Here is a 144,179-nt window from a genome sequence, read left to right on the forward strand (position 1 = left end):
TTTCTGTTTCTTTCTATGTTTCTAAAGGCAGACCTAGCCCGGTCAACCCTGCAAAGTCCTCCTCACTAACATCTGGGGCCTTGTGCCTAAGTGAGTGAGCTGGCCCACACACTCATCAAGCAACAGCCTGTCATTGTCGTACTTTTTTGGTCCAGAATGCCAGTTTTTGAAGCATAGTACTGGAGCCAATTTTTACTCAGTCCAACATTTATTTAGAGAGTGAAACAATGCAAGCATATTACCTTCTAATTCAACCACCACCCAGTTTCAGTAAGTGCATCTTTCGTTGGAGTTTTAGTTGAACAGATGTAACGCCCTCCAGCTGCATATGATTAAACACAATTGATATACAATTAACAATGCTGTCAAAATCATCCCCATCAGCCAACATCCCAGAGTCCTCCATCACCAATCCCAGGGTATGGTCCTGACCCACCAGCAGCACATAGTCAGGTATACAGCCACATGGCTATAACAGCAGGTTAGAGGCTGGGGTATTTTGTGGTGATTAACTCACCTTCCCAAAGCCTTTCCACCACTACAATGCACAAGTCAGGAGTGTGATGGAATACGCTCCACTTGCCTGGATGAGTGCTGCTCCAACAATACTCAAGGAGCTCGACACCATCCAGGATAAATTAATCCACTTGATTGGCACCCTATCGACCACTTTAAATATTCACTCCCTTCACTGCTGGTACAACATGGCTGCAGTGTGTACAATCTGTAAGATGCACTGCAGCAACTTGCCAAGACTTATTCAACAGCACCTCCCAAACCCATGACTTCCATTACCTAGAAGGACAAGGGCAGCAGGCATATCAGAACACCATCACCTGCAAATCACACACCAGCCTGACTTGTACATATGCTGATCCTTTATCATCGCTGGGTCAAAATCCCGGAACTCCTTGCCTAACAGCACTGTCAGTGTACACCATATGGAGTGCAGCAGTTCAAGAAGATAGCTCACCACCACTTTCTCAAGGACAACTACAAGCGAGCAATAAATAGTGGTGCTGCCAACAGTGCCCGTGTGCCATGAATAAATACATTTAATAAAACATTCCCAATCCTTCAATTTTTGTAAATCTTCCAATTTATGAATGTTATGAAAGACAATCTTATTTCAGGTGATTTCATTAACCAAAGGTTATCTAGCTCCCTTGCTAAAGCAAGAGTTAGAAGTTCAGCGGGAACTTTAGCAAGATAGGATGTTATATCTGAGTATTATCAGTGTACGTGAAGCTCACGTCCTATACAATCCAAAGTGCACCTTTTACTACCCAATGCAGTCTCCCACCAATTATACTGCCAATAGTTATGGCAAGCAACTGTCTACACTCAGTAATTAACTATAACCATTTGCCATCAATTACACAAAGGTGCTGTTTACAATGTACTAACTGGGCCTGCTATTTTGAGCAATACAATACGCTTCCCACACCTTTTTAAAAAATGTATTCATGGAAATTGTACGATCCAGATACAACTAAGCAGCTTGCTAGACCACTTCAGAGGGCAGTTAAGAGCCAACTATATTGCTGCGGGTCTAAAGTCACAAATAGGCCAGACCGGATAAGAATGGCAGATTTCCTTCCCTAAAGGACATTCGTGAACCAGATGTGTTTTTACAACAATCCGTTAGTATCAGCAATGGTGACCATGAAACTAACTTTTTATTCCAGATTTATTTAATTAACTGAATTCAAATTCCCCAGCTGCCATGGTGGCATTTGAACTCATGTCTCTCGATCATTAGTTCAGTAACAACTATTCGATCGTACCCCCATGTTATAAAGTGCAGTTACCTTAGTTACTTAATCCGCTGTATTTACTGTTTTGAAAGTTACGTTGATTTCAGGCATAGTTAGGTTTTCTAGCAGCTAAAACTAGTTTTTTGCACCTTTAAGTGATTATCTCAGTGAACAGATGCTTGAGGTGGGGACTGTAGCTAGTTAAACAATTGCATTAGCACTTGCTCCCTATACCAACTACTGTAATATCACATGTTCTGCTAAGCGCATTCCCCTCTTGAAGAAAGTTGGATTGAAAAACACTAAAGATTATTCACAATTTCAAACCAAAAAACTGGTTTATGACAGATAAAGTACACAAATGAATAGTTCAGGGTTTGAGAGTGAGAATGGTCAATTACCTATTCTTCTCGAATGACCGACTCTCTAAGTGTAGACCCACTTTCAAGTTAGGCTATTCCAAACAGATACATTTTGGTAGGAAGAATGAGAAGAAGCAATATAAATTAAATAATACATTTTTAATGGGGGTGCAGGAACAAAGAGACTTGGGGTGTATGTACACCGGTCCTCGAAGGTGGCAGACAAGTTGAGAAGGCTATTGAAAAAACATGTGGGATCCTTGGCATTATTAATAGAGGCATAGAGTACAAAAGCAAAGTTATGCTAAACCTTTATATATAAAAAAAAATACTGGTTAGGCCTCAACTGGAGTACTGTTTAATTCTGGGCATCACACTTTAGGACACATAATATCAGAATGGTACCAGGGATGAGGCAAGTTCAGATATGTGGAGAGACTGGGGAAGTTGGGGTTGTTCTTAAAGCAGAGAAGGTTAAGAGACGATTTGATGGAGGTGTTCAAAATCAAGTAAATCAGGAGCTGTTTTCAATAGTAGGAGGGTCAGTAACCAGAGGATACAGTTAAAGTGATTGGCAAAAGAAAGAAGCAGCATGAGGAAACATTTCTTTACACAAGTTCTAGTGATCTGGAATGCACTGCCTGATCTGCTGAGTATTTCCATTACTTTCTGTTTTTACTCCTCTGCCTTACTCTGTGGTGTAGGGGGCTTGGCTTACTGAGCTGTAATTCATAAAGAGCTCAGAACTGGAACCAGCTTTAGAAATGTAGGCAAAAAACATGCCTCTCATTTCAATTCACCCACATTAGCTAGCTATCAACATCAAATAAAAAGAATGCTCCTTGACATTAGCTGTCTTAGGCTATCAATGATCGGGCATTTCAAACTATTTATTTCCTGGGGTTTTCCCATTGATGAAAGCCACAGAAATTTGCATAAATAAGGAGTACACTGGCATGTCTCAGCTGTGACTCACTCTGAGTACTAGTTAATGCTCCTAATTGCAAGGAAACCAGCTTGGTTTCATTTCTGCTGGCTGAATGTTTGAGACAACTGGCTGAATTTAACATTGCAGAATTATTACCCATTTAGAAATCCAGTTCAATGGTATAATACACCAGTTTTTATAAAACTGTGCATCACTGACTTAATGTAAGTAACACCAGAACGAATCTCGTACTTTTTTCAGACGAGCAAGGGAATTGTACCTGTGACTGGCTGCTTGATTTTAAAAATCACATTTGAATGGGATTCACTCCTTAAAAAGACATTTGATGGCAGTTTAATTAAAAACAACATATTTTTACTAACGCGAGAGGGTAGATTGGCTGATGAAAGACTTTTAAAAAAAAGCTAATTTTTAACAAGCAGAGGATGGGGATTTCCACAAGAATTATTTCCCAGCCACAATTTATATTTAACCAAAGCCAGGCCCAGCTTACTAACTGTCGCCAAAGTCTCTTCCCCTTTAAAGACACATTGTACAGCGAGCTCGCCACTGGTATCAGACCCACCGGCCGTCCATGTCTCCGTTATAAAGACGTCTGCAAACGCGACATGAAATCGTGTGACATTGATCACAAGTCGTGGGAGTCAGTTGCCAGCATTCGCCAGAGCTGGCGGGCAGCCATAAAGACAGGGCTAAATTGTGGCGAGTCGAAGAGACTTAGTAGTTGGCAGGAAAAAAGACAGAGGCGCAAGGGGAGAGCCAACTGTGCAACAGCCCCAACAAACAAATTTCTCTGCAGCACCTGTGGAAGAGCCTGTCACTCCAGAATTGGCCTTTATAGCCACTCCAGGCGCTGCTTCACAAACCACTGACCACCTCCAGGCGCGTATCCATTGTCTCTCGAGATAAGGAGGCCCAAAAGAAAAAAAAGAAAGAAATTTCCTGGGGTTTTCCCATTGATGAAAGCCACAGAAATTTGCATAAATAAGGAGTACACTGGCATGTCTCAGCTGTGACTCACTCTCAGAGTACTAGTTAATGCTCCTAATTGCAAGGAAACCAGCTTGGTTTCATTTCTGCTGGCTGAATGTTTGAGACAACTGGCTGAATTTAACATTGCAGAATTATTACCCATTTAGAAATCCAGTTCAATGGTATAATACACCAGTTTTTATAAAACTGTGCATCACTGACTTAATGTAAGTAACACCAGAACGAATCTCGTACTTTTTTCAGACGAGCAAGGGAATTGTACCTGTGACTGGCTGCTTGATTTTAAAAATCACATTTGAATGGGATTCACTCCTTAAAAAGACATTTGATGGCAGTTTAATTAAAAACAACATATTTTTACTAACGCGAGAGGGTAGATTGGCTGATGAAAGACTTTTTAAAAAAAGCTAATTTTTAACAAGCAGAGGATGGGGATTTCCACAAGAATTATTTCCCAGCCACAATTTATATTTAACCAAAGCCAGGCCCAGCTTACTAACTGTCGCCAAAGTCTCTTCCCCTTTAATAAAACAGAAAATGCTGGAAATGCTCAGCAGGTGGAGAGAGAAGCAGAGTTAACATTTCAGGTCAGACCCTTTATCAGAACTCCTTTCGCTGATAATTATTGCAACAGTTTGTTGTTGGGTAAAATGCAGAAGTTAAACTTAACATGAAGGTCACAGTGAATCATGTGAGGGTGTGGTACATACAAGTGGTTGGTGCTGTTGCTCTCAGTCAGGTTGCCAAACCTCAAGAGTTGTCCTGCAGTTTCCAGGAATTAAAGATTAAAACTCCTGGATATTGTGCAATCAACCATGGATAAAAATTATAGGGGTATTTTAAAAACTGTTTTTTTAAATTTTCTTTGTATGCTATTGTTCATTAATTACCAACAATATTGGAGATGGGGAAAAAGGCTGTATGACTGTCATCCAGTCGGTTAACCAAGTGTCAGTATTCACTGTACGGGCTCACAGATCACGAATGGGCAATTGAATGAGAAGCTAGAGGGAGCCAATGCTTACAGCAGCAAGGAGGAAAGAAAATTTGGGTGATCCTTGTCTGCTATTTAAGGCTGACATTCAATGGGGAGAAACTGATGAGACTGTTGATTAAAAAACGCCACTAAAGCAGGAACAAAAAGTGACATGAACATCAGCAACTGCAATCTGAGGTTTTCTTCAGGCAGTCGGAGCTTTTTTTTTTATAGAGATACAGCACTGAAACAGGCCCTTCGGCCCACCGAGTCTGTGCCGACCATCAACCACCCATTTATACTAATCCCATATTCCGACCACATCCCCACCTGTCCCTATATTTCCCTACCACCTACCTATACTAGGGGCAATTTATAATGGCCAATTTACCTATCAACCTGTCTGTTTCTGTGAATGAAGCAGTCCAGAGTACGCACAGATGGGTTTCTCCTCTTTTATGCTGGGGGTAGTGTATCAGATCCGCATGTGGGCTTAGGTGTCCTCAAAGAGCGCAGTATAGACGTAGGTATGCACAGTGCCTGACATGTACATGTGTATGTATACTAGGTCTTAATTACTTGAAAGTTAACCAGAACACTCAGTGGGTACAGCCCGCTATACCCAGTCACTGTAACTTAAATCTCCTTAACAGCAGACATCTTTTGGTCAGCAACTTGGATGGGCTACAAGAGCAATTTCACTATTATGAGTCAGGCACAACATGGCAGCTTCAAGCCAGCCCCACATGTTCAACAGAGGCAAAGCTGCCAGTCTCCTGTCACTGTGAGGGAGCAACTGTACAACTAAACGGACTACCAGAGAACTCAACAGACAGCTCCAGGACAAGTGTCTGTGCCTGTGATATCTCAACTGTGAGCTCCAGGATAGGGGTCTGCCCCTGCGATATCGCCACCAAGCTCTGGAACAGAGGTCTGTGCCTGCGATATCCCTATTCTGAGCTCTGGGACAAGGGCCTATGCCTGCGAAATCCCTAGCCTGAGGTCCTGATATCAAATGTGCCAACCTGGTTGAGTGCAAGCCAAGCATTTCCTCACCGGAAGAAGAAGAAACTACAGATCCTAAACAAAAAGACTCACCGCACCTCACAAATGGTGTTTCAATGTGATACAGCGTTATATAAATCTAGTATCATTAGTAGAATCGATAGTCTTCATCAACTCTATAGTGAATGCTGCTATAGTTTCCCAATGTTTTTCCTCCTTAAACTGGACATCAACTCTAGCAAAGATCCACAGCTGGGGTGGGGAAGGTTCTTTTACCATTAACTAGAGACACTAGAGCAACAGCTGTGCATTAGGAGCCTCACTCCTCAACTGCATGCATGCAGGAAAACACGAAGGAACATTTTAAAAAAAAATCTATTTGGAAGTCGTCATTCCTGAAGACATGGCGGCCCCAATGTTTATTTTGACCACACCACGTACAAACAATGTATAATTTTCAGACTTAGTTACAGAAAAAAAGAAAACCACTGTTTCTATATTTCCCCTTTCGCCGTCAATTACGTAAAAATATATAAAATCTACCAATTATTTCCCTTGCAGACATGGTTCTCGCTCAGTAATTCTTGCGTCAGTTTTACAGTGGGGATGAGGGCCACAGATGCTCCGTGGGATATTTTGCCATATCCCATCACTCTTACTGCTCAGAATGTCTCTCTCACGTCCTCTTGTCTGGCTCAGGCTACTCTCTACTCCGGTCACCATTGCTGTGCCTTCTTCACGGTGCTAGTTCATCATGATGAAGTTGGATTTGCAGTGTGCTGGAAGTACACATTACACAGAACTTTTATTTGGTGTTTACAATCACTTAACGTTACCAATCCATTCCCTTCGCTGCTCCAACCAAAGAGAAAGAATCTGGTGATTTGGTCACAGGATCCTACCAATGCTGCTTTGACCCTGCCATTGGGAGGTGTGCACCCCTGCCTTTACCTCACTCATAATCCCTTGTATTGATTGGGTGAGATCAGCATTTCACCATGTGGAATATCACAAGAAAGAAGCCATGCCCCAACACTACCTGGTGGACTTAAAGAGTGTATCTCAAAGGCATTCCGATGGTAGACCACACAATTATACAACAGAGGAGGCCATTCAACCCATTGTGCCTGTTCTCCTATCTCTGAACATGAAATCTACAGTGGCATCTGACACACAGCAGGGTTGGGGGGTGTGGTGGTGCAGTTTATCTATTCACCACTGCTGAAAAGCGCACATGTGGATGCGTGCAAGGTCAGGACTTGGGCCCGGACAACCAGTCTGACTGCACTCACTGTCTAGACTCGATTTGGAGCAAGGCCAGCTGTCAGTGTGCGGGCAAGTGTCTCCCAGCAAGATCAGGAGAGATGGGATGAAAACAGGGGTGGCAGAAACTCACACTTTAACCTATTCCCCGCTGAATAAACAAAAACAACATATGGCTCCACAAGAAATGTTATCAATTGGAAGAGGAGCTGCTCAATTTGACTGAACAATACATCAAACACTAGGCTTTAGCTTAGATCTAAATGAGTAGGTACAATGATGCGTCTATGAATGACCTATTCACAGATAGCTTACTGGGAGTTAAGTACAACCAGGCAGAACTGACACTCTCCCTGAAGTGAGAGGGGATCATGGCTAGAAAATCAGCTGAACAAAAATAAACTTGCAATCAGTTGGTGCCTTCCATGACCTCAGGAAAGCCAATGTAATACTTTTTGAAGTGTGGTTATTGTCATAATGTAGGAAATACAGCACCCACAAGGCAAGCTCCCACAAACAGCAGTATGATAGTGGCCAAATAAACTGCTTATATTTTTTTTTAAAGTGATGTTTGTTGAGGGATATATATTGGCTGGGACACGAGGGAGAACTCCCTTGCTCTTCTTTGAAAGAATGCCATAGGAACCTTTATGTCCACAAAGGGCCGATGACGCCTCAGTTTAATGTCACATCTGAAAGAAGACACTTCTGACAACACAGCATTTCCTCAGTCCTGCACGGGAGTGTCAGGCTATATTTTAGGCTCAAGTAATAAACCTTCGATGAAACACCACAGCTAAACCTCTTTTAGCTGCGGATGGTCCTACAGTTCCAGCATTTTCTGTTTCTGTTACTTCAGATTTTCAGCACTCATGGTTTTTTCTCCCTCCCTATATAACCCGGCTGCTACTTACCGATGAACTCTGCCACAGCATCACATTCCCCCTCAGTTTTAATTGTGCCAACAATGCTGTCGTTCTCCAGGATCGGGAGGAAAAGGTGAACAAAGTCTGAGGTGTATGGTGGGGCAATGACATCCAGTACCTGCAAATACATAGTAGAATCCTAGAATGATACAGCACAGAAAGTGGTCACCCGCCCTATCACGCCCGTGCCCGCACTTTGGAAGAGATATTCAATTAGTTCCATTCCCCTGCACTTCCTCCATAGCTATGGTAAATGTTGCCCCTGCAAGTATTTATCCAATTCCCTTTTGAAAATTACTGCTGAATCTGCTTCCACTATCCTTTCAGGCAGTGCATTCTAGATCACAACAACTCGCTGTGTAAAAAAAAAAGTTTCCTCATGTCGCCTCTGGTTCTTTCGCCAATCACCTTAAACCTGTACCCTCTGACTACTGACTCTCCCGCCATTGTAAACAGTTTCTCATTATCTATTGCATCAAAATCATGAATGGTTTTGAACAGTTCTATCAAATCTCCTCATAATCTACTCAGTTCTAAGGAGAACAACCCCAAGTGAAGAAATGGCTGAAGACATTGGATGCCGCAAAGGCTATGGGCCCTGACAACATCCCAGCAGTAGATCTGAAGACCTTTGCTCTAGAACTAGCCGTACACTTAACCATGCTGTTCCAGCACAGCTACAACACAAGCATCAATCTGACAATGTGGAAAATTGCCCAGGCATGCCATATCCACAAAAAGCAGGACAAATCCAATCCAGCCAATTACCGCCCATCAGTCTACTCTCAATCAACAAAGTGGTGGAAGGTGTCGTCGATACTGCTATTAAGCAGCACTCAATCAGCAACAATCTGCTCACTGATGTGGTGTTTGGGTTCTGCCAGGGCTACTCAGCTCCTGACCTCATTACAACATTGGTCCAAACATGGACAAAACAAATGAATTCCAGAGGTGAGATAAGAGTGACTGCCATTGACATCAAGGCAGCATTTGATGCAGTGTGGCACCAAAGAGCCCCAGTAACATGGAATCAAGGGGAAACTTTCCACTAGCTCGAGTCATAACTAGCACAAAGGAAGCATAGTTGTGGTTGTTGGAGGCCAATCACCTCAGCCCCAGGACATTGCTGCAGGATTTTCTTAGGGTAGTGTCCTAGGTCCAACCACCTTCAGTTGCTTCATCAATGACCTTTCCTCCAACATAGGGTCAGAACTGGGGATGTTTGTTGATGATTGCACAGTGTTCAGTACCATTTGCAATTGCTCAGATACTGAAGCAGTCCGTGCCTTCATGCAGCAAGGCCTGGCCAACATTCAGGCTTGGGCTGCTGTGTGATAAGTAACATTGATGCGACACAAGTACCAGGCAAGGACCATCTCCAATAAGAGAGAATCTAACCATCTCTCCCTTTGACATTCAACTGCAATATCATTGCTGAATTCCCCAAACATTAACATCCTGGGGATTACCAGTGACTAGAAACTTAACTAGACCAGCCATATAAACACCATGCCTAGAACAGGAGGTCAGAAGCTGGGAATTCTGCAGCAAGTAACTTATCTCCTGACTCCCTAAAGCCTGTCCACTATCTACAAGGCACAAGTCAGGAGTGTAATGGAATACTCTCCGCTTGCCTGGATGAGTGCAGCTCCAGCAACACTCAAGAAGCTCAACACCATCCAAGACACCCCAACCACATTAAACATTCACTCCCTCCACCACTGGCACATAGTGGCAGCAGTGTGTTTCATCTACAAGATGGGCTGCAGCAACTCACCAAGGCTCCTTTGATAGCACCTTCCAAACCTATGACCTCACCACCGAGGAAAACAAGAGCAGCAGATGCATGGGAACACCACCACCTGCAAGTTCCCCTCCAAGCCACACACCATCCTGACTTGGAACTATATCACCGTTCCTTCACTGTTGCTCGGTCAAGATCCTGGAACTCCCTGCAAAACAGCACTGTGGATGTACCTACATCATATGAACAGCAGGGGTCAAGAAGACAGCTCACGACTGCCTTATCAAGGGCAATAAATGCTGGTTTTGCCAGCAATGCTCATATCCCAGGAACAAATAAAAAACAACCACTCTCTGCATGAAAAAGCTTTCATGTTGCCATTGCTTCTTTTGCCAATTACCTTTAATCTGAGCCCTCTTTTTTTTTATTTTAGAGATACAACACTGAAACAGGCCCTTCGGCCTACCAAGTCTGGTCCGACCATCAACCACCCATTTATACTAATCCTACATTAATCCCATTACCCTCTCACATCCCCACAATTCCCCTACCTATACTAGGGTCAATTTATAATGGCCAATTTACTTATCAACCTGCAAGTCTTTGGCTGTGGGAGGAAACCGGAGCACCCGGCGAAAACCCACGCGGTCACAGGGAGAACTTGCAAACTCCACACAGGCAGTACCCAGAATCGAACCCGGGTCGCTGGAGCTGTGAGGCGGTGGGTGCTAACCACTGCGCCACTGTGCTCTTGTTTTTGATTCTTTCACGAGTGGGAACAGTTTCTTCCTATCTACTCTGTTCAGATCCCTCATGAATTTGAATACCTCCATCAAATCTCCTCTCAGCCTTCTCTAGGGAAAAGAGTCCCAACTTCCTCAATCCATCTTTGTAAAAGAAGTTCCTCATCTCTGGAAACATTCTCGTGAATCCTTTCTGCACTCTCTCCAATGCCTCTGCATCTTACCTTAAATACGTCACCCAGAATGGGACACAATACTCCAGCTGAGGCCGAACTAGTGTCTTATACAAGTTCAACATAACCTCCTTGCTCTTGTACTCTATGCCCCTATTAATAAAGCCTGGAATACTCTCCACTTTAGTGACCGTGCTCTCAACCTGTCCTGCCATCTTCAATGACTTATGCACATAAACAGACAGGCCCTTCTGTTCCTACAACTCCTTTCGGGTTATACCCTTTATTTTATATTGTCTCTCCATGATCTTCCTATTGAAATGAATCACTTCGCATTTCTCCGCATTGAACTTCATCTGCCCATTTCATCAGCTTGTCTATGTCCTTTTGAAGTTCTATACTATCCTCCTCACAGTTCACGATGTTTCCAAGTTTTGTATCATTCATAAATTTTGAAATTGTGCCCTATACACCAAGATCTAAGTTGTTAATGTATATCAGGAAGAGCAAGGGTCCCAACACTGCTGCACAGAATCGTTACAGTGCAGAAGGAGGCAATTCGGACCATCATGTCCACACCGGCTCTCTGAAAGAGCAATGCCCTCAGTTCCATTCCCCCACCTTCTCCCCATAACCCTGCACATTCTTCTTTTTCATATAACTGTCTAATTCCCTTTTGAATGCTTCAATTGAACCTGCCTCGACCACATTCTCAGGCAGCGCATTCCAGACCTTAACCACTCGCGGTGTAAAAACATTTTTCCTCATGTCACTTTTGCTTCTCTTACCAAATACTTCAAGATCCTTTCACGAGTGGGAACAGTTTCTTTCTATCTACTCTGTCCAGACCCCTCATGATTTTGAATACCTCTATCAAATCTGGGGAACTCTACAAACCTTACTCCAGCCCGAAAAACATCCATTAACCACTACTCTCGGTTTCTTGTCACTCAGCCAATTTCGTATCCATGTGGCTACTGTCCTTTTTATTCCATGAGATACAACTTCGCTCACAAATCTCTTGCTTGACACTGTATCCAATTCCTTTTGGAAGTCCATGTACACCACATCAACAGCATTGCCCTCATCAACACTCTCGGTTATCCCTTCAAAAAACTCTAGCAAGTTAGTTAAACACAATTTTCCCTTAACAGATCCATGCTGGCTTTCCTTAATTAACCCACGTTTCTCTATCTGACTATTCACTTTGTCCCAAATTACTGTTTCGAGAAGTTTCTCTACCACCAAAGTTAAACTGACTGGCCTGTAGTTGCTGGACTTATCTTTACATCCTTTTTTGAACAAGGGTGTAACATTTGCAATTCTCCAGTCCTTTAGCACCACCCCAAGTCCAAGAAAGACTGGAAAATTATGGTCAGTACCTCCACAATTTCCATTCTCACTTCTCTCAGTATCCTTGGATGCATCTGCTCCGGCCCTGGTGCTTTATCAACTTTAAGTATAGACAGCCTATCTAATATGTTCTCATCAATTTTAAATCCTTCTAGTGTATTAATTACCTCCTCTTTCACCGTGGCCTAGGTAGCATCATTTTCCTTGCAAAGTATTCACTTACTAGCTCAACTATTCCCCATCTCCATGCGTAAATCCTCCTTTTGGTCCCTAATCGGCCTTACTCCACCTTTTAGCACCTTTTTATTATTTATATGCCTATAGTAGATTTTGGGATTCCCTTTTATATTAGCTGCCAGTCGCTTTTCTTCTCTTATTTGCTTTTTTATTTCCTCTCTGAACCTTCTATATTTAGCCTGGTTCTCCATTTTATTATCTACCTGGCATCTATCATAAGCACACTGTTTCTTCTTCATCACTATCTCTTTTGTCATGAGCTCTGGATTTGTCTGCCCTACCCTTCCCCTTCGAGACAACATACCTTGACTGGGTCTGAACTATCTCATCTTTGAAGGTAGCGCATTATTCAACTACCGTTCTTCCTGCCATTCTTTGATTCCAATTTATTCAGCCCAGATTCATTCTTACCCCATTGAAGTTGGCTTTCCCCCAGTTAATTATTCTTATTCTAGATTGTTCTTTGTCGTTTCCCATTGCCAACCTAAACCTTATGATACAATGATCACTGTCCCTTAAATGTTCGGCTGATATTTGATCCACATGGCCCACCTCATTCCCAGGAGCCAGGTCCAGCAGTGCCATGCCTCCTTTCTCATTGGATTGGAAACATACTGCTGCAGAAAAAAATCCTGAACACACTCTAGGAACTCCTGCCCCTCTCTACCCTTTACACTACTTCTATCCCAGCCTATATTCAGATAATTAAAATCCCTCAATATAATTATTCAATAATTCTTGCACTCGCCTGTAATTGCCTTGAAAATTTGTTCCTTTTCACTAGTTGGTGGTCTATAGACTACACCAAGTAATGTAACTGCACTTTTTTGTTCCTCAGCTCTAGCCAAATAGATTCTGTCCTTGACCCCTCTGAGATATCCTTTCTCTCAAGCACTGTAATGCTCTCCTTAATCAATACTGCCACTTCTCCCCCTTTTTTTAAACTTTCCTATCTTTTCTGAGCACCTTGTATCCAGGAATATTTAACACCCAGTCCTGCCCTTCTTTGAGCCAGGTCTCTGTTATAGCCACATCATATTCCCACATGTTAATCTGCACCTGTAACTCACCAACCTTATTAACTGCACTCACATACGTGCACATTAACGCTGATCTAGTCTTTATTACTTCCTCCCCTACTTTGCCCCACCTAATAACTCACTATTCCCAACTCCAGAGCTATTTATCTCTCCCAGTATTCTATGAACCTTGGTAACACTGTATAATACTGTCACCTTATTCCTCTTTTCTACTTCTATATCTGGTGCCCATCCCCTTGACAATTCTCCACGTTAAGTTTTATCTGCCATGTGTCTGCCCATTCCTCTAGTCTGTCGGTGTCCTCCTGAAGTCTGTTACTATCCTCTTCATTGTTTACTACATTTCCAAGTTTTGTGTCATCTACAAACATTGAGATTATGCCTTGTATATCCAAGCCAAGGCCACTTATATATATCAAAAAGAGCAGTTGTCGTAATACTGACCCCTGGAGGATACCAGCGTATGCTTCCCTCCATTTGAAAATCAACAATTCACAAATATTATAAAAGCAAAATACTGCAAATGCTGAAAATCTGAAACAAAACCAATAAGTGCTGGAAATATTCAGCAGGTCTGGCATCATCTGTGGAGAGAGAAGCAAAGTTAACGTTTCACGTCAGTGACCTTTCATCAGAACTGGCAAAGGTTAGAAATGTAAAAGGTTTTAAGCAAATAAAGTTGGGGTGGGGCAGAAGAGAACAAATGGAAAGGTGTTGATAGGACAGAGGGTCACAGAGAATAACTGACAAGGAGGTCATGGGCAAAGGCAAAGACAAAGAGTTTGTTAATGGTGTAGTGAATGACAAAGTGTTAGTGCAGAGAGGGTGTTAAAATGAAATCACGAAAGCCCTAGCCAAAAGCAAAAACATGAAAAAAAAAGTGGGCAGGCACATGGTTAAAAAAAGTGTAATGATGAAAGAAACTAAAATAAAATGAAATAAAAAGAAATAATAAAAAATACAAAGTAAAACTTAAAAAAAAGGGGGGTGCAGTCATGCTCAAATTATTTTTTAAATATTTTTATTTAGAGATACAGCACTGAAACAGGCCCTTCGTCACGCGGAGTCTGTGCCGACCAAGAACCACCCATTTATACTAACCCTGCAGTAATCCCATATTCCCTACCACCTACCTACACTAGGGGCAATTTACAATGGCCAATTTACCTATCACCTACAAGTCTTTGGTGGTAGGAGGAAACCGGAGCACCCGGCGAAAACCCACGCGGTCACAGGGAGAACTTGCACAGGCAGTACCCAGAATTGAACCCGGGTCCCTGGAGCTTGTGAGGCTGCGGTACTGAACTCAATGTTCAGTCCTAATTGGTGCCTAATTGGTAAATGAGGTGCTGTTCCTCGAGCTTGCATTGATGTTCACTGGAACACTGCAGCAATCCCAGGACAGAGATGTGGGCATGAGAGCAGGGTGTGTGTGTTGAAATGGCAAGTGACAGGAAGCTCGGGGTCATGCTTTTGGACTGAGCGGAGGTGTTCCGCAAAGCGGTCACCCAATCTGCGTTTGGTCTCCCCAATGTAGAGCAGACCGCATTGTGAGCAGTGAATACAGTATACTACATTGAAAGAAGTACAAGTAAATCGCTGCTTTACCTGAAAGGAGCGTTTGGGGACTTGGATAGTGAGGAGAGAGGAGGTAAAAGGACAGGTATTACACCTCCAACGAATGCATGGGAAGGTGCCGTGGGAAGGGGACGAGGTGTTTGGGATAATAGAGGAATGGACCAGGGTGTCGCAGAGGGAACAATCCCTTTGGAATACTGGGAGGGGAGGGGAAGATGCGTTTGGTACTGACATCACGCTGGATGTGGCGGAAATGGCGGAGATTGATCCTTTGGACATGGAGGCTGGTGGGGTGGAAAGTGAGGACAAGGGGAACCCTGTCACTGTTCTGGGAGGGAGGGGAAGGGGTGAGAGTAGAGGTGCGGGAAATGGGACGGACACAGTTGAGGACCCCGTCAACCACAGTGGGGGGGGGGGGTGGAATCCTCGGTTAAGGTAAAAGGAAGACATATGAGAAGCGTTGTGGTGGAAGGTTGCATCATCAGAGCAGATACGTCGGAGATGGAGAAACTGGAAGAATGGGATGGAGTCCTTACAGGAAGCAGGGTGTGAAGAAGTGTAGTCAAAGTAGCCGTGGGAGTCGATGGGCTTATAATGAACATTAGTAGATAGCCTACCCCCAGAGATAGAGACAGAGAGTTCGAGGAAGGGAAGGGTCGGAGATGGACCATGTAAAGGTGAGAGAAGGGTGGAAATTGGAAGCAAAGTTCACAAATATTCTCTGCTTTCTGACCCTTAGCCAATTTTGTATCCATGCTGCCACTATCCCTTTAATCCTATGGGCTTCAATTTTGCTATCAGATTAAAGGTTGGAACCTGGGGTTCCCACCCTGTAATGATACAGGGATGACATGCACAATCTTTTAAAATCCTGAATCTAGAAAGTAACATTTTGTATCAAATCACTGAGCTCCATTTCCAGTTCCTAATGCGAGACACTCTCTCAGAAAGCAACAAACCCCTGCATAATCCCACAAGGAGCTAAATGTCCATGCTTCCGTTCATCAGGGGAGCCAATCAGACAGGACTCCCAGTCCTGCCTGCTGTAAAGCGCCTGCCTTTGGACATTAGGTGAGCACAGGGTCAAGCCTAGCTGTGATCCGCCTAGGATGGGTCAGCCTGTTCCAATACTTGCCATCTGGGCTCAGTCATAAAAGTGGTCACTTGGGTGAGGTGGCGGAGGGCAGTTGGTGCCCACAGGACTGCGTCCCTCCCTGAGTCGGCACCTTTGGCACAGCAGGGGGAAACCTTCGGCCTCAAATATAGCACATGCCTGTAAACACAGATTCTGCTGCCTGCCCGATGCACTTGTGTGTTGAGCAACCAGCTACAGGAAATCAGCAAGCAAGTTGCTCACCTCTGTGACAAAGTATCTAATAAGTGAGATGTCTGTGTCCAGTTTCTCCAGACACTTCCGGATGTAGCTGACCACAGGTAGGACATAGCCACGGCTCAACAGGTGGACCATCCTGTCCAGCAGGGTCTTCTTCAACTCCAGCTAGCAGTAAACACAAAGAAAACATATTAAATGACGAGTGAACTCCCGCTCCCTCCGCCACCCCCCCCCCCAACCAATAACCCCCACCCCACTACTCAGATAGTCAGTTCAAAGTCAGAAATGAGGAAGTGAGGATCAGGAGAAAGCTGCAAGGTTCCAGGGTTGCTGCAGGATTAGAGGTACCAAGAGGGTGATCCAACCTGCCTGCCTTGTGCACTGAGTGGTGGGAAACTGGAAATAAAGCTTTAAGCAGCCCTTTCAGAAAAGGGAAAAGTTGATGTCAGTCTCTGACAGTACATGTAGATATAAGGCATTTCTTTATCGAGAGTGGACACAAAACCTAACCAGAGGGCCTCACCACACAATAGGCAATCAGCAGACCTGTGAAGTTGCACATTTATTCTGACTGTGCTTTGTAGAATCCTTAGCCCTCGACTCCAAACCGTTATAAAAAGGCAGCCCAAATATAGGGCTTGCCACTGGTGAGTCTTGCCTCACAGAATGGAAGAGAACTCCCTCACAGAGATCTAAGGAATAGAAAGTCTCCCCACACTGTTTGCGCCCCCTGGAATCAAGGTATACAGCATGGCATAATTACACAGGAGCGCCACCTGTCAAAATGTACCTAAAGCTCTACTAAAGATTACCCACACTGTACCAGAAAGAGTTTACCATTTAACACAAGCTACATCCGAACACCATACATGGGGTTCCCCCATTAGTGCCAACTGTGCTGAATTTCAAGGTAAATTCTTCCAATGGATTCATATCTTGTGAACATTGGGCGACAACTGACTAATGAAGGATCCTTAACAGATATAGAATCAAGCCAAAATCTTCTCTGTAATGACAAGACCCAGCCAAAATCCCGCTAAGGTGACCACACCATGCTTCCAATCTCCACCACTGTGGAACCTTCATCCTGTATGTGTGATTGGTCTTAAATCCCTGCCCCAGTAGTTCAAAAAAGCAAGCAAACAGACAATGCTTGGCACTTGTTTTGCATGATATGGCTGTTCCCTCTCCATAAGCTCTCTGTTGATCCCAGGCGACAGGAGGATTACCTGTTCCATGACATCAAGCTGGGAATGTTCAGTCTCAAACAGTTTTACAAGGAGCTGCAGTACCTGGGGATGGAGGAGTTGGTGGCAGGTACTGATCTGAAGAAAGACACAGAGCAAAGGGAAGACAATTAAAATCATAGTCCGAAACAAATTTTTAAAAAAACCTACAGCTCAGCTCCCTGGATGGTCAAGAGGTGATATACCAGTAAGTCTGTTAGCTGAACTCAGACAGAACAGTGGTAGGAACACTACAATTTGCCTCAGCACTTGGAGTTGGCTAACAAAAATATCAATCGTGGATCCCGTTCCTGATTGCTGTTTAGTCCTGGGACGTCTGGAGTGCTCCTGGCAATGACCCCTCTGGATTTTTCTCGTCGTGTGTGGCCCTTTGATTGCGCAATACCGTTAAATTTACATGCGCAGCATCTTAAAGAGGACAACTTGTGAGCAACCTGCATGGTACCTTCTGGATTGCTGCATGGCTGTGCATGTGCAGCTCACAGGGAACACTGGTTCCGAGTTTATATCACCTCCAGTCCCATCAGATCCAGAATATTCCTTGTTCCATCCAGTGCAGGTTCTATAACCTGCTGTGGAATCCATTTGGCAGCAACTTTACTTACAGTGGCAAACTGTGTGGGATATTTACAGGTGTCTGGTCTGCAATTGCTAGCTTATTGTTTTGTCTTTTAACTTTTCTTTATGTGAATCTTGTGCTAACTAAGGTGTGAGACATAATGCTGAAGAATAGAACATTTTTCATCCCAGGCAGCATAGAGCATTCCCAGGTTAGGTATAGCATGAATAAAACTGCCCCTGCTCCACTCCAATAATGTGCTTCAGCCACAAATATAGAACAGCACCTCCTGCTGTGTGTGCTGAAATGCACACCCATTCAGCAAGATTAATCTGTTTTTGATGTGCTGGTTGGGAAAATAAATGCAGCCAGCATTTTGGGAGAACTCCTCTGCTCATATTCCAATGGTGACATTGGATCTTTTACAACAACCTGAACAGGTAGGTGGTGTCTTGGTTGAACATTCCCCCCCCACAAAACAGGGTCTCTCCTGAGGGGGTGCTGCATTGTCTGGAGTGGGGTTTGAAGCCAGAATCTTCTGACTCAAAGGTCAGTGTGCTACCACTGAGCTAAGACTGACATAAAAAGATAAGGTAAAGTCAGGTTAGTACTTCAAAACGAATCACAGTACAGACATTAATGAAAGACATTTAAAATGGATATCAAAAACACCAGTACTGAAATGCCTGGAACTTTCTCGAGGGCTTTTGAGAGATTAACGGAGGATCACTTTGGGCTTTTTCAGGATTACGACGACAAGTGTTTTCAGTAATTGAACTCACCTGACAACCACACATTTAGCTTCTAAAAGAACAGCTATCAGAAACAGGAACCCAACTAATTTTTTCATCTTCCTGAGCCAGGGGCAGCAAGGCTGACAGTTACAAACCAACTTCTGGCCCCACCTAAGATTCGCTACCTCTGCCACAGAACCTCAGTTGCTAATTAGATATGTTCTTCACCATGGTGAGGAGCTCCTATCTTCTAATACAAACAAAAAAGAATCTAAATGGGATGAGGACTATATACAGCTCAGTTACCTCATCAAGTAGGGCCAGGTGAACAGGCGTATGGTCTGTCTGCAACTGAAAATAGCTGGGCTCCGACACAGTCCAGTCAACCCATTTCAGCACTCCCATTGCAACCACTGGGAACCTGATAATCAGAAAGAAATAGTCACCTGACACAATGTAAAATACACAGATATGCCTCCCACAGTTCATTGCACAGTAGTTGGTCGAGCATTCAGTGACCACCATTCTAAAACTTACCATCGCTACAATTTCAGTATCACGTCCCAGAGACTATGGGCATTTCCTAATATATGTGGCACTCACCGAATACATTGATAGAGGGTCCCAAACCCTTTGGTACTCACTGAATACATTGATAGAGGGTCCCAAACCCTTTGGTACTCACTGAATACATTGATAGAGGGTACCAAACCCTGTGGTACGCACAGAATACATTGATAGAGGGTCCCAAACCTTGTGGTACTCACCGAATACATTGATAGAGGGTCCCCAGTTCAGCAACCAGCTCTGAAGCCCCTTTGTTCTCATTGCAGCATAAATTGTGGACAGTTTCAATGGCCTTTGAGGTTGATTTCAGCTCATCTTTGTTGATGTTAAATCTTTTGTTCTGTCAGGAAAAACGGTAACTCTGGGTTACACAAATACAAAATACTGGAACATACTTAAAGCTCTTATACTCTGCACCCAAAATTCGTTTTAAATTTCCATGCCCGTCCATCAGAAGCTTTCTCTGCAAACATTTCTGTTTCACATGTTCCATCCTTAAATTACTGCCCCAGCACCCAAATGCAAAGAGCCTTCCAATTATCGGCCCATCAGTCTACTCTCAATCATCAGCAAAGTGAAGAAAGGAGTGCTCAACAGCGCTATCAAGCTGGCATTTACACACCAATCACCTGCGCACTGACGCTCAATTTGGGTTCTGACAGGATCACTCATTATAGTCTTGGTCCAAACATGGACAAAAGAGCTGAATTCCAGAGGAGAGGCGAAAGTGATTGCCTTTGACATCAAGGCAGCATTTGACCAATTGTAGCACTAAGGAGCCCTAGTAAAACAAAAGTCAATGGGGATCAGGGGGAAAACTCTCCACTGGCTGCAGCCATGCCTAGCAGAAAGGAAGATGGTTCTGGTTTCTGGAGGCCAAACATCTCAGCCCCAGAACATCACTGCAAGGGTTTTTCAGGGCAGCATCCTAGGCCCAGCTATGTTCTGCTGCTTTACAAATAACCTTCCCTCCATCATAAGTGGGTCCACTCTCCGATGATTGCACAACACTCAGTTCCATTCACAATTCCTTAGATAATGAAGGAGTCCCTGCCCGCTAGCAGCAACAGCCAGAAAACATTCAGGCTTGGGCTGATAAGTGACAAGTAACATTCGTGCCACACATATGCCAGACAATTACCATCTCCAACAAGAGTGTCCAAAAACCTCCCCTTGACATTCAACAGCATTACCTTCACCTTTGAAGTAGGCAGTTTATTGTCTGAACTGAAAAGCAGCATCTCTGACAACGCAGCATTCCCTCAGTTCTGCACTGAGGTGCCAGCCGAGGCTACGTGCACAAGACCAGGAATGGAGCTTGAAACCTTGACTGTCTGACTCAAAGGTGGGAGTGTTCCAAATTGACATTCAAAATGTCACCATTTTTGGATAGTACAACTTACATTTTCTTTCAAAATGTCTGTAGTTTCTTATGTAAATTAGTGGATCTCCTACAGATTAGTCATGGGTAGTCTGGAACACCATGGTGATGTTTAGCTGCTACCTCAGACTCCAATGCTGTTGTAAATTGCCCTCAAGTCAATTAAAACTCAGTAAATTGCTTGTAAAGTTTTAGACTCTTGGTCAATGACTGGATTCCTTTTTTAAGACTGTTTTGCATCTGCATTAAGTTTGATGTTTGGACTGTGATGGGTGGTGCTAGACAAAGTACATAAGTATATAAAATGTAGGCAATCCTGCAGCTGATCACACTGTGCCCTACACAATCTCCTAGGATGTTCTTTCTGCACAGCTCTATGCTCTGCTACAGCATTTTCAATCTTAACATGGGTTGGCTACATCCCTAAATCAAAGGCCTTTATTCATGTTTTGCCTTGTTTGATTGTTTCTGTTTGAGTACAAGAGATGAGGTAAATTGGGATTTGGCGATGCCTAGCTAGGGTTTCAATAGTTTGTAGATTGTAGGAAGAAGGGCGGTCAGGAGTTTGCCAGTTTTAAAATCTGGGCAAGGAATGAAGATGAGTGCGAGACCATGCAATGGGCTATAATTTCAACATTGGGGAGTGCTTGGGACTGAAGAAGCAAGCAGAAAAAATTCAAAGGAGAATTAACCATAATAGAGTCAACAAAATAGGAAGAGACGAGTAAGGTTATGATAGAGAGAGATTACAGGATACAATAAGAAATTGATTATTCTATAACCAGCTTTTACTTTCATCTTGGGCATGAATGAGAAGAGAGGCATTGCCTGAACACTGCTAAATTACAGTCTGTGCACTATCATATGATCAATATCATAGTGTGCACTGACGACTATCAATCCCACTGATATTACTCCATCTGAAATACACAGCTGACCTTTTTCCATGACTCCACCACGCTGGCCGCATAGGCCAGGATGTAGATGTACTTGTGTTTATGCTCAGGATTGATTTTAGAGCCTGGTTTGAAGAGGGATTGCATGAAAAGATCAAGGAAGGCAGGAACTCTGATCTGGAACGAGAAGCAAAGGGTCAGAGTTAGATTTGGATACACCCAGGTATAAAAGCACAAATTTACAATATACATAACAGGGAGCAGATGAATAATCTCGGGGAGTAGAAAACAGGAGGAATACCAGCCTCTATTGTGACACTGGTTTTCAAACTGGGTCAGAGAGATTTGTGTGTGTGAAATGCAAACCAACTCCTATTTCTTTAAGCATAGCTCTTCCAATGGTACAGAGTGTGGTATTTAGTCACATTTTTCCAGGTTCCAGACCTGGTTTATGCTGAGTTAAGTGAGCTCAATTAAAGAGATACAATTGGTCTCGAGATAGGAAGAGTTTAAAAAAAAAACTGCCAGGGTTCTTGGTCCTGAATGGATTCAGTGGCTCCTGCTCAAAACTGCACAGGTGCAAACAGTACTGAGGTGAGCCATGATGCTCCACATAGCTGAATAGCTTGCTCACACCCACTATATAAGCTTGCACAGGATGCAAGCTCCTGGATGTACAGCTGCTAGTTGTACTTCACCTCAAGTCAGGAGACAAGTGGAGATAATTGGGAAATTAGAGGTGTGCAGTTTTTGGAGAGAATAGCTTCTTGCCCTGTGAGAAGGGTGACTGAGTGCAAATCTTACCAGTTCCACAGGAGGTGGATCCATACTCGTGAACATCTTATATAACACAGTGATATCAGCAGGATTCAGAGCTCCCTTGGACAGCATGGCACCCAGTGCCTGGCAGGCCCGGGGGTAGGATGCAGCCGTGCCCAGCGCCAAGGTGATCTGGCTGGCGTCGTGGCCTCTGAGGGAAGGCAGTAGAAAGATAATTATTTTTCCCGACAACACAAAAGAAAAGATTGTGCAAAGAGCTGGGAATTTGTGTTTGAAGTGACGGAGCAGCAAGTGAATGGGCTCCTCAGCACAATACTGAAACATACAGATCGGAGAAGTCTCATTTCTGTGCTGAGTTTGATCTTGTTTGAAATGGTACAACGGGACTCATCATCTTTGAGGTGAAAGCTGTTAGGGTCTGAAGTTCTGTTAATGTATGATAAATACCCGGTAGTTCAAGATAATAGGGTGAACAGGTGTTGGGTGTTAATTAGTTAACTGTATTCAAGTGTTTATATATAAAGAGCCAGCCAGAACTGACAGTGGGTGCTGTTAAGGGTGGAGAAGTAAGCTCTGTGGCAAGCAATAAACAATCTCCACCAAAGCATCCTAGTCTCAGTGTCTTCTTCACAAACAGGCTTGGACGTTTCTCTAACAAAAGTTTGCCAGTGTTTGTGTTCTTAAATGTCAACTGTGGCTCAGTTGATAGTGCTCTCACCTCGGAGTCAGAAGGTTGGTGGGTTCAAGTCCCACTCCAGAGACTTGAGCAAAGAAGTCAAGGCTTACAATCCAGCGCAGTACTGAGTGTATGCTGCACTGTCAGAGGTATTGTTCTGCAGTTGAAACATTAAAACAAGGCCCTGTCTGCCCTCTCAGCTGGATGTAAAAGAACAGTACTATTTTGAAGAATAGTAGGGGAGTTTCCCTGGTATAAAAAATGCTGGAAAAACTCAGCAGGTCTGGTAGCATCAGTGAAGAGCGAAACAGAGTCAACGTTTCAGGTCAATGACCTTTCATCAGCACTCCACTGTGTTGAAATCAGACCTTTCTGATGAAAGGTCACAAACCTGAAACGTTAACTCTGTTTCGCTCTCTGCAGATGCTGCCAGACCTGTTTGAGTACTTGCAGCATTTTCTGTTTCTGTCAGATTTCCAGCATCTGCAGTATTTTGCTTTTATATTGGAGTTATCCCCTGTGTCCTGGCCAGTATTTATCTCTCCAACATCACAAAAAAAAATCTGCTCTTTTTCACATTGCTGTATGTGGAAGCTTGCTGTGTGCAAATTGGCTGCCACATTTCCTACATTACACAGTGACGACACTTCAAAAGGTACTTCACCGGCTGTAAAGTGTCTCGGGGCATCCGGTAGTACTGAAAGGTGTTATATAACTAAGTATTGCTGTGATCCAGATCCACTGATTCCTGCTAAAAAATGTGTTCATATGGACATCAACTGAGGATAAGATCAGGCTCAGTAGCCCCCATGACCAAATAACCTGTTGGCACTAACAGCCTTGGTTAATATGTAGGTGGGGTACCGGAGGGAGGTTAACGCCTGTAGAACTGTATCCCAGCAATAACCGGCACCTCCAAGAATGGAGGGGAGAATATTGCTTTTTTGGGGAGGGGGAGGGGCAGGAGAGGGAGTTTTCACATTCCCAAAGCTTGTTGTTTGACCTTTAACCCACAGAAAAGGAGAATAGGGAGAGGCAGAAACCGCAAAAGACTAACTGCATGTTTCAATGCATTCCCTACTCACTCCCATCTAATTACTTCTCAGACTCACTAAGTGACTCATGTTGAACGATCTCCATCACCTCAGCCACAATACCAGAGATTGTCTCCTAGAACTAGGACAGCCCGGGGAACGCGGCAGGAACCGGGGCAGCCTGGGAGACGTGGCAGGAACCTGGGTGGCCTGGGAGACACGCAGGAACTGGGGCGGTCCGGGGGACGTGGCAGGAACCGGGGTGGCCTGGGAGACACGCAGGAACCGGGGCGGCCTGGGTGACGCGGCAGGAACCGGGGCGGCCTGGGAGACACGCAGGAACCAGGGCGGCCTGGGAGACACGCAGGAACCAGGGCGGCCTGGGAGACACGCAGGAACCAGGGTGGTCCCAGGGGACGTGGCAGGAACCGAGGCAGCCCGTAGACACCACAGCAGTGGAACATAGAGAGGGAAGGGAAAATGTATCAGCCATGTTCCCTGCTCCTCATCACCGTTCAGCAATCTCCTAATTATAGCACAGTTAGCCTAATATCGATCTGTTGTTGGGAAATGACTAGAATCTATGATTAAGCATGGGGTGACTAAACATCTTGAAAATTCTAAGCTGATCAGAGAGAGCCAGCATGGATTTGTAAAACGTCATGCCAGACAAACCTGATTAAATACTTTGAAGAGATGACAAAAGTAGTGGTCAGTGGAATGTCTATGTATGTTATTCATATGGACTTCCAGAAGGCATTTGATAATCAAAAGAGACTGTTAACTAAAGATGAAGCTCTGGAATTGCAGGCAAATTATTGACCTGCTTAGGAAATTGGCTGAGTGGCAGGAGACATAGGGTTGGGATAATGGAGAGGTACTCTAATTGGCAGCATGTGACTAGTGGTGCCCACAAGAATCAGTGTTGGGCCCTCATCGTATTTATTAACGACTTAGATGATGGAATAGAAAGCTGCATATCCAAATTCGATGACGACAAAGATAGGCGGCACTGTAGGCAGTATAGATGGAAGCATAAAATTACAAAGCAATATCGATAGATTTAAGTGAACGGGCAAAATTGTGGCAAATGGATTTCAAAGCAGTCTAATGTGTGGTCATGCACTTTGGTGCTGAAAAGGATACAGACAGGGTACTTTTTAAATGCCGAAATGCTACAGAAACAGGGAGGTCCAAAGACACTTGCTAGGGTCCAGATACATAGATCATTAAAGTGTCACGAATAAGTGTAGAAAATAACCAAAAAGGCTAATGGAATGCTGGCCTTTATATCTAGAGGACTAGAATATAAAGGAGTAGAAGTTATGCTTCAGCTATAAAGAGCACTGGTTAGACCACACATGGAGTACTTTGAGCAGTCTGGACACCACATCTTCGGAAGGAATAGATTTACCAGAATGATACCAGGACTCCAAGGGTTAAGCTACAAGGAGAGATTAAACAAACTAGTATTGTGGTACTTGGAATTTAGAAGGGAAGGAATGATTTGATTGAAATTTTCAAGCTATTAAGGGTAAATACAGAGAAACTACTTCCACTGGCTGGAGAGTCTAAAACTAGGGGGCATGGTCTAAGAATTCGAGCCAGACCTTTCAGGAGTGAAATTAGGGAACACTTCTACATACAAAGGGTGCTAGAAGTTTGGAACTCTCTTCCACCAATGGCAATTGATGCTAGATCAACTGTTAATTTTAAAGGTGAGATTCATATATTTTTGTTAACCAAAGTTATGTTGGGATATGGGGCAAAGGAGGGTATATGGAGTTAGTGCGCAGATCAGCCATTATCTCATTGAATGGGGGAATGGGCTGGAGGGGCTAAATGTCTTGCTTCTGTTCTTATGTCATATGTTCCCATGGCAGTGTTACTATGGGGATGGCGAGCAAGGATAGGGTTCACTATCCACGATCACATATGAGCAATGGCTGCGTGGATGTGGTAATGGAATAAGACCCATGCCCATGGATGCGGTAATAGAAGGTGACCCATACCCACGGATGTGTCAATGGAAGATGACCTGTGCCGACAGATGGCGTAATGGAAGATGACCAGTGCCCATGGATGAGGTGATGGAAGATGACCCGTGCCCATGGAACTGTATCCTCAGCACTTTAGGAGAAATGGGGAGAAAATTAATGAGGAAAGAGTTTTCAATATCTACCTGAAAAAAGGTCTTCAAAATTTCCTGAAGACCCAAGGATCTCTTGTATACTTACTTCTCATGCGCATATCTCTGAACTTCCTGTGCTATTCGTCGGACAGCTGCCCCACCCTGTTCCTCCTGGGCCAAAACAGACATTATGGATTGAGCGTACAGGTACGTGTGCTCCCCATGACACACCATTTTCTGTGGAAGTTACAAAGGACAAGGTTGGTGAATACCCCTTAAAGACAAGGCAATTTCCTGACAGGAGAAGTAAGAGTTCAAAGCTTGTTTAGAATGAGCAGTGTAAGCAAGGACAGGGAATCCCTGGACAATCCCCCTGACTACATTACAGACAAGATGATCACCCCTCAGTACAATGCAGAAAGGATGATTCCCCCCTCAGTACAATGCAGACAGGACGATTCCCCCCTCAGTACAATGCAGAAAGGACGATTCCCCCCTCAGTACAATGCAGAAAGGACGATTCCCCCCTCAGTACAATGCAGAAAGGACGATTCCCCCCTCAGTACAATGCAGAAAGGACGATTCCCCCCTCAGTACAATGCAGAAAGGACGATTCCCCCCTCAGTACAATGCAGAAAGGACGATTCCCCCCTCAGTACAATGCAGAAAGGACGATTCCCCCCTCAGTACAATGCAGAAAGGAGGATTCCCCCCTCAGTACAATGCAGAAAGGAGGATTCCCCCCTCAGTACAATGCAGAAAGGAGGATTCCCCCCTCAGTACAATGCAGAAAGGAGGATTCCCCCCTCAGTACAATGCAGAAAGGAGGATTCCCCCCTCAGTACAATGCAGAAAGGAGGATTCCCCCCTCAGTACAATGCAGAAAGGAGGATTCCCCCCTCAGTACAATGCAGAAAGGAGGATTCCCCCCTCAGTACAATGCAGAAAGGAGGATTCCCCCCTCAGTACAATGCAGAAAGGAGGATTCCCCCCTCAGTACAATGCAGAAAGGAGGATTCCCCCCTCAGTACAATGCAGAAAGGAGGATTCCTCCTCAGTACAATGCAGACAGGACGATTCCCCCCTCAGTACAATGCAGAAAGGACGATTCCTCCTCAGTACAATGCAGAAAGGAGGATTTCTCCTCAGTACAATGCAGAAAGGAGGATTCCCCCCTCAGCACAATGCAGAAAGGAGGATTCCTCCTCAGCACAATGCAGAAAGGAGGATTCCCCCCTCAGTACAATGCAGAAAGGATGATTCCTCCTCAGTACAATGCAGAAAGGAGGATTCCTCCTCAGTACAATGCAGAAAGGAGGATTCCCCCCTCAGTACAATGCAGAAAGGAGGATTCCCCCCTCAGTACAATGCAGAAAGGAGGATTCCCCCCTCAGTACAATGCAGAAAGGAGGATTCCCCCCTCAGTACAATGCAGAAAGGAGGATTCCCCCCTCAGTACAATGCAGAAAGGAGGATTCCCCCCTCAGTACAATGCAGAAAGGAGGATTCCCCCCTCAGTACAATGCAGAAAGGAGGATTCCTCCTCAGTACAATGCAGAAAGGAGGATTCCTCCTCAGTACAATGCAGACAGGACGATTCCCCCCTCAGTACAATGCAGAAAGGATGATTCCTCCTCAGTACAATGCAGAAAGGAGGATTCCCCCCTCAGTACAATGCAGAAAGGATGATTCCTCCTCAGTACAATGCAGAAAGGAGGATTCCCCCCTCAGTACAATGCAGAAAGGATGATTCCTCCTCAGTACAATGCAGAAAGGAGGATTCCTCCTCAGTACAATGCAGAAAGGAGGATTCCTCCTCAGTACAATGCAGAAAGGAGGATTCCCCCCTCAGTACAATGCAGAAAGGATGATTCCTCCTCAGTACAATGCAGAAAGGAGGATTCCCCCCTCAGTACAATGCAGAAAGGATGATTCCTCCTCAGTACAATGCAGAAAGGAGGATTCCTCCTCAGTACAATGCAGAAAGGACGTTCCCCCCTCAGTACAATACATGATACAAGAACAGAGGAAACAGGAGTAGGCCATGCGACCCCTCCAACCTGCACCACCATTGAGTAAGACCATGGCTAATCTTCCACATCAACTTCACTTTCCTGCCTGCTTCCCAGATCCCTTGACTATAATAGTGTCCAAAAATCTATCGATCTCGGTCTTGAATATACTCATTGACTGAGCATCCACAGCCTTCTGGGGTAGAAATTTCCAAAGACTCACAGCCCTCTGAGTGAAGAAATTTCTCCTCATCTCAGTCCTAAATAGTTGACCCCTTATCCTGGGATTATGACCCCCTAGTTCTAGACTCCAGTCAGGATAAAAAGCCTCTCAGCATCTACCCTGTCAAGCCCTCTAAGAATTTTAAATATTTCAATGTGATCACCTCTCATTCTTCTAAACTCCAATGAATGGAGGCCTAATCTACTCAAACTCTCTCATCCCAGGAATCAATCTGGTGAATCTTTGTCGCACCCGCTCGAGGGAAGTGTATCCTTCCTTAGGTAAGGAGACCAAAACTGTACACAGTATTGTATGTGTGGTCTCACCAAAGCCCTGTACAATTGCAGAAAGACTTTGTTATTCTTACACTCCAACACCCTCACAAGGCTAACACATCACTTGCCTTCCTAATTGCTTGCTGTAGTTGCATGTTAACTCGCCGTGATTTGTGTACAAGATTACCCAAATCCCCTTGAATATCAGCATTCAACAGTCCCTCACCTTTTAAAAAAATTCTGCTTTTCCATTCTTCCCATCAAAGTGGATAGTTTCACAATTCCCCATGTTATACTCCATCTACCACCTTCTTACCCGATCACTTAACCAGATTATATACTTTTGCAGCATCTTTGGGTCCTCCTCACAGCTTAATTTCCCTAGCTTTATATGGTCAGCAAAACTGGTTATATTACTCTCAATTCCCTCATCTAAGTCAATGATATAGATTGTAAATAACTGAGGCCCAAGCACTGATCCTTGCAGCATCCCACTGGTTACAGCCTGCCATCCTGTAAAGATCCATTCATTCCTACTTTGTGTTATAATCATAACCAATCCCCAACCCACACTAACATATTACCCCAAATCCCATGAGCCCTTATCTTGTGTAACAACCTCTTGTGTGGCACCTTATCAAATGCCTTCTGAAAATCTAAATATACTCTTTGGCCTCCTTATCTCGAGAGACAATGGGTAAGCGCCTGGAGGTGGTCAGTGGTGTGTGGAGCAGTGCCTGGAGTGGCTATAAAGGCCAATTCTAGAGTGACAGGCTCTTCCACAGGTGCTGCAGAAAAATTTGTTTGTCGGGGCTGTTACACAGTTGGCTCTCCCCTTGCGCTTTTGTCTTTTTTCCTGCCAACTGCTAAGTCTCTTCGACACGCCACACTTCAGCCCTGCCTTTATGGCTGCCCGCCAGCTCTGACGAACACTGGCAACTGACTCCCACGACTTGTGATCAATGTCACAGGACTTCATGTCGCGTTTGCAGACGTCTTTAAAGCGGAGACATGGACGGGCGGTGGGTCTGATACCAGTAGCGAGCTCACTGTACAATGTGTCTCTGGGGATCCTGCCATCGTCCATGCGGCTCACATGGCCAAGCCATCTCAAGCGCCGCTGACTCAGTAGTGTGTATAAACTGGGGATGTTGGCCGCCTCAAGGACTTCTGTGTTGGAGATACGGTCCTGCCACCTGATGCCAAGTATTCTCCGGAGGCAGCGAAGATGGAATGAATTGAGACAACATACGTTGTCCAAGTCTCGCTGCCATAGAGCAAGGTACTGAGGACACAGGCTTGATACACTCAGACTTTTGTGTTCCGTGTCAGTGCGCCATTTTCCCACACTCTCTTGGCCAGTCTGGACAAAGCAGTGGAAGCCTTTCCCATGCGCTTGTTGATTTCTGCATCTAGAGACAGGTTACTGGTGATAGTTGAGCCTAGGTAGGTGAACTCTTGAACCACTTCCAGAGCGTGGTCGCCAATATTGATGGATGGAGCATTTCTGACGTCCTGCTTGCCCCATGATGTTTGTTTTCTTGAGGCTGATGATTAGGCCAAATTCATTGCAGGCAGCCGCAAACCTGTCGATGAGACTCTGCAGGCACTCTTCAGTGTGAGATGTTAAAGCAGCATCGTCAGCAAAGAGGAGTTCCCTGATGAGGACTTTCCGTACTTTGGACTTTGCTCTTAGACGGGCACGGTTGAACAACCGGCCCCCTGATCTTGTGTGGAGGAAAATTCCTTCTTCAGAAGACTTGAACGCATGTGAAGGCAGCAGGGAGAAGAAAATCCCAAAAAGTGTGGGTGCGAGAACACAGCCCTGTTTCACGCCACTCAGGATAGGAAAGGGGTCTGATGAGGAGCCACCATGTTGAATTGTGCCTTTCATATTGTCATGGAATGAGGTGATGATACTTAGTAGTTTTGGTGGACATCCAATCTTTTCTAGTAGTCTGAAGAGACCACGTCTGCTGACGAGGTCAAAGGCTTTGGTGAGATCAATGAAAGCAATGTAGAGGGGCATCTGTTGTTCGCGGCATTTCTCCCGTATCTGACGAAGGGAGAACAGCATGTCAACGGTCGATCGCTCTGCACGAAAGCCACACTGTGCCTCAGGGTAGAGGCGCTCGGCCAGCTTCTGGAGCCTGTTTAGAGCGACTCGAGCAAAGACTTTCCCCACTATGCTGAGCAGGGAGATTCCACGGTAGTTGTTGCAGTCACCGCAGTCACCTTTGTTTTTATAGAGGGTGATGATATTGGCATCGCGCATGTCCTGAGGTACTGCTCCCTCGTCCCAGCACAGGCATAGCAGTTCATGTAGTGCTGAGAGTATAGCAGGCTTGGCACTCTTGATTATTTCAGGGGTAATGCTGTCCTTCCCAGGGGCTTTTCCGCTTGCTAGATAATCAATGGCATCACTGAGTTACGATTTGGTTGGCTGTATGTCCAGCTCATCCATGACTGGTAGAGGCTGGGCTGCATTGAGGGCAGTCTCAGTGACAACATTCGCCCTGGAGTACAGTTCTAGGTAGTGCTCAACCCAGTGGTCCATTTGTTTGCGTTGGTCAGTGATTATGTCTCCTGATTTAGATTTGAGGGGGGGCGATCTTCTTGATGGTTGGCCCAAAAGCTCTCTTCATGCCATCATACATTCCTCTGATGTTTCCGGTGTCTGAGGCCAGCTGAATATGACTGCATAGGTGTTGCTAGTAGTCATTTGCGCAGCGCTTGGCTGTTCTTTGTGCAGTGCTTCTGGCTGCTTTAAGTGCTACAGATGTTAACTCGCTGGGGGCTTTCTTGTAGTTCAACAGTGTCAACAATATACTATAGCCACAGGATCCCCTTTATCTACCCTGCTAGATACACCCTCAAAAAACTAACAGATTTGTCAAACATGATTTCCCTTTCATAAACCATGTTGAGTCTGCCTAAATATAGTGACTTTCCAAGTGCCCTGTTCCCACTTCCTTAATAATGCTACTGATCTCAGGCTAACTGGCCTATAATTCCCTGTTTTCTCTCTCCTTCCTTTCTTGAACAGTGGGGTTACACTTACTACCTTCCAATCCACAGACGCACATGCAGAATCTAAGGAATTCTGGAAGATCAAAAGCAATGCATCCACTATTTTGCAGCCAACTCCTTTAAAACTCTCGGATATAGACCATCAGGTCTAGAGTTTTTTTGTCAGCTTTTAGTACCACTAATTTCTCCAAGACTTTCACTTTACTAATATTAAATACTATAAGTTCCTCATGCTCATTAGACCCTTAGTTCCCCACAATATTCAGTATGTTCTTTGTGTTTCCAACTATGAAGACAGATACAAAATAGACAAGACCTATCCCCCTCGGTGCAATGTGGGCGGGCTGAGCCCCCTCAGTGAAATGCAGACAGGACGAGCCCCCTCGGTGCAACGCAGACAGGACTATCCCCCTCGATGCATTACAGACAGGACAATCTCCCTCTGTACATTACAGACAGGACAATCTCCCTCTGTACAATACAGACAGGACAATCTTCCTCAGCACAATGCACACAGGCCAATCCCCCTCTGTATAATATGATCCCAGTTGATCTAAGTCAATAAACTCGTAAGGGTGCTACCAAAGGCCCCATGCCCTGGGTTAGCGAATGGAAAATCAATCAGGATCTCCACCCTGATCACTATCTGAGACTCCAACTGGAGAAAGCATGTGCATGGCTTTGGATGAGGACAGGAATGGACTTGGCTGTGCTGCCCTCCAGGTGAACAGTCTGCCTATAGTCACAATCCGAGCTCACATATGAAGAATAGTTACTTGAGTATGGTGCAGGGGGTGACCAGAGCCCATGCAATTGTACCCGAGCAAGATTTAGTGCCATCAGGACACTGAGATTGTAAGTCCGGAGGACAGAAAAAAAAGAAATGGGGCTTGTTGGTGAGCTTTTCTCTTTAAAAAGGTACCTCTGTCATTGTACCAACTCTCCAAACAATGTAACTGCAAACAACACCTGTTAGCTATCATACTGTCACCTACACCTGACTGGATGACACTCACTGCAAACTCAGGCAGGTTTTTCTCCAGATGTTCTTCGCCTCCATCAACGAGCGTGGCAAGTGAGGTGCGGAGAACGCGAGAGAAGACCTCCAACTGCTGACAGGCCGTCGACACGCTGGTTATTTCACCCTGGTATCCGGCATCTGAGATTAGCTGCAGTGAGACAAAGAGACAAGCGAAGAGGATATAAGAGGCAACACCCACAGCAGAACACAGGAGGCACCACTCTGAGAAACCGAGAACTGTCACTACTCCCACTCTAATCTGTGCTGACCTGGCAGACTATCTGCTAGCTACAGCAGCAATACGTTGCTGGATGCACAATACTTTTTTGCAGGATACCTGTTTAACAGAAGGCTCGGTGATGTAATCTACTGATGAAACAAACTGCTGCGCCAATAAATGCCGGGACACGCACTCAGACTCCATTTGCTGAGATGAAGGAAGGAGGGATATCTGAAACTTCAATCAGCCCATGTCACTCCTGCAATCCCAAGACTGGCTAGCATGAAGTTTTGATAGCATTTCTCTCAAAACAAACTACCCCGCCCCCCGCCAAAGACGCTAACTTGCTGGGCTACAGTTCCACAGCTGCCTCCGTTTCCTTACAAGTAGTCATTTTTCATGGGTCTGACTAGACAATGTGCATCAGATGGATACCTGACTATAAGGGGCATTAAAGCTGAACTCAGTTGCATTTTCACTTTATATCTACAGAATAGCAGCAGGGGGAAATAGTTAACAATCAGGAGTGGGAACCCTGGAAGTTTTTTCCCCCATTCTAAACACACAGGTGCTGAGGGAAACTGCGAGTGTTCCTACCATAGCCCCACAGAGATTGGCCAAATCAGCAAAGACCAAGGATTGAAATTCATCAAACGGCTCTGTTTAACACTTGGCAGTGCATTTGCAAACTGAGCCACTTAAGTGTGCTTGTCCCTCCATTTTTGAGACCAGAGTTTTAATTCTGCAGTCAGAATGGTTAAATGCTTCCATTTTTTTGTTATTCAGTTGTGGTATGAGGGCGTCGCTGGCTAGGCCAGAATTTATTGCCCATCCCTAATTGCCTTCGAGAAGGTGGTGATGAGCTGCCTTCTTGAACCGCTGCAGTCCTTGGGGTGTAGACACACCCACAGAGCTGTTTAGGAAGGGAGTTCCAGGATTTTGATCCAGCGACAGTGAAGGAACAGCGATATAGTTTCAAGTCAGGATGGTGTGTGGCTTGGAGGGGAACTTGCAGGTGGTAGTGTTCTCGTGCATCTGCTGCCCTTGTCCTTCTAGGTGGTAGAGGTCACAGATTTGGAAGGTGCTGTTGAAGGAGCCTTGGTGAATTGCTGCAGTGCATCTTGTAGATGGTACACACTGCTGCCTGTGTGTGTTGGTGGTGGAGGGAGTGAATGTTGAAGGTGGTGTATGGGGTGCCAATCAAGCAGACTGCTTAGTCCTGGATGGTCGAGCTTTTTGAGTGTTGTTGGAGTTGCACTCATCCAAGTGGATAGCATTCCAACACACTCCTGACTTGAGCCTTGTAGATGGTGGATCGGCTTTGGGGAGACAAGAGGGGAGTTACTCACCACAGAATTCCCAGCCTCTGACCTGCTCTTGCAGCTACAGCATTTATGTGGCTGGTCCAATTCACTTTCTGGTCAATGGTGACACTCAGGATGTTGATAGTGGGGGATTCAGCAATGGTAATGCTACTGAATGTCAAGGGAAGATGATTAGATTCTCTCTTATTTGGGATTGTCAATGCCTGGCACTTGTATGCCGCGAATGTTACTTACCACTTATCAGCCCAAGCCTGGATGTTGTCCAGGTCTTGCTGCATATGGACATGGGCTGATTCAGTATCTCAGGAGTCATGAATTGTGCAATCATCAGCAAACATCTGCACTTCTGACCTTATGATGGAGGGAAGGTCATTGATGAAGCTGCTGAAGATGGTTGGGCCCTGAGGAACTCCTGCAGTGATGTCCTGGAACTGAGATGGAACCATCCGAAATGTAATACATTTGTAAACCTTCCACAACACAAAGATAGCTATACCTCAGAACTAATAATTTCTCCAGCTCAGGGCAGTTTGAATATTAAATGGAAATGCCACAATGACCATTTGGGCATGGTAGAAGGCCACATGGACATGACAGTGTACAGCAGGGTTGTCCAACCTTTTCACGAGGGGCCACATTATAATTTTTATCTTACATAGAGGGCAGAGAAGACAATTTTGGAAAGATAAAATCATACAAAATATATCTTATCAAAACAACAAATGTGCATTTTTGTGAAGAAGCTTGATATATTAATTTATTGACTTACTTTCAATTCATGATGTTGGACACTGATTAACTGAGATAACGCACATTTCTTTGCTTGCACAAGTAGTCAATGTTTGCTCGCACACCTATTGTAGTGATGTGGAATATTCCAGATAGATGTCCATCTGTCAGGAGTGATCTTGATCACTCTCTCCCTCACTTCCACCCCGTGTCCCCCCACTGTGTTCCTACCTCTGTGTTGTCCTCGTGCTCTATGCCCCTCCATCTCATTCTCTTTGTCCTCTCTCTTCCCCTTCTGCCCAACACTCCCCCCACCCTCCGTCTCCCTTCCCCGTCTCTGCTCCCCTTCACCCCCTCCGACTCCGCTCCCCCTTAATCTCTCTCTCTGGCCCCCCTACCCTCCCACTCTCTAGCCCCCCTCCCCTCTCTCTCTCTCTCTGGCCCCCCTCCCTCTCTCTCTCTGGCCTCCCCTCCCCCTCCCCTCTCTCTCTCTCTGGGCCCCCCCTCCTCTCTCTCTCCTTCTCTCTGGCCCCCCTCCCTCTCTCTCTCTCTCTCTCTCTCTCTGGCCACCCCCCCCCCCCTTTCCTCTCTCTCTCTGGCCACCCCTCCCCTCTCTCTCTGGCCCCCCTACCCTCCCACTCTCTAGCCCCCCTCCCCTCTCTCTCTCTGCCCCCCCTCCCTCTCTCTCTCTGGCCTCCCCTCCCCCTCCCTCTCCCTCTGCCCCCCCCCCCCCTCTCTCTATCTCTCTCTCTTTCTCTCTGGCCCCCGCCCCCCCTCCTCTCTCTCTCTCTCTCTCTCTCTGGCCACCCCTCCTCTCTCTCTCTCTGGCCCCCCCCTCCTCTCGCTCTCCTTCTCTCTGCCCCCCCCCTCTCTCTCTCTCTCTCTCTCTCTTTCTCTCTGGCCCCCCCCCCCCTCCTCTCTCTCTCTCTGGCCCCCCCCTCCTCTCGCTCTCCTTCTCTCTGGCCCCCCTCCCTCTCTCTCTCTCTGGCCAACCCCCCCTTTCCTCTCTCTCTCTGGCCCCCCCTCCCCTCTCTCTCTGGCCCTCCCCTCCCCTCTCTCTCTGGCCCTCCCCTCCCCTCTCTCTCTGGTCCCCCCCCCCCCCTCTCTCTCTCTCTCTTTCCCTCTTTCTCTCTGGCCCCCCCTCCTCCCTCTCTCTCTCTCTCTGGCCACCCCTCCTCTCTCTCTCTCTCTCTGCCCCCCCCCCCCCCTCCTCTCTCTCTCGCTCTCTCTGGCCCCCCTCCCTCCTCTCTCTCTCTCTGGCCCCCCCTCCTCTCCCTCTCTGACACCCCCCCTCCCTCTCTCTCTCTCTGACCCCCCCCTCCTCCCTCTCTCTCTGACCCCCCCCCTCCTCCCTCTCTCTCTGCCCCCCCCTCTCTCTCTCTCTCTCTCTCTCTGGTCCCCCTCTTCTCTCTCTCTGCCCCCCCCTCCTCTCTCTCTCTCTTTCTGACCCTCCTCTTCTCTCTCTCTTTCTGACCCCCCTCTTCTCTCTCTCTCTTTCTGACCCCCCTCCTCTCTCTCTCTCTCTTTGTGACCCCCCTCCTTTCTCTCTCTCTCTTTCTGACCCCCCTCTTCTCTCTCTCTCTTTCTGACCCCCCTCCTCTCTCTCTCTCTCTTTGTGACCCCCCTCCTCTCTCGCTCTCTCTTTGAGCCCCTCCTCCTCTCTCGCTCTCTCTTTGAGCCCCTCCTCTCACTCTCTCTCTTTTTCTGACCCCCCCCCCACTCCTCTCTCTCTCTCTCTTTCTGACCCCCCTCCTCTCACTCTCTCTCTCTTTCTGACCCCCCCCCTCCTCTCTCTCTCTCTCTCTTTCTGACCCCCCCTCCTCTCTCTCTCTCTCTCTCTCTCTTTCTGACCCCCCCTCCTCTCCCTCTCTGACCCCCCCTCCCTCTCTCTCACACTCTCTGGCCCCCCCACATCCCTCAGGCCCCCCCTCCTCTCTCTCTCTCTCTGGCCACCCCCCCTCCTCTATCTCTGCCCCCCCCCCCCCTCCCTTTCTCTCTCTCTCTGGCGCCCCACCCCTCTCTCTCTCTCTCTCTCTCTCTCTATCCCCCCCCTTCCTCTTTCTCTCTCTGGTCCCCCCTCCTCTCTCTCTCTCTGGTCCCCCCTCCTCTCTCTCTCTCTGGTCCCCCCTCCTCTCTCTCTCTCTCTCTGGGCCCCCTCCCCTTTATCTCTCTCTCTTCTCTCTCCTCTCTGGCGCACCACCCCTCTCTCTCTCTCTCTGCCCCCCCCCCCCCCTCCTTCTCTCTCTCTCTCTCTCTCTCTCTCAGTCCTCCCCCAGTCTCTCTCCCTCTCTCGGGGCCCCCACTCCCCTCTCCCTCTCTCTCTCTCTCTGTCTGTTCCCCTCTCCCTCTCTCTCTCTGTTCCCCTCTCCCTCTGTCTGTTCCCCTCTCCCCCTCTCTCTCTGTCTGTTCCCCTCTCCCCCTCTCTCTCTGTCTGTTCCCCTCTCCCCCTCTCTCTCTGTCTGTTCCCCTCTCCCCCTCTCTCTCTGTCCCCTTCTCCCTCTCTCTCTCTGTCTGTTCCCCTCTCCCTCTCTCTCTGTCTGTTCCCCTCTCCCTCTCTCTCTGTCTGTTCCCCTCTCCCTCTCTCTCTGTCTGTTCCCCTCTCCCTCTCTCTCTCTCTCTCTATCTGTTCCCCTCTCCCTCTCTCTCTCTCTCTCTATCTGTTCCCCTCTCCCTCTCTCTCTCTCTCTCTATCTGTTCCCCTCTCCCTCTCTCTCTCTCTCTATCTGTTCCCCTCTCCCTCTCTCTCTCTCTCTCTATCTGTTCCCCTCTCCCTCTCTCTCTCTCTCTCTCTATCTGTTCCCCTCTCCCTCTCTCTCTCTCTCTCTCTGTCTGTTCCCCTCTCCCCCTCTCTCTCTGTCTGTTCCCCTCTCCCCCTCTCTCTCTGTCCCCTTCTCCCTCTCTCTCTCTGTCTGTTCCCCTCTCCCTCTCTCTCTGTCTGTTCCCCTCTCCCTCTCCCTCTCTCTGTTCCCCTCTCCCTCTCTCTCTGTCTGTTCCCCTCTCCCTCTCTCTCTATCTGTTCCCCTCTCCCTCTCTCTCTCTCTCTCTCTATCTGTTCCCCTCTCCCTCTCTCTCTCTCTCTCTATCTGTTCCCCTCTCCCTCTCTCTCTCTCTCTCTATCTGTTCCCCTCTCCCTCTCTCTCTCTCTCTCTATCTGTTCCCCTCTCCCTCTCTCTCTCTCTCTATCTGTTCCCCTCTCCCTCTCTCTCTCTCTCTCTATCTGTTCCCCTCTCCCTCGCTCTCTCTCTCTCTCTATCTGTTCCCCTCTCCCTCTCTCTCTCTCTCTCTCTATCTGTTCCCCTCTCCCTCTCTCTCTCTCTCTATCTGTTCCCCTCTCCCTCTCTCTCTCTCTGTTCCCCTCTCCCTCTCTCTCTCTCTGTTCCCCTCTCCCTCTCTCTCTCTCTGTTCCCCTCTCCCTCTCTCTCTCTCTGTTCCCCTCTCCCTCTCTCTCTCTCTGTTCCCCTCTCCCTCTCTCTCTCTCTGTTCCCCTCTCCCTCTCTCTCTCTCTGTTCCCCTCTCCCTCTCCCTCTCTCTGTTCCCCTCTCCCTCTCTCTGTTCCCCTCTCCCTCTCTCTGTTCCCCTCTCCCTCTCTCTCTCTCTGTTCCCCTCTCCCCCTCTGTTCCCCTCTCCCCCTCTGTTCCCCTCTGTTCCCCTCTCCCTCTCTGTCTGTTCCCCTCTCCCTCTCTGTCTGTTCCCCTCTCCCTCTCTGTCTGTTCCCCTCTCCCTCTCTGTCTGTTCCCCTCTCCCTCTCTGTCTCTGTCTGTTCCCCTCTCCCTCTCTGTCTCTGTCTGTTCCTCTCTCCCTCTCTGTCTCTGTCTGTTCCTCTCTCCCTCTCTCTCTCTGTCTGTTCCTCTCTCCCTCTCTCTCTCTCTGTTCCCCTCTCCCTCTCTCTCTCTCTCTCTCTCTGTTCCCCTCTCCCTCTCTCTCTCTCTCTGTTCCCCTCTCCGTCTGTTCCCCTCCCTCTCTCCCTCTCTTTCTCTCTGTCTGTTCCCCTCTCTCCCTCCCTCTGTTCCCCTCTCCCTCTCTCTCTCTGTCTTTCTGTTCCCCTCTCCCTCTCTCTCTCTCTGTCTTTCTGTTCCCCTCTCCCTCTCTCTCTCTCTCTCTGTCTTTCTGTTCCCCTCTCTCTCTCCCTCTGTTCCCCTCTCCCTCCCTCTGTTCCCGTCTCCCTCTCTCTCTCTGTCTTTCTGTTCCCCTCTCCCTCTCTCTCTGTCTTTCTGTTCCCCTCTCCCTCTCTCTCTCTCTGTCTTTCTGTTCCCCTCTCCCTCTCTCTCTCTCACTGTCTTTCTGTTCCCCTCTCCCTCTCTCTCTCTCACTGTCTTTCTGTTCCCCTCTCCCTCTCTCTCTCTCTGTCTTTCTGTTCCCCTCTCCCTCTCTCTCTCTCTGTCTTTCTGTTCCCCTCTCCCTCTCTCTCTCTCTGTCTTTCTGTTCCCCTCTCCCTCTCTCTCTCTGTCTTTCTGTTCCCCTCTCCCTCTCTCTCTCTGTCTTTCTGTTCCCCTCTCCCTCTCTCTCTCTGTCTTTCTGTTCCCCTCTCTCTCTCTCTCTGTCTGTTCCCCTCTCTCTCTCTCTCTGTCTGTTCCCCTCTCTCTCTCTGTTCCCCTCTCCCTCTCTCTCTGTCTGTTCCCCTCTCCCTCTCTCTCTGTCTGTTCCCCTCTCCCTCTCTCTCTGTCTGTTCCCCTCTCTCTCTCTCTGTCTGTTCCCCTCTCTCTCTCTCTCTCTCTCTCTCTCTCTGTTCCCCTCTCCCTCCCTCTGTTCCCCTCTCCCTCCCTCTGTTCCCCTCTCCCTCCCTCTGTTCCCCTCTCCCTCCCTCTGTTCCCCTCTCCCTCCCTCTGTTCCCCTCTCCCTCCCTCTGTTCCCCTCTCCCTCCCTCTGTTCCCCTCTCCCTCTCCCTCCCTCTGTTCCCCTCTCCCTCCCTCTGTTCCCCTCTCCCTCCCTCTGTTCCCCTCTCCCTCCCTCTGTTCCCCTCTCCCTCCCTCTGTTCCCCTCTCCCTCCCTCTGTTCCCCTCTCCCTCCCTCTGTGTTTCCCTCACCCTCTCTCGCTCTCTCTGTTTCCCTCACCCTCTCTCGCTCTCTCTGTTCCCCTCTCCCTCTCTCGCTCTCTCTGTTCCCCTCTCCCTCTCTCGCTCTCTCTGTTCCCCTCTCCCTCTCTCGCTCTCTCTGTTCCCCTCTCCCTCTCTCGCTCTCTCTGTTCCCCTCTCCCTCTCTCGCTCTCTCTGTTCCCCTCTCCCTCTCTCGCTCTCTCTGTTCCCCTCTCCCTCTCTCGCTCTCTCTGTTCCCCTCTCCCTCTCTCGCTCTCTCTGTTCCCCTCTCCCTCTCTCGCTCTCTCTGTTCCCCTCTCCCTCTCTCGCTCTCTCTGTTCCCCTCTCCCTCTCTCGCTCTCTCTGTTCCCCTCTCCCTCTCTCGCTCTCTCTGTTCCCCTCTCCCTCTCTCGCTCTCTCTGTTCCCCTCTCCCTCTCTCGCTCTCTCTGTTCCCCTCTCCCTCTCTCGCTCTCTCTGTTCCCCTCTCCCTCTCTCGCTCTCTCTGTTCCCCTCTCCCTCTCTCGCTCTCTCTGTTCCCCTCTCCCTCTCTCGCTCTCTCTGTTCCCCTCTCCCTCTCTCGCTCTCTCTGTTCCCCTCTCCCTCTCTCGCTCTCTCTGTTCCCCTCTCCCTCTCTCGCTCTCTCTGTTCCCCTCTCCCTCTCTCGCTCTCTCTGTTCCCCTCTCCCTCTCTCTCTGTTCCCCTCTCCCTCTCTCTCTGTTCCCCTCTCCCTCTCTCTCTGTTCCCCTCTCCCTCTCTCTCTGTTCCCCTCTCCCTCTCTCTCTGTTCCCCTCTCCCTCTCTCTCTGTTCCCCTCTCCCTCTCTCTCTGTTCCCCTCTCCCTCTCTCTCTGTTCCCCTCTCCCTCTCTCGCTCTCTCTGGCCCCCCCTCCCTCTCTCGCTCTCTCTGGCCCCCCCCCCCTCCCTCTCTCTCTCTGTCTGTTCCCCTCTCCCTCTCTCTCTCTGTCTGTTCCCCTCTCCCTCTCTCTCTCTGTCTGTTCCCCTCTCCCTCTCTGTCTGTTCCCCTCTCCCTCTCTCTCTCTGTCTGTTCCCCTCTCCCTCTCTCTCTCTGTCTGTTCCCCTCTCCCTCTCCCTCTCTGTCTGTTCCCCTCTCCCTCTCCCTCTCTGTCTGTTCCCCTCTCCCTCTCCCTCTCTGTCTGTTCCCCTCTCCCTCTCCCTCTCTGTCTGTTCCCCTCTCCCTCTCTGTCTGTTCCCCTCTCCCTCTGTCTGTTCCCCTCTCCCTCTGTCTGTTCCCCTCTCCCTCTGTCTGTTCCCCTCTCCCTCTGTCTGTTCCCCTCTCCCTCTGTCTATCTGTTCCCCTCTCCCTCTGTCTATCTGTTCCCCTCTCTCTCTGTCTATCTGTTCCCCTCTCTCTCTGTCTATCTGTTCCCCTCTCTCTCTGTCTATCTGTTCCCCTCTCCCTCTCTCTCTCTCTGTCTATCTGTTCCCCTCTCCCTCTCTCTCTCTCTGTCTATCTGTTCCCCTCTCCCTCTCTCTCTCTCTGTCTATCTGTTCCCCTCTCCCTCTCTCTCTCTCTGTCTGTCTGTTCCCCTCTCCCTCCCCCCCTCTCTGTTCCCCTCTCCCTCCCCCCCTCTCTCTGTTCCCCTCTCCCTCCCCCCCTCTCTCTGTTCCCCTCTCCCTCCCCCCCTCTCTCTGTTCCCCTCTCCCTCCCCCCCTCTCTCTGTTCCCCTCTCCCTCCCCCCCTCTCTCTGTTCCCCTCTCCCTCCCCCCCTCTCTCTCTCTCTCTGTTCCTCTCATAGGAACATAGAAAATAGGAGGCCATACAGCTCTTCAGGCCTGCTCCGCCATTCAATAAAGATCATGGCTGATCGTCCAATTTAGTACCCTGTTCCCGTTTTTTTCCCCATTTCCCTTGTTCCCTTTGGCATTAAGAAATATATCTATCTCCTTCTTTAATATATTTAATGACGGCCTCCATTGCCTTCTGCGGTAGAGAATTCCACAGGTTCACCACCCTCAGTGAAGAAGTTTCTCATCTCCGTTCTAAATGGCATACCCTGTGACCCCTGGTTCTGGACTCCCCAGCCATCAGGAACATCTAGCCTGTCTAGTTCTGTTAAAATTTTATAGGTTTCTATGAGATCCCCTCTCATTCTTCTAAACTCTAGTAAATATAGGCCTAGTCGACCCAATCTCTTCTCATACGTCAATCCTGCCATCCCAGGAATCAGCCTAGTAAATCTTCTTTGCACTCCCTCCATGGCAAGAACATCCTTCCTCAGATAAAGGAGACCAAAACTGCACACAATACTCTAGATGTGGTCTCACCAAGGCCCTGTATAACTGCAGTAAGGCATCCTTGCTCCTGTACTCAAATCCTCTCGCTCTGAAGGCCAACATACCATTTGCCTTCTTAACTGCCTGCTGCACCTGCATGCTTACTTTCAGCAACTGGTGCACAATGACACCTAGGTCTTGCTGCACCTCCCCCTTTCCCAATCTATCACCATTCAGATAATAATCTGCCTTCCTGTTTTTGCTACCAAAGTGGATAACCTCACATTTACCCACGTTATACTGCACCTGCCATGCATTTGCCCACTCACCCAGCTTGTCCAAATCTCTATCTCGCTCTCCCTCTGTTCCTCTCTCGCTCTCTGCCTTCCCCCCCACCCCCACTCTCTTTCTGTTACCCACCCTCTCTCTCTTTCTGTTGCAAGGAGTGAGAACATCCAGCACAGCAGTTCTGTGGTTGGTCAGTTTTTTAAAAATCATGCTGTTTCACAGCTGACAGCTGCTGACATCAGGAATAGCAGTTTCTGAATTTCGGACAGATTTAGGGTTTTCCGGCAGGCTTTTGAAAAAAAGCCAGCACCCACTGGAATCCCTGAAAGAAGATGACAATGGGAAATTTCTCATCTCTGAAATACATCCGCAGGCCATTTGTTGGACAACTCTTGTGTAGAGGGAGCTTCTCTCGGTATCTAATTGTGCTGTACCTGCCCTATGAGTGTTTGATGGGATAGCGTAGAGGGAGCTTTACACTGCATCTAACCTGTGTTGTACCTACCCTGGGAATGTTTGATGAGACAGTGTAGAGGGACCTTTACTCTGTATCGAACCTGTTCTGTAGCTGACCTGGGAGTGTTTGATCCAGTCAGTGCCTGAAGGAGTTAACATTTCCCAACGCTAACTCCCCTCTCCTTGACAAGCAGAAAATTCAGTAAAAATGTAAGAAAACTAGCACGTGAAAAAGACACGTGGACATTCCTCTCCCGCTGCTCTGACTCAGCCTGGCTAGTATCCAAATGCACTTTGAGGGGCCCAAATTCTTTGGGAAATCTAGCTGGTAAGAGTCAAACATTTTTTGTCCTCTTATCCCACTGTCTTGCCCTCTGGATTCACTTTGTCGGTACCATCCAATTACTTTACATACATTGATAAAGATTCCTTTGCCTATCACTGCACAGCCACAAGAAGTATTCCCTGCACCTGATAAAGACATTAAACCAAGGCATAATTTCTCTCTTCAAGTGGATGTAAATCAGCACTGTTTCAAAGAACAGCAGGGGCATTCAACCCGGTTCCCTGGCCAATATTTATCCCTCAACCAACATCACTAAAATAAAACAGATCATCAGTTCATTATCACATTGCTGTCTGTGGGACCTTGCTGTGTACAAATTGGCAGCCCCGTTTCATACATTACAAGTGACTATACTTCAAATGTACTTCATTGGCTATAAAGCACTTTGGGGTGTCCTAAGGTAAAGAAAGGTACTATTATGACTGCTGTATCACCCTGGCTGCACAATACAATTTCTTTTGTGAATTTTTTTTCTGTTGATTTGATTTAGATTTAGTTTTAGTCTTTCCCAGTTTTGGTTACTGTTGTAATTAATATTAGGCCCCTGCTGTTACTAACAGGACTTGACAGGGTAGATGCAGGAAGGATGTTCCCGATGGTGGGGGAGTCCAGAACCAGGGGTCATAGTCTAAGGTAAACCTTTCAGGACTGGGATGAGGAGAAATTACTTCAGCCAGAGAATGGTGAGCCTGTGAAATTCGCTCCCATAGAAAGCAGTTGTGGCCAAAACATTGCATGTTTTCAAGAAGGAGTTAAATATAGCGCTTGGGGAGAAAGGGGTCAAAGGATATGGGGAGAAAGCGGGGTTACTGAGTTGGATGATCAGCCATGATCATAATGAATGGCGGAGCAGGCTCCAAGGGCCGAATGGCCTACTCCTGCTCCTATTTTCTATGTTTACGAGTTACAGGTATTTCACCCCTACATACACCAGCCCCTGCTGGTAAGATGGGCATCCCCCCAACTCCTGGGAGATGGAAGACAAGGAGAAGCTCCAGAGGAATCATCAGAGTGGTGTCTGTCTGTACTGGAGGCAGGCAGCACAAACCCACCAGTAACCAAATAAGGCGGTCCACATATCCCACCTTGGGCATAATGCAGAAGATTTGACAAGGGAAATCACTCCTCAGGTTGAGCTTCAGCTTGCAAGGTGGCATCCACTTGTCATATTAAAAAAAAGTAGCTTCAAGAGATTGGAAGTCGAATGAGTATACGCACAGAGACAGGCATATACGCAACACGGCTGTGGCTGTGCATCATGCAGCTCGTGGGTTCGAAAATAACTTGAGATGTAACTTGAAAATTGCAAGTATGGCAAGGTTTATGAATGCACATTATACCTTGATGTGCTGTGCTGAGCCATGGTTATGCAATGAAGGAACTGTCAGGTTGCTTGAAGACTCTGTTTGGGTGAGGAGTATGTGTGAAACAGGCAATGTTTAGCTGTATCAACCTTTGGACTATCGAAGGGACACATGCTGCAGGTGGGTTTTCATTCCTTACGAGATTCCAGTTGTGCGTAAATTTCTTCTCCATCTCGGTCCAAAGTCCTGCAGGTAGCGTGCTCAATGCTGATCCTGCTCACCAAATACTGATATGAACGACGCCCTACTGTTTTCTTGAAAGGGTGCCCTGTTACAATCTGAGAGAGATCGTTAACATGAAAAATGATGAAATATGAACCTCAGGCCAATTTAACAAATTACATGACAAGATTTCATGTTTTAAGACTTTTAATTATAACTAAATTAAAAGAAATCCCCAATTAATTAAATGGTTCTTTGTAAGTAGCTGATACCCCAAATTACAAAGAAAGGTTTTTTTTTGCTTATTCAAGCACTTGAAAAACTCACACCACACTTGTTGTACGTTACAGTCCATTTTCATGACAAAGTCCTTTGCGGTTAAAAGTCCCAAACTCCTCCCAGTTACAATGGGTTGGATCTCCCACACCTTTTCACAAATCAATATTCTCTTCACTCACTTCACTGAGCACTTCTGCTCTAGTCACCCATGGATCATGTGATTTCTGCTCATCACGTTGGTCATTACTCCTCTGCAAGTTTCGACTCTCAAAACAGGTTCAATTCTTCACAGCCTTTCACTGTATATCTTCAGAGAGCAGGCATTCTCTCGCTCCCTTTCTCTCCACTGCATGTCTTCTCTTACAGCTTGCCTTGAGGCTGTACCCTGATCAGTTTCCTTCTTACAGCTTGCTTGCGGCCCAAACTGTTGATTCTTTCTCTTGCAGCCTGTTTTTCTCCAGAAAGTCTGTTAAATTTATCTGGACTAAGAAGTCAATAGTTTATTGCTCTGCTCCAAAATCCATTACTCTTCAGGTGTTAGTGCTGCAGTCTCTGTTTTTTAGAAGACAGTCTTTGATCTGTGTTCTCTGTTGTCCTGGTAACCTTTAACAGAGTGGAGGTGAGATCAGCTGACCCTCTCGACTCCGTCTTGAACTTTTAAAAATCACAATTTTTAAAACATAATCATGTTACAAAGTCCAGCGTTCATAACAGTCCCAAAGTGCAAAATTGGACAACTGCCCCAACACCCACCTCATGCAGTTGAGTGTCCTTGCTATAAGGATTTGGCCGCTGTATTCACTCATTCACTTGCCTACAGAATTAGTTTTGTGGCTCCACATTAAGTTTCCCTTTACTTCATTTACACCCAAGACTGCAGCCCCCATCCTCCCTCTTCCCCCACAAATATGTAAAACTGACTTTGAAGCTTTAGTTGAAATAAATATTTGTTACCATATGCAGATGCACACCTCTTTAATCTGGACCTGATAAGGATTGTGTTGCGCTCCCAGCAAAGTTCAGAGTAAATTCACAGCCAATGGTGCAACGCTCTGCCTGCCATTATAAAACAGCACATCCTCTGACTTACTGCAAGCACCAGTAAAATTACGAACTACAGACACTGAGCCAAACATGCAGTCAGGCAGTGAAAGGTTATGGGATCAGTAAAGATACAAATCTGTGCAAATTCCAAATATTGCTGATCGGACAGATATACCAAACTTGCAGAATGGGCATGTAAATGACAAATGAATTGACATATAGTTAAGTGTGGGATTGTGCATTTTGGTAGAAGGAATAAGGAGGCTATCTACTCTGTGATAAACAAAAGTTTAATTGGAGTAAAGCAGCAAAAGAATTTAGGGGTACAGATTCACAAATCATTAAAAGTTGCTTGCCATTTCAAGACTCCCCCCTGCTCTTATGCCAACATTTCTGTCTTTGACCTGCTCCAGTACTCCAGTGAACATCAACGCAAGCTCGAGGAGCAGCACCTGATCTTTCAATTAGGCATTCTACAGCGGACTGAACATTGAGTTCAATAACTTCAGAGCATGACTGGCTTTTTTTAAAATATTCTACTTTTTAACCATGTGCCTGCTTTTCATGTAGTTAGAGCTGCTCATTATTCCACTATTAACAGTCTCTCTCAACTTATGCTGGAACACATGCTTTGCCTTTGTCCCAGGACAGCTTTGTTATTTAATCTCTCCTGCCCTATTAAACATCTTCCCCTTTGTTCTCTCCCCCACCCACCTCCCCTTCACTTGTTTAAAACCTAATTCTTTTCTAACCATTTCCAGTTCTGATGAAAGGTCGCAGACCTGAAACGTTAACTTTGCTTCTCTCTCCACAGATGCTACCAGACCTGCTGAGTATTTCCAGCACTTTCTGTTTTTGTTTCATATTTCCAGCATCTGCAGTATTTTGCTTTTATTAAAAGTAACAGTTCAGGTTAACAAGGCCCTATAAAATGCAAACAAAACTCTGGGGCTCAATTCTAAAGGAATAGAATTCAAAAGCACAGGTCTGACGTTAAACTTATATGGGACCTTGGTTAGACCATGTACTGTGTTCTGTTCGGTCTCCTTCTTACAAAAAGGATTTAAAGGCACTGGAGAAGGTACAAAAGCCATTTAAAAGGCTGATACCAGAACTGAGAGGTTATAACTAGCAGGAAAGGTTGAGCAGGCTGGGGCTCTTAATTTTAAAAAAGAGAAGGTTGAGAGGTGACACAATAGAGGTCCTTAAACTTATGGTGTTTGATAGATTAGATATAGAGATGTGTCGGGAGTCCAAAACTAGGAGTCATAAATAAAATACAATGACTAGTAAATCCAATAAGGAATACAAGGGAAATATCTTTACCCAGAGAGTGGTTTGAATGTGAAATTCACTACTACAAGGAGCAGTGAGGTAAATAGCACAGATGCATAGTTTTTGTGCTGTAAATACTATGTAACAGCAGCACAGGGATGGGTTTACCTTAACAGTAAAGTTCAGCATCAAACAGTCGGGATGAGCTTCTGCCAACTTATAGAAGAGGTCTCTCCAAGTTACATGAGCAATCATCTGCTCCAGCCAGGCTGGGGTCTGAGAAAAAAGAAACACACAAGAATTGACCATGCAGTTATATCAGAAACTACAGTGGAGGCTGTGTCTCACTCAGCTTGAATGGCCGTGAGATGCAGCGCTAGATCAGACTGGCTGCCAAGCAGTGCATGTTTGGGTGCAGCAACACAACACATGGTGCAGTAGAAGGAAAGGAATTGCATCTATATAGCATCTTACACAACCACAGAATATTCCAAAGTGCTTTGTAGCTAATTAATTACTCCTGAATTGCAGTGTAGGAAACACAGCAGCCAATTTGCGCACAGTAAGCTGCCACAAACATCAATGAAATAAATGATCAGATAATTTATTTTAGGTGTTGGTTGAGGTCTAAAGGTTGGCCACGATACTGGGAGAACTCCCCTATGGGATCATTCGAGGGGGGTCAATGGGGCCTCAGTTCGACATCTCATCAAAAAGATGGCACTTCCAACAGTGCAGCATTCCCTCAGTACAGCAATAGTATGTTGCCCTAGATTACGTTCTCAAGGCTCTGCAGTTGGACCTTCATGGCCTTCTGACTAGAGGTGAGCCACAACTGACATTGATTGCTCTCAGCTTTCACGCATTCTCCCTGACACATAAAAAGTCACCATCCCATCTGTTCTACATGTTGCCCATGCTCCTATCATTCATATGGTCTCTGAAGTGAATTGGGTGCTTTTAGAAGCTGAGTAGACATTTTACATACAGCACTGACTGAACAAAGAACAGTACAGCACAGGAACATTCGGCCCTCCAAGCCTGCGCCAATCTTGATGCCTGCCTAAACTAAAACCTTCTGCACTTCTGGGGACGGTATCCCTCTATTCCCATCCTATTCATGTATTTGTCAAGATGCCTCTTAAACGTCGCTATCGTACCTGCTTCCACCTCATGAATGCCTTTCCACAACACACTCTAATCTCTAGCCATTCTCACTGACACAGTACCCGTATTAATGTCGTAATGGATTTCATCAGTTTCAACTGTTACATAGACATTAAACACCGATCAAGGCCTCTGGGCCCAATCAGTCGTACTAATCGGATGCAAATTTTATTCCCATGTTCTTCACCCACCTCTCTAACCTATTCTTAAATATTGACATGGTCTCTATTTCAATCACTAACTCCAGCAGTCCATTCCACAGCCTTGGAGCGCATTGTGTAAAACTGGTTTCCCTGTTGTCGTGTCCAGTAAAGGCATGTCCTATTCCTAACTTTAAACATGGACTGCATTCAGCATAGAGTCTTCTGAAACTGACTTTTCCTTCTTTTTTAAATGAACCACAATGGACATTAGAAGGCTATGTAAGATGGCTACCGAGGGCCAGGTGAATTTTACAATTTCGCCCAGATTCCAAAGTATCTCAAGCCTCTGGAAAGTTCCCAATTGAATGATCATGGGTGGAGTTCCTCCCTTAAATGGACATACCAAGATGGAACCATTTGAGGAATTCACACTTCCTATTGTTTGTGGTAAGACCCAAAACTCACTATCTACGGCTCACTGTCTCTGAGCTCAAAACTTAAAAAGAGCTGCAAGAAAACAGTAAATCATAAGTAGGTTCGAATGGCCACCATCCATCCCCCATTGTGCAGTAATGGCTTCGACCTTCAAATCATTCTGGGTGGACAATATAAGTATTTTGGACAATAGAAGTATTCTGGGCGGCACAGTGGCGAGCTCTGCAGCCTCATAGCTCCAGCGACCCGGGTTCGGTTCTGGGTACTGCCTGTGCAGAGTTTGCAAGTTCTCCCTGTGACCGCGTGGGTTTCGTCCGGGTGCTCTGGTTTCCTCCCACAGCCAAAGACTTGCAGGTTGATAGGTAAATTGGCCATTGTAAATTGCCCCTAGTGTAGATAGGAGAATTGAGAGAAAGTGAGGATGTGGTAGGGAATATAGGATTAATGTAGGATTAGTATAAATGGGTGGTTGTTGGTCAGCACAGACTCGGTGGACCGAAGGGCCTGTTTCAGTGCTCTATCTCTCTATTGGCCACCTGACCGAAACTCATCACAAATAATGAATATTACTATTCCAAGCACCAGGGAGAAGCTAGTGAGTCTGCAAACAACAGCTGGAGAGACAGCAACAAAGGCCGAACACCTATGCCTGAAAACTGGAGACTACAACATCCTAAGGTCTCCAAGCCTGTTCCTTTTTAAGTCCACCAATACAGAAAACCGACCTCCCGGTAACAAGACTAAAAGCAATTAACTTTATAACCTGCTGAAAATCCACCTCTTCGAGAGAAGTCTGCAACGACTTTGACATACAACTCTGATTATCGAATCCACCAACCTACACTTCAGAAGTGAAAATGCCTTCTTTGCCACAGCACATGCCTCTTCCCCAAAACGAGCCAAAATCACGGGACTTATGAACTATTCCTTTGTTTGCAATTTGTAAAAGTGTACTCTCCTCTTTAATGGCTTTCTTTCTCGAGCGTGTGTGTGTGAATGGTGAGTGAGTGACTTCAAGTTAGACTTTTGGGGTGAACATGTGAATAAAAATAATCCTCTTTATTTAAACCCACGAAAAGCATGCTGGTTCTTCAATTGGCCACACACCCAGGGGTTAAGAAACACACACATCGTCTTTGTCAAAAACAGAGTGATTACAGACAGTAAAGGGAAGGGAACTGAGGTTTCAGTTCTCTCTCAATACCGTCCGTAATACTTTCATAATAATCTTAGATCTATGTCCTCTCATTACCAAATCTTCAACAACTGTTACTGTCTACTCTGTCCCATCCTGTTATAATTTTCAACACCTCTCTCAAATCACTCCACAATCTCCTCTGTTCCTGCATCTGTAGCTTTTTCAGGCACTCGCCTTTCCTCTTGCTCTCGACCTTTAACCATCACCCTTGTTTAGTACAGGTGGAGTTCTCGTGGTAGTGTTCACGGGTAATCTGGGATTTAGAGAACTGCTGTGATGTTTAGATGCTAACCTGGCCTGTCCTTTCAATGCCACAACTCAAGCGCTCCTGTTGGAAAGTAGCTGAAACAGACATATCCATGTAACCATAGTCACTTTGAAACCCCTGAGAGCAATCAGAAAGCAATGCGTAGCTGGTGTAAATTTTAGGTTCCAAGTCAATGACTGGCTTTACTTTGCACCTGTAACAAAGTGGGATGTCTGGAGTATGATGGATACATGCTAGCCATGAGACATTTCAGTTTTGTAACATAGATTCATTCCAAAAAGAGATACACACAGATTATCATCTTTTCACATTACAAACATTTTACAAAGGTGGTTTTTCACTTATAGATGGAGAGTTACTGCTCAGTTTGATTGCTGCAACCAGGATCCATTCATTATTTGTGATTCATAGTTGGGGTTCGTTTATAAACAGTATACTGCAAGCAAGGATGAATAATCTTTTCCTTGTAACTCAGCCAATGACTATGTCACCCTTGAAGTGAACAACTTACACCTCACTCTGTTTTTAGTCCTAACTCATCCATTCTAGGTTTGTATTCTCAGGCATTTAAGTATGCAGAACAAAAATACTAGAGTGAATTCACTAAGATAGGCTTAAACCATGAGTAGATATTTGAAAGAAGTGTGTATCTCAAAAGCGAGGTTGAACATGATGAGAAGTAACAACGTAAAAAGCCCCTTGATATTTGATCAGCCTTGTTAACACATCTTTGTGATAAATGTATCAGGTCAGAGGTCTTCTTAACAGTTACTGTCAACCTTTTGGAGGCAACATAGTTAGGAATCAGGTACAGTGTAATGAGAGTAGTCAGTAAGGATCAGCCGAAGTCCAAAGGTGTTTTATATTACAGCACTGCAGCTGACAGCAGCTACACGATACTTTCCAGGCTGAGACTGAACAGCCCCAATTTAAGAACTGCCAATCATTCAGGGGCACAGATCAGCCAAATGACATTATTCTGTGCTGAAATAAAAACAAGAAATGCTGGAACCACTCAGTAGGTCTGGCAGCATCTGTGAAAAGAGATTTTCAGATTTCCAGCATCCGCAGTATTTTGCTTTTATTTCATTCTGTGCCGAAATGCCTATGGTTTCAGAAGTGATCCAATATTAACTCAAATTCTCAAAGTATAAGAAATAATGTAACAAAAGAAATCTGAATTATACTATTCCACCAAGGGATGCACTGCACTCCCACCTCCAGCAGGATCGTGAAATTACAGCATGACAAGTTTACACAGGCAACTTCCATCACAGATGTGGGTATGGGAATATAGAATAGAAATATAAAAATAAGAACAGGTTGTATGACTTTACAATGGGACTGAATTATGTCTGAGCTCCTGGTCCAATTGGTTCCCTGCCCTCTAAACCTAATTCAGCTGAAGGCTGTACTTCAACGCAATGCCACAGGAGATTGGTTTTCTTCATTTATTATATAGCAGCCAATCATCATGAGTCTACAGAGAAACCCCTCCAGCAACAGAAATTTCTATGTCAGGATCCCATATAATTTCAGATCACTCTTTGCCATTGTGAGCAATTTTATGAGTTTACCTTTGCCAATCCCCTTCCTGATCTCAACATCATCAATGAAATCACCTCACGTCCAGTGATGCATAGTCCTGGATTTCTGTCCATTTAGTGCTGAAGCCAGGCGCTCAGTGCATGAGCTGAGGCAGTCACACAACTCGAACAAGCAAGTACAGCCGGGTGACATGGTGATGTAATGCAACTAGGAACTCCTCTACTGCTACACACAAAATTGGCAGACCTGGCAAGGAGCGCCAACATTTATATAAAACCTTAACACTGGTTCCATAGAATTGGGATCAGCCTATTCTTATTGGAGTATCATGGTGTAGAGGATTTACAGACTTTTTTCTGTTAAACCATTTTTTGTCTGAAATGTACCATAAATACAGGATTGTTTGGGAAAAGCTTTCAGAACGTTACCTCCCCCTCCTCTGTGAAAATGGAATCAGCTTTCCGAGGATCAAAGTGCTTGATCAGCAAATTCTTCAAATGGTTTTCAACGGTCTCCTGGACATGTGATGGTTCCACCCCTGAAAAAAAAAGGCACAAACTGCAACAGATTTCAGATAAATGAAGCAGGTCTATGGCCCTTTGCTTTGGCAACATAACTCAGCATAGCCAAATATAAGAACTTGAGGGACAATCCCAGCTCACTGAGATCCAAGGTCTTAGGATTGGTTGGGGAGGGAACGTTGCAATCCAGGCCAGCCTGACACAGGGATTCAAGGCCTGGACACAACTCAATTAGCTTCCGCCATAGCTCAGAAAGATGATGGTGGGATCCTCCCATGTGTTAAGGATAGCATAGACCAGTTAGGGCCCTAAGTCCCGATCACTATTTACTGATTCTTGCTGAAAAGCACACATAAGTGGATGCTGGAAAAGAATGAGATTGACCTGGGTTATTTTATCCCTTTACAGCCAATTAGCCAGCCAACATTCCCCATTAGGGCTTGCATCTGAAGAATGGCCACTTGGATAACGTAGAGGGTAACAAGAACTCATTGGTCCATATAAGGCTCAACCTATCGAGGAAAGGGTTCTAAAGACAGAAGACCCTGTAGACGCAGGCCAATCGAGCGGCGCGGACCAATCAGGTGGGAGGGTGGCGCCGGCGCAGCCCAATCAGGCGGAAGGGTGACGCCGGCGCAGGTCAATCAGGCTGGAGGGTGGCGCCGGCCATTCAGGCAGGAGGGGCGCGCTGACGCGGGCCAATCAGGCGGGAGGGGCGCGCCGACGCAGGCCAATCAGGCGGGAGGGGCGCGCCAACAGGGGCCAATCAGGTGGGTGGGTCCGACTTTCAAAAGACATGTGTCAAAGTACCACAAAATAGACTTTTTAGCAAAATTGCAGCCCATGGATACAACATTAACTAAGGGCAGAAAGCAGAGCGTTATGAGCAGCTGTTTTTAGACTAGAGGGACGTACACAGCGGTGTTCATCTGTGGATCAGTATTAGGACCGCTGCTCTTTTTGATATATATGAATGAGCTGGATTGGGGTATACAGGGGCATAATTTCAAGCTTGCACATGGCATAAAGCTCAAATGTAGTAAATAGTGGGGAGGCTAGTAACAGATTTCAAGAGGACATAGACTGGTAAAACGGGCAGAGACATGGCAGAAGAAATTTAACACAGAAGTGTGAAGTGATGCATTTTGGTCAGAAGAATGAGGAGAGGGAATATAAACTTAATGGTACAATTTTAAATGGGGTAGAGGAGCAGAGACACCTGGGGTTTATGTACACAAATCTTTGAAGGTGACAGGACAAGTCAATAAGGCTGTTAAAAAAACAAAGGATCCTCAGCTTTCTAAACAGAGACAGTGTATAAAGGAAGTTATGTTAAATTTTTATAGATCACTGGTTACGCCTCAGCTGGGTTCTGTGTCCAATTCAGTACCTTAAGAGACCTTAATGAGTGTGCAAAGATGTACTGAAAGACAATTATGTAAACTGTTACAATCTGGAATGCGCTGCCTGAAAGGGTAGTGGAAAGAGATTCAATCGTAACCTTCAAGAGGGAATTCGATGAATACTTGAAAGTGAAAAATGTGCAGAGCTATGGAGAAAGAGCAGGGGATTGGAACAAATTGGATTGCTCTACCAAAGAGCTGGCATAGACATGATCGGCCAAATGGCCTCCTTCTGTGCTGTATGATTCTAGGCCAATCATTTCACTTAAACTACCATAACTTGAACTTTGGTCTAATGAAGAAATTACACTAAATAAACAATGTCACTGATACAGTTGAATCTGGCACATCATCCAAGACCGTGACTCCTCATTAAAGAAGAAAAATCACACAAACGGCAACACAACTGGGGGGTGGTAACATCACCCTCACCTCCATTCTCACTCTTACGGAAGGCTGATGGAGACAGAAAAACCAGGAGGGCTGACCCTGAATCACTCTGAAAACACAGGTGGAAGCTGGTGAAAGCATCCGAGTCCAGACCAAGTTGCAGGCACAACCACGCACTCTCAGAGCACCAGTGGAAAGAATCGGATATCCTCCACAAGAAAAGATCGGTGAGTTATCCTCAATACATAAAAAAGGGGTTCAATTTGTATTTCTCAGCTTCACCTGTTTACTCGGTGACGGCCAGACATTACCTGTCTGAATCAGCCACTCTGCCAACAGGTTTACAGTCTGTGCTACTGCTGTGTAATTCTCAGACAGCATCTGGATCACATGTTCTGGAGAGCCCCCTGCCTGGAAATATCTGGGGAAATGAAATAGATACAATCAGGATTAGCATCACACGCAGCCCAGGGCCCAGAAACAATCGCATCGCATGCGGCCCAGGGCCCAGACACGATCGCATCGCACGCGGCCCGGACACGAACGCATCGCACGCGGCCCGGACACGATCGCATCGCACGCGGCCCGGACACGATCGCATCGCACGCGGCACAAGGCCCAGATACGATCGTATCGCACGCGGCACAAGGCCCAGATACGATCGTATCGCACGCGACCCAAGGCCCAGACACCGCATTGCATGTGACCCAAGGCCCAGATATGATCACATTGCACACGGCCCAAGGCCCAGACACCATCAGATCCGACATGGCACGGGCTCAGTCACTGTCAAATCCCATATAGGGTCATAGATACATTTACACACAGAAAGAGGCCATTCGGCCCATTGAGTTCATGCCAGCTCTCCACGGAGCAATCCAATCTGTCACAATCCCCCGCTCGATCCCATCCAATTTCCTTCTGAAATCACTGATTGGCTCCACTTCCACCACCCTTGTACACATGGCTTAGGGTCAGTCAGTAACTTACACCGCACAGCCCAGGGTAAAACACTATGACACGGCCCGGGCTCAGTCACTACCACATTCCACACAGTCCAGGGTCAGCTCTAGGAATCAAAGTGTGTGCATTAGAGACAACAGTAGCTCTTGACAAAGCCTGGCTACCCGACCCGAAACCGACCAAACCCGTGTTGGGGTCGGGTCTAGATTCTGTGTCCAGCATTCGGAGTTGAGCTGGACTGTACTGATTGTTTTGTTTTTAATCTATGTTTTGACGCGATTTTTTTCTGTTCCAATAAAAAGTTTGATATTTTCGGGTCGGGCATGAAAAATAATTCAAGGACTCGGGCTCCAGTTGGGTTCGGGTTGGCTGTGGTCAGGTTGGGTTTTAATTATATACCCGAGCCAGGCTTTAGCTCTCGAGGTCAGCACTGTGACCGCCCTGCCCTTTGTGATTTGTATTATTTTTCCTGAAAAGTTAGCCTATGAATCCTGAGGGCACTCCAGAAGTGGTGTAATGAATGAAAAGGGCTGTTCAGACCCCAGTGTTGGTATGACAGTCAGACACAACTCCAATATATTTCTCAGGGTTGGCTGACTGATACTGTCCATCAGGAATAACTCAGCAAACACTGAATTAAAAACAGTAAACTCTCCATTTTTACTCAACATGGATGGGTTGTAATTGAAATTCAATCCAGATTTTATCAAACCAACATTCAAAAAAACCTTTTCAATAACTTGTATCAAGGTAACATCTCCAGAATGTCAGGATTTGGAATTATGGTGCAGATAAAATAGTTGGAGGTTTGGTGCCACACTGTGGTCAGGAATACATACTGCAAACTCATTCGATGCTCAACAGCCCAGCTTTTTCTTTCCAGAAAGCCTTTGACTACAGAAGATTAAGGGGTATGGAATTAGGGGAATGATAGTAAATTCAATGAAAAACTGGACTGGCAGGAAGGAGGATCACAGCGAGTCAGAGATAGGGGAAGTATCTGAGAGAGGTTGGAAGTGAGTATCACAGGGGTCGGTTCTGAGACTGTTGATTAATTTTTAAAGTTATTCCAAGGGTTCCATCCAACTAACACGATGCCAAAAGCTTGACTGAATTTCAAACGCATGTTATGTAAAAAGAGAGTGGACATCAATGCTTTGGATATGGGTGGATAAATAGCAGAGCATCTAGAAATTAGGGTTCTGTTGAGAATTAGATGTGTGCCAGAGAACAGGAGAGGGGCCAATGTAGGAAACAGTTTTTCAAAAAAGGTGATAGAACTCATCCAAGTAATTACAGGCCAGATAGACTAACATCCATGCTAGGGGATATTTTGAAAACTTTAATTTAAAAACTAAATTATAAATAACAATAATTCGAAGGGGTCAACGGGGATTTCCGAAAGGAATATTTTGTATGGCAAACCTGGTTACGTGTTCTTTGAGGAGATGACAGATGTGGCAGGGGGGGGGGGGGGGGAATGCAGGGGATGTGGTTTACATGGGCCTTCAGAAAACCATGGAAAAGGCAACACAGATGGAACTATTGGAGAAGGTTGAAGAGCATGGAAGTTGGGGAGGGAAACAAAGTGGATTAGAAACAGGTTAGGCGGGGGGGCACGGCGGAGAGAGAATGAAGCAGTGCTGTGAGAGACTAGCACATCGCTGGACGAGTACACTGTTGAGTATGACTGGCATTAGGCGAAACTGGCACAGTTCTGGATGCGACGGGCATTGGGGTGATTGACACGGTGTTGTGTATGACTGGCACTAGGCGTGACTGACATCGTGCTGGGCGTGGCTGGAATAGTGCTGGGTGCGCCCGGCACAGCGCTGGGTGCTGGGTATGACCGGTATTATGAAAGTGCTTTTTTTTTTTAATTTGGTGGATTCGTGTATTAGAATTATGGACATGGCTTATTTGGGAAAACTCAAAAGTCTCCATGGACTTTTTTTTTTTACAAGGATCACAGGTCTTATTTCAGAACAAACCTTTACTGGATGTCACATGCCTTAAGCTCAATAAACAACAGAAACCTTGGTGACTTGGGGAGATGTTGATCAAGATGTGACATGTCAAGATTTACAGTGGTCAGGAGATTCTGATTTGCTGTTTGGGATTTCACATCTGAGATATTGGTTTGATTCTGTTGGGGTGTGGACTGTGTTGTTAAAAGCAGTTGGAAATCAACCTGCTAAGAGACAAACAACCAGCTCATCCCTTTCCTCCTGTTTCTCTGAAACCCTGCAAAGACCCAGTCAGTGGGAGCTGAAACCCCCGATGCTGCATTTCTCCTGAGAAGCTTGAAAAACCTGTCAGATTAATTCTTGATGCCGCCTGAAAAGAACTGCTCCAGAAAAGATCCCAGTGATCTGTCTACTTGTTCTGAGACGCCAGACTGTATGCTATTTTGGGACACAACATATCTCATCTGTTTTCTTCAAGTATGAACAAGTATTTGGCCAAAGGTTTTTATTTTGTCTGTTTTTTGTAAAAGAGCTCTGCAGAGAAAATTTCTTTTAGTTTCTCTTTAACCACAGTATGTGAGAGTGCATAAAAATAAAAACAGGAAATGCTGGAAATACTCAGCAGGTCTGGCAGCATCTGTGGAGAGAGAAGCAAAGTTAACGTTTCAGGTCCGTGACCCTTCTTCAGAACTGAAGAAGGGTCACTGACCTGAAACGTTAACTCTGTTTCTCTCTCCACAGATGCTGCCAGACCTGCTGAGTACTTCCAGAATTTCTTGTTTTTATTTCAGATTTCCAGCATCCGCAGTATTTTGCTTTTATTTTATGTGAAAGAGCATGCGTGTGCGTTCTTTTTAAACCAGGGAACTTTCATCTTTCAATCTGTGTGTTAATGCTTTGCTTCTTTACTGGATTGGTCTTGTTTGATAATAAACTGATAATTTTGTTGTTTATTAAAGAAATCTGCTTGGTGTATTTTATTCTGGGATAAAGGGTATATGATTGACTGTATCGGTAACTGGGTACAGATTTAAATATATGTTGTGACCTGTGGAGAAGTGGAACTAGAAAAGACAGTGCACTCCTCCCACCTGGGTCGTAACACTGGTGATAGGCATGACTGGCACAGTGCTGCGTGTGACTGGCACTAGATGTAACAGGCACAGTGCTGGGCATGACTGGCGCCGAGCACAACTGGCATAGTGCTGAGTGTGACTGGCACAGTGTGGAACACGATTGACATGAGGTGTGACTGGCACAATGCTGGGCATGACTGCCACAGTGCTGAGTGCGACTGACAGGAGGTGTGACTGGCACAATGCTGGGTGTGACTGCCACAGTGCTGAGTGTGACTGACATGAGGTGTGACTGGCACAATGTTGGGCATGACTGCCACAGTGCTGAGTGCGACTGACAGGAGGTGTGACTGGCACAGTGCTGCGTGTGACTGGTGCAAGACTGGTCCCTAACTGCAGGTTTCCATTACCTTTTCAGTGTGTTGAAGATCGGTGGCTCCATTATGTAATCTCGACTGGAGAATTTTTGCAGGCACTCCTGCTGCACCTCTGCATCATCTTCACCGTCCCCATCATCTTCATCGTGCTGTGTGAGGATAACAAATTGTTAGTCAGGCTAGCAATAAGCTTCCCCTGAAACCCATCTCCACCTTTGCCTTCCTAGTTTTCCCTCCCACTCCCCGGAAGTTGCTGATTTAAACTTCAAAACCCAAAAGGGTCACCCTCATGATTCAGGACTTGTATTCTGAACAAAAGTAGTAAAGGCAAGGTTCAACAACAATATGCATTTATATAGACGCTTTAACATAGTAAAATGTCCCAAGGTGCTTCACAGGAACACTGTCAAACAATGAGAGGATGCAGAGGAGATTTACCAGAATGGTTCCAGGCATGGAGGATTTTAGTTAATGCCAAAGGGAGCAAGAGATACGGGGAGAAAGCGGGAACAGGATACTGAATTAGACAATCAGCCATGATCTTTTTTGAATGGCAGAGCAGCCCCAAGGGGCTGAACAGCCTATTCCTGCTCCTATTTTCTATGTTTCTATGTAGTTTCAAGGTTAGGTTGGAAAAACTGGGGCTGTTCTCCTTCGAACAAAGGAGATTGAGGGAAGATTTAATAGAAGTGTACAGATTGTGACAGGCTCAGATAAGTTAGACAAGGAAAACATGTTCCCAGTAACAAATGATACAAGGAATAGGGGACATAGATTAAAAATTTTAGGTAAGAGATGCAGGGGGACTATGAGGAAGCACTTTTTTTATATAGCAGGGGGGCGAGGGGGGTGGAGGGCGAGACTGGAAAAGAGGACAGCTGGGGGGGGGGGGGGGGGAAGAGGAGCATGGGGTATAAGAGGAAAGTACAGGGTTGGGGGGTGGGTGAAGAGAACAGCAGGAGACCTTCGTTCATGACCTGAAATATTAACTCTGTTTCTCTCTCCACAGATGCTGCCTGACATGCTGAGTTTTCCAGTATCCGCAGGTTTACCCTACCCCATCCCACCTCATCCATCCCCATCAATTGACAGCCCCCTCCAGGCCCCGCCCACCACCTGGCCTTGTCGCTGGCCCCGCCCACACCTCATTTCCTCTGGCCCCGCCCTCTCTCTAACGGCGCCTTTCTGCCATTTGTGGCCTGTCCTCAAGCAGAATACGGCAGATTCGCGGCGTCGCTCTCACCATGGAACCATCTTGGTCCTCCCAGTCCGCAGCGCTCCCAAAATACTCCTCGCTCATCCCTTTCCCCCGGACCCCGCCGCCGGTTCCAGCACACACGCCGCTCCGGCCGCTGCTCTCGCCCAGGCCGCTCATAGACATATAGGAACGAACAACCGCTGACAGCAATGGAGCCCCAGTCTGCAGTATCCGCTGACCTCCGCGCACAGCGCCATCTCCAGCAGGGGAGGCGCAAGCACAGCCACTGCAACAATACATTTCAAAGTGATTATTCATGCAACAACAGCAATTTATATTTATATTATTAATATAATATTATGTAATATTATTAAATGTCTCAAGGCGCTTCACAGGAGCATTATACAGTGATATACAGTCGGGAGGGAGTTGCCATGGGAGTCCTCAACATCGACTCCGGACCCCATGGCGTCTCATGGCATCAGGTCAAAAATGGGCAAGGAAATCTGCTGATTACCACCTTCTGCCCTCCCTCAGCTGATGAATCAGTACTCCTCCAGGTTGGACACGACTTGGAGGAAGCACTGAGGATAGCAAGGGCGCAGAATGTACTCTGGGTGTGGGGACTTCAATGTCCATCAGCAAGAGTGGCTCGGTAACACCACTACTGACCGAGCTGGCCGAGTCCTAAAGGACATAGCTGCTAGACTGGGTCTGCGGCAGGCGGTGAGAGAACCAACAGGAGGGAAAAACATACTTGACCTTGTTCTCACCAATCTGCCTGCTGCAGGTGCATCTGTCCATAACAGTATTGGTAGAAGTGACCATCGCACACTCCTTCTGGAGACGAAGTCCCACCTTCATGTTGAGGATACCATCCATCATGTTGTGTGGCACTATCACCGTCTTAAATGGGATAGATTTCAAACAGATCTAGCAATGCAAAACTGGGCATTTATGAGGCGCTGTGGGCCAACTGCAGCAGCAGAATTGTATTCAACCACAATCTGTGACCTCATGGGACTGCATGTCCCCCACTCTACCATTACCATCAAGGCAGGAGACCAACCCTGGTTCAAAGAAGAGTGCCGGAGGACACGCCAGGAGCAGCACCAGGCATGCCTCAAAATGAGGTGTCAATCTGGTGAAGCTACAACAGAGGACTACTTGCGTGCCAAACTGCGTAAGCAGCATGCGATAGAGCGAAGTGATCCCATAACCAACGGATCAGATCTAAGCTCTGTAGCCCTGCCACATCCAGGCATGAATGGTGCTGGACAATTAAACAACTAACTGGAGGAGGTGGCTCCACAAATAACCCCATCCTCAATGATGGGGGAGCCCAGCACATCAGTGCGAAAGATAAGGCTGAAGCATTTGCAACAATCTTCAGCCAGAAGTGCTGAGTTGATGATCCATCTCGACCTCGTCTTGAAGTCCCCAGCATCACAAATGCCAGACTTCAGCCAATTCGATTCACTCTGCGTGATATCAAGAAACGACTGAAGGCACCGGATACTGCAAAAGCTATGTGCCCTGACAATATTCCAGCAATAGTACTGAAGACCTGTGCTCCAGAACTTGTCATGCCCCTACCTAAGCTGTTCCAGTACAGCTACAACACAGGCATCTACCCTGCAATGTGGAAAATTGCCCAGGTATGTCCTGTACACAAAAAGCAGGACAAGTCCAACCTGGCCAATTACCGCCCCATCAGTCTACTCGCAATTATCAGTAATATGATGGAAGGTATCATCAACAGTGCCATCAAGCAGCACTTGCTTAGCAATAACCTGCTCAGTGATGCTCAGTTTGGGTCCTGCCAGGGCCACTCAGCTCCTGATTTCATTACAGCCTTGGCTCAAACATGGACAAAAGAGCTGAACTCAAGAGGTGAGGTGAGAGTGACTGCCCTTGACATCAAGGCAGCATTTGACCGTGTATGGCATCAAGGAGCCCTAGCAAAACTGAAGTCAATGGGAATCAGGGGGAAAACTCTCCGCTGGTTGGAGTCATACCTAGCGCAAAGGAAGATGGTTGTGGTTGTTGGAGGTCAATCTTCTGAGCTCCAGGACATCACTGCAGGAGTTCCTCAGGCCCAACCATCTTCAGCTGCTTCATCAATGATTTTCCTTCAATCATTTGGTCAGAAGTGGGGATGTTCGCTGATGATTGTACAATGTTCAGCACCATTCGCAACTCCTCAGATACTGAAGCAGTCAGTGTAGAAATGCAGCAAGACCTGGACAATAGCCAGGCTTGGGCTGATAAGTGGCAAGTAACATTCACGCCACACAACTGCCAGGCAATGACCATCTCCAACAAGAGAGAATCTAACCATCTCCCCTTGACATTCAATGGCATTACCATCGCTGAATCCCCCACTATCAACATCCTAGGGGCTACCATTGACCAGAAACTGAACTGGAGTAGCCATATAAATAGTGTGGCTACAAGAGCAGGTCAGAGACTAGGAATCCTGAGGCGAGTAACTCATCTCCTGACTCCCCAAAGTCTGTCCACCATCTACAAGGCTCAAGTCAGGAGTGTGATGGAATACTGTCCGCTTGCCTGGATGGGTGCAGCTCCAACAACACTCAAGAAGCTCGACACCATCCAAAACAAAGCAGCCTGCTTGATTGGCACCCCATCCACAAACATTCACTCCCTCCACCACCGACACACAGTGGCAGCAGTGTGTACCATCTACAAGATGCACGGCAGCAATGCATCAAGGCTCCTTTGATAGCACCTTCCAAACCCACGACCTCTACCAACTAGAAGGACGAGGGCAGCAAATGCATGGGAACACCACGACCTGCAAGTTCCCCACCAAGTCACACACCATCATGACTTGGAACTATATTGCTGTTCCTTCACTGTCTCTGGGTCAAAATCCTGGAACTCCCTTCCTAACAGCACTGTGGGTGTACCAACCTCCCATGGACTGCAGCGATTCAAGAAGGCAGCTCACCACCACCTTCTGAAGGGCAATTAGGGATGGGCAATAAATGATGGCCTAGCCACCGACACCCACATCCCATGAATGAATTAAAAAAAAAGAAAATAAGATACTGAGTCACATAAGGAGATATTAGGACAGATGGCCAAAAGCTTGGTTGAAGAGTTAAGTTTCAAGGAGTGTCTTAAAGAGGGAAAGCGAGGTGGAGAGGTTTAGGGAGGGAATTGCAGGGCTTAGGCCCGAGGCAGCCGAAGGCAAGGGTGGAGCAACTAAAATCAGGAACGCTCAAGAGGCCAGAATTAACGAGCACAAATATCTCGGAGGGTTGTAGGGCTGGAGGAGATTACAAAAGTAGGGAGTGTCGAGGCCATGAGGGATTTGAAAATAAGAATGAGAATTTGAAAATCAAGAAGTTGCTTGACTAGCAGCCAATGTAATCCGCGAGCACAAGGATAATAGATGAACAGGACTTGGTGCGAGTTAGGACACAGGCAGCAGAGTTTTGAATGATCTCAAGTTTACGGAGGGTAGAATGTGGGAGGCCAGCCAGGAGTGCATTGGAATTGTCAAGTCTGGAGTTAAGGTTAAGGTTTCAGCAGTAGATGAGCTGAGGCAGTGCAGAGTCAGGCAACGATACAGAAGTGGAAATCGGCAGTCTTAGTGATGGCACAGATACGTGGTCGGAAGCTCATCTTGGGGTCAATTATATTACAAAGCTTGCAAACAGAATGGTTCAACTTCAGACAATTGCCAGGGAGAGGGATGGTGTTGGTAGTTAGGGAACAGAGCTTGAAGAGAGGACCAAGGACAATGGCTTCAGACTTCTCAGTATTTAATTCGAGAAAATTTCTGCTCTTCCAGCACTGGATGTTTGACAAGCAGACAGATAATTTAGCAACAGTGGAGGAGTCGAGAGAGCTGTGAGGTAGAGCTGGGCATCATCAGCATACATGTGAAAACCAACGCTGTGTTTTCAGATGATGTCGCAGGGGAGCAGTATGTCGATGAGAAATAGGAGGGGGCTAAGAATAGATCCTTGGGGAACACCAGAGGTAACAACTAAGGAGTGGGAAGAGAAGTCATTGCAAGTGATGCTCTGGCTATGATTAGATAAATAAGAATGGAACCAGGTGAGTGCAATCCCACTGAGCTGGATAACAGTGGAGAGGTGTTGGAGGAGGATGGTGTGGTCAACATAGCAAAAGCTGCAGACAGCTCGAGAAGGACAAGGAGGGACAGTTTACCATTGTTACAGTAACATAGGATGTCATACATAGTATTGGACAATTGTGAGGTGGGTGGTAACAATGACTCAGCGGAGGGTGGTCTTCATCAATACTTTGATACATGGAGCAGGGGACTGGATGAGTGGAGCAAAGGCATGTGTATGGAAAGAATAGGAAAGCGGCAGATGTGGAAGATTCTATAGTTAGAGGAATAGGCCCCTCATTAATTGCAGTTACTGGCTGTCCCAGATGTTTTGTTGATTCCATGGTGCGAGCATGAGGAACATCACAGAATGGATTGGAAAACTCTTGGGAAACAACGGAAAGAGGCCAAAGGTCATGATCCCTGTTAGAACCAATAACATAGGGTCCAAGTATGGTTGAGGTTTCTCAGAGAGTTTGAGCAGTTAGGCACTAAATTGAGGAAGATACAGCACTATAGGAAATTAACAGGGAAGTGGGATTACTTTTGGATTGGTGTCATCGTTTTTTTTTCCGGGAATGTGCAGTTTGTCTTTAAGGCTTGTCAAGCATCAGTATTGCTTTAAGAACCGGCAAGCCTCAGGAGTTGTAGAAAGGTGCATTTTCGGTTGCCATTAGAAACAGCCATTTGGAGACTGCAATTCAAGGGGTGCATTCTCGTTCCCATAGACACAGCCACTGGAAGTGAGTAGCAAGCGATACATTTGTTACAATTCAATTTTGAACTGGCTTTTAGTTGAAGACAGTTTGTTCTAACAGAACAGACAGACAGAGGACACAACTGTGGTGTCAGCATCTGGAAAAAGAGCTCTCAGCCATTTAAACTGAAGGAATAAGAATTTAGTCTGTTTAACTATTATCTCTCAAAATTCTAAAAAAAGTCAAGCCAAAACAGAGATCTCTGATAATTTAAATTGAAGCAAGGGAAGTTAGACTGTGACAATCTTTTATCCCTCAAAAACTCTAAAGTCAGCTTGATTCTATTGAAAGTGTTTGCAAGTCGTAATTTGTTGGAAAAGGAAAGCAATCACCTACTGCTGAAGTTAGACTACGGACTGTTCTACTGTGGAAGAACCTATTTTCCTGCATTGGACGACTGTGAGGACTTCAGGCAACATTCTGTGAGGACTTCAAGCAACATTGGACTGTAAATTTGCAAGGACTCTCTAATTTTTTCTATTTTAAATGTTGTTTATATCTTCATGGTGTTTAAGAATTTAGTTCTTCTAATTAAAGAGTTAATTTTTTGATTTAAAGACACCTGGTTTGGTTAGCCTCATTCGGGGTTGATAGATGGTACACTTTGGCTGGGTCTTTCTTTAACTTGGGAAGTTTTAAATGATATGTTAGGCGATATGTGGAGCGATGGCATTGAATTATCAGTGTGTTTCTCCCACCACAATCAGAATCATATATTTTGATTGGGGGCTCTGACTGGGTCGGTCGGTCTTAGACAGTATGAGCAGTTAGGCGCTAAATTGAGCAAGATACAGCACTATAGGAAAGTAACAGGGAAGTGGGATTACTTTTGGATTAGTCTAATAGAAGGCCAGCACAGAAGCAATGGGATGAATGGGCTCCTTCTGTGCTATGAACTTCTGTGCTATGACTCTAACAGCAATTCTCCATTTTTCTGAGGTCTCAGTCTTTGTTGAATTGCTGGGGGTGGAGGGAGCAAGAGAACCAGAAATTGCAGATTGTGCACTTTCCCACAGAGAAAGGAAATCAGTAAGTCATTCTTAATGGTACTTCATAATGGTTAGTTTCAGAAGAGCACTGATAGAGACTTGGGAGCAAGTTGTCCAACTGTCCTCAGTGGGTGGTACAGACCCAACTGGAAAAAAGGGGGAAGATAATAACACGGGAATAAATTATGTTTAGAAGAAAAATAGGCACAATACAGCAAGAGTTAACTGTCAGAGTGAAATCCCTAATGATCCCAAAATTCAAGTGGCCAATTTGGATTTGTCTGAATTTTCTTACTTTGAATTAATTTTGGCTTCATGTAGGACATTGTGCAACACATAGGCCATTTCTGGTAAACATAAAGTTAGGAATCACACACATTGGCTGGTTCCGGGAAACCTTTATTCATTCATGGGATGTGACTCACTGGGAAGGCCAGAACTTGTTGCCTATCTCAATGCCCTTGAGAGGGTAGCCGTGAGCCGCCTTCTTGAATCACTGCAGTCCTTGTTGCGTAGGTACACCCACAGTGTCGTTTGGCAGGGATTTTGACCCAGCAACAATGAAGACGTGCTGATATATTTCCAAGTCAGGATGGTGTGTGGCTTGGAGGGGAGCTTGCAGGTGGTGGTGTTCCCACGTGCCTGCTATGCTTGTCCTTTTAGGTGGTAATGTTCATGGATTTGAGAGATGCTGCAGTGCATTTTGCAGATCGTACACACTGCTGCCACTGTGTGCTGGTGGTGAAGGGAGTGAATGTTGAAGGTGCTGGATGAGGGGCCAATCAAGCTTTGTCTTTGATGGTGTTGAGCTTCTTGAGTATTGTTGGAGCGGCACTCATCCAAGCAAGTGGAGACAATTACATCACACCCTGACTTGTGCCTTGTAAATGGTGGAAAAGCTTTGGGTAGTCAGGAGGTGAGATGAGTCACTTGCCGCAGAATTCGCAGCCTCTGACCAGTTCTTCTAGACACAGTATTTATGTGGCTTGTCCAGTTGGGTTTCAGGTCAATGGTGACCCCCAGGATGGTGATAGTGGGGAATTCAGTGATGGTAATGCCGTTGAATGTCAAAGGGGAGGTGGTTAGATTCTCTCCTGGAAGAGATGGTCATTGCCTGGCATTTGTGTGGTGCAAATATTACTTGCCAATTACCAACCAACTGAACATTGTGCAATCATCAGCACTTCTGACCGTATGATGGAGAGAAGGTCATTTATGAAGCCGCAGAATATGGTTGACCCTAGGACATGAAGAACTCCTGCAGTAATCTCCTGAGGCTGAAATGATTGACCTCCAACAACTACAATGATCTTCCTTTGTATGAGGTATGAATCTAACAAGTGGAGAGTTTTCCCCTGATTCTCAATGATTTCAATTTTGCTATCGCTCCTTGATGCCACACTTGGTCAAATTTTGCCTTGATGTCAAGGGTAGTTCCTCTCACCTCACCTCTGGTATTCAGCTCCTTTGTCTATGTTTGGACCAAGGCTATAACGAGATCTGGAACCATGTGGTCCTGGCGGAAGCCAAATTGAGCATCGGAGAGCAGGCCATTGGTGAGTAAGTGTTGCTTGATAGCACTGTTGACAACATCTTCCATCACTTTACTGATGATTGAGAGTAGACTGATGGGGCAGTAATTGCCTGGATTGGATTTGTCCTGCTTTTTCTGGACAGGACATGCCTGGGCAATTTTTCACTTTGCAAGGCAGATGCACATGCTGTAGCTGTACTGGAACAGCTTGGCTAAGGGTTCAGTTAGTTCCGGAGCACAAGTCTTCAGCACTACAGCCGTGATGATGTCAGGGCCCATAGCCTTTGCTGTGTCCATACGAACATATGAATTAGGAACAGGAGTAGGCCACTTGGCCCCTCAAGCCTGCTCTGCCATTCAATAAGGTTATGGCTGATCTGATTGTAACCTCGACTCCACATTCCCACCTACCCCCGATAACCTTTCACCCCCTTGCTTAACAAGAACCTAGCCACCTCTGCCTTACAAATATTTAAAGACACTACTTCCACTGCCTTTTGAGGAAGAGAGTTACAAAGACTCACAACCCTCTGAGAGAAAAAATCTCTCCTCATCTCTGTCTTAAATGTTCTAGATTCTTCCACAAAGGGAAACATCCTTTCCACACCCACCCTGTCAAGATCCCTCAGGATCTTATATATTTCAATCAAGATGTCTCTTACTCTTCTAAATTCCATCAAATACAAGCCTAGCCTGTCCAACCTTTCCTCATATGACAACCCACCCATTCCAGGTATTAGTCCAGTAAACCTTCTCTGAACTGCTTCCAACGCTTTTACATCCTTCCTTAAATAAGGAGACCAATCCTGTACACAATCTCCAGATGTGGTCTCACCGATGTCCTGCATAACTGAAGCATAACCTCCCTACTTTTGTATTCAATTCCCCTTGCAATAAACAATTAAATTCTATTAGCTTTCCTAATTACTTGCTGAACCTACATATGTGATTTTGCGATACATGCATTAGGACACCCAGATCCCTCTGCATCTCAGAGCTCTGCAATCTCTCACCATTTAGATAATATGCTTTTTTATTCTTTCTGCCAAAGTGGACAATTTCACACTTTCCCACATTATACTCATTTGTCAGGTCTTGGCCCACTCACTAAACCTATCTATATCCCTTTGTAGTCTCCTTATGTCCTCTTCACAACTTACTTTCCTACCTATCTTTGTGTCATCAGCAAATTTAGTAAACATGCCTTCAGTCCCTTCATCCAATTCATTTATATAAATTGTAAAATGTTGAGGCCCCAGCACAGATCCCTGTGGCACACCACGCATTACATCTCGCCAACCAGAAAATGACCCATTTATGCCTGCTCTCTGTTTCCAGATGGCTAGACAATCTTCTATCCATGTGCTCTGCAGTTTCTTGATATCAGGTGGAGTGAATCGAATTGGCTGAAGACTGATTTCTGTGATGCTGGGGACCTCAGGAGGAGTCCAAGATGGATCATCCACTTGGCACTTCTGGTGTAGTTCCAAATATTTCAGCCTTGTCTTTTTGCACTCGTGTGCTGGACTCCCACATCATTGAGAATAGGAATGTTCTTGGAGCCTCCTCCTCCTCCAGTTAGTTGCTTAATTATCCACCACTATTCACAACTGGATGTGGTGGGAATGCACAGCTTTGATTTGATTTGTGGGATTGCTTAACTTAACTGTCTATTGCTTAACTGTCTATTGCAGGCTGCTTCCACTGTTTAGGATGCCTACAGTCCTGTGTTGTAGCTTCACCAGGTTGACATCTCATTTCCGGTTATTCCTATTGCTGCTTCTGGCATGCTCTCATTTTTTTATTTGTTCATATGGGCAACGCCGGCTATGCCAGCATTTATTGCCCATCCCTAATTACCCTTGAGAAGGTGGTGATGAGCTGCCTTCTTGAACCGCTACAGTCCTTGGGGTGTCAGTACACCCAAGTGCTGTTAGGAAGGGAGTTACAGGATTTTGATCCAGCGACAATGGAGGAACGGCAATATAGTTCAGGATGGTGTGTGACTTGGAGGGGAACTTGCAGGTGGTGGTGTTCCCATACATCTGCTGCCCTTGTCCTTCTAGGTGGTAGAGGTCACGGGTTTGGAAGGTGCTGTCGAAGGAGTCTTGGTGAGTTGCTGCAGTGCATTTTGTAGATGGTACACACTGCTGCCATTGTGCATCGGTGGTGAAGGGTGTGTACCCTTGGATGGGGTGCCAGTCAAGCGGGTTGCTTTGTCCTGGATGGTATCGAGCTTCTTGAGCGTTGTTGGAGCTGCACCCATCAGGCACGTGGAGAGTATTCCATCACACTCCTGACTTGTGCCTTGTAGATGGTGGAGAGACATTGGGGAGTCAGGAGGTGAGTTACCTGCTGCAGGATTCCTAGCCTCTGACCTGCTCTTGTAGCCACGGTATTTATATGGCTGTGCAACAGCCCCAACAAACAAATTTCTCTGCAGCACCTGTGGAAGAGCCTGTCACTCCAGAATTGGCCTTTATAGCCACTCCAGGCGCTGCTTCACAAACCACTGACCACCTCCAGGCGCGTATCCATTGTCTCTCGAGATAAGGAGGCCCAAAAGAAAAGAAAAAGATTTATATGGCTACTCGAGTTCAGTTTCTGGTCAATGGTAACCCCTAGGATGTTGATAGTGAAGGATTCAGTGATGGTAATGCCATTGAATGTCAAGGGGAGATGGTTAGATTCTCTCTTGTTTGAGATTGTCATTTCCTGGCACTTGTGTGGCACGAATCTGACTTGCCACTTATCAACCCAAGCCTGGATGTTGTACAGGTCTTGTTGCATTTCTACACGGACTGCTTCAGTATCTGAGGAGTCGCAAATGGTGCTGAACATTGTGCAATCATTAGCGAACATCCCCACTTCTGACCTTGTGATTGAGGGAAAATCATTGATGAAGCAGCTGAAAATGGTTGGGCCTAGGACACTATCCTGAGGCACTCCTGCAGTGATGTCCTGGGACTGAGATGATTAACCTGCAACAACCACAACCATCTTCCTTTGTGCTAGCTATGCTGTAAGGCATGTGGACATCTCTTTTATTTTTGTTACGCTGTGAGGCATTTGTTAATATCTCCTGTTAGTAAGTAAAATGTAACCAGTTGTGGTTTGGACCAGCATGTGGAGCTCACTGGGTAGTAAGAATATGGAGGCAGAGGACATCGGGACGAAGGGAGAAGAATTCTGACTGAAGACATCATTGCTCCATTCATATTGGACTTTTTAAAAATAAAAGACAGCACAACTGAACAAGGACCACCACACACACACACACACACACACACACACACACACACACACACACACACACACACACACACACACACACACACACACACACACACACACACACACACACACACACACACACACACACACACACGTCAGGATATGCCACTGATGTGGTAGCCTGGGCTGTTAAAACATCAAACAGCCTGTCTACAAGCACTCCATTGGACAATGGCCTTTTGAAATATGTGTGAATGGTTTCCTTGTCTTATCAAGATACAGATTATCACATCCATGGATGGTATGCACCTAAGATCACCCACCCCCGCCCCGCCCCAGCTGACAGCAGGATATGACCACATGCAGGTGATCTTGCATAGCCAGTGTGTGATTGATAACGCACTGAAACTGAATTGGATGACCCAATTTGAGACATGATCTTATACGTTGAGGGACCAGGTCAGAAAGGGGTATAAAGCTACATTTTACAAGGACATTGTTACAGTAGCCGGGAAGTGTGACTTGGTCAGTCACAGGAAGTCATACGGGAGAAGTTGTTCAGCGGACATGACCACCCGGGAATGAGCTCCTATACGCAGGTCTACTAAGCAACTGGTGTTGTAAGTATATACTATTGCTTGGTGAGTTAATAGAGGTTTTCCACATGAAGTGGAAATTGTATCCAAAGACTGTTTCATGCGATTGATACTCAGTACCTTAGAGGGAAGTGTTCCCCTCCAGTGGCTTGATGGTAATGGTAGCAGGAGGGCTATGCCAGGCCATGAGGTTACAGATTGTGGTGGAATACAATTTTGATGCTGCTGGTGCCCACAGTGCCTCATGGATCCCCAGTGATCAGCTGCCAGATCTGTTCTGTGTCTATCCCGTTTAAAATGGTGGTCGTGCTATACAACGCATTGAAGGGTCTCCTCAACGTGAAGACGGGACTTCATCTCCACAAGGACTATGCGGTGGTCACTCCTACAAATACTGTTATAGACAGATGCATCTGCAACAGGTAGTTTAGTGGGGACGAGGTCAAGTAGATTTTCCATTGTGTTGGTTCTCTCACCTGTTGCAGGTCTAGTCTGGCAGCTATGTCCATCAGGACTCGGCCAGCTTGGTCAGTAATGGTTTTACTGAGCCACTCTTGGTGGTGGACATTGAAGTCCCTCACCCAGAGTACGTTCTGTACCCTTGCTTCCCTTGGTGCTCCTTCCAAGTGATTTTCAGCATGGAGGAACACTGATTCATCAGCTGAGTGTGGACAATTGCTGGTAATCAGCAGGGGCATTTCTTGCCCATCTTTAACCTGATGTCATGAAACTTCATGGGGTCCAGAGTCAATGTTGAAGACTCCCAGGACCACTTCCTCTTGACTGTAAATCACTTTGCCACCTCCTCTGGTGGGTCTGTCCTGCTGTTGGGACAGGACATACCCAAGGATAGTGATAAAGTAGTCTCGGACAGTGGCTGCACGGTATGATTCAGTGAGTATGATTATGTCAGGCTGCTTGACTTGGCTGAGACAGCTCTCCCAATTTTGACACAATTCCCCAAATGTTCATGAGGAAGACCTTTCCTTTGCTGTGTCGGAATCTGGTGCCTATGTCGATACCGGGTGATCCATCCAGTTTTATTCTTATTATACTTTATTATAGTGGTTTGATACAAATCAGTGGTCTGCTAGGCCATTTCAGAGAGAAATTAAGGGTCATCCACATTGCTGTTTCACATAGGCCAGACTGGGTATGGATGGCAGATTTCCTTCCCTAAAAGGCATCATTGAACCAGATGGGTTTTTACAACAATCTGGTAGTTTCATGGCCACCATTACTGAGACTAGCTTTTTATTTGATGTTTACTTAGTTAATTAACTGAATTTAAATTCTCCAGCTACTATGATATCTTTGGATCATTAGTTCAGACCTCTGGATTACTAGTCCAGTATCATAACCAACATACCACTGTGACACAGTGAGACCGCTGTATGTTGAGTGCTGTGACTATACTGGGCAGCGGTAACACAAGGTCAACTACTTTACATATTTTAGATGCCGCTTTTAGCACTGAAATTGATAGCATGTTGGGGGTATGATTTCTGCAGCCAGGAAATCATTAAGTGTTTCTGTGCTTAAAGCTGTCCTTGCGTTCACCTCAGCAGCCACATTATCATATAGTTGTCCACCTAAAGCAGTGTCTGGTCCCATGGTCAATTCACAGGTCATTTCTCAGCTTGGAGTTTCCTTTCATAAACATTCACACACACAACATGCAGAAAACAAAGTAATTAATCTAAAGGTCATCAAAATCCTTACATTATATATTTGGGTCTTTCACCTGAGTCAGAAGGTTCTGAGATTTGAGCATGTAACCTAGACTAACACTCCAGTGCAGTACTGTGAGAGTGATGCATTATCGAAGGTGCTGAATTCAGATATGACATGAAACTGAGAAGCCACTTGTATGGTTGAGGTGGGCAATAAAAACTCAATGGCGCGATCTAAAGTAGGGTAGAGAGTTCTCCCATGCACAGGTTTTCTGTAGAGAGCTCACTTGATGTCCTGGTCAAGATTTCTTAACAATAAGCTATTCATGACATGTTTGTTGCACCCTGCTGTGTGCAAAATGGTCACCAGTGCACTTCAAAGTAATTTTCTATGTGTGAAATGCTTTGAGACGTTGCTGGTAGATATGAAAGGACACTTTGTAAATGTAAGTCTTTCTTTCTCAATCTAAGATAGAGAATAAATTATGTGCAGTTATGCGAGCCACATGATACTGAGACTGACCACAAACACGGGTCGCTCAGCTGTCAAATCAGCATTGCAAACAGCTGCGGCACTCTTGCATGACTAACACCTCACTCCAATGTGTAGTGCACAAACTGACAGCCAGGGCAGGTCAAAAGCAGCCGTTATGTTTGCATTCAGTGGGTTGCACCCATCCCACAACATGATGCTGCCATCTCATTGCGTAGCGGGAGACTTTTCAGGACAACATAGACCTCTGCACAGTACCATCACAGATAGAGCTTACTGGATCCTCTGCGTGCCTGCATTCCAATGAGAGCTCAGAGGTGCTCTGGCACTTATGGTGTGTAGTGGATAACATGCACGGAGCACCATGGGGAGCAGGAATGGACACAGGGTTAGAATTTCTGGTGCCAGCAGCCTACTGGCTGCCTATAAAGTGTTGCCATTTTTTCTGCCACTTTGGGGCCTTTTGAGGTTGAGGTGAAGAACAGGCATGTTGGGTAACCCTAAGGTAAGGACCACCCAGACAATTTTTTTTTTGTTATTTTCCACCCCCTCCAGCACCCATTGGGATTGGGTGCCTCGATTATGGCTCAGTTGCTTCAGTTATATTGTGGAGAGGGCACTAATTTAAGTATTTTTGACAGCCCTAATGAGCCAGTGTATTTTGGGCTGGCCTCCTGCATCTGGCTGCACTGTAACCCACCGCACTGTCTCAGGTCTCAGTCCTCTGTGCCCACCATCGGAGTTAATGTTGCCAACCCTCCAGCATTGTCCTGGACTTTCCAGGAATTAATGATTAATCTCATGCATACTGCCACGAGATATCACCAGGGCATTAAAAATTGGTGTTTTAAAAAAAAATTTGAGCATTTTTGTTTATTAATTATGAAAATATTGTAGCTGAGAATAAAGGCTGTTTGACTGGGTGGGGTTGTTGCAGGTGTGAAGTGCTGTGAGGAAACCACCAGGAATACATCTAACCAGAGTTGGCGACCATAATCATGGTATTGGCTGTATGACACCAGAGAGAAACACAAGTTTTAGGTACGTTTGGATTTAAAGGCCGAAAAATGAATCTTCTTGATTTGTTTTTCTGTTTAACAATTCTAATCAATTCCATGGACAGTAAAGCTTGAATTCTAAAAGTCAGAAGAGGTGAAAGAGTTATTAAATCACCTTTTAGTATTCTGATATTGTGCTGTTAAGAAGCACTGTGGGTAGTTTGGTTCTAAGATATTTTATACAAAGTGCTAATCTTCAATGCTATATGTTAGTCAGTTTAAAAATGGCAGCCTGGGCTATAGGTTATTAGCTAATTGCCAGTCTGCTCACTTGCTGAAATGAACACAGTCTGGTGATATGCTTGACTCAGTGGTAACACTCTCCCCTCTGTGCTGGTTCAAGTCCTACACCTGAGAATTAAGCACATAATCCAGACTAACCCTCCAGTGACACACTAAGGAAGTGCTCAAGTGTTGGAAGTGCCATCTTTTAGACTAAATGTTAAGCCGAGGCCCAGCCTGCTCTCTCAGGTGGCTGGAAAAGATCTCATGGCATTATTTCAAAGAAGAGCTGGGAAGTTCACCCTGGTGGCCTGACTAATAATCACCAAAAAACCAACATCACTAAAAACAGATTATCTGGTCATTGTCTCATTGCTGTTTGTGGGATCGTTCTGTGCACACAAGAGTTAATCACTTTTCCCTATATTAGAGCAGTGACTACACTTCAGAGGTACTTCATTGGCTGCAAAGCACTTTGGGACATCCTGAGATCGTGTTTGGCGCTATATAAAGGCAAGTTATTTTCTTAATCTGCAAAATAAGAGTTTCACAGAGAAGAGGAAATGGTGTGAGAAAGGAGAAACACAGTTAGCCCCATACAATATACCTCAGGCTTTTGTGTCAATGTTCAATTTGATAGGGCATGTGCAGTATAATGTAATTCTTTGCATCTCCCAGTGTTCATCAGAATAGAAGTCCATTATGTACATCACAAATGAAGTGAGAATGAATTGAATTATGAAGTTAATTTTTCCCTCCTTTCCTCCCTAACTCTTCTCGAGACAGCGACTAATGTTGGGATACATTTTAAGAAGTACTAGCTCATATCCAAGTGACCATTCTTCTCATATGAGCCTCGTCAGAGAGTGCTGCTGTGGTGAGTAATAATCGGGACAACATATTGTCCTCATCAAACTCCCAGATTCTCCCATTTTTCAGTATAGTGCAGCAATAAAGTTCCTTGCTGTTGTATCTGGAGAATTGTTTAGTAGTGGAGGGCTTTGAAAGGTGATTAACAGTCTGACACACTGTGAATACTACTTCCATGACCATCTTTATCCCAGTCAATAGGGTAGTTAGTCCTATACAAAGGGAGGATTTAATGGACTTATACAACCCATTTGATGGGGGGAGGAGAAGGCCACCCACACCCATTGAACATGAGTATCCTGTTGGATGTCACGCAGAATTCAGTCTCCACTTGCTGGGACTGTCTGGATTGGGTGTTCAAACCCTACACCTTCTCAGAGGTGGGAATGCCACAACTAATCCAAAGGCTCGTTGGTAAGATTCCATCAGATGCCTGAAATGTGCACTTCCTGCAAAAGTCATGAAATTAGGCATAATAATACATTGAGGTGCTAAATATTTTCACATATGGGATCATCTCTCACACACTAACTCCAGCCAGTTGCTCCCTGACAGAGGCCATGGAGCCCATCACCAAGATGGAGGTGATCGTAAGAATGTATGATTCCTTGGGGTCCAAGGACATGTCCTTGTGGCAGGACACCAAGAGATACATCCAAAATGTACCAACTGCGGAGAATCTAGGCCACTGCCTTTAGTACATTAGAACAGAGATCTCCTGGGTCTGTCAGTATTTGCAGGCGGTCCCCTCAAAGAAAGGTTTTGAGACCACTGACTTAAATTGACTGGTGTACATTTTGTTTTCTTTTTACTTTTCAGGGCCTCACGATATTCAAGAACATACTTGAAAATTCAAGATAAGAGGATGACTAACCAAAAGCCGAATGCTGAGGAATGTCAGTGCCTTACCAGCAGCAAACTTTCCAGAACTCAGAACATCTAAGCTAAGCAACAATGCCTTGTTCCAGTGACAAGCCTTTCTGTAAGCTGTGTTGAGAGAGAAAAATCAAATATTTAGTGTCTGGAAAATTCTAAGAGGAAAGGCATTGGTGTGGGATACAGAACATCAGCAGAAAACATCACCAAGATTCAAGAATTGGGTAACATGCTTACGGCAAGTGTTTACTTTCATCCAATGAAAGGTGGGTTGTAGAGAATATTACAACTGCCCATAATCTACTTAGAGCAACAAATTCAAGACTACCCCAGTTCAGGGGGCGAAAAAGTGACCTGGTAAAGAAGGATGGCTTCACCCGTCTGAGAGTTTAATGCAAATAAGCTCAAGAAAGAAAAGAAAGGAAGAGCTTGCATTTATGTAACACCTAGCACCTTTCGGAACCTCAGGATGTCCTAAGCTCTTATGCTCTTCTTCCAAAAGTGCCGTGGGATCTTTTACATCCACCTGAGAGAGCAAATGGGACCTCAGTTTAAAGACTCATCCAAAAAACAGACCTCTGACACTGCAGCGTCCCCTCACCACTGCAATGAATCATCAGCCTGGATTACGCTGTTGAGTCTCTGGCATGGGACTTGAACCCATGATTCAGGCAACAGTGCGAGTAAGGCTGAGCAAAGCTTAAGGGCCAGGTTTGGGAATGCTCTTGCCTGCTCCTGTTTGAAATGGTAGGAATCAGAGAGCCCATGAAACAACAATACTGGAAATTGATGCAGTTGTTCACTTCGTACGTCTTAGAGTTGAAGGCACTGCATCGCTGTCAGGTGACATCGTTGCCATAGAGACATGTTGTGATTTTGGTATGTCTTCATTCTTCCTTACAGTAGATTTATTTTTGGCTTCTGTCTCAGACTACTCTCATCAGTGACCCCTAATTCTCCATGTCCCAGGGAGTTTCACTTCCCCTGATAACTCGATCAAGCAGCATGCTCAAGGATCAAACAAAAAACCCTCCTCAGTCTATTTCAGCAGCTGGTCAGTCACATGCCCTCATGTTTTCAGAAGATAGCAGAATAACACTACGCTAGACTTTGATTTAAAGTGCCAAACAAATTGATTGAACAATATAAGTATTAGCAAATAATAGCAGCAACCTATCATATTTTTTATTGTCATTAGGCTTTGTGTGTAGTAGAAAATATAAACTACGCTATAAGTAATATTCTTATGTAATCATTTGTCTCCTTTTCTCACTGTCTACAGAAGCTTCAGTATTTCTTGTAGAAGGCTACAGATAGACTCACTGATTTAAAAAAAAAGACATTGTTATGAACGCTGGATTTTGTAACATAATTATGTTTTAAAAAACTGATTTTTAAAAGAATAAGATGGAGTCAGAGATCAGCTGACATCCACTCTGCTTAAAGACAAGACAGAAATTTGTTTACCAAGACAACAGAGAACCCAGATTAAGATCTTTTTTTGAAAAGCAGAGACTGCAGGGGTATAACACCTGAAGAACAATGGGTCTCACCCACCCAGACTTTCGGATCATAAACAAGGAGTCAGTGATTCTGAGGATGCAAATGTACATGGCAGCTGCTAACACCTGGAAACAATGAAAAGCCTGGGTGACTCTGCTGAAGCCAGACTTGTGGACTTTGCATATGGAAAAGGGCAATAGGCTATTAATTTGTGATTCCAGATAAATTTAACAGATTTTCTGAAGAGAGGCTGTAAGAAAGGAAGACAAACCAGCAGTAGCAGCCTCAAGGAGGAGAGAGAGCGAACACCTGCTCTCAGAAGATATACAGCAAAAGGCTGTGAAGATTTGAACCTGTTTTGAAAATTGATGTTTGCGGAGAAGTAAAAGACCAACAGGATCAACTTATTCATGGACGTCCAGGTTGATAGTGCTCGAAGTGAGCAAAGAGGACACTGACTTTGAGAAAGGTCTGGGAGTTCTGACTCATTACAGCTGGGAGGAGTTTGGGACTTATAACCACAAAGAATTTGCCATCAAAGAGGACTGTGTAACGTCTAAGTGTGGTGTGAAGTTTTCAAGTGTTTTAAAGGTAAAGAAAATACCTCTCTTTGTAATTTGGAGTATCACCTACTTACAAAATACTATTTAGTTAATGGGAATTTCTTGTATTTTAGTTGGTATAATAAAAAAGCTAAAACGTGAAATCTTGTTATGTAATTCTTTAAATTGGTCTGGAGGTTCATATCTCGTGTTTTAACATTAACGGTTTTACTGAGGTCGTAACAACAGGCTGATAAATAGTTTCCAAAATAGTGACCTAGACCAAGTTCACTTAAGTAGCTTTCAGTTTATTTAAAAATAAAGAATCAAAGACATATTTGAACAACGCCCAAAAGATATTTGTATTTGAATAGAATGGCTTGGCTACTCCATCAACAAATGACTAATTCTTGCAACGATTTTATCCAGTTGGGCGGGGATATGATTTCTGTCAGTGAAGCTAGTTTTTAATCTCAAATGTGCAATGAAAAAGTAAAGAACTCAGAACCTTAGATAAAATGTTTTGTTGTCACGATACAGTTTCAGCACTCTAACATCTGTTTACAATCACACATAGAGGCTTTCAAAAGCTGACAGATTGTAACCACTGTGAAGAATTGTCTTAGCTGAATATACAAACATACAGACAATGAAGGACAGGTAAAGACCGCTCTGGTTCATCCAGTCTGTCCCACACAATTGTGATACTTTGTGCATCACAGTTTATATGCTCCCCACCGTGTATCATATTTCAAGGAGACGAAAATGAATAAAATATAGCTACTGTTTGTAAATTTGCTGTCATGGGCAGAGGGGGAAGGAGATGCTGCTTTTTATTTTTGTTTTACCTCCAGTAACCGGGAAGTGTTTTTGTTTTGTTTCTAAGCTAGGAGACTGTAACTTGCTATTACTTTACTAACTTAATAACTAGTGCACTAATCCAATAAATAAATAAGATTAGACAGATATGGCAGGGCAGATGGTGTGCTGTAACTACAACATATGGGAGTTTGTGGAAAGCATTGGAATCCAGGACAACCATATCTGTGGTAAGTATCTGCAGCTTGAGCAACTTCAGCTCAGAGCTGTTGAGCTGGAATCCAAGCTGCAGACATTGTGGGGCCTCAGGGAGGGGGAGAGTTATGTGGACACTGTTCCAGGAGGCAGTCACACCCCTTAGGTTAAGTCGAACTTTAGAGTTCTTCAGTGGTCAGCAACAGTAGGGTGTGACTGTAAGTCAGTCAGGTATGGGGATCCAGAATGTAGTAATGGAGGGGACTCGGCCCTGGACTTTGACCAACAGGTACGAGGTACTTGCTATATGTGTGGATGACACCAAAGACTGCAGGGTGGATGGGAAATCTGACCCTAGCACCATGGTGCAGGAAGCCATTCAAGTGGGGGGAGTGAAAAGGAACGTGATAGTGATAGGGGACAATATAGTCAGGGGGCTAGATACTGTTCTCTGCAGCTACGACTAGGAGTTCTAAAGGTTGTGTTGCCTACCCGGTGCCAGGAGTAAAGACATTTCCTTGTGGCTGGAGATGGACATGGAGTGGGAGGGGGAGGATCCAGCTGTTGTGGTCCATGTAGGTGGAACTAAGAATGATGTTCTACAGAGAGAGTTTGTGGAGTTAGGGTCCAAATTAAAATGCAAAACCTCAAAGGCAATAATCTCTGAATTGTTACCTGAGCCACGTGCCAATTGGCATAGGGTGAAACAGATTAGAGAATTAAATGCATGGCTCAAATTGTGTTATGGGAAGAAGGGGTTATGATTCATGGGGCACTGGCACCAGTACTGAGGAAAGAGGGATGGACTCCACTTAAACCGGGCTGGGATCAGGGCATAAGGTCCATGCAAAGAATAATACCAAAAAATTAAAGGCTCTTTATCTGAATGCTTAAGCATTCATGAGACGATAGATGTAATAGCGGCACAAATAGAGATAATTGTTCAGATCAAATCGTTGTTACAGAGACAGGGTTACAAGGTGACCAAGGTGGGAAATAAATATTCCAGGGTACACAACATTTCGAAAAGACAGGCAGAGTGGAAAAGGAGGAGGGGTGACCCTGATCGTAAAGGGTGTCATAAGAACAGTAGTGAGAAAGGATCTTGGCTCAGAAAATCAGGTAGTAGATTCAGTATGGGTGGAGATTAGGAATAACAAGGATAAGAATACGCTGGTGGTAGTAGTTTATAAGTCTCAGAATGGTTTTTATACCGTTGGACAGAGCATTAAACAAGAAATAATTGGAGCTTGTAACGAAAGCAATGTAATAATCATGGGGCACTTTAATCTTCATATAGACTGGACAAATCAAATTGGCAAAGATGGGCTGGAAGATGAGTTTGTAGAATGCTTTTGTGACAGTTTCCTGGAATAATACATTGTGGAACCAATGAGGGATAAATCTGTTATAGATCTAGTATTGTGCAATAAGGCAGGTTTAATTAGTAATTTCATAGTAAAAGATCCTCTGGGAAAAAGTGATCATAATGGTATTGAATTCCATATTAAGTTTGAAAGTGACATACTCCAGTCCCAAACAAGAATCTTAAACAAAGTCAATTAGGTAGATATGAGGGGAGAGCTGGCTAAGGTTGATTGGGTAAATAGACTAAAAGGTATGGCAGTAAATCAACATTGAAAGAAATAATTCTAATTGTTCAAAAAAATACATTCGACTAAAAAGCAAAAACTCAGCAAGAAAGATCCATCCGTGGCTTACTTGGGAAGTTAAGGATAGTAACAGATAAAAAGAAGAGGCTTATAATGTGGCAAAGAACAGTAGTAAGCCTGAGGAATAGGAGTGTTTTAGATATCAGCAAAGGTCGAGCAAAAGGTTGATAAAAAGAGGAAAAAAATAGAATATGAGGGTGAACTAGCCAGTGTCATGCCTAGTAAAGGCATGTCCCATTCATAACTTTAAACCAGGACTGTATTCAGCATAGAATCTTCTGGAGCTGAATTTTTTTTTCAATGAACCACAATGGACATTAAATGCTGCATAAGATGGCTGCTGAAGGTCAGGTGACTTTTGCAATTTTGGCCCAGACTCAGAAGTATCTCAAGGCTCCAGAAATTCCTAATTGAATGACCATGGGTGGAGTGCCTCCCTTGGACATTTCAAGACAAAACCATTTGTGGAATTTTCACCTCCTATTGTTTGTGGTTTTATCCAAAACTCAATATCTATGGACTCCTAAACTCACTGCCTCCAAGCTCAAAACATAACAAAGAGAGCTGTAAGAAACTAGTTAAATTAGAAGTAGGTGGCCACTATTCATCCCCATTGTGTAGCAATGGCTTTGAACTTCAAATCATTCTGGGTGGACAATAGAAATATTGATCAGGTGGTCACCCAATCGAAATTAATCACAGATATTGAATCTTATTATACAAGCACCAGAGAGAGACTGGGTAGTCTGCAAACAACAGCTACAGAGACAGCAGCAAAGGCAATACACCGATGCCTTAAATCTGGAGACGATCACATCTTAAGGTCTCCAAGCCTGTTCCTTTTTGAGTCCACCAGTACAGAAAACCGACTTCCGAGAAATAAGACTAAAAGCAACTAAAGGCCTGCTACCCGACCCAAGCCCGACGGGACCCGACGACAAGTGTCGGGTTCGGGTCAGGTCACACTTCCGGGTCCAGCATTCGGGCTCGGGCCGGATCGGACACACTCTTATCACCACCTCAGGTAAGTGACTCTAATGTTAATTTACTTTTTGGACTTTAAAGGTGGTTTAGTTACAGTTATTTTAAGCTTGTGCAGGTAAGGAACAAAGTGAAAAACGGCAGGTAAGTTATCTGATGGTCGGGTTGGGTCGGGCATGGGAAAAAATGGAAGGACACGGGCCAGGTCGGGCTTGGGCTCGGATGGTGTTCTGTCGGGCCTGGGTCGGGTCTCATTTGCAGACCCGAGCAGGCCTTTACAAACAACTAACTTCATGGCCTGCTGAAAATCCATGCCTTTGAGAAAATCCTTCAACAACTTTGATATATGACTCCAGCTATCGAATCTACCTTACTGCGCTTCAGGAGTGAAAACACCTTCTTCACTGGGCCCACAACACATGCCTTTTCCCCAAGACAAGCCAAATCACGTGACTTACGAACTATTCCTTCATTTGTAATTTGTAAAAGTACACTATCCTCTTTAACGGCTTTCTTTCTCAAATATGTGTGTGTGACTGACATAGCATTAGACTTTCAGGGTGAGTGTGTGCATAAAAATAGTCCTCTTTATTTCAACCCATGAAAAGTGTGCTGCTGGATATTCAAATTGTCCATACACTGAGGAGTTAAGAAACAGACTCATCTTCCTTTTCAACAAAAATACACTGATTACGGATAGTAAAGGGAAGGGAACTGGGGTTTCAGTTCTCTCTCTCAATTCTCTCTTTAACACCAGGAATATAAAAACAGATTGTAAGATCTTTTACAAGTATATAAAAAGGAGAGTAGTTAAACATTGGTCCCGTGGCAGGAGAAATTATGAGAAAATAGCAGAGACATTGTACAAAAATTTTTGTCTGTCTTCACAGTAGAAAATATAAATTACATACCAGAAATAGAGGATAACCAAGGGTTAATAAGAGTGAGGAACTTAAGGTAATTAATATCAGCAGAGAAAAAGTATTGGAGAAATATAAGGGACTAAAAGTCAACAAATCCCCAGGACCTGATGGCCTACATCCCAGGGTTCTAAAAGAGGTAGCTGCTTAGATAGTGGATGCACGGGTTATGATTTTCCAAAATTTCCTAGGTTCTATTACAGTCCCAGCGGATTAGAAGTTAGCAAATGTGTCACTGATGTTCAAGAAAGGAGGGAGAGAGAAAACAAGGAACAACAGGTCAGTTGATAGGTTAATTGGCCATTATAAATTGCCCCAGTATAGGTAGGTGGTAGGGATATATATAGGGACAGGTGGGGATGTGATAGGAATATGGGATTAGTGTAGGATTAGTATAAATGGGTGGTTGATGGTCGGCACAGACTCGGTGGGCCGAAGGGCCTGTTTCAGTGCTGTATCTCTAAACTAAAAAAAAAAGTTAGCCTGACATCAGTTGTCGGGAAAATGATGGAAATTAATATTAAGGATGTCTTAACAATGTACTTAGAAAATCATAGTATGGTCAGACAAAGAAAACGTGGTTTTACAAAAGGGAAATCATGTTTGACAAATTTATTAGTGTTTGAGCATGTAACTGGTATGATCGACAAAGGGGAACCAGTAGATATAACATACTTGGATTTCCAAAAGGCATTCGATAAGGCACCGCACAAAAAGCTAATATACAAGGTAAGGGCTCATGAGTCGGGGGTAATATATTGGTGTAGATGGAGGATTGGTTAACAGACAGGAAGCAGAGATTGGGATAAGCGGGGCATTTTCAAGTTGGCAGGCTGTAACTAGTGGAGTGCCGCAATGATCAATGCAAGGACTACATGGACTTCAGTAAGGCTTTTGATAAGGTTCCACATGGGAAATTGGTTAAGAAGGTCAGAGCCCATGGGATCCAGGGCAATTTGGCAAATTGGATCCAAAATTGGCTCAGTGGTAAGAGGCAGAGGGTGACGGTCAAGGGTCAAGTGGAAGCATGTGACCAGTGGTGTACCGCAGGGATCGGTGATGGGACCCTTGCTGTTTGTAGTGTACATTAATGATTTAGACGTGAATATAGGAGGTATGATCAGTAAGCTCGCAGATGACAGGAAAATTGGTGGTATTGTAAATAGTGAGGAGGAAAGCCTTAGATTACAGGACAATATAGATGGGCTGGTAAGATGGGCAGAGCAGTGGCAAATGGAATTTAATCCTGAGAAGTGTGAGGTGATGCAAGGACTAACAAGGCAAGGGAATATACAATGGATGGTAGGACCCTAGGAAGTACAGTGGGTAAGAGGGACCTTGGTGTACTTGTCCGTAGATCACTGAAGGCAGCAGCACAGGTAGAAAGGTGGTTAGGAAGGCATATGGGATACTTGCCTTTATTAGCTGAGGCATAGAATATAAGAGCAGGGAGGTAATGATGGAGCTGTATAAAACATTAGTTAGGCCACAGCTGGAGTACTGTGTACAGTTCTGGGCACCACACTATAGGAAGGATGTGATGATTGCACTGGAGAGGGTGCAGAGGAGATTCACCAGGATGTTGCCTGGGCTGGAGCATTTTAGCTATGAAGAGAGACTGGGTAGGCTAGGGTTGTTTTCCTGAGAGCAGAGAAGGCTGAGGGGGGACCTGACTGAGGTATACAAAATTATGAGGGGCATTGATAGGATAGATAGGAAGAAACATAATGTCTCAATGACCAAATATCAAAGACGAATCTACCCAATAAATACTGATCAACAAAGCTCTTCCAACAGGTGTAATGTTCCAACTTTGCAATTTCATTGAGAAGCCCTTCCCGCCAAGACCACTTATCTCATTTGTACAGTGAACAAACTTACTGCGTCCAATGTCCACGGGGTAACTGATTTTGGGCCATAGTGTAAAATGGGTAATAGAGATATATATATATATTAGATCAGCCGCACATGATGTATTTCTCTCGACTTCAAAGGAAATGAGAATGAGGAAAAGTGTTCAACAGATTGGATCCGATATCGGCCATTTAACACTAACGCCCAAAGTCAAAATTATAGATTGTTCCTGTAACAGACAAGACGTTGTGTTTTGCAATTGTTCACTAAATTACCAGAACATTTAGCCTTCAAATGTCACTGGCATTTGATAGTGTGCGATGAAGTGCCATTTTCTGCAAGTAGAGGCAAAAAAAATCCCTGCTCGGATAACCTAGACAGTTTTCCCAAGATGACAACAACATTCCGACATCTTTTCCCAAAGCCGTAGGGAAGACAGACCCAAGGACGATACATTGCTGGGGGGGGGGGGGGGGGGGAATTACCATACCAAGATATGCCAGAGGTTTCATAGTGTGGTATGACTTTGGTGGCATTTATCGGGGAAAGAATGCACCTCAAAGTGCATTCCTCCATCCAACGCAACACTTATGGAGCAATACAGAAGAATTGCTCATCGGGGAGGGCCACTGCTGGGTTCACGCTTTTCGTTCTGAGACATGAGGTGGGACAAATCATGAATGCGAGAGCAGGAAAGCAATTGAGAAATAACATCCACAAATAGAATGGATACTTAAGGCTCAAAAATACGAGTGTTGGGCAGGAAAAAGGCAAAATAAAATGGGACTTAAGTTCATTTAAATGAGCAGAAAGCTGAGCAAACAGGGAGACAGATCAGCAGCAGGGTACATTCAAATAGATGGACATGGTACAAAATATATTTGTAAAAGGCAAACAGGCAGTGCATCCAAGCATAGAGATCTGTGGATAAATAAAGAGATTACAACTAAAGTGAAACTTAAAAGGAGACATATTAAGACCTCCATGAGACCATTAACATTAAAATACGAGGTATGAACCCTCAGACCAATTTAAAGAATTACATGACAAGATTTCACATTTTAAGACTTCTTTTATAACAAGTAAACTAAAAGAAATCCCCATTAACTAAATAGTACTTTGTAAGTAGCTAATACTACAAATTAGAAAGAAAGGTATTTACTTTTCAGACACTTGAAAACCTCACACCCACAGTATACATTACACATTCCTCCTTGATGGTGAAATCTTTGCAGTTAAAAGTCTCAAACTCCTCCCAGTTGCAATGGGTTGGATCTCCCAGATCTTTCTCAAAGTAAATGTCCTCTTCGCTTATTTCTCCGAGCACTTTCGACCTGGACGTTCGTGAATAAGGCGATTCCTGGTGATCCTGTTGGTCTTTTTCTTCTCTGCAAACTTCAACTTTCTAAACAGGTTCAAGTCTTTGCAGCCTTTCACTGTATCAGGCTTCCGAGAGCAGATGTTCCCTCTATGTCTCCCTTGAGGCTGCCACCGCTGATCTTCTTTCTTACAGCCTCCCCGGAGGCTACAACTGCTGGTCTTCTGTCGAGTATATCTACATTCAGAAAATCTGTTGAATTTATTTAGAATCAAAAATTTATAGCCCATTGTCCTTTTCCAATATGCAAAGTCCATAAGTCTGGCTTCGGCAGAGCCACCTGGGATTTCCATTGTTTTCAGGTGTTAGCAGCTGCCATGCACATTTGCATCCTCAGAATCGCTGACTCCTTGTTTACGATCCAAAGGTCTGGGTGGGTGAAACCCATTGTTCGTCAGACGTTATACCCCTGCAGTCTCTACTTTTCAAAAAAGTCTTTGATCTAGGATCTTTGTTGTCCTGGCAACCAATAATTTTGTTTTGTCTTTAAGCAGAGTGGATGTGAGGGCACCTGACTTCGTTGACTCCATCTTAAGCTATATTAAAAATTACAGTTTTTAAAGCAAAATTATATTACAAAGTCCAGCGTTCGCAACACCTATGATAAAACTAGTGCTAACAATATTAAAGAAAATCATGAATAGAGAAAGTATATTGGGAAGGTGAAAAACTGATTAGAAGAGCTTAACAAGGAAAAATAAAGAAGACTAGCTAATAATATAAAAGGAGATGAGGTTTTAGAAGTATGTTAAAGAAAATGAGAAATTAAAAAGGATGTGGGACTGCTCAGCAATGAAGGAGAGACAGATTTTGGAAAGATGTAAAGGTAACAGGATTGTAGAGTTGGGTGATTTTAACTTCCCCAATATTGACTGGGACTCACTTAGTGCTAGGGGCTTGGATGGGGCAGAATTTGTGAAGAGCATCCAGGAGGGCTTCTTGAAACAGTATGTAGATAGTCCAACGAGGGATGGGGCCATTCTGGACCTGATATTGGGGAATGAGCCCGGCCAGGTGGTCGAAGTTTCAGTGGGGGAGCATTTCGGGAGCAGTGACCATAATTCCATAAGTTTTAAGGTACTTGTGGATAAGGATAAGAGTAGTCCTCGGGTGAAGGTGCTAAATTGGGGGAAGGCTAATTATAACAATATTAGGCAGGAACTGAAGAATTTAGATTGGGTGCGGCTGTTTGAGGGTAAATCAACATCTGACATGTGGGAGTCTTTCAAACGTCAGCTGATTAGAATCCAGGACCAGCATGTTCCTGTGAGGAAGAAAGACAAGTTTGGCAAGTTTCGGGAAGCTTGGATAACACGGGTTATTGTGAGCCTAGTCAAAAAGAAAAAGGAAGCATTTGTAAGGGCTGGAAGGCTAGGAACAGATGAAGCACTTGAGGAATATAAAGACAGTAGGAAGGAACTTAAGCAAGGAGTTAGGAGGGCTAAAAGGGGTCATGAAAAGTCATTGGCAACAGGATTAAGGAAAATCCCAAGGCTTTTTATATATATATAAAGAGCAAGAAGGTAACCAGGGAAAGGGTTGGCCCTCTCAAGGACAGAGATGGGAATCTATGCGTGGAGCCAGAGGAAATGGGTGAGGTGCTAAATGAGTACTTTGCATCCGTATTCACCAAGGAGAAGGACTTGGTGGATGATGAGCCTAGGGAAGGGAATGCAGATAGTCTCAGTCATCTCATTATCAAAAAGGAGGAGGTGTTGGGTGTCTTGCAAAGCATTAAGGTAGATAAGTCCCCAGGGCCTGATGGGATCTACCCTAGAATACTGAGAGAGGCAAGGGAAGAAATTGCTTGGGCCTTGACAGAAATCTTTGCATCCTCATTGGCTGCAGGTGAGGTCCCAGAGGACTGGAGAATAGCCAATGTTGTTCCTTTGTTTAAGAAGGGTGGTAAGGATAATCCAGGAAATTATAGGCCGGTGAGCCTTACGTCAGTGGTAGGGAAACTATTAGAGAGGATTCTTCGGGACAGGATTTACTCCCATTTGGAAACAAACAAACTTATTAGCGAGAGACAGCATGGTTTTGTGAAGGGGAGGTTGTGTCTTACTAATTTGATTGAGTTTTTTGAGGAAGTGACGAAGATGATTGATGAGGGAAGGGCGGTGGATGTTATCTATATGGACTTTAGTAAAGCCTTTGACAAGGTCCCGCATGGCAGACTGGTGCAAAAGGTGAAGTCACACGGGATCAGAGGTGAGCTGGCAAGATGGATACAGAACTGGCTCAGTCACAGAAGACAGAGGGTAACAGTGGATGGGTGTTGTTCTGAATGGAGGGATGTTACTAGTGGTGTTCCGCAGGGATTAGTGCTGGGACCTTTGCTCTTTGTAGTATATATAAATAATTTGGAGGAACATGTAGCTGGTCTGATTAGTAAGTTTGCGGACGACACAAAGGTTGGTGGAGTTGCGGATAATGATGAGGATTGTCAGAGGATACAGCAGGATATAGATCGGTTGGAGGCTTGGGCGAAGAAATGGCAGATGGAGTTTAATCCGGACAAATGTGAGGTAATGCATTTTGGAAGGTCTAATGCAGGTGGGAGGTATACAGTAAATGGCAGAACCCTTAGGAGTATTGACAGGCAGAGAGATCTGGGCGTACAGGTCCACAGGTCACTGAAAGTGGCAACGCAGGTGGATAAGGTAGTCAAGAAGGCATACGGCATGCTTGCCTTCATCAGTCGGGGCATAGAGTATAAAAATTGGCAAGTCATGTTGCAGCTGTACAGAACCTTAGTTATGCCACACTTAGAATATTGTGTGCAATTCTGGTCGCCACACTACCAGAAGGATGTGGAGGCTTTGGAGAGGGTACAGAGGAGGTTTACCAGGATGTTGCCTGGTCTGGAGGGCATTAACTATAAGGAGAGGTTGGAAAAACAACGGATTGTTCTCACTGGAACGACGGAGGTGGAGGGGCGACATGATAGAGGTTTACAAAGTTATGAGCAGCATGGACAGAGTGGATAGTCAGAAGCTTTTTCCCAGGGTGGAAGAGTCAGTTACTAGGGGACATAGGTTTAAGATGCGAGGGGCAAAGTTTAGAGGGGATGTGCGAGGCAAGTTTTTTACACAGAGGGTGGTGAGTGCCTGGAAGTTGCTGCCAGGGGAGGTGGTGGAAGCAGGTACGATAGCAACGTTTAAGAGACATCTTGACAAATAGGAAGGGAATAGAGGGATATGGGCCCCGGAGGTGCAGAAGGTGTTAGTTTAGGCAGGCATCAAGATCGGCGCAGGCTTGGAGGGCCGAATGGCCTGTTCCTGTGCTGTACTGTTCTTTGTTAAACTGTGGAAAATGACGGAGATATTAAATAAATGTTTTGTGTCTGTTTATAAAAGGGAAATCATGTTTGTCAAATTTATTAAAGTTTTTCAGGGATGTAACTAATAGGGTGGATAAGGAGGAATCTGTGAATGTAGTGTGTTTGGATTTTCAGGAAGCATTCAATAAAGTGCCTCACCTGAGATTATTACACAAAATTAGGGCTTTTGCAATTGGGCATAATACAATAGCATGGATTGAGGATTGATTAAGGGATAGAAAACAGTGAGTCGGAATAAACGGATCATTTTTGGGTTGGCAGGCACCGCAAGGATCAGTGCTTGAGCCTCAGCTACTTCCAATCTATACAAATGACTTACATGAAGGCACCAGTGTAATGTACCCAAGTTTGCTGATGTTACAAAGTTAGGTGGGAAAGTAAGCTGTGAGGAGGATGGAAAGAGGCTTCAAAAGCAACTAAGTCAGGTTAAATGAGTGGGCAAGAACTTGGCAGATGGAATATAATGTGGAGAAATGTGAAGTTATTCTCTTTGGTCGGAAGAATAGAAAAACAGAATATTTTTTAAATGGTGAAATGGGAAATGTTGGTATTCAGAGGGATCTGGGTATCCTCCTATATGAATCACAGAATGTTAATATGCAGGTATAACAAGCAATTAGGACAGCAAATGCAGCAAATGGTATGTGTGGCTTTATTACAAAAGGCTTGAAGTATAAGAGTAAAGAAGTCTTACTCCAATTTTGTAGGACCTTGGTGTGCCCACACCTGGAGTTTTGTCTACAGTTTTGGTCTCCTAATGTAAGGAAGGATATACTTGCCAAGGAGGGAGCACAATGAAGGTTCACTGGACTGATTCCTGGGATGAGGGGATTGTCCTATGAGGAGAGATTGAGTATACTAAGCCTATACTCCCTCGAGTTTAGAAGAATGAGAGGTGATCTCATATATAAAATTCTTAAGGGCTTGATCAGGTAGATTCTGAGAAAATGTTTCCGCTGGGCCACAATCTTATAATAAGGGGTCAGCCATTAAGGACTGAAATGTGGAGAAATTTCTTCCCTCAAAGGGTTGCAGATCTTTGGAATTCTCTACTGCAGGGAGCTGGGGATGCTCAATCATTGAGTACATTCAAGTCAAAGATTGACAGATTTTTGGATATTAAGGGAATTGAGGAATATGGGGAGAGTGCAGGAAGGTGTCACTGAGGTAGAAAATTAGCCCTAATCTTGTTGAATGGCAGAGCAGGCTTGAGGAGCCGGATGGCCTACTCCAGCTCCTTTTTTTGATGTTCTTATAAATATCATGGAAGTGAGATTGTACCAGAAAAGAATGTTCGGATGTACAAAAGGATTTGGTTCTGACAAAGTTAGTAGAACTCACGTTGGATATGTCACCAGGCCCTGATGGCGACTCCCAGGCTGTTGAAAGAAGTCATAATAGAGATAGCACAGATTCTGGTCACAATGTCTCAATCCTCCTTGATAAACTATTTGTGCCAGGGGTGTGGAAGATAATCAATGCAACAATGTGTTCAAAAAGGGAGAGAAGGATAAACTGGATAACTACAGACCATTTATCTTCATGTCAGTGGTGGGCAAACTCTTGGAATCCATAGTAAAAGATCCGATTAGGGAGCACTCTGTGGGTCATGTGAGAAGCCAGAATAACCAGCAAGGATCTGTTAAAGGCAAGAAATGTTTGTAAATTGAAGATTTTTGAAGCAGTGCAGTGGTTGGATAGAGAAAGTGCATGCAGTAATTATACTATATGTAGAATTTCAGAGGCATTCTATAAGCTGATTCACAGTATGCTTATTTACAAAAATGTAAGCATCTGACAAAAGAGGATCTGTAGCACAATGGATAGAATGATTGACAGATAGCAAACAAAGGGTTCGGGTTAATTTGTGATGCTTTGATTGTTTAGGAGTTGGAAATGGTGTACCCCATGATTTAGTGCTGGATCCACTTTTTAATATATATACATAGATGATTTGGATTTCATAGAATCATAGAAATTTACAGCACAGAAAAAGGCCAATCGGCCTATCGTGTCCATGCTGGCCGACGAGGAGCCATCCAGCCTAATCCCACTTTCGAGCTGTAGGTCTGTAGCCTTGTAGGTTAGGGCACTTCAAGTGTATATCCAAGTATATTTTAAATGTTATGAGGGTTTCTGCCTCTACCACCCTTTCAGGCAATGAGTTCCAGATCCCCTCTAAACCTACTACCTCTTAGCCTAAATCTATGCTCCCTGGTTATCGATCCCTCAACCAAGGAGAATCAGGCCTGCCTATCTACTCTACCTAGATCATTTGTGCACTTCAATTATGTCTCCCCTCAGCCTCCTCTGTTCCAAAGAGAACAACCCTAGACTATCCAACCTTTCCTCAAAACTAAAATTCTCCAGTCCAGGCAACATCCTCATAAATCTCCTATGTAACTTTTCCAGTGCAATCACATCTTTTCTACAGTGCAGTGAACAGAACTGCTTGCAGTACTCAAGCTGTGGCCTAACGAGTGTTTTATATAGTTCCATCATATCCTCCTAGCTTTTATACTCTATGCCTCGGCAAATAAAGGAATAAAGGCAAGTATCCCATATGCCTTCTTGACCACCTTATCTACCTGTCCAGCCACCTTAAGGGATCTGTAGACATGCACTCCAAGGAACCTCTGTTCCTCTACAGCTCTCAGTATCCAACCATTTATTGTGTGTTCCCTTTTCTTGTTAGCCTTCCCCAAGGGCATTACCGCACACTTCTCCAGGTTGAACTCCAGTTGCCACTGTTCCGCCCACCTGACTAGTCCATTGATATCTTCCTGCAGTCTACAGCTTTCTTCTTCATTATCAACCACACGGCCAATTTTTGTATCGTCTATAAACTTCTTAATCTTACCCTGTGCATTCAACTCCAAATCATTGATATACACCCCAAAAGCAAGGGACCTCGTACTGAACCCCCCGGAACCCCATTGGAAATAGCCTTCCAGTCACAAAAACGCCCATCAGCTATTACCCTTTGCTTCCTGCCTCTGAGCCAATTTTGGATCCAACTTGCCACTCTGCCTTGGATCCCATGGGCTTTTACTTTCGTGGCCAGTCAGTCATGTGGGACCTTATCAAATGTCTTCCTAAAATCCATATAGATGACATCAAATGCACTACCCTCATTGATCCTCTCGGTTACACCATCAAAAAATTCAATCATGTTCTGACAACACAAAGTTTGCCAAATAATGAGAGGGACTGTAAAAGACTTTAGCAGGATTTAGACAGGTTTAGTAGGATGGGTGGACGGGTGGTGGACCCAACTTAAGTGTGTGGAGAAATGTAAAGTGATGAATCTCAATGAGGAAAACAAGGAATGGGAGTTTATACACAATGGAAAGATGGTGAAGTGCAGGGAGGAACAGAGAGTTCACACACATTATTCTCTGAATATGTTGGTACAGGTAGGTATAGACAAAAAGGGTGTGAACACAAAACAGCACATATGCAAGTGCCTTGATGTGTTCAGCCTTGTTCTTCCGTTTTGATCAAATTGTCTAGGTTTCTTCTGGCAAGTAAACATTTGGGATACACATAAGAGGAAGTTGAGACATGACAAATAGTAATTATAGCATGTTTGGGAATCATAGGTAATTTTGGACCTATGATTCCCAAAGCTTTACACCACTGGGGTTTCGCTCATGTCTGGTTCTCTTGTAGATGAATTGATAAAGACTGATTGCCATGATTATTTCCACATTATCGTGATATCATGAAAGTATAGGTGGTATGTTTTCTTCTGCCAATTCCTACAGCCCTATACCTGAAATGTATTAATTATACATTGCTTTTTATTAAAATAAACATAGTCAAAGTGGCAAAAAGCTACTAAGGAGCGATTGCTAAGAACAAATGGCAACAACACAGATGAAGAGAAGGAGAGTCAATAGAATGGATCCACAGCTGAAATATTGTATTCACTTTTGAGCACCACAGGGGGGATGTTGAGACAGTAGCGGGCACAGTGCAGGTTAACCAGGATGCTGCCTGGTATGAGGAAATACAAATATGTAGAAAGACTTGAAAAAATGGGCTTGTTTTCATTATTATAGAGGAGGTTCTTGGCATTTAAAATTAACAACTGATGGGGACAGATTAGGTAGAAACAGAGGCCATGATTTTGTCAGCACAGTGAAGACAGGCTGTTGGCGGAAGGGCGGGAAAATGGCAGTGAATGGTGTCGGGAGGGAAGCCTGACGTGTTTATGCCACTGGGGCTATTCCTGGAGGCAGCTGGGCTGATGGGAGGAGGTTGCACTTGAAGGTGGCAGGAAGCCTGTTAAACAAGAAATTAGCGGCAATTTTACCAGCTTTTCTCAATTTTGCGAAGGGCGCATGAGAACAACAGAGCTTCAGAGCCTCACCAGCTATAAGGAAGTGGAAGCTCAGCGGAAAGTCAGTCTTGGCTGCAGTTAGCAGCCATTGCGAGAGGTAGCATGGCTTGGTAAGGAGGATGATACTCAGAAAACAGCAGCAGTAGCATTTGTATGCAAGCCAAACTTGGCTAGCGCAGCGGAGGCATTCAGTTTGAGTGTCCTCTCTGACTTGTCACTAGTGTGTACAGAGTAAGGGGGCGTGGGAGGCCCTGAGAAGTGACTGCAATGATTTGCTATGGGCCTCATTCACTCAGGCTTTGAGACCTCCAGTGAGTTGGAGCATCAGAGAGGGAGAGAGCTGCAGCCTCCGGGAGTGGGGCTGCAGCAACCAGAGGGGCACTAGGATCATGAGGCTGGAAGGGGGCACAGACGAGGAGGGGGCAGTGGGGCACACAATTGGCCGCTTATGTGCAGAAGATGCTACCCACCAGAGATGGTCTATCATAAGAGGCTCTGATTCCTGCAAATGTCAGAGCAGCAGTGTCACTGAAGACTGTGCCTTTCCAGAGAGGTGGTCATTGAGCTGTGCGCTATGATGGAGGAGGATCTGAGCCCAATGGGAAGTGGTGGGTACCCATTGTCTGTGACATTACAGGCCACTGTGACACTGAATTCCTATGCCTCAGGATCATTCCAGGATCTTCTGAAGATGTCTGAGGGATCTCCCAACATTGACTGGGATTCACTTAGTGTTAGAGGTCTAGATGGAGCAGAATTTGAAAGGAGCATCCAGGAGGGTTTTCTAGAGCAGTATGTAAATAATCCAACTCGGGAAGGGGCCATACTGGACCTGGTGTTGGGGAATGAGCCCGGCCAGGTGGTTGAAGTTTCAGTAGGGGACTACTTTGGGAATAGTGATCACAATTCCGTAAGTTTTAGAATACTCATGGACAAAGACGAGAGTGGTCCTAAAGGAAGAGTGCTAAATTGGGGGAAGGCCAACTATACCAAAATTCGGCAGGAGCTGGGGAATGTAGATTGGGAGCAGCTGTTTGAAGGTAAATCCACATTTGATATGTGGGAGGCTTTTAAAGAGAGGTTGATTAGCGTGCAGGAGAGACATGTTCCTGTGAAAATGAGGGATAGAAATGGCAAGATTAGGGAACCATGGATGACAGGTGAAATTGTGAGACTAGCTAAGAGGAAAAAGGAAGCATACATAAGGTCTAGGAGGCTGAAGAAAGACGAAGCTTTGAAAGAATATCGGGAATGAAGGACCAATCTGAAACGAAGAATTAAGAGGGCTAAAAGGGGTCATGAAATATCTTTAGCAAACAGGGTTAAGGAAAATCCCAAAGCCTTTTATTCATATATAAGGAGCAAGAGGGTAACTAGAGAAAGGATTGGCCCACTCAAGGACAAAGGAGGAAAGTTATGCGTGGAGTCAGAGAAAATGGGTGAGATTCTAAATGAATACTTTGCGTCGGTATTCACCGAGGAGAGGGATATGACGGATGTTGAGGTTAGGGACAGATGTTTGATTATTCTAGGTTAAGTCGGCATAAGGAGGGAGGAAGTGTTGGGTATTCTAAAAGGCATTAAGGTGGACAAGTCCCCAGGTCCGGATGGGATCTATCCCAGGTTACTGAGGGAAGCGAGAGAGGAAATAGCTGGGGCCTTAACAGATATCTTTGCAGCATCCTTAAACACGGGTGAGGTCCCGGAGGACTGGAGAATTGCTAATGTTGTCCCCTTGTTTAAGAAGGGTAGCAGGGATAATCCAGGTAATTATAGACCGGTGAGCCTGACGTCAGTGGTAGGGAAGCTGCTGGAGAAGATACTGAGGGATAGGAACTATTCCCATTTGGAAGAAAATGGGCTTATCAGTGATAGGTAACATGGTTTTGTGCAGGGAAGGTCATGTCTTACCAACTTAATAGAATTCTTTGAGGAAGTGACAAAGTTGATTGATGAGGGAAGGGCTGCAGATGTCATATACATGGACTTCAGTAAGGCGTTTGATAAGGTTCCCCATGGTAGGCTGATGGAGAAAGTGAAGTCGCATGGGGTCCAGGGTGTACTAGCTAGATGGATAAAGAACTGGCTGGGCAACAGGAGACAGAGAGTAGCAGTGGAAGAGAGTTTCTCAAAATGGAGACGTGTGACCAGTGGTGTTCCACAGGGATCCGTGCTGGGACCACTGTTGTTTGTGATATACATAAATGATTTGGAGGAAAGTATAGCTGGTCTGATTAGCAAGTTTGCAGATGACACTAAGATTGGTGGAGTAGCAGACAGTGAAAGGGACTGTCAGAGAATACAGCAGAATATAGATAGATTGGAGAGTTGGGCAGAGAAATGGCAGATGGAGTTCAATCAGGGCAAATGCGAGGTGATGCATTTTGGAAGATCCAATTCAAGAGTGAACTATACAGTAAATGGAAAAGTCCTGGGGAAAATTGATGTACAGAGAGATTTGGGTGTTCAGGTCCATTGGTCCCTGAAGGTGGCAACGCAGGTCAATAGAGTGGTCAAGAAGGCATACGGCATGCTTTCCTTCATCGGACGGGTATTGAGTACAAGGGTTGGCAGGTCATGTTACAGTTGTATAAGACTTTGGTTCGGCCACATTTGGAATACTGCGTGCAGTTCTGGTCGCCACATTACCAAAAGGATGCAGATGCTTTGGAGAGGGTGCAGAGGAGGTTCACCAGGATGTTGCCTGGTATGGAGGGCGCTAGCTATGAAGAGAGGTTGAGTAGATTAGGATTATTTTCATTAGAAAGACGGAGGTTGAGGGGGGACTTGATTGAGGTGTACAAAATCATGAGAGGTATAGACAGGGTGGATAGCAAGAAGCTTTTTCCCAGAGTGGGGGATTCAATTACTCGGGGTCACGAGTTCAAAGTGAGAGGGGAAATGTTTAGGGGGGATATACGTGGAAAGTTCTTTACGCAGAGGGTGGTGGGTGCCTGGAACGCGTTGCCAGCGGAGGTGGTAGACGCGGGCACGATAGTGTCTTTTAAGATGTATATAGACAGATACATGAATGGGCAGGAAGCAAAGAGATACAGACCCTTAGAAAATAGGCGACATGTTTAGATAGAGGATCTGGATCGGCGCAGGCTTGGAGGGCCGAAGGGCCTGTTCCTGTGCTGTAATTTTCTTTGTTCTTCTTTGTTCTTTGTTCCCAGTCTGCGGTTCATCACTGCATCAAGATGGTCACCAATGCCACGGTCAAGAGGGCCAGCCAATACGTGCGGTTTCGCACTGATCCAGACAGTCATGCTGAGAGGGCTGCAGGATTCAGGGCCATTGCTGGTGCAGGGTGTCATCGACTGCACACATGATATCCCACAGATATCAGATAAGCAAGGAGCTAATGGGAGGAAAGATCTTGCAACAGTCTCTATCACGAGGGACAAAGTATTTGACAAACAAATGGGACTAAAGGCAGACAAGTTGCCAGGGCCTGATGGCCTGCATCCAAGGGTTTTAAAGAAATTGGCTGCCGAGATAGTGGCGGCATTGGTCGAAATATTCCAGAACTCACTGGATTCCGGGAGGGTCCCAGCAGATTGGAAAACGGCTAATGTGATGCCCCTGTTCAAGAAGGGAGGGAGACAAAAAGCAGGAAACTGTCGGCCAGTCAGACTAACATTGGTCATTGGGAAAATGCGAGAGTCCATTATTAAGGAAGAAATAGCAGGACATTTAGAAAAGGTTAACGCAATCAAACAGTCAACATGGTTTTGTGAAAGGGAAATCATGTTTGACAAATTTGCTAGAGTTCTTTGAGGATATAACAAGCAGAGTTGATGAAGGGGGAACTGGTAGATGTAGTGTATTTGGATTTCCAGAAGGCATTCGATAAGGTGTCACATAAAAGATTATTGCACAAGATAGGAGCTCACGGTATCGGGGTGATGTATTAGCATGGATTGAGGATTGGTTAACACACAGAAGACAGAGTCGGGATTAATGGGTCTTTTCCAGGTTGGAAAGACGTAACTAGTGGAGTGCCACAAGGATTAGTCCTAGGGACTCAATTATTTGCTTTCTATATCAATGACTTGGAGGAAGGGACAGAGTGTAGTGTATCCAAATTTGCTGACGACACAAAAATAGGTGGGAAGTCATGTTGTGATGAGGACATAAGGAATCTGCAAGGGGATATAGATAGGTTGAGTGAGTGGGCAAAAACTTGGCAGATGGAGTTTAATGTAGGAAAGTGTGAGGTCATGCACTTTGGTAGGAAGAATCAAAAGGCAGACTATTATTTAAATGGAGAGAGATTTCAAAAAAGTGCAGCACAGAGGGATCTGGGTGTTCTTGTGCATGAAACACAAAAAGTCAGCATGCAGGTGCAGCAAGTAATTAAGAAAGCAAATGGAATTTTGGCCTTTATTGCTAGGGAGTTGGAGTTTAAAAATAGGTAAGTCTTGTTACAACTGTACAGGATGGTTGGTGAGGCTGCACTTGGAGTACTGTGTACAGTTTTGGTCCCTGTATTTAAGAAAGGATATACTAGCACTGGAGGCAGTTCAAAAGAGATTCACTAGGCTGATTCCTGGAATGAAGTGGTTGACTTATCAAGAACGGCTAAACAGTTTAGGCCTTTATTCATTTGAGTTTAGAAGAATGAGGGGTGATCTTATTGAAACGTACAAGATTCTGAGGAGGCTTGACAGAGTAGATGTTGAGAAGATGTTTCCACTAGTGGGACATAGTTACAGAATCAGGGGACACTCATTTAAAACTGAGATGCAAAGGAATTTCTTCTCTCAGAGGGTAGTGAATGTCTGGAATTCTCTACCCCAGAGAGTTGTGGAGGCTAGATCACTGAAAGTATTTAAACAGGAGGTAGATAGTTTTTTTGAAATATCGGGGAGTTGAGGGCTATGAGGATCTGGCACGAAAGAGGAGTTGAGGTCTGGGGCAGATCAGTCATGATCTATTGAAATGCTTTCTGCTCCAGGGCTTTCGATGGCCGTGGCAGTTGTTATTATTTTTTTATTTTATTTATTTAGAGATACAGCACTGAAACAGGCCCTTCGGCCCACCGAGTCTGTGCCGATCATCAACCACCCATTTATACTAATCCTACACTAATTCCATATTCCTACCACATCCCCACCTGTCCCTATATTTTCCCTCCCACCTATCTATACTAGGGACAATTTATAATGGCCAATTTACCTATCAACCTGCAAGTCTTTGGCATGTGGGAGGAAACCGGAGCACCCGGAGGAAACCCACGCAGACACAGGGAGAACTTGCAAACTCCACACAGGCAGTACCCAGAATTGAACCCGGGTCGCTGGAGCTGTGAGGCTGCGGTGCTAACCACTGCGCCACTGTGCCGCCCACTGGTTGCCTGTTGCCTTTATGGATCAGGCACATTGTGGACCTCCTGTACAGGTGCATAGGAACATAGGAGCAGGAGTAGGCCATTCAGCCCATCGAGCCTGCCCCGCCATTCAATATGATCATGGCTGATCATCCACTTCAATGCCTTTTTCCCACACAATCCCCATATCCCCTTATGTCATTGGTATTTAGAAATCTGTAAATCGCTGCTTTAAACATACTCAATGACTGAGCTTCCACAGTTCTCTGGGATAGAGAATTCCAAAGATTTACAACCCTCTAAGTAAAGAAATTTCTCCTCATCTCTGTCCTAAGTGGCTTTCCCTTTATTTTGAAAACTGTGTCCCCTGGTTTTCGACTCCCCAACCAGGGGAAACATCTTAGCTGCATCTACCCTGTCTATCCCTTTAAGTATTTTGTAGGTTTCAATGAGATCACCTCTCATTCTTTGAAACTCTAGAGAATGTAGGCCCAGTTTCCCCAATCTCTCTTCATAGGACAGTCCCACCATCCCGGGAACAAGTCTGGTGAATCTTCGTTGCAGTCGCAGCAATAATATTCTTCCTAAGGTAAAGGGACCAAAACTGAACACAGTAAAGGCCGGCACAGGTCTACAAATGAGACCTGACCCAAGCCCAACCCGGCCCGAGCCCTTCATTTTTTCCCGCGCCTGACCCGACCCGACCATCAGTTAATCTACCTGCTGTTTTTCACTTTGTTCTTTACCTGCACAAACTTAAAATAACTGTAGCAAAACCACCTTTAAAGTCCAAAAAGTAAATTAACATTAAAGTCACTTACCTGAGGTGATGATGGAGCGTGTCTGATCCGGCCCGACCCGACCCGACCCGAGCCCGAGCAAGAATGCCGGACCCGGAAGTGCGATCCGACCTGGGCCCAACACATGTCGTCAGGTCCCATCGGGTTCGGGTCGGATAGCAGGCCTTTAGCACACAGTATTCCAATTGCAGTTTAACCAAGGTTCTATACAATTGAAGCAAGACTTTGCTACTCTTGTACTCAAATTCTCTTGCGATAAAGGCTAACATACCATTAGCCTTCCTAATTGCTTGCTGCACCTTTATGTTAGCTTTAAATGACTAATTGACAAGAACACCAAGCTCCCTTTGTACATCTCCACTTTCTAATCTCTTACTATTTAAGAAATACTCTGCACATCTATTCCTCCTACCAAAGTGGATAACCTCACATTTTTCCACGTTATATTCCATCTGCCACGGTCTTGCTCACTCACTAAGTCTGTCCAAATCCTCTTGAAGCCGATTTTGCATCTTCCTCACAACACACATTCCCACCTAGCTTTGTGTCATCTGCGAACTTGGAAATATTACATTTGGCCCTCACATCCAAATCATTGATATATATTGTGAACAGCTGGGGCCCAAGCACTGATCCCCGTGGTACCTCACTAGTCACAGTCTGCCAACGTGAGAATGCTCTGTTTATTCCTACTCTCTGCTTTCTGCCTGTTAACCAATCTTTAATCCATGCCAGTATATTACCTCCTATCCCATGTGCTTTAATTTTGCTAACCAAGCTCCTGTGGGAACTTTATCAAAAGCCTTCTGAAAATCCAAGTATACCACGTCCACCTACTCCCCTTTATCAATTCGTTAGTAACATCCTCAAAAATCTCCAACAGGTTCGTGAAACATGATTACCCATTCATAAATCCATGTTGACTATGCCCAATCAGATCATTATTATCCAAGTGTCCATTAATCACATCCTTCAGAATAGATTCCAGCATTTTCCCAATGACTGATGTAAGGCTAACAGGTCTGTAATTCCCTGTTTTCTCTCTCCCTCTCTTGTTAAATAGAGGGGTGACATTTGTGACCTTCCAATCTGTAGGAACCGCACCAGAATCTATCGAATTTTGGAAGATGATCACCAATGCATCCATAATCTCCATAGCTACCTCTTTCAACACTCTGGGATGTAGAATATCAGGTCCCGGGAACTTATCAACCTTCAGCCCCATTAATTTCTCCAATACAACCTTCTTACTAATACTAATTTCCTTCAATTTCTCATTCCCCCTAATCCTTTGGCTCTCTAATTCTGGCAGATTTCCTACATCTTTCTCAGCGAAGACAGACACAAAGTAATCATTTAGCTTCTCTGGCAATTCTCTATTCCGCATTATATATTCTCCTGACTCTGCCTGTAATGGACCCACATTTGTCTGAGCCAAACGTTTCCTTTTTACGTACCTATAGAAGCTTTTACAGTTATTTTTTTTTTGCTAGCTTACATTCAATATTCTATTCTCCCTTTCTTTATCAGTTTCTTCATCCTCCTTTGCTGTATTCTAAAGTCCTCCCAATCCTCAGATTTACTACTATTTCTGGCAACTTTATAGGCCTTTTCTTTTAATCTTATATAATCCTTAACTTCCTTTGTTTTCCACGGTTAACTGCCTTTACTTTTGGGGTTTTTGTGCCTTGAAGGAATGTATAGTTGCTGTAAGCTATGTAATATTTCTTTAAAGACTATCCATTGCCTATGTACTGCCATACCCTTTAATGTATCTTCCCAATCCACCTCAGCCAATTTGCCCTTCATACCTTTATAATTTCCTTTGTTCAAATGTAACATCCTGGCTTTGGATTGAACAACCTCACTTTCAAACATAATGTAAAATTCTATCATATTATGGTCACTCATCCCTAACGGTTCTTTTACAACAAGATTATTTATTATCCCTTCCTCATTACTTAAAACTAGATCTAAAATAGCCTGTTCTCTAGTTAGTTCCTCAACATACTGCTCTAGAAAACCATCCCTAACACACTCCAGAAACTTGTCTTCCACAGCATTAGTGCTCATTAGGTTTACCTAGTCTATATGCAGATTGAAGTCACCCATGATTACTGTATTACCCATACCACATGCTTCTCTAATCTCCTGATTAATACCATGCCCCACACTACCACTACTGTTTGGTGGCCTATAAACAACTCCTACCAATGTTTGCTGCCCCTTGCTGTTTCTTAACTCCACCCAAACAGATTTCACATTTTGTTCTTCGGATCTGAGATCCTTCCTTTAATAATGTGCTGATCCCTTCCCTTATTATCAGCGTAACGCCACCTCCTTTTCCTTTTTACCTGTCCTTCCTAAATGTCGAATATCCTTCAATATTCAGTTCCCAGTCTCGGTCACCCTGTAGCCACGTTTCCACTATGGCAATTAAATCATATCCATTTACCTCTATTTGGGCCTTTAAGTTATCTACCATGCGAATGCTGCATGAATTCAGGTAGAGTGCCCTTAGCCTTGACATTATTCTGCATTCTAAGCCTAGTTGGTACAGGAGCCACCTCTGTCATCACGGCTTCCTCAGGCTTTGTTGTCACTGTCGGGGGGACGAGGACCTGCCGTCCATGCCAGGAGCACCCTGAGAAGAGCCCCCAGTTGCTTAAGGCAGCTGCTCCTCTTCCTTTTCAGAACACATTTGTCCCTCTCTGCTCATCTGAGGAGTTCAAGGAATTGGCAATGACTCCAGGTGTCACGTCCCCCTCTCACCCAGCCATTACTCCACAGGGCTCATGGAGGAGGTGATGACACGCAGGTCAGCCTACATCTCCGGCATCCACTGTGTACTTTGCTGGATGTGGCTCTCCAAGAGGGCCACTACTTTCTCATTGGAGGATGCCATGCATGCACATGCCAGACACATGGCTGCACACATGACCTGGATGGTCTCCTCCATCATGAGTGGGCAAGGCCTCTAGAAGCACCGTCAGCTGTTCACGCACCTCACGCTGCAGCTCCAACATCTTCTGCCTTGTTGATGGCTCCGGAGGAATATCATCAGCCTGAAGCTCAGCATCGCCGGGTCCTCTCACAGTCCTCCAAAGTGTGAGAGGCCTAAACTGTCACTGCCTCTGTCATCTGCTCGGCGCGTCTGTGATATACTCACCAGATTGTGACCCTGTTGCTACTCGCTACCCACCGACGTGAGAGTATTTGTGCTGGTGGAGGATGCAGGTGAATGATTTGACAGTGCACCCTCTGAGGTCTTTTCCTCCCTCTCAGGTTCTGCAGCTGGCTGCTCCTGTCCATGACCTGCAAGAGAGAGGAGTGATTGAGAGGGCAATGTGTGTTCCAATACACCCTTTTGACTATTCATCATCTGGAGCTCTATGTGACCAATGGTGTACACACCAGCACTATACTTTGAGCTTGCCAGAGGGTCTATTGCATCCATCCATTAGGCCACTCACTCTCTCAGGGCTCCACACCCATCTCACCATCAGCGACTGCCTGCCCTGTCTCCATGTCTCTTCTTTCATTTGCGTAAGGATCGCCATGTATTGCACGCTGCCTCCAGTTCTTGATCTTTCTCGAACATTGTGAGCTCTCTTCTCCTGCAATCACATAAATTTCCACTGTTACTCGCCCATCAAAGATATGCACAATGCCTTTGTTGGTGACAGCCTAACTTTCCATTATGGTGCCACAGGAATGCCTCTTGCATGTGGCCATTCAGCACTGGCAGTGCAGGAGTCAATGCTGACTGACTGGTGTCCTCCACAGAGAGGCTAACATGCAATTGACAGCCAATGCTGCTGCCTGGGTATTGCCGCTGACTGGCTAGCCACCCGCTTCTCCAATTTCATATTCATATTTAGTCACATTTAAGGCTGCAAGCTTAATAATATGCGTTGCACTCACCTTGCCAAAACGCATCAGATCATTGATCCCCTTTCGATACTGCAGCCACACATGTGGGGCCACTGCATCACTGCTTGCCTGCTCTGCTATCTCTATCCATGAATGCTTAGTCTGACAAGCCGGTCCCCTCCTCCCATCCCGAAGGAACAGGACTTCCCTCCAAGCCCGTGCAGCCTGAAGGAGCACCTACAGGGAGGCATCAGAAAACCTGGGCACCACTCTTGCTCAGCCTTCTGCCATGTCATGACTTCTGCAGTTGCCACGGCTCCCTCACTTTTCCCTCTGGGGCTGCTGCCTTTAAAAGTACTGCTTGCTGCCTTTTAAAGATGGCGCCAGCCTTGCCTGACCTGGTACTTCCTCCTGCCCGCACCTCCTAACTGGCTGGCTCCCAAGCCTGCGGGCTGTTAATTGGACGGCCTCCACAATATCGTGCTCCCACTTCCACCCCCTTGCCCGTGGAGCCACGCCGCCCACTTTCGGTCTCGATGTTGCGACTTCGTTGCTGCTGGTAAAATCCTGGCCGGACTGTTTCCAAATGCTTGATGTTCTCAAATGTGAAGATATAGATATAAAGTTAAATATAAAAGATTTAGGACAGAGAGCAGGAGTAACCTTTTTATGCTGAGGGTTCTGAGGCTGTTGAATGCACTGATTGAAACAGAGACAAGGTCAGCATTTAAGGATAGGTTAGATAGGTAAACAGAGGAGACACCTGGGATTGGGACGATTGCTCATGTGGAAGACAAAAACCAACACAGACTGATGGGGCCATACAGCCTGTTTCTAAATAAAGGTTTACCATCAGATCTAGCCATTCACTGCCAGATCTGGCTGCACCACATAAAGCACTATTGGGTTGTGCTCTCTGCCAAAACTACTCACTATTCCAGGATCATGCTGGAATGCAAAGATAACCCCTGGCTTATTTACTCTACTGCAAAATATCTTCTCAATCCATGTCACCGCCACCTGCACCTCTAACAACAAGTGCAAGGAGCTCATGGACTTCTTTGTCAATAAGATTGAGACCATCCATTCAGCTATCTCTGTCACTTCCCTCCCTTCCCCTAGCCCACAGGGCCACACTTCCTCTGAGGATTCACCTGCCTTAGCTCTGTACTCGCACCTTTCTCTAGTTTCTCTTCTATTGCCCCTCATGCCCTCTCCAAGTTTATGTGACCCACCTCCTTCTCCAGTGACCTTCTTCCCATTAAACTGCTGACCACCCATCTTCCCTTTCTGGTCTCCAGTTTAGCTGTTATCGTTAACAGTTCTCTTCCTCGGGTATTGTACCACATTCCTTCATATCTGTAGTCATCACACCGCTTATCAAAAAAAACCCTTGAGATTTCTCTCCTTGCAAACAACTGCCCAACTCCAACCTCCCTTTCTTCTCCAAAGTCCTAGAACATATTGTTGCCTCCCAAATCCATGCCCATCCCAGAACTCCATGATTGAATCCCTCCAATCAGGGTTCTTCCCCTGTCAGAGTACTGAAATGGTTCTTAACAAAGTCACAAATGACATCCTATGTGACAACCATCCCCCCTCATCCTTCTTGACCCGGCTGCAGCCTTTGACACAGTTGACCACACCATCCTCCTCCAACTCCTCTACACCCTTGCCCAACTGGGTGCGACTGCACACGGCTGGTGCCATTCTCATCTATCCAGTTGTAGCCAGAGAATCACCAGCAATGGTCTCTTCCTACTCCCACAGCGTTACCTCTGGTGTTACCCAAGGATCGATCCTTGGCCCCCTCCTTTTTCTCTTCTGTATGCTGCCTCTCGGCGACGTCATCCGAAAGCACAGCGTCAGTTTCCACATAAATGCTGATGACTACCAGCTCTACTTCACCGCTACCTCTCTCAACTCCTCCACTGTCTGTATATTGTAACATTGCTTGTCTGACCCAGTACTGAATGCATAGAACATTCCTCCAACTAAATATTGGGAAGACCAAAGCTATTGTCTTCTGTCTCTGCCACATACTCCATTCGTTAACAATCGACTCTATCTCTCTCCCTGGCAAATTTCTGAGGCTGAAACAGACTGTTCACAACATTGGTTTTGTAATTGACCCCGAAATTAGTTTCAAACCACCTATCCACACCCTATGAGTGCCTATTTCTACCTCTATAGCATTGCCTGACTCTGCCCCTGCCTCAGCCTCATCTGCTGCTGAAACCCTCATACATGCCTTTGTCACTACTTGACTATTCCAGTGCTCCCCATGTCAACCTCCCATCCTCCACCCTCTGTAAACTTGAGGTCATCCAAAACTCTGCTGCCCTTGTCCTAACTTGCACGAAATCCCATTCATCCATCATCCCTGTGCTTGCTGACCTACAGTGGCTCTTGGCTAAGCAATGCTTTGACTTTTAAATTCTCATCCTTGTTTTCAAATACCTCCATGGCCTTGCTGTTCCCTATCTTTTTTATCTCCTCTAGCCCCACAACCCTTAGGGATTTCTGCACTTTTCCAATTCTGGCCTCATGAACACCCCCGATTTTAATCGCTCCACCATTAGCAGCCATGCCTTCAGTTGCCAAGGCCTTAAGCTCTGGAATTCCCTCCCTAAACTTCTTCTCCTCTCTACCTCTCGGTCCTGATTGAAGATTTCCAGCATCTGCAGTATTTTTATTTTATTTTAGCACTAAAAATGATCTGATCTTGTGTGCAAATTAGCTGCTGTGTTTTAACAGTGTTACAACAGTGACTACCCATCAAATGTACTTCATTGACTGTAAAGTGCTTTAGGATGTTCTGAGATTGTGAAAGGTTCCATTTAAATTCAAAATAAAAGCAAAATACTGCGGATGCTGGAAATCTGAAATAAAAACAGAAATTGCTGGAAATACTCAGCAGGTCTGGCAGCATCTGTGGAAAGAGAAGCAGAGTTAACATTTCAGGCCAGACCTGCTGAGTATTTCCAGCAATTTCTATTTAAATTCAAGACTTTCTTTCTTTCTAAGAAGGTGGGGAAAGCATGAGGAACTAAAGTGGAGATGGGAAGTAAGTCAGTAAGAGGCAAGAGAGTGACCATATTCTCTGACAATGTGTGACACGGAAAATAGTATCTCTTGTGATTCAGTGTGACAGCTTTAACAATGCAAATACCAATCACAGTGCCACCTTCAGCACTAACAGAAACTGTAGGGACTTAGAAGTTTTCAATGAAATGCCCCATTCAATGTTCTAACTGCTATGTATCATGAATTTTATGTAGACTAAGAGACAGATACTAATGAATCTCCCCTTGCCAGTCAGATAATCACGGTTTTATAGATAGGACTATGAAATATTGTATAGTTTTGCTAAAATCCAGCTGTAGCCCACAAGGTTCAATTCAGGTCAATCAGCTTTTGCAGGGGACTCTGGAGACAGAGCAGAGGTAGAATTTTTGGTCTGGATGCAGAAATTGCACAAAATGCTCTTGAAATTGTGCTCGTCATGTTACACTTCAAGTCTCCACTAACCACATATGTAAAATATTCCATGAATCAGTGCAATCAGGCAGCATAGTTGTTCTTTCTTACATTAAAAAGTATTCCTTGATGTATTTAAAAGTGATAATTTGGTGTAGTTTCATTAATCAGCTGAAAATGGGTTTTTCGCCAAAAATAAGCATTTTTAATAAGGGTGTGCAGTCCTCCACCTGTGAGTAGCCAGATTTAAAATGACTGAAAATGACTAAAAACAACTATACTGAATGAACCACCTAATAGTCTAATTGGTGCATACTAGTCAGCTTCTTTGTAAATTAAATATTTTTGCTATGAAAAACCTTTAAATGTGCTATGAGGGCCTGTGTGCCTAAGGAAATGAGCACATTTTGAACACAATCACAGGTTCTTGCAGTTTGGACTTTGGGGCATAGCCAGTTTTGTGTGCAGGACCTGATTCAGGTGAATTGAATCTTGAACCAGAGTAAAAAAAAAAATCATGGAATACACATGTAAGTGGTTTTGGGCATAACTCATGCATGTTTTATATCCCTTGGATTTTTTTTGCGCTGGTTCGGTTGATTCTGGCCAAATTGCACTGGAATCTGGCTGGAAAGATGGTTGCACTCTTGCTTCTGAACCAGGAGGTTGTGGGTTTAAATCCTCGTTCAAGACTTGAGTACAAGAATCAAGGCTGACGCTGCAGCGTAGCACTGAGGAAGTGTGACACACTTGGAGGTGCTGTCTTTTGGATGAGATGTTAAAACCGAGGCCCTATCTGCCCTCTCAGGTGGATGTAAAACGTCCCATGGCACTGTATCAAAAAAGAGCAGGGTGGTTCTCCCCAGTGCCCTTGTCAATATTTATCCCTGAATCAACACCAGAGGAACAGATTATCTGATCATTATAACATTGCTGTTTGTGGAGTTTGCTGTGCACAAATTGGCTGCCCTGTTTCCTACATTACAACAGTGACTGGACTTCAAAAGTACTTCATTGGGCTGTCAAGCACTTTGGGACATCCAGTAATCATAAAAAGTGCTATATAAGTATAAATCTTTTCTTTTTTTTGGAAAACTACAGTAACAACTGGAAATTTCACGCATGCTATTCAGTTTCAGGTTCCAGGTGAAAGACTTCCAGCAATTGTTTTTTATTCATTCAGGAGATGTGGGCGCTGCTGGCCAAGCCAACCTTTCTTGCCCATCCCTAATTGCCCTTGAGAAGGTGGTGGTGGTGAACTGCCTTCTTGAACCTCTGCAGTCCTTAGGGTGTAGGTACACTCACAGTGCTGTTAGGGAGTTCCAGGATTTTGACCCAGCGACAGTGAAAGAACAGCGATATAGTTCCAAATCAGGATGGTGTGTGGCTTGGAGGGGAACTTGCAGGTGGTGGTGTTCACATGTGTCTGCTGTCCTTATCCTTCTAGGTGGTAGAGGTCGCGGGTTTGGAAGGTGCTGTCGAAGGAAACTTGGTGAGTTGCTGCAGTGTATCTTATAGATGGTACACACTGCTGCCACTGTGCGTTGGTGATGGAGGGAGTGGATGCTGAAGGTGGCGAATGGGGTGCCAATCAAGCGGGCTGCTTTGTCCTGGATGGTGTTGAGCTTCTTGAGTGTTGGAGCTGCACCCATCCAGGCAAGTGGACAGTATTCCATCACACTCCTGACTTGTGCCTCGTAAATGGTGAGCTACTTGCTGCAGAATTTCCAGCCTCTGACCTGCTCTTGTAGCCATGGTATTTATATGGCTACTCCAGTTCAGTTTCTGGTCAATGGTAGCCCCCAGCATGTTGATAGTGGGGGATTCAGCGATGGTAATGTCAAGTATGCTTTGGGTCTTTAACAAATTGTGGCCACCCCCCCCCCCCAGTAGCATTACTACTGTTCTTAATATTTGAAAAAACATAAGCTCTCTCATGGGGTGTATTTTCTTTATGGTAAGCCATGCAGTGAAAAAGAGAAAGGATCATTTAAACCGACAGGATTAAAGTTTGCCAGGTGTTTCAGAAAGAGCATTGGGATGTGCACAATGTAAGAGAACTCCCCTTGAGGGTGGGGAGAAAAGTGGGTTTGGAGAAGAGGTAATTTAAACGTGGGAAGTCACAACAAAAACAAGAGCCCTCCTCCCCACCTCGTTGCACCAGTCATTTACGGTAATGTGTGTGTTCAGAAAGGGTTCATTTCCTGATCACGTGGCACTGAGGGTACTGTTATCTTTCAGCATGTTCTTTAAAAAAAATAGCGAAAGGAGGGGGAAAGTGTGTGTGTAGAGGAATCAAGGCCAGGGATCTGGGCCATTCCTTTGGTGTGGGAAGGGAGAGAAGGAAGGAAGGGAGGAGGGAGAGAGGGAGGAAGCTGGGCTTCTCCTCCTCCTCTCTGAGCTCTGATGGTGACAGGCTGCCGCGGCTGAAGTTGCCCCTGTTTTATTTCTATCGCTGGGAGGCGCCGAGCGCTGGCTCGGGCTGAGGGAGAGAGGCGACTGTATCTATTACTCGGTTACATTATTTCACCATGGGGACGTGTTACAGTCTGAGATCGCGGCTGATCGGTCCTCACACCGCCTCCAGCATCGCTTACTCGGGAGGCCGGCCGGCTAATGCTACTGCCGCCGGCGGAGGGGAAGGGGAAGCCGGGCAACACGAGCATCCGGACGGGCAGCTGAGAGAGCGGCTCCGGGCCGAGGAGAAAGCCCGGCTCAAAGCCGACAAGAAACGCAGCCGGAGCATCGACAAGAGCCTGAAGGCGGAGAAACGCGAGTACAAGCAGACACACCGGCTCCTGCTACTCGGTAAGTCTCCCTCAGCTCCACAACATCTCATTCTCATCTGCTGGCAACTTGTTCTTCAATGATTTCCACTCCACCCCGCACTTCAAGTCTCCTAAATAAACAGCAAGTTGTAACTTCATATCTCCTGCTGTTGTTTTCTTGTTTTGGCAAACTCCATGGGCTGTCACGGATCTTCCAGCCAGTTATGGGGCCAAAACAAGAAGTTGAGGTGAACTGCTTTAAATTGGCACTGTCATGGCCTTGAAAGAGGTGACTGAGGAGCCAATGCTGCGAACACTGGTTAATGTACTTGAAAAGTTTACACTTTAAGAAGTTTTTATTTTAAATTAGGAATTGATCATTGCGAGAACAGATTTTGTTTTGGACGGGGTTGGCTGTTTGGAAGAAAGGGACTATGGTGTAATGCATGCAAATAATTGGAGTCTGACTGTCGGCACATGAATGATACAAAGTCATAACTCTCATGGCCAACCTCCCATTTTCCATCCTCCGTATACCTGAGGTCACCCAAAACTCTGCGGCTCATATTCTAATTCACACCAAGTCCCATTCACCCACTATTCCTGTGCACTCTGATCCACATTGACTCCTGGTTCAGTAACACCTCGAGTTTAACATTCTCATTCTTGTACTCAAATCACTCCATGGCCTCACCCATCCCTATCCCTGTAACTTCCTTCAGTCCTACAACCATCTGAGAACACTGCATTCTTCCAACTCTAGGCTCTACTCCATACCTCACTTACTTCATCCCTCCTGAAAATTGACTTCTTTGACCAAATCTTTGATCACCTGTCCTCAGGTCGTCTCCTTTGGCTCAGTGTAAATTATTGTCTGATTACGTTCCAATGAAGCACATTGAGACATTTTATTACCTTGAAGGTGCTGTCGAAATGTAAGTTGTTGTGCTGTGTCATGTCCCATCATGTGCAAAAGTTGTCAAATAACTCAGCTCCACCTCTCTGATACCTCTCTCAACTCCTCTACTGCCTCTGTGTTGTCCAACAACTCATCCTGGGTGAGCTGCAATTTCCTTCAGCTAAATGGTGTAAAGTCTGAAGCTATCACCTTTTGTCCCCGCCATAAAGCCCATATTCTTGCCTCTGATTCTATGCCCCATCCTCAGACATCATCTCAAGCTGAGCCAAACTGTTTGAAACCTTGATGCCCTTTTCGACCTAAAGCTGCTTATCTGTTCCCACATTGTCACCATCATGAAGACTGCCTACTTCCACCTCTGCCCCTACGTCAGCCTCTCGGTGGCTGAAACCCATATCAATGGCTTTATCACCTCTCAGACTATTCCATTGCTGTCCTGGTTGGTCTTCCATTGTCTGTAAACTTCAGTTCCTTCAACACTCTGATGCCTGTATTCTATAGTACACCAGATCCCATTTGCCAATGACCCGCATCTTCATGTTGGATCCCAGTGTCCTAATGCTCAAATTTACAATTCTCATCCTCATGTTTAAATCTCTACATGGCCTTACCTTTCCTTCCCTCCTCTACCCCACTTTCCTGCTGAAGTGTCCATTCCCATGACTGTTGTCCAATCTTTTCTCTCTTCCTCCCCTCCCCCCCCCCTTTTGCCCCATCATTGGTGGCTGTGCCTACAGCTTTTTTTTTATTTTCAAAATATACTTTATTCATAAAAATCTGTAAAAATTACATTCCCAAACCACTGCATCTCTTTCCACACCTGCTTTGCAAAGACACATTCCAGGAGGAGGTGGGCAACCGTCTCTTCCCCACCACAGCCACCACGGGGGCATTGTGCCGAGGGGGCGAGACTTCGGGCGTGCATGAAGGATCTGACGGGGAGGGCCCTTCTCACCACCAGCCAAGCTACATCTTGGTGCTTGTTTGAAAGTTCTGGCGATGAGGCATTCCGCCAAATGACTTTGACGGTCTGCTCGGGGAACCATCCAACAGGATCCCCCGTCTCCTTTTCCCGTAGGGCCTTGAGGACATTCCGTGCAGACCACTGCCTGTTGGACTGGTGGTCAAAGGTGTTTTCCCGCAGAAACTGTTCCACGAAGGATAGGTGGTACGGCACGGTTCAACTGCATGGAGCGTTCCGCGGCAATGTGAACAGGCCCATCCTTCGCAACACTGGGGACAGATAGAACCTCAGCACGTAGTGACACTTGGAGTTTGCATACTGGAGATCTACACACAGCTTGATGCAGCTGCACACGAAGGTGGTCATCAGGATGAGGGCCACATTGGGTACATTTTACCCGCCCTTGTCCAGAGATTTGAACATCGTGTCCCTCTGGACCCGGTCCATTTTAGATTCCCAGATGAAGCGGAAAATGGCTCGGGTGACTGCCACAGCGCAGAAGTGGAGTATGGGCCAGACCTGCGCCACATACAGCAACAACGTGAGCGCCTCGCACCTGATAACCAGGTTCTTACCAACAATGGAGAGAGATCGCTGCCCCCACATGCCCACCTTTTGTCGTACCTTGGCTACTCGCTCCTCCCATGTTTTGGTGCACGCCCCGGCCCTTCCGAACCATATGCCCAGCACCTTCAGGTAATCTGACCTGACGGTGAAGGGGACAAAGGATCGGTCAGCCCAGTTCCCAAAGAACATGGCCTCGCTCTTGCCGTGGTTAACTTTGGCTCCCGACACCAGTTCGAACTGGCCACAGATGCTCATCAGTCTGCGCACGGAGCTGTGCCTACAGCTTTTTTTTTATTTCCAAAATATACTTTATTCATAAAAATCTGTAAAAATTACATTGCCAAACAGTTTCCAAACAGCACCAAAAAATACAAACATTGCAAGGGAGATCAGTTTCCTTCAATACTGTCATGAGTTTCTTCCCGACCCTTCCGTTTCACAATTGTCATGTCAATTACAGTTTTACATTTACAGCAATTGAGAATATTAACGATACAGTTCGAGGGGTTTCCCTGTGCCTACAGCTGCCAAGACACAATCTTTGGAATTCCCTCCATAAAACTCTCCACCTCCTGCTATTCCTTATGATCCTCCTTAAAATGCACCTCTTGGTCACACTGCCTAATAGTTCCTCCTTTAGCTTGATATAATTTATTTTCCTTACGCCTCAGTGAAGTACATATGAACATACGAATTAAGCAGGAGTAGGCCATTCGGCCCCTCGAGCCTGCTCTGCCGTTCAATGTTCATGGCTGAACTGATTTCTCCACATTACTACCTACCCCCGATAACCTTTGACCCCCTTGTTTATTAAGAATCTATCTACCTCTGCCTTAAAAATATTCAAAGATTCTGCTTCCACTGCCTTTTAAGGAAATGGGCAACCCCTTTTTTTAAACAGTTACCCCTAGTTCCAGATTCTCCCACAAGGGGAAACATCCTTTCCACATCCTTGGGATGTTTTGCTGTTGGGAAGGTGTTTTGCATAAATGCAAATTGTTGTATTACACAAGGCTCTGAGTGGCATTCAACTTGTATAACACTGACCAAAATTAGTTTCAGGACCATTTCTTTTATACATAAATATAACAAGCATTGCCCTGGTCTTATTTGAAGGGGTGGAGTGTCCGAGGAATATGGTAGCTTCTGTTAACAGGTTTGCTTGGCATATTGATGCTCAGTATCAGATTGTCGTGTGTAAAGAGGCTGCAGTTTTTGTTATTTCTGATCGGTACATTGCACTGTGTGAAGACTTCAGCAAGCTAACATTTCAGGTTGGGGCTTGGCAATCGTCCCAGCTCGAATATCGACCTCTTTCAGATGTTGGCTGACTTGCTGTGCATTTTTTTTGCTTTTATTCCAGATTTCCAACAGTGTCTTTGCTTCCTTTTAACTTTGTTGATGTATTGCTGGTTGCATTTTGTCGTTGGGTTAACTACTCCTTTCTGAAAAATCAAAAATGTGTCGGGGGTGGGGAGGGGATCCAAAGATAATAGCACAAGGCCCTGGTTACACAGTGCAACTTATTAATGGTGAGCTGGTGAAAATGTGCTATTATCAGGGAAATGTTGGGAGTGATTTTCATAACTGGCAGGAACCATACGGTTAATAAGCCCGTTAAAATATAAAATGGCATGTTTAAGGCTGAGTGACGTACCTCAAAATAAATAATCTCTTTTATCAGTTCCTTCCTCTCCGGCATGTCATGTTCTGTAAGCACCTGTAGCCCTCCCCACCTTTACCTAAAAGACCAATCTTCATGTCTCGCCTGGGCAGTGAAGGTTAGATCTTGACTTTGTGTAATAAATTTAAAACCGTTGACAGTGAGTTAACAGCCTGTTTTATGTCTTTGTCGATTTACATCTCTCCTGATTTTAATCACATCAAGGTCAGTGGAAATTAAAACTGAGAGCGAAGTAGAATGGGTTGTCAACTCACAGTCAACCATTTTACACGTACTGTACAAAGTCGAGATTAATCCCTGAGTGTCAGTTGGAGTCAGATTGGAACCCAATGCAGTCCTGGCCTGACCCATGCACTTACCAGAAGGAGTCACTGAATCGTGATCAGGACTGGGAACGTTGGCCAATTATTCCCCCCTTCCCCCAACCACCCCCCCCCCCCCCCCCCCCCCCCGCGCCACCATCCTCCCTTTGCTTCACATGGAGCTGAGGCTAATTCTTACAGATTGTTGCTCATGGATAACCAAAATGCGTAATGCGTCCTTTTCTGTGAGGTCTCTACTCTACCCCATAGGCCAAAGTTTGTGTGTGTGTGTGTGAGAGAGAGAGGGAGCACATGCAGGCAGCTAACATGGTGGCAGCTGGTCTGCTGTGTTAGGAAATATAAAAATGTGTGATAGATTACCTGACACCTGTGTGAATATCATTCTGTTCGAGGCCTGTACTTCTAGTGAGATATTGGCTACTCTGACCTGTGATAATGGTGGAGCCAATCGCATCTGTCACTGGTGCACATTACCTGGTTTATCTTACATAATGTATATAGTGTGAAATCATAGCTGGCTCAGTTAGTTTTCTCCTTCCTAAGGTGAAGAGAAGTGTGGTTTTGCAACAGGATCCTTGCAGCAGAGTTTGTTTTTATATTTTTTTGAAAAGGCAGAATAGATGGCATAGCTTATTGTGGATCCTGGGTTGGGCCTGCAGTTCTCTAAATTTAGAGCTTGGAGTGGGGCCACAGTTCTTTCTTAAAAGCAAAGTGACATGCTGCATGATCTAGTGTGCCTCCTAATGATCCTTCACTGAATGGCATCAACAGAGATGTAGCAGAAAGGGTGCCCACCTAAAGGTGCAGACAAAATAACATCATGGCATCGTAACAGCACAGAAGGAGCTTATTGGCCATTGTGCCTTTGCTAGCTATTTTGAAAGAGCTAACCAATTAGTCCTATTCTCCTCCTGTTTCCCCAGAGCTATGCAAATCTTTCCTTCTCAGGTATATATCCAATTCCCTTTTGAAAGTCATAATTGAATCTGCTTCCACCACTCTTTCTGGCAATGCATTTCATATCACAAAAATCTCCCTATCTCACCTTTTTTTTGCAGTTATTTAAATGTATGTCCTCTGGTTATCAACCACCTGCCAGTTAAAACAGTTTTTCCTTATTTATCAAAACCCCTCATAATTTTGAAGACCTCTATTAAATCTCCCTTTTAACTGTCTCTCTCGTAAGGAGAACAATCCCGACTTCTTTAGCCGCTCCACATCACTGAAATCTCTCATTCCTGGTATCAGTCCGTTAAATCTCCTCTGCACCCTCTCCAAGGCTGTGAAGTTGTTTTTAAAGTACTGTTCCCAAAATTGGACACAATACACCAACTGAGGCCTAACTAGTCATTTTATAAAGGTTTAGCATAACTTCCTTGCTAATATACTCTATGCTTCTATTAGCAAAGCCAAGAATCTTATTTTTTTAACAGCCTTGTTGACTTGTCCTGCCACTTTCCAAGATTTGTGTATGTGAACTCCCAGGTCTCCCTGTCCTCCATTCTCTTCAAAATTGGACCATATTAACAGAATTTAAAAAAAAAAACACAATTGTACATAAAAGGCATCAGGGCTGAGATTGGAAACTCAACAGTATCGAGCTGTGCCCTTTCCCATGTGACATTTTAAGTTGGCAAAAAGCAGTACCACTGGATCATTGAATTAGCTTTTTGTGTAGGCAAGTGGTCTGAATAAGCACGCCTTGACAATTGTGGTTTCCTGTAGATAGGCTCCAGAACAGGAAAGTGCAGCTTTCCATCTCTCTCTCTCTCTTTAAGCTCTAACTGCACTTATAACAGACTTTAATAACTTGGACTGTTGGGATGTGAATTAGATGCCAGACTTTTATGTAGACAGATGTGTTTGTCTCATTTGTTTGGAAACAAAGAGAAAGTAAGTAAGCATTTACACAAAGTAATGTTGAGGTTTTTATTAGCTGTGTTAAGAGTACAGGTGTTAATGTGAGATCTTCCTAAAATGAAATCCATTTTCTCAGGTTGATGGTTGCATCACAGGTCAGTTGTGCTTATGTAGTGTTAATCCAATACATTTTCAAAATTGGTTGAGATTCAGACAATCCAGAGAACATGAGTCTCATCAAAAATAAAAACAAGAAATGCTGGAAATACTCTGTGGAGAGAGCTGAATACTTCAGATTTCCAGCATCTGCAGTATTTTGCTTTTATTATATGAGTCTCATGGCAGTTTGAAAATCTGAATTCAGTATTTTAAAAAAACTGGAAATTTAGAAAAATAGGAAAATTAACTTGGTGTCAGAAAAAGTGACCATAAAGCTATCTGATTGTCATAAAACCCCAACTGGTTCATTAATGTCCTTTTAGGGAAGGTAACCTGCTGTCCTTGCCCAATATGGCCGACATGTAACTCGAGTCCCATAACAACATGGTTGACTCTTAGCTGCCCTCTAAAATGGCCTAGCAAGCTACTCAGTTGTTTCAAACTACTAGAAGGCCCTCCATCACCACCTCGGGATCAATGAAAATGGGTAATAAATGTCAGCCTTGTCAGTGGTGCCAACATCCTTAGAATGAGGAGAAAGAAAAACAAGGGATCATTCTTGCTTGAGTTTCTGCATGTTTTAATCAGCTTTTGCTTCCCAATTGTACCACAAGTCCATTGATGTGCATGGCATTGGACTGAACTGATCCTGCAGGAATAGTTGTCGCCTGCCAGTCACTGCTACAATCGTCCATCACTGAGAAAACGTGGATTCTATAAGCAGATGAGTAGGTCCTGGCTTTCTCCTATCACCTGTTTCCAGCTATCTCTTTATTACTTTTGTTCAACCAGTACGGATTAGCAGTGATTACAGATCTGAGCAACTTTCCAGCTGGTATAAAATGTAGAATCTTGACTAATCTTTCTCAACAGAGTCCCTGTGCTGGAGATAAAGTACGATTATGTTTGTCATTGGAGGCAGTGACCTGCAGAGATTCCAATGCCACTTTTCTTTCTGGTGGGACGATTGCTAAATCAATGGACAGTCTGTAATGCCCAGAAAACTGTATAAACCATTTGTGTCTGTTAAAGCAAATAGAGACAGAAGATTTCAACCGGGGCTGGATTTCACTCCAGGGATAATAACTTTATGGTAGCTCACTACATTGTGTGATAAAGTGCCTTGATATCACTTTCTGGTATCTGACACTTCATTTTATTTATGTTTTCTAAACAGGTTTTATTCTGTTTCTCTTTTCATTAACTACTTATGTATCTCATGTCCTCAATGTACATTATTATGACCCTTGGGTGTAGGCTTATATTAACAGAGCACTGGGTAACACTGTAGAGCATGTGGGTGTATGTGAGATGAGAGTGTCAGTACATCAAGTTTAATTGGGTGTAGTCTAACAATAACGAATCATTGGGCGACAGCCATGGCTCAGTGGGTAGCACTGTCGCCTCTGAGTCAGTAGGATGTGGGTTCAAGTCCCATAAGTTCAATGCCAACACTTCAGTACAGTACTGACTGAATGCTGCATTTGCAGATGAAACATGAAACTGAGGTCCTATTTACTCTCTGGTGGACGTTAAAGATCCCATGACACTGTTTTGAAGAACAGCAGGGGAATTCTTCCTGGTATCCTGGCCAATATTTTCCCTCAACCAACACCACAAAAAGAGATTAATTGGTCATTATCACATTGTGGGATCTTGTTGTGCGCATATTGGCAGCCACGTTTCCTACATTATAACAGTGACTGCACTTCAAAAATTGCTTCTTTGGCTGTAATGTGGTTTGGGACATTCTGAGATTGTGAAAGATGATATATGAATACATTTTTTTTCTCTGTAGAGTGTGTTAGTTAATGTGGAAAGTCAGTGGGGGCGTCTATGCCTCATTCAGCTCTGATCCCCCTCAGTGTTAATGTCTCTCGCTTTCCCCCATGTTGAGTTTCTGATTTCAGCTATGCTGTTGGACAAAGTGCTGAATAGACTCTTGGTCATCAATTTTATTCCTACACGCAAGTCACCAACCTGGGCAGTATGCAATTCCTAATAACGGGTTTTCAGTTAGTATTGGAAGAAGAACCAAAGAAAAATCTGGGATGTAAGAAGACTGTTCTTCTCCTCAAAGTTCATCCCACTGGTACCTTTACTGTCTAACCATAGAACTCAACTCTTCAACAACTGCTTCTACTAACTCACTTGGCAGATTATTCATACAATGATGCAGCACAGAAGGAGGGCATTTGGCCTCTGGTGACTCTCTTTCAGAGTTATCCAATTAGGAACATACAAAAATAGGAGCAGGAGCAGGCCATTCAGCCCATCAAGCCTGCTCTGCCATTCATTGAGATCATGGCTGATCATCTACCTCAATGCCACTTTCCCATGCTATCCCCATATCCCTTGATGTCATTAGTATCCAGAAATCTATCGATTTCTGTCTTGAATATATTCAATGATTGAGCTTCCACAGCCCACAGGGGTAGAGAATTCCAAAGATTCACCACCCTCTGAGTGAAGAAATTCCTCCTTATCTCAGTCTTAAATGGCCTACCCCTTATTCTGAGACTGTCTCCGGGTTCTAGACTCCCCAGCCAGGGGATACATCCTATCAACATTCGCACTGTCACGCCCTGTAAAGATGTTGTAAGTTTTAATGAAATCATCCCTCATTCTTCAAAACTCTAGAGAATACAGGCCCAGTTTCCTCAGTCTCTCCTCATAAGACAATCCCACCATTCCAGGGATTAGTCTGGTGAACCTCAATTAAACTTCCTCTATGGCAAGTACATCCTTCCTTTAGATGAGGAGACCAAACCTGTACACAATATTCCAGGTGTGGTCTCACCAAGTCTCTCTACAATTGCAGCAAGACGTCTTTACTCCTGTATTCAAAACCCTTGTGATGAAGGCCAACATACCATTTGCCTTTCTAATTGCTTGCTGCACCTGCGTTCTAGCTTTTAGTGACTCATGAACAAGGGCACCCAGTTAGTCCCACTCATACCTGTAACCCTGTTTTATTTTTAGTATTTAAACAAGTGGCTACTGATATTTTAAATTTCCATTACATTTGATTAACTCTCCAGTCTTAATTTCCTAGTTTACTTTGTGCAGTATCTATTCATGACATGCCCATTACAGAATCACCGAATCACAAAATTGTTACAGTACAGAAGGAGGCCATTCATCCCATCATGTCTGCACTGGCTCTCTGGATAAGCAATTCACCTAATGCCATTCCCCAGTCTTCTCCCTGTAACTCGGCACATTATTCCTTTTCACATAACAGCCTAATTCCCTTTTGAACACCTTGATTGAACCTGCCTCCACCATGCTCCCAGGCAGTGCATTCCAGATCCCAACCACTCGCTGCTTAAAAAACTCTCTCCATGTCACTTTTGCCTCTTTCGCCAGTCACTTACCTACATTTTCTAATCCTTCCTAACTTCTCTCCATTACATTAGTTGTTCCACTGTATGCTTTTAAAAGACCCTAAATTATGAAGCACATTGGGATGTTTTGCCACTTTAAAGCCATTATATCAATAACAACTTGTATTTATACAGTGCTTTTATTTAATAAAATGTCCCAAGGTGCTTCACAGAAGCATTATAAAACAAATTAAGGAGACATTAGGTCAGATGACCAAAATCTTGATCAAAGAGGTAGATTTTAAGAAGTGTCTTAAAGAGGAAAAGCAAGGTAGAGAGGGGGAGAGCTGTAGGGAGGGAATTCCGGAGCTTAGGGCCTAGGGAACTGAAGGCACAGCTGCCAATGGTGAAGCTTTTAAAATTGGGGATGCTCAAGAGAGTAGAATTAGATGAACACAGATGTCTCGGAGGGTTGTGGGGCTGGAGGAGATTAGAGAGAGAGGGCGGGCTGAGGTTATGGAGTGATTTGAAAATAAGAATGAGAATTTTGAAATCAAGATGTTGATTGACTGGGAGCCAGTGTAGTTCAGTGAGCACAGGGATGATAGGTGAATGAGAGATGGTGCGAGTTAAGACGTGGGCAGCAGAGTTTGGATTACCTCAAGTTTACGAAGGGTAGAATGTGGGAGACCAGATGTTTGTGTGTATGTCACGGTGACTAAAACTGAGCACCGTTTTGAAGGGCAATCTAACCAGTGCCATCTAAAGTCTTAACATCACCTCTGAATGCTACTGCTTTGGGTTTTATGTGCTTCTGAAACCCTCATCCATTCTTTGGTTACTTGCAGAGTTGACTAATCCATTGCTCTTGCAGCCGGCCTCCCATCTTCCACCCTCCATAAATTTGAGTTTGTCCAAATCTCTGTTCTGATTCTAACTTGCAACAAGTCACCCATCACCCCTGTGCTCACTGACCTACATTGGCTTCCAGTCCAGCAATCCCCTGCAACCCTCTAAGATCTCTGTGTTCCTCCAGATCTGGACTCTTGTGCCTCCCTGACTTCCTTTCCCCTCATCCGCCCCCACCAACATTGCTGGCTGTGCTTTCAGCTGTCTTGGACTTAAGCTCTGGAATTCCCTCCCCTAAACCTCTCCACCTCTCCTTTAAAATCGACTCACTGATCAGACTTTTAGTCTGCTGTCCCAATATCATATCCTGTGATTTGGTGTTGAATTTGGACTGATTACATGCCTGTGAAGTTTGACTAAGTGAAAGGTGCTATAAATATGTAAGTTGTTGTTGTAATGCACCATTCATTTACCCTTACATTTATCAACATGTCTTTTCAACTGCATGTCACATCTAAATTCTTCTACAATTTTTTTTTCAGCTGAAACCCCTGTCTACTGTTTTCCCTTGTCTTTAGTGATGCAAGAAAATATGGCACATTTATAGTCAGTGTCAGTATCCAGTTAATTAACCTGAATTAGGAAGTGGGGTTCAAGGAGTGATCCCCGTAGGATTCCACTCAAAATCTTGCAACAGTATGACGATGCAACTTTCCCAAGTAACTCCCTGTTTTCTATTTTTAACTAAGTCCTGTCTTGTGTTCTACCCTTGAGCAGGTTTGTCAGGCTGGATCTTGACCTTCGAAGCATGCTGGCTGTTTTAAGTTATTGCTATGCAGGCATTTCTCCATACTATCCCTTAGAATCCATTGTGTTATTTTTGTTCTGTTACTGACATTTGGGCTAACGGACCTTGTTGTGGGGCTCAGCTACTCGCTGGATAAACTTGCCGAGCAATCAGCGCAGTTTTAATTTGAGAATACTGACTTAAAATGAAGTAGGTATTATGTTTGCCTGCTTTCCCCAGAATCCAGGAACTTCTCTACAATGTTCATTGCTCCATAAATTTTCTCCCTTACGCCCTTCAGCACCAAGGGTGAGAGAGCAGAGTAGTGTGGGGTTTGAGCCCTAAGTCGGCCAGAGCAGACAGGAATAGAGTTTGAGGGCCATCAGGGGTCAGGTGACTTTTTAAAGTCTGGCATGTTCTTGAAGTGTGTGAATGATCCTGAGATATATTATTATTTTTTCATCCAATCAGAGTTTTGGTGCATTTAGTTTTTGAGAACTGAAACTAGTAATTGAATGAATGCATTTTTAAAATGTTTTTTACTGTGTGTCTTAATGTGAAAATGTTACACTTATAGTTGGAAAGATAAATTGGCCTATAGAGCCTGCGAGGAATGGATAGGGTGTGGACTGGGTATGGGGTGTGGACGGGTGAGCTGTTGGAATGTAGGATTTTGCATTTGTCAGCAATGGGAAGGGGGTTGGGTGTGTCTGGCATTGTTTGGTGGTGATTGAGATTGAAAACATTGAATTTAATATTTTGTGTCTGATTCTTGCAGGAATACCATCTTTTTCTGAGTTTTTAGAGGGATAGAAAAGGTTACAGGAAGAGATTCAAACATGAGGGTGAAAACTTTAAATTCAAGGCTTGGGCTCCTTGACTGAAATGGGCTAACTCATCGTGCATCAAGGGTTAAGCCAGCGACCTTCCTAGTTGTGGGGCTCAGCTACTCGCTGGATAAAGTTGCTGAGCCATCAGGGCAGTTTTATTTTAAGAATCCTGGCTTAAAAATGATGTTGAGTTTTCCATGTGAAAACAGGGTGGCATAGGGCCATGTTGGGGGCGCACCTCTGCGTTTGAAAATGCAGCTCCTTCTTTGTCGCCCAGTTTGTCTGTATCTCAGATATAGCAGTCAGAACTGGAGCAGCCTTGTGAAAAATATTCATAATTCAGAAGCTCTTGCAGCGGAGGTTGATCACAGGAATGTGCTTTTCTTTTGTGCATCTGCAGCACTGTTTTCAGCCCTTGGCCACAGATGCCAAAGGTTTTTGGGACAAAGGGCCAAGTGCAGAGGTCAGCAATTGTGCACAGATTCTTTTGTATTTGCACATTTCTTTTCTTGTAGAGGATTCTGGGTAAAGGGTGCTCTGCCCATAGTGCAAGACAGTACTAAAGTTGAAAGTTTAAAGAGCATGAGGCAAATCAGGAAGTAAAGAAAAACTTACATTTATACAGTAACTTTCACTATTGAATTGTGAGAGATATGTATTGTGTTGTCCAGAACGACTGTGGGAGCAGTAAGACTGTGTGTCATAGTGTGTTGCATGTTGAAAGATCAGTACTATTGAGTGCAGGATCACCCACACAGCAAGTTTGAAGTCTCACCAGTGTCAATATGGAGTGATGCAGTATTGAATCCAGGTTGACTGCTTTCCATAGAAAGCTAAAGAAGTTCACAGAAAGGGTTGACCTGGGTTAGTCACATGCACCTTGTGGTAGCTGCAATGGAGCAGAATTAGCTGGGACCTAAGGCCTCTGTCCTATGGCCTTGCCTGCGGAAATTGTGCGATGGACTGGGACCATGAAGAGCAGGAAAGGTGATGGGGGTGGGGAATAAAAAGCTGATGTGTTAATATGGGATTCTTGGTGATTGTAACTGTACTTCCAATGGACAGGTAAAGTGTACCAAAAGACCTAAATATAAAGTAAGCTGCCACACTATAACCTGCCCATAGATGGCACAGGTGTGACTAGCTAGGGGAAAGGTTTTTCTGACCTAGTTTTACATTTTCTAGTTTTAATTCAATTTATTTTTAAATGAAAGTTTAATTGCTGAAGACGCAGGCAGATGTAGTCTTTTGGTTTGAAAGACAGAACGTTTCTTTTCTTTTGGGCCTCCTTATCTCGAGAGACAATGGATACGCGCCTGGAGGTGGTCAGTGGTTTGTGAAGCAGCGCCTGGAGTGGCTATAAAGGCCAATTCTGGAGTGACAGGCTCTTCCACAGGTGCTGCAGAGAAATTTGTTTGTTGGGGCTGTTGCACAGTTGGCTCTCCCCTTGCGCCTCTGTCTTTTTTCCTGCCAACTACTAAGTCTCTTCGACACGCCACAATTTAGCCCTGTCTTTATGGCTGCCCGCCAGCTCTGGCGAATGCTGGCAACTGACTCCCACGACCTGTGATCAATGTCACACGATTTCATGTCACGTTTGCAGACGTCTTTATAACGGAGACATGGACGGCCGGTGGGTCTGATACCAGTGGCGAGCTCGCTGTACAATGTGTCTTTGGGGATCCTGCCATCTTCCATGCGGCTCACATGGCCAAGCCATCTCAAGCGCCGCTGACTCAGTAGTGTGTATAAGCTGGGGGTGTTGGCCGCTTCAAGGACTTCTGTGTTGGAGATATAGTCCTGCCACCTGATGCCAAGTATTCTCCGAAGGCAGCGAAGATGGAATGAATTGAGACGTCGCTCTTGGCTGGCATACGTTGTCCAGGCCTCGCTGCCGTAGAGCAAGGTACTGAGGACACAGGCCTGATACACTCGGACTTTTGTGTTCCGTGTCAGTGCGCCATTTTCCCACACTCTCTTGGCCAGTCTGGACATAGCAGTGGAAGCCTTACCCATGCGCTTGTTGATTTCTGCATCTAGAGACAGGTTACTGGTGATAGTTGAGCCTAGGTAGGTGAACTCTTGAACCACTTCCAGAGCGTGGTCGCCAATATTGATGGATGGAGCATTTCTGACATCCTGCCCCATGATGTTCGTTTTCTTGAGGCTGATGGTTAGGCCAAATTCATTGCAGGCAGACGCAAACCTGTCGATGAGACTCTGCAGGCATTCTTCAGTGTGAGATGTTAAAGCAGCATCGTCAGCAAAGAGGAGTTCTCTGATGAGGACTTTCCGTACTTTGGACTTCGCTCTTAGACGGGCAAGGTTGAACAACCTGCCCCCTGATCTTGTGTGGAGGAAAATTCCTTCTTCAGAGGATTTGAACGCATGTGAAAGCAGCAGGGAGAAGAAAATCCCAAAAAGTGTGGGTGCGAGAACACTGCCCTGTTTCACACCACTCAGGATAGGAAAGGGCTCTGATGAGGAGCCACCATGTTGAATTGTGCCTTTCATATTGTCATGGAATGAGGTGATGATACTTAGTAGCTTTGGTGGACATCCGATCTTTTCTAGTAGTCTGAAGAGACCACGTCTGCTGACGAGGTCAAAGGCTTTGGTGAGATCAATGAAAGCAATGTAGAGGGGCATCTGTTGTTCACGGCATTTCTCCTGTATCTGACGAAGGGAGAACAGCATGTCAATAGTCGATCTCTCTGCACGAAAGCCACACTGTGCCTCAGGGTAGACGCGCTCGGCCAGCTTCTGGAGCCTGTTCAGAGCGACTCGAGCAAAGACTTTCCCCACTACGCTGAGCAGGGAGATTCCACGGTAGTTGTTGCAGTCACCGCGGTCACCTTTGTTTTTATAGAGGGTGATGATGTTGGCATCGCGCATGTCCTGGGGTACTGCTCCCTCGTCCCAGCACAGGCATAGCAACAGGCATACTGTTGATATTTCAGGTCAATAACCTTTCATTAACCTGAAAGGTTAACTCTCTCTCCACAGATGGTGCCCAACCTGCTGAATTTTTCCAGCATTTTCTGTTTCCTTTTCAGATTTTCAGCATCTGCAGTATTTTGTTTTTGTGCAGGAATGTACTGTTAATGGGGGAAGAACATGAGTACATTGTACCTATTTGGGCTTTTCTCTGCTCCATGTGCTCATTTCTGTCCTCTGAAAAGGCATTGTTGCTGCGTCTTTGTTCTTACTTGGACACAACTATGTGCAATTGTCTCCACCCACCACTTGAGGCCTCAGAAGCAATGTAGTAGGAGTGGAATTTGTAATAGGGTGCAGTTATACCATGTGCCCCCCGCTATGGTCTGACTGTCAGATGTTTTGCAGGTACAGACCTGTTTGCTGCCATTTGCAACCTAGTCGATGCCTATGATAACATTTAAAAGACTATTTTCCAAATGCACCCGTACTTCTGTAAAACCAGTTTCCAGTTAAAGCGGCAGCAGTCTTGCTTTTACATTTAACTCCCTCTTGGTGCCTTGGCCCACCTCTACTGCGGCAAAGTGGGCAGTGAATTTCTACTGCTGCCATCACCACCCCTCTCCCCCACCCCCACCCCCCTGCTCTCCAGAGTGTGAGCATCCTATTGGTACTATTTGTGTCACATTGGCACATGTCTGGACAATGCAGATGGCACCTGGCCAGGACTTAAGAGATTGTCAGAGTCCATCCATGCAATGTGTGGGAGTTGCTCCCACCCCAGATCTGGTCCCAAAAAAAGGCTCCATCAAAATTTCTGGGTCCATTTAGTTTTTGTAATTCACTCGTTTCTTCTCAGACCACTTATAATGACAATACAAGTCCTGGCCAGAATGGAAATTGACTCATTCTTCCAGCAATCGCACATGGAGACTGCACTGCTCTAGGTAACTGGGATTGTTGTTACATACATACATAATCCTTCCCCTGCAGCCCCCTTCCCAGCTCCCCCCTTGCACCATCTTCCCCACGCACCATCTTCCCCTTGCATCTCCTTCCCCTGCTTCCCAGCTCCCCCTCGCACCCCCTTCCCACCGCACCGCTCCTCCTTGCACCCCCTTCCACCCGCACCCCCTTCCCCCCCCCACCTCCTCCCACCGGCATCCACTTGTGTAGGGGCCCTAACAACCCCACTGCCTTGTGGGTGTCTCGGGAGAGACCAAGGCTAAGGGAGTAAACCCTAACAGAAAATCCAGAGTGAAACCCTGAAGGCGGTCATGTGTCACCTTTGGCATGTTTCCGGCAGTTCCTGCAGCCGTACTGGTGCCAAACGTCAAAGGCACAATTCAGCATAGCGGCGCCTCATCAGACCCCTTTCCTATCCTGAGTGGCGTGAAACAGGGCTGTGTTCTCGCACCTACACTGTTTGGGATCTTCTTCTCCCTGCTGCTCTCTCATGCGTTCAAGTCTTCAGAAGAAGGAATTTTCCTCCACACAAGATCAGCTGGCAGGTTGCTCAACCTTGCCCGTCTAAGAGCGAAGACCAAAGTACGGAAAGTCCTCATCAGGGAACACCTCTTTGCTGACGATGCTGCATTAATATCTCACACTGAAGAGTGTCTGCAGAGACTCATCGACAGGTTTGCTGCTGCCTGCACCGAATTTGGCCTAACTATCAGCCTCAAGAAAACGAACATCATGGGACAGGATTCACAAATGCTCCATCCATCAATATTGGCGACCACGCTCTGGAAGTGGTTCAAGAGTTCACCTACCTAGGCTCAACTATCACCAGTAACCTGTCTCTTGATGCAGAAATCAACAAGCGCATGGGAAAGGCTTCCACTGCTATGTCCAGACTGGCCAAGAGAGTGTGGGAAAATGGCGCACTGATACAGAACACAAAAGTCCAAGCGTATCAAGCCTGTGTCCTCCGTACCTTTGCTCTACGGCAGCGAGGCTTGGACAACATACGTCAGCCAAGAGCGATATCTCAATTCCTTCCATCTTCGCTGCCTCCAGAGAATCCTTGGCATCAGGTGGCAGGACCGTATCACCAACGCAGAAGTCCTCGAGACAGCCAACATCCCAGCATATACACCCTACTAAGCCAGCGGCGCCTGAGATGGCTTGGCCATGTGAGTTGCATGGTAGTTGGCAGAATCCCCAAGGACACATTGTACAGCGAGCTCATCACTGGTTTCAGACCCACTGGCCGTCCTTGTCTCCGTTTTAAAGACGTCTGCAAACGCGACATGAATTCCTGTGACATTGATCACAAGTCGTGGGAGTCAGTTGCCAGCGATCGCCAGAGCTTGCGGGCAACCATACAGGTGGGGCTAAAGCGTGGCGAGTCGAAGAGACTTAGCAGTTGGCAGGAAAAAAGTCAGAAGTGCAAGGAGAGAGCCAACTGTGTAACAGCCCTATCAACCAATTCTATCTGCAGCACCTGTGGAAGAGTCTGTCACTCTAGAATTGGCCTTTATAGCCACTCCAGGCTCTGCTTCACAAACCACTGACCATCTCCAGGGGCTTACCCATTGTCTCTCGAGACAAGGAGGCCAAAGAAGAATAAGACACAATATTTATTATGTAACTATCCCCCACTCGCTGCATTTTGCTGGAGAAATAATCCTTTTATTGGGAGTCTGCTGTAGCTTTGGTCACAAGTTCTGTTTGCTGTGGCTCGTAGAGACTGTTTGCTGTAAAATAGACTCTGTTAGCTGTAAGTCCTGCCCTGCCTCCAACTCACTGGCCGGCACAGTGGTATCAATACTCACTCCATTCTTCTCATTTAGTTTTCAGAAGTTCTATAAGCAATTTGGAATCGTTTTTGTGGTTTGGTTTCGTTGTCAGTACCTGTGCTTCATCATTCACAGGTCTACCTGTAAAAATAAAGACAGGGCTAAATTGTGGCGAGTCGAAGAGACTTAGTAGTTGGCAGGAAAAAAGACAGAGGCGCAAGGGGAGAGCCAACTGTGCAACAGCCCCAACAAACAAATTTCTCTGCAGCACCTGTGGAAGAGCCTGTCACTCCAGAATTGGCCTTTATAGCCACTCCAGGCGCTGCTTCACAAACCACTGACCACCTCCAGGCGCGTATCCATTGTCTCTCGAGATAAGGAGGCCCAAAAGAAAAGAAAGAACCTGTAAAAATATAGTTAAGGAAAACTTATGTAAAGACTCCTGACATTGTGTGTTTTCTGCCATTTCAACATGTTTTAGCGTGATGGAACTTGTGCAAACAAGTTAGTTCATTGCATTGGCATCAAAATCTTCCTTGTAGCTTAAGATACTGTTCAAGGTAATGTGACTGCAGATTATTTAGTTCCTGAGTCAAGGATCAAGTCCATTCTCCTCATAACTTAAGTGGCAGGAGTGGGAACTTTACATTGGATGCTCTTAACAGGAATAGGGAGTAGCTCCATTATGAAATGGTTTGTGTTTTCCCCTCTTGGATTAGATCATTTGTAAGCTCTGAGCAGAGGAGGTCACAGCCCATCTTTAATGACCTTATTGGTTGATGAAAAACTTGGTTCTTTTGAGTTTTTTGGAACTTGATTGAATGGTGGCCGTGAAGGGAAGCTCAAACCAAGTTAATTCAAGGATGGGTTTAGGTGCCAAAGGTCAGTAAGGGAGGAACAGAGGAAAAAGAGGAGGTAGTGATGAGGAATCTGTGAAGGGAAATGGAACAAGGACAAGTGTTGGGAGGGAGGGTATAGAGGTTGGGGATTCATTAGTAAGAATTATGAATAGTTTCCTTCTGTCGGTAAGGATAAAGCAAATAGGTTTAGCTTTGTAGGTGCCAAGGATGCAGGCAGAGAAGAGGTTGGACGGACTAGTGAAAGGAGCAGATAAGAAATCTGAACTGGTTGCCTACACAGTCATTTGCATTTATATAACATAGTAAAACATCCCAAGGACTTCACAGGAGCGTTATCAGACAAAATTTGACCTAGAGCCACGAAGCATATATTAGGACGTGACCAAAAGCTTGATCAAAGCGGTCGGTTAGGAGGAGAGGGAGGTGAAGAGGTTTAGGGAAGGAATTCCAGAGGCCAAGACAGCTGAAGGAATGACCATCAGTGGTGGGGTAAGGGAATATGGGAATGCACAAGATCAGAATTGAAGGAACGCAGAGCTCCCAGCGGGTTGCAGGAAGTTACAGAGATGGGAAGGATTGAGAGCGTGGGAAGGTTTGAACAGGAGAATGATAATTTTAAATTTGAGGCGTTGCTGGACCGGGTGTTAATGTAGGCCAGCAAGACCAAGGATGATGGGAAGTTGCAGCTAGAAATGCTCAAAAGTAAACATTCCCCGACATTGAAATGTTATATTTTCAGGGCTGTTGCCAGTCCTTAGATGGGATTGTGAGTCCTGTGGAATGATTGTGGTTCATGAGTGGCTGTCTCATTCAGGCAGGTTAAAAGGGATGTTGACTTTGTAAATAACTTTTGTGGTAAATCTAGTTGGCATAGGAGAGGTGGATTGCATCCAAATAGGGCAGGAAGTTGGTTAATAATAGGGGACAAAAGTTAGGCTTTTTAAACCAGATATAGTAACTGGAGTGAGTCAGATTGCAATTCTGGAAAAGCAGAGCTTGAAGGATGGCCATGGGGAAGTAGAAAATAAGAAGAAATATGGTTAGGCATAGCAACCTTTTTAAGAGCCTAAATAACTAAATCAAAAGTTAGTAACTTGTTTATCTATTATAGAACCTGAGATAAAACTACTGAAGCAAAGATAAATAAACTAGTAGATGCCTCTTCATTACTCCATTAAAGTCATCGTCATTTATGGCACAGAAGGAGGCCATTTGGCCCATCAAGTCCATGCCAGGATTACTAATCAGAAAATGCAAGGGAAGAGCTGGAGACCAGTCTAATCCGAATGATTACCGTATCGGACATACAACAGTTTCTATCCTCCTCTCTGCAGGACAGCTACCTTTTCAGCAGAGCTATTGCATTAAACAGACTCCAAGGCGATGAGTGCTCCAGGTTGGTCTGGGAGTTAAAACCTCAACATCCGACTGACAAATTCTGTACAATTTTGTATCATCATAATTGTATGAGGGATTTGAATGAATGAGTGTGAGATTACAACTTGCATCACAAAGCGACTCTAACAGAGTAAAACGTCCCAAGGTGCTTCACGGGAGCATTATCAGGCAAAATTTTACCCCCAGCCATCTGAAGAGATATTGGGACAGATGAACAAAAGCTTGGTTAAAGAGGTAGGTGTTAAGGAGCATCTTAAAAGAGGAAGCAGAGGTTTAGGGAGGGAATTGCAGAGCTTGAGGCCTAGGCACCTGAAGATACAGCTGCCAGTGTGAAGGAAAACGGGGATGTGCAAGAGGCCAGAATTGGAGGAATGCAGATTTCGTGGAGGGTTGTAGGGCTGGAGAAGACCATGGAGATAGGGAGGGAGAGGACCATGGGGGGGATTTGAACACTAGGATGAGAATTTTACTTTTGAGTTGTTGCTGGACTGGGAGCCAGTGTCAGTCACAGAGCACAGGGATGATAGGTGAATGATGCTTGGTGCAAGTTCGGGCGTAGGCTGCACAGTTTTGAATGATCTGAAATTTATGAAGGGTGAAAGTTGGGAGGCCAGCCAGGAGACAGTTGGATTGGTTGAGTCCAGAAGTAATAAAAGCATGGGATTACATACCAGAGCTTTGGTGTTTGTCATTCTGAAAATGTTGTTCAGCTGCATACAGGAAACTCACTTCCTTCAAACCTTCTGTTTTGTTTAGGATCTGGTATTACTTAGAATTACTTATTTATATCTGTAAGTTGTTATATTTGTGTTTCTCTGCTGGTTTAAGTGAAATGCATTTGATAATGAAGCTGTCTGTGCAGGATTGGAAGGTGCGCTTAATGCAAGACCAGTTCTTGAAGGGATAGTGTCTCTGATGTGCTTTCGTGATGATGTCAGTTTTCTTGTACTGTATGTGGAATTGAATGGGATTCATTGAATGAAGAAGGCCTACAACGAGTAATATATCCCTGGTCTTTGAACAACCAATATTTTTTTCCCCTCCCCCCCCCACCCCACAATTTTTCCTGGCCTGGACTTGCTTTTAAATCTCCAACTCCTCTCCACAGGCTCTGGCTGATTTGCTGATTATTTCTGCGGAGTAGTTTCAATTTTTGTTCAACATTTCTTAGCGTAGATCAGGCAGCATCTGTGGAGAGAGAAGCCGAGTTAACATTTCAAGTTGATGTATTTTCAGAACTGGTTTCACTCTCTGCCGAACCTGACTGTTTGTTCCCTGCATTTTCTGTTTATATTTCAGGCTTCCAGCACCCCCAGTATTTCATTTCTGCTTTATTTCTTACTGTAGGGCTGTCTGACCTATAGATGGAATAACTTGCATTCTCCCTTCACCCGTCCCTGCTCATCAACATTCTATTCAGAAGAGTTTAACTTCCACATATATGCTTTTAAAGAAAATGAATGTTTAAATGCAGCCCAAAGTAAAGCAAGGCACATGCTTGCATCAAGAAGCAATAAAATGTATTTTGTAATATTGATATCAAAATTAAAACAGCTCATATTGTCTTGGTTTAGGCATGCATAAAAAGGGTCCTTTTCTAATTGGCAGGATGTGACCAGGAGAGCCCTGCAGGGGTCTCTGCTGGGGCCTTAACCTTTTACAATTAATATCAATGACTTAGATGAGGGGAGCGATGGCATGGTAGCTAAATTTGCAGATGACACAAAGATAAGTAGGAAAGTAAGTTGTGAAGAGGACATGAGGTTGTATGATGTGGGAAAATGTGAAGTTGTTCACTTTGGCAGGAAGAATAAAAGAACAGAGTATTACTTAAATGGAGAGCAACTGCAGAACTTGGAGCTGCAGAGGGATCTAGGTGTTCTAGTGTATGAGTCACAAAACGTTAGTATGCAGGTACAGCAATTAATAAAGAAGGCTAATGGAATGCTATCCTTTATTACGAGAGGAACTGAAAATAAAAGTAAGGATGTTATGCTTCAGTTATACAGGGCATTGGTGAGACCACATTTCGAATACTGTGTGCAGTTTTGGTCTCCTTATTTAAGGAAGGATGTGACTGCGTTGGAGGCGGTTCAGAGGAGGTTTACTAGATTGATACCTGGAATGAGTGGGTTGTCTTATGAGGAAAGGTTGGACAAACTGGGCTTGTTTTCACTGGAGTTGAGAAGAGTGAGGGGAGACTTGATTGAAGTATATAAGATCCTGAACGGCCTTGACAAGGTGGATGTGAAAAGGATGTTTCCTTTTGTGGGGGAGACCAGAACTAGGGGGCGCTGTTTTAAAATTAGGGGTCGTCCTTTTAGGACCGAAATGAGGAGAATTTTTTTCTGAGGGTTGTACGTCTTTGGAACTCGCTGCCTCAGGAGATGATGGAGGCGGGGTCATTGAATATTTTTAAGGCAGGAATAGATAGATTCCCTTGCCGAACAAGAATCAAAGGTTATCAGGGTAGATGGGAATGTGAAATTCAAGAGACACAAACAGATGAGTCATGATCTTTATTGAATGGCGGAGCAGGCTAGAGGGGCTGAATGGCCTACTTCTCCTACTTCGTATGTTCGTATTTCTTTCCCATATTACAACAGTGACTACACTTCAAAAGTACTTCATTGATTGCAAAGCACTTTGGGACATCCTGAGGTTGTGAAAGATGCTCTATTAATGCAAGTTATTCTTTTGTTTCCAAACAGCTGCTGAGAGATTTTAGCACTCGTATTCCTCTACTCTTAAATTTACTTCTGTCTTTTCAAAGATTTGCACTAATTTTATACACTTTCCGAAGATGCATGAAAAGTAAGTTTTAAATATGGTATAAAAGAGCAGGCATACAGTCTGTTCTGGTTCACTACTGGGCCTCCTCAAATGTTTGGCCACTAGGCGGTGTGCATAAGCAGTGATGAGAAATAAGCTAATTTTATTTCACTGCAGCAGTGTTAAAACGTTTGCAATCAACCTGAGGCAACAACACATTTTATAACAAACACCACTTGTAACGGTGTGGTGCTGCTATGTCATCAAATTGCCACCTTTGACTTGTGTTAGACAACTTGATGTCTACCTGTTCTTGACCTGATTTCCTTAACAACTCAGTTAGACTAAATGTGAGAGGCTATCCAAGCATTTGAATTGGCACCTGACCCGAGGTGATATTGCACTGTGCATGAGGCTGAATACAACTTCTTCCCATTCACCTCAGTTTTAAATCTTACACCACCATCAGTGCTGTAACTTTTTTTTTAAAAATGGGAAATAGGAATAGCTTCCCCATCACCCCCGACCCAACCCCATAGTCCTAAATGATAGATGACACCATTATATTAGTGCTTTTAGTCTTAAGATTTGGTTTGATTTGCTTATTAAAATTGAAAAAGAAGCTCTATAATATTTCACTATATTTAATGACACATAATCAACAGATGTGGAGAAAAGATATCCTGACCATGTTGTAGGAACAGGAATAGGTTATTTAGCCTATCCAGGCTGCTCTTAACATTTTATGAGCAAAGATGGCTGTGTTTTCTTTTTGTCTTCCCCCATTCCATGCCCTTTCTGCAATATCATTAATAGCATTTCTTCCCAAGTATCTTTTTTTTTTCCATTTCACTATTAGTTCGCCCATTAGCCTCCTTTTAGCCAACTGGATTTTTGCCTACGTTGAATTTTTAAAAAAAACTTTCATTGTTGTAATGCCGAATTCAGTGCATTAGAGGTTAACTCCCATGGCTGCACACCATAGTCTTCTACAGAAGAAAGCCTTGAGGATGTGTTGTCTGTTAGGTTTTCAAGGTATGAGCTTGTTGAAACCGAGCAATGGTGATTTTAAGCATTAATTAGCTAATAATTCCGAGAGTACTGTTACTGACATCAGAAACACCTCATGGTATCTCCAGAGATGGTTCTATTATCCCACAGGCATACCACTGTGATATCCGATTGGCTAGGGATTGTTCTATTCAATTTGCTCAAAAGGTGTACACCCAGGAAGACTATTGGAACTCTTTTGGTTCCATATCAAAGTGTAGACTCTCAACCCAGGTTGATGACTACTTGAGTCCTTTACAAGAAAATGACAGGTCCTTGATTGAAACCCTCTGTGACATCACAGAGAGAGATGCTGGAATTTTACCCTCGTCGGATGGGAGCCGTCCACCGACTGGAAAGTTGGTGGCAATCCCGCCGCTGCCTGGCCTGGGGATCCCAACTGCACTTTACGGTCCCCAGGCCCTTAATGGAGCTGCTGGCCAATCACCGGGAGCGGTGGCCACTGCTGGGACAGGAACCCAGTTGAAGACTGAAGATGTCGAAGAGCCCTGGAGAACGGGTAAGTTTTTGGGGCTTTGCTGGGGCAATTGGACGGGCCCCGGCGAGGCAGGGGGGGGTCAATGGGATGGGGGGTGTGGCATGTTGGGTGTTGGGGTTGGTTGGGGCATCGGGGGTAGCCCTTTGGGCACAAGGTGCCTGACCAGGAGGCCCGCCCCCCGCAGGCTGTCAGAAAGCTGCCTACTTTTCTTGGGCGTGGGCTAAAAATCCCCGTGGCGGTAGGCGGAGGCCCTTAAGTTTAGTTTTTAGTTTAGAGATACAGCACTGAAACAGGCCCTTCGGCCCACTGAGTCTGTGCCGACCATCAACCACCCATTTATACTAATCCTACATTAATTCCATATTCCTACCACATCCCCACCTGTCCCTATATTTCCCTACCATCTACCTATACTAGGGGCAATTTATAATGGCCAATTTACCTATCAACCTGCAAGTCTTTTGGCATGTGGGAGGAAACCAGAGCACCCGGAGGAAACCCACGCAGACACAGGGAGAACTTGCAAACTCCACACAGGCAGTCCCCAGAATTGAACCCGGGTCGCTGGAGCTGCGAGTCTGCGGTGCTAAGCACTGCGCCACTGTGCCGCCCAAGTGGCTGTTAACTAACTACTTAAGGGTTTTAGTTGGCCTGGGGTGGGCCGTTTTACGCTGCCGCCACCGCATGTAAAATGGTGGCGGGAAGGGCTCCCCAAGTCTCCCACCCCATTTTACGCACCCCGGCCACCATCCCACTCTTTGTGTGGGTGTAAACTTCCGCCATAGTCTCAGTCAGAGTGCTTGTGGATTTGATATCTAACTACCCAAAAATATGTGTCCAAAAGCTTGAGATGGCTAGATTAGACTTGAAGAGTTAACTCTGAACGGTCTACTGTTTTATGTTATGATACTTAATAGAGAAAGCGAGTTTCATTTTATTTTCACGTACCATGGAATGTATGGAAATATATAATCTAATTGTATATTTGTTAATTTAATCTTGTTTTGACAAACTTATTGCTTTGAGGCAAGTGCCTCCTTTTGGTTGACGGTGTTTCCAGTTCCCCTTCTGTAAAGAAAGGATCTTTAATGTGGTAGTTGGTCTGTAATAGCAATGGCTCTCTGTCATGATCCTTGGTTCATGCTAGTATTTATTGAGATGTTGGACAGAAATAAGTGCACGTCAGATCCTTGGGAAGGTGAGGCCCAGTCATGAGAGGAGTGGTGAGTGATGCTGGCTCTGACAGAATATGTACAGTAACCATTCAAAACCTGTAATACACTTCAGTGTTGAGGATATAATCCATGTTTAGCAGTGTCTTCTGAAAGTTAAGTTGCCTCATTCCAAGTATCACTTCTGTTTGACATAGGAATTTGTGTTCTGTTGTCCACAGGATGACTTTGTGTATTATCAAAGCTAATTATTTCGGCAAATTAAGCCAAAGCATATATTTGAGACTTCGTTTCTGTCATGTCCATATATGGTAAATCCAACAATGGATCTATGGAATATTAGATAGTGGGATAGTGAGAACCTTTGGATTATGCCGGAGGAAACTATTGCGATCTTGGCTTTAGTGAACAGTGCCTTGGTGTGTGGGACCTGAGTCAACATTTGATTAATGACCACCGTCTTCAGGGACTCTCTGTGTAATAACTGTCAGTTCACTGCTGTCATTGCTTCACATATAACGAGGAATAAAAGATTGATTGCTGCAGTATAAAGAGTATCATCTACATAGCAATACCTAAAGAAAATATACATCCCTTTTTTATATATTGGAAAAAAAAGTTTCAAATTCCTTTTTGAAATTTGTGATTCACCATCCTTAAAAAAGAAACCAAGAATTTCGGTGGAAATCAGTTTAAAAATTGTTTTATTTTTAAGTGATTTCCCTACTCAGTTTTACAATCTCTTTTTAATTATTTTCTCATTTCAAAGTTTCTGCGGTAAGAATGATGATTCTATGAATTAAGAATTCAAGGCGAACTCTGGGCTCTTAGCTGAACGACTAACTGACATCACACTTCCTTTCACAAAAGCCTTGAAATGAGAAAATAATGGCAGAAGGGTGTTTCTTAGAATTTGTTGTAGATGCACAGTAGTATCTAGCTGGACCTATAGGCCTGCTGAATAACGTTTTAATCTCTTATCAATTCCAGCCGATCCTGCTCCAGTGACTGGAAAAGAGGGTAGTAATTGGTTCTCGTCCCTATTTTCCCAATGGAAAATGAGGGAGAAAAGAACCAATTTCTGGGTGTGATGTCTGATCAGCACCTATATTACCAATGTTATATGACTGCCTTAAGAATGATGTCCCTTTAAGATCTCAATATGCTAATGAGCTAAGTACCAGGATGTAGTCATGTGACTCAAAGCCAGAGTCACTCTGCAACTGTAACACCCAGATGAAGGTTCTGTAAATAGTTTGATCTGTACTGTATATAATAGTTTAGCTGTTAATAAACCTGTTTGAGATCTTCAATACAATTGGACTCCACATATCTCATTTATGTTGCATCAGACAACATAAAGAACTCATTACATGGTGGCAGCTGTGGTGAAAGCACAAGATCTAAGCTTGAAGACCACAGGTAAGACAGCTCTGCAAACGACTGTTCCTACAGCCAAAAGCGAGAAAGTTCAAAAGAAATACTTGCTCAAAAGTGGAAAGAAGAAAGAACCTATCTCCAGTTGCAGAAGACAGAGCACAGAACAATAGGCTGCAAGTTAATTCCTGCGATCGGGTGAGTCATTGTGCCGATGGTCGAGGAATCCTAGTTTTAAAGAAAAAAGCTTTGAAGTGCTTAAAAAGTTGCTTTTTTTTTCAAAGGCTCCATTTTAAAAAAAAAAGGAAGGTCCAATTTCTTTCTGAGGCTGATCGAGGTCGGCACCATTTCAGGAGGTGTCCGACAGCAAAAAGCGTGGGAAAACCCCGATCACTGCAGAGTCTCCATCCAAAATTTTAAAAAAATCATTAAACCACTCAAGTGTGAAGAATAGTCTCCATTCATGCAACCACAGCTAAAAAAATCAGTAAACCACTGGAGGTCGAAGAACATGAACAAACTCTTTTTTTTATTTAAAAAAAAAAGCAAAAGCTGCTTATTGAATAGCTGTGTAAACAAACCAGCATAAATGCTGCAAGCAAGATAAACACGGAACACTTTCAAACACCTGCTCCTCTCCATCCAAGCAGCTAGTCGAGATAACTGAGAATTTCTTAAAGGGGAAGCAGTGCAGAGACAATAGAACAAAGTTAAATATAGAGCAGAAAACAAAAGAACAGCAGAAAGAAGGATACTAAATTTCCCAGGATGAACTGGAAGGCCATTGATATCCTATCCGATTTAAATCTTTTTTTAAACAAAAAATCCAGTTATGCTGCACGGACCAGGTGATTGTAGAGCCAGAGAAGCAGGCTGTAAAAATAATAGCAGTTGTAAATGAGGGGTTACAGAGAATCAATCCCTCTGGCTTATCTGAAGAGGACGAGAAAGATCCCACAAAGACATGGAAAGTGCTAGAAGATAAGCTCCAGTTAAGAGTGATTTTTAGAATTCACCATCTGGAATTGATGTCCTCCTGGCAACAGCCACAGGAAACAATAGATCAGTTCCTCAGTAGATGTCATAGTAAGGGCAACGAATGCGATATCTCAGAAACTGAGCTGTCGGAGCGTCTAATAGAACTGGTGATTGTCTCAACACCCATTGAAGTGTTTCAAAAAGACCTCATTGATGCGTTGCTTGAAGATTGCAGTAAATATGAATCCATTGTAGCTGTACAATAGCATCTACAAGCACTAGGTGCAGACAACAGGATCGGCAAGATAACCAGGTCGCATAAAACAAGCAAGCTGTGTGGTAAGTGTGGTTTGTATCACTCACTGCAAAGTTGTCCTGCATTTTAAGATGTGTGCTGCAAAAGGACACTGGGCTGGCAATGCAAGAAGTCTGCCTCCAAAGATGCAGCCAGAAGTCACAGTAGGACGCAAACAGAAGACAGGCGCAGCAACAGAAGCAAGGAGAGGTCCAGAGACCTGCATAAACGCAAGCTGATACAGGAAGACTGCAGTGAAATAGACCCGAGACAAGACTCGGAGCGGAGCAATTCTCAGCCATAAGACGAACAGGTGTTTCACATTGTGAACCTGACACGTTGGGCTGGATTTTACCTTATGCGGACGGGAATTCGCCACCGACATAAAAGTTGCATCGTGGGTCCCGGGAGTGGGTTGGGAGGCGGGGCGGCCCTTAATTCGGCACCCTGTGCCCGACTGCTATGCCCCCCCCACCCCCCCAGGGTGCGGAAAGGCTGGCAGCTATTGCTGGGTGGCCTTTCACATCCCCAGCACACTTGCTTGCCATGGGTAAAATACCCGTGGAGGCGGACGAGGGCCCTTAAGTGGCTGTTAAGTGGCCACTTAAGGGCCTTGATTGGCCTTGGGCAGGTGGGCCTTTTCCCTCCCCCACCCGGCTGCCGTAAAATTCACCAGAGGCGGGAGCGGGGCGGGTAGGTCTCCTGGAGCTTCCCGCTCAATTTTACGCTGCCCCCATGCCCCCATCCGACCCGTTGGGGCAGGGTAAAATTCAGCCTCTTGTGTTGCTGAAGTGAAGTCAAAAAATTGGAAGCTTTTGCTACCATTGATATGTTCCTAAAGAAAGTTGGCAAACACACGGGTTAAGATTGACATCGAAGCTAGTGCAAATATCCTACCAGTCTGAATCCTGAAGGATATGTATAGGAGTCATTGGAAATCAATGATACAACTGCAAAGTTATCTGCATACAATGGATCACCCATCCCCTGCAGTGGCACACTGACAGTGCAATGCAGCTATGGCAAATCGGCATGGAAACCACAAATATTTCACCTGGTAGACACGAGCGGACCAGCAGTGGCAGGACTACCAGCGTGTAAGGACCTCAGCATTGTAACTATCCACGAGATCCCCAAGGTACCCATTACTGCAGAAGAGACCAAGGGTACCTGCATCGTGTCGGTCCACGAGCTGCAACAAATGCAACCGGACCCATTTGATACCATAGGAGATTTCAAAGGCGATTCTGTACTGTACCTCAGAGGATGCAATTCTGTGAATTGACCCTCCCAGAAAGTGCAGCGTGCACATACAAGAAAAGCTTTAGCGCGAGTTATATGACATGGAACGCAAAGGCATCAACCATCGTCAGCATCATCACACAGACTGGTGCAGCTTAATTACGTGCGTACTGAAGAAGGATGGAGCTATCAGAGTATGTCTAGATCCAAGGTGTTCAAATCTCCCCCCCCCCCCTAAAGAGATGCCCTCACATGTTTCTGACATTAGAGGAATTGAATCCCAAGTTCACAGGAGACAAATTCTTTTCCTCCAAGTTGGATGCTAAACATGGATATTGGTCAGTACACCTAGCTAAGGAATCTCAACAACTCACCACCTTCAGAACACCATTTGGAAGATATTGCTTGCCGAGACTACCGTTCAGCTTATCTGTCAGTCAGGATCTGTTTCAGCAACATATGTTTGAGTCTCTCAAACAATCATTGTTAGCAGATACCTTGTACCCTGCAGTACTATGATGCAAGGAAGAAGACAGTTCTGGAAGTCGCGCCTCACAGGGCTTGGAATATGCATCCTGCAGGATGGCAAACCAATGGCATTCGGCTCCAAATGTTTATCCTCAACACAATTCAGTTACTTAAACAATGACCATGAAACACTTGCCCCGGTGTTTGGGATCACGAGGTTCCACACCTACCTGTTCAGTCAGCAGTTCATGGTGGAAATCGACCACAAACCACTGGAAATGATATGGTGCAAACCATTGACAAGTGCACCACCTCGACTACAGCGGCTCTTAGTGAAAATCCAGGGATATGACTTTGACGTCTGCTAAAAACCAGGTACCTCGGATATGCTGAGCAGATTGCCAAACCCGAGCAAGAATCAAGAAGTTCCTCTGGACCAACAAGTAGACTTCGATGTGGAAAATGTACTCAGAATCGATTTTACTACATTTTGGTCAGCAGAAATGTGACCAACAACAATCAGAAATAGCCAATGACCCACAACTGAAGGCACTGTGGCGAGTCATCATGGAAGGTTGCCCTGACACAGTAAAAGAGGTGCCAGAAACCCTCAGATGCTTTTGGCTTTATAGAAATGAACTCAGTATCTGGAGATGTGCGCCTTCAAGGGAAAACAAGTGATTGTGCCAAAAGCTCTCTGACAGGACATCTTGTTACAACTTCACCAAGGCCATATGGGCATAGAGTGAATGAGATGATTGGCATGAGACACTGTTTATTGGCCAGGGATCAGCGATGACATCGAAAAGTTAGTGGGGATATGTGAGGCATGCCAGAACCAGCAGCCACAACAATGCAAAGAACCTCTACACCCTCACAAGACTCCGTCAGTCCCTTGGTCCAAAATCGCCACTGATCTATTTTCCGTTAATGGCGGTGACTTTATCTTAGTCACTGATTTATTTTTCCAATTGTCAGACAGGTAAAAGACACTTCAAAGGCGGTCGTTGCAGACACATTGAGTACTATATTCAGTGCACCTGAAGAAATCATTTCTGACAATGGGCCACAGTATATGGGCAAAGCTTTCAGGATACGTGCGCCAGTTGGGGCGTAAACCATGTGACATCCTCACCATGTTGTCTTAGATCTGATGGTCTTGCTGAGTGAATGGTTCGCACAGTCAGAGCACTTATCCTGAAGTGTAGGACAACTAAACAAGATTTTCGTGTTGCCATGTTACACCTCAGAGCTAGACCTATGAATATGGGCTTACCATCACCAGCAGAGATCATGTTTGGCAGACAAATGCAGATGTCTCTGCTACGACATCATTTGTCCAAATTCTCCAAGATGCAGGAGACACTGCTTGACAAACAGGGGAGAATGAAGATTGTGCATAACCAACACGCAGGGGCGAACTAGCTCAACTACACGTAGGACAAAAGTTCTGGGTCATACACCCAACAATGAGAAAGAACACACTCCGATGATGAGGATGTGATGGAACAACAGGACAACAACCACCACATTGACAACACATCAGTAAACCAAAAACAGCCAAGGGTGAAATCCACATCCCCTGAAGGTTATACCATAACCAGATCCGGAAGAGTTGTCAAACCACCGAAAGGATATATGAACTCTTAAGCTTCTATACCTGTAAATTTTACAATCTCTATCTTGTATAACTAATTTTGATAAGAATTTTGTATTTTAGTACTTGTAGCATACCAGACCTATCTTTGGAAAGAAAGGGGAAGTTGTATGATTGCCTTAAGAATTATGTCCTTTTAAGATTTCAGTATGCTAATGAGCTAAGTACCAGGATGTAGTCATGTGACTTGAAGCCAGAGTCACTCTGTAACTGTATCACCCAGATGAAGGTTCTGTAAATAGTTTGCTCTGTACTGTATATAACTTGGTTATTAATAAGCCTGTTTGAGATCTTCACCATAACTGGACTCCACACATCTCCATTTATGTTGCATCAGACAACGTAAAGAACTCATTACAACCAACACCGCCATATTGGTGTAGGTAGCTTTGCAGGCATTCTGGGAGGCCATCTAAGACAGGTGTTGGGCCCCTTTGCAGATGCAAATGAAGAGACCTAATGCCTGCTTCAGGTCTTGTCACCAAAATTGGTTGGCAAGAGGATGTGCTGGGTTACTCTGCTTTGGATTCTTCATTTGCTGCCAGTGAAATATAAAATTTAAAAAAATCTTACAGTAATCTTTGCTGTGAAGCCAGGAGGAATAGGAGTGCTTTCCCCAACTCGTCACTCGCGATAAGCTCTCTACCTGTTGCCACTCCATTCCCTCTGGGACCCTCCCAGATGGTCCATTAATTTTTTCAATTGGACGAGCTGTCCTGTGGAGGCTGGGCAGGTGCCACCTAAATTAGCGTAACTGGGCCCCAGGTTCAAATTCCACACAGGGCTGATTCTGGGCCTAAAAACACAAGGCATTATTTTGAAGAAGAGCAGAAGTGTTCTCCCCAGTTGGTGTCCTGACCAATATTTATCTCTCAACCACTGACAGATACCACACCTGCCAAGTGGAAACACATTAATTTCGTCATGTGGGACACTGCTTGAAACTTCTACTGGACATTGCAAATAACTTGAAAAAGCAGAACTGAGCAGTTAAAACATGGCCGGACATTTGTGTTCTGAGAAGACGAGGACTGGCTGAGAGACAGAGGAAATTAATCAGTCTAACTGAAACAATTATCGAGATTGGTTTTGCCAATAGGCGTAATCAAAAGACATTGACACACCTTTGACTTTGTAAGAGCCAAACTCCACCCCCCACAGAGTATGTTGAATGGACTCTGAAGTTCAAACACTCTTCTCAAAGTTGCTGTTTCAAACAGAGATGGTCACATGACATACCTGCTGGTAACACTGAGGTTTTTTGAATTGTACCTCAAAAGACTGCAACTGGACTGGCAGGGAGAAGTGTGTGTGTGTGTGTGTCTCTCTCTCTCTCTCTCTCTCTTTTTCTCTTTCTCTTTCTCTCTCTCTCTCTCTCGTTGTCTCTTGCTCTCTCTTGTCTCTCTCTCTCTCTCTCTCTCTCTCTCTCTCTCTCTCTCTCTAGTTGTCTCTCTCTTGCTCCCTCTATCTCTCTCTCTATGCCTCTCCAGCAAAGTCCCAGGGAAACCACGGTGGCACCTCAAGACTACAGAACTTTGCAGGTAACCACCAAGGAAACAGTTGAAACCTACCTTCAGCTTTTTGGTATCCGAGAAGCAAGCCTGAAATTATGCACGTGGCCCCAGCAAGGACTCCCAGACTTTAACTTCAATCAAAGACAGTATCTGTATTCCATTTATAGCCAGCTCTACTTCAAGCTCCGAATTCTTTCTTCCCCTCAGTATCTATTTGTATGTGTGAGTGTCTCTCGTGTGCATGAGTGTGGATGCATCACGTATTTTAGTGATTTTAACTGGGTTAGAGTGATAAGTTTAATAAACATGCATCTTTCTTGTTTAAACCCAAGAAACCCTGTC

At 45.0% G+C, this 144,179-nt stretch overlaps 2 protein-coding genes across 4 annotated transcripts in view; one reads left to right on the forward strand and one right to left on the reverse strand.

Annotated features, from left to right (window-relative positions):
- Positions 1 to 6,403: 6,403 nt before the first annotated feature.
- Positions 6,404 to 60,602, reverse strand: nelfcd (negative elongation factor complex member C/D). 3 transcript variants are annotated; one of them, XM_068048064.1, is made up of 15 exons: positions 60,432 to 60,602; positions 59,222 to 59,337; positions 55,117 to 55,226; positions 52,920 to 53,029; positions 47,901 to 48,008; positions 32,994 to 33,146; positions 26,544 to 26,674; positions 22,621 to 22,786; positions 21,859 to 21,993; positions 19,740 to 19,879; positions 19,279 to 19,393; positions 17,662 to 17,757; positions 16,457 to 16,597; positions 8,220 to 8,349; positions 6,404 to 6,821 (listed from the first exon to the last, which is right to left on the reverse strand). In XM_068048064.1, the coding sequence occupies exons 1-15, from the start codon at positions 60,567 to 60,569 to the stop codon at positions 6,787 to 6,789; spliced, it is 1,824 nt and encodes a 607-aa protein (XP_067904165.1). In that variant the 5' UTR covers positions 60,570 to 60,602; the 3' UTR covers positions 6,404 to 6,786. The 3 variants fall into 3 exon arrangements, with proteins under 3 accessions (XP_067904165.1, XP_067904166.1, XP_067904167.1); XM_068048065.1 differs by lacking the exon at positions 22,621 to 22,786 and adding an exon at positions 26,319 to 26,436; XM_068048066.1 differs by lacking the exons at positions 22,621 to 22,786; positions 26,544 to 26,674.
- A 49,445-nt stretch (positions 60,603 to 110,047) lies between these two features.
- gnas (GNAS complex locus) overlaps positions 110,048 to 144,179 on the forward strand; it is a 392,017-nt gene continuing 357,885 nt past the window's right edge. Inside the window, exon 1 of the mRNA XM_068048067.1 lies at positions 110,048 to 110,646. Within this exon, the coding sequence (XP_067904168.1) occupies positions 110,370 to 110,646 (277 nt within the window). The 5' untranslated portion in view covers positions 110,048 to 110,369. The remainder of the gene's footprint in view (positions 110,647 to 144,179) is intronic.

The sequence above is a fragment of the Heterodontus francisci genome, chromosome 16 (genome assembly GCF_036365525.1).
Source record: "Heterodontus francisci isolate sHetFra1 chromosome 16, sHetFra1.hap1, whole genome shotgun sequence".
Taxonomy (NCBI): domain Eukaryota; kingdom Metazoa; phylum Chordata; class Chondrichthyes; order Heterodontiformes; family Heterodontidae; genus Heterodontus; species Heterodontus francisci.

Bases quoted from the DNA above. Each gene is read 5' to 3' on its own strand.
- nelfcd (XM_068048064.1), bottom strand. From the start codon at position 60,569: ATGTCTATGAGCGGCCTGGGCGAGAGCAGCGGCCGGAGCGGCGTGTGT. The intron at 53,030-55,116 runs GTAATGTCTGGC...TTTTTTTTTCAG, and splicing joins AGAGTGGCTGATTCAGACAG to GGGTGGAACCATCACATGTC. The intron at 16,598-17,661 runs GTAATCCTCCTG...GTTTACTGCTAG, and splicing joins AGCTTGATGTCATGGAACAG to CTGGAGTTGAAGAAGACCCT.